The 144,179-nt window shown below is 36.9% G+C and overlaps 1 long non-coding RNA gene across 3 annotated transcripts; it reads left to right on the top strand.

The window, feature by feature from the left end:
- Positions 1-33,004: 33,004 nt before the first annotated feature.
- On the top strand, positions 33,005-101,947 carry LOC108350139 (uncharacterized). 3 transcript variants are annotated; one of them, XR_015672691.1, is made up of 3 exons: positions 33,005-33,161; positions 39,137-39,232; positions 96,003-97,131. It is a non-coding gene; the product is annotated as an uncharacterized LOC108350139 (long non-coding RNA). The 3 variants fall into 3 exon arrangements; XR_015672690.1 differs by having other exon boundaries at positions 33,007-33,157; XR_015672692.1 differs by lacking the exon at positions 96,003-97,131 and adding an exon at positions 101,612-101,947 and having other exon boundaries at positions 33,019-33,157.
- The last annotated feature ends 42,232 nt before the right edge of the window (positions 101,948-144,179 follow it).

The following is a 144,179-nucleotide window of genomic DNA, read 5'->3' as shown; positions in this document are numbered from 1 at the left end:
GGACTTTTTCCAAAAAAGTTCTGTAATATAGGGTCATCCAGATGAAAGTATATTAATGTAATTAGAATTGAATTTCGTCTTTAACTATTGTATTAAGGTTATCAATACAGAGCCAATCCTAGGAGTGTATCAAATCCAGGTCAATTTAAACATCAGAATATTTAAAATGGATATAAGTATATTTCTTGATCAAAAAGTGAGAAATCAATGTTTTCAATGGGCACAAAATGAAAAACTTTTAATGCAGTTATTCAGCAAATCAAGCAGTTAAACTTTTATTTGAAACTTTTTTCTAGGTTAGATATAAAAGACTGTCTTGCACAGCATGATTTGCAATGATTGAAAAATGTCATATACTATCCATTTATGAAACGATGAAGATTTTTCTCTATTCAGTGCAGCAATCTAACCATTGGGTCGATGATTGGAAAAGATAAATTTCTGATAAATCTTTATACTAAAGTATTTGATTTTAAAAACCAACTACATTGCCTATATTTATCCTCTTAATTTTCTATACAATGTCTTTTCTGGATTAAAAGGTAATGAGTTGCACGAACTTAAAGATAAGCTAAAGTGGCGAACAGATGGGCTTTTCTCACGGAACTTAGGAGGTTCCGTTTGTGTGAAAACTGTGTCCTTTGGGAAAAAAGTCAGGTCAGTTTTCTGAGTTTCTAGAATGACCCATCATTATGAATTTAATTAACTCATTTCTTTCACATAAACCTAAACAATATAATAAATTTTCTGAGTGTTAACAAATAACAGATTACTTAACCATTTAAATATGTTAATTTACTTATTACAGAGAGAAAACTGTTACATTCACAGGAAATTCAGGCTTCTCTGTATTAAATCAGTGTATCAAAACCATCATCCCAATCACGGATGTGAATCAGATTAGTCATTGGGATGCAGCTGCTTGCTTATGTACTCAGATTTCACACAGACCTTCCATCTATGTGCCTGAGATGGACATCCCAATATTCCACAATTTGGGATACACAGACCCCCAATGAAGGCACTCTCACACAAAGAATTTGTACCAAATTCAAACACTGAGGTCAAGATAAATAAAGAAAAAATTGTGTAATGTTTTAAAAAAATTGCAAAGGGGATGGAAACGTCCTGATTGGGGTAATAAACTAATAAAACCGTGTATAAAAATGGGAATAGCAAGATAGCTTGGTCAGTGAAAAGAGCCTTGCCTTACAAAGTGGTTGCCTGAGGTCAATTCTCATAACCCATAGAAAATCTCATACATGGGCTCACTGTCATCCATGCCCTGAAGAAGTAGAGACTGGCACATCCCTGGAGCTCACCAGCCAGGTCATCTAGCCTATTCCATTAGCAACAGGTTCCAGTGAGAAGCTCTGTCCCAAGGAATATTGCCAGCTCCTGAGAGTGACACCTTGGTTTGACCATTGCCCCGATTGAACCCCCCTCACACACACACACACCCATACACATGTACACATGCATATGCACACATAGAAAATAAGGGAAATGCAGTTTATTAGAATAATTCTCAATATCTGAAGATGGATTATAAGTCTATAGAGCTGCACCTAACTGCTGTTAAATTTTATAACTGGGGCATTACTTAGAAACACTCTCATTGCAATTCTCTTGGTTCTCTGGCTCTTACAATCTTCCTGCTGTCCTTGGGTTTCCTAAGCCTTAGGTGCCATCTTTTGTAGATGTATCAAATAGGTCTAGGCACCAACATTTCACATTTTGATTGGCTGTGCTTTTTCTGTAGTAGTCTCCATCTGTTGAAAAGAGAATTCTCCTTCATGAAAGGTAAAGACTACACTTATCTGTAGATAAGTGTATTGATAAGGATCAAACATGTTAGCGCTGATGCTAGTTTGATAAATTACTGGTTGTACACTCTTCTCCAATAAGCGTGACTTCACTAGCACCGGGTGGTTAGCGTGCTCTTCTGTACCAGGCATGGTTTCACGTTTGTTAAGCAGGCTACACTTGTAAAGTCTCTCCAATATGACAGTCCAGAAGTGACCTGAACAAGGACAACACTGAAGGACATGCCAAAGTGGGTGGAGAAAAGCCCACGGTGACTCAACCCAAGAAAAGGAACTATAGTCACTGGCGGAAAGCTGGGAGTCAGAGAGTTGGTTGTGTCCAGAGAAGAGCTTACCAATTGGTTGTCCATTGTCGAATGTCCAGCTCTGAGAACATACATAATAAGTAATACTATATGTGCTCAACAGGCGATATTTAGAAACATATGTGCATTCAGTGCAATAATGATTAGTGAAAAGGAGGGTGTGCACTTTTTTGAAGGAGAACGGGGAGGGTTACATGGGAGGTTTTGGAGGGTGGGAAGGGAGAAAAGTGTATTATAATCTCGAAGGTTAAAAACCATTTTAAAAGTCCATGAAAACATCTCAAAAGTCTGATCACCACACAAGGAGTAGTCCGTAAAACTCTGAAGTTTACAGGAGCTTTACAAAGTTTTCTTGACAACACTTGAACTGAAATTATAATACAACAAAATTTTTCTTAAAGTAGCCCATTATGAATATTTTTAAGAAAATGAGGTTAAGCATCCAAGCCATTTTCTTTCTATATCATTTTTTGACAAATTGTTATGTTACACAGAAAATATCTTTAAATTCAAATGCTCCAATTAAAAAGGTCACACAAAGGAACATGAAATGTATTCTGGTTTTTCTTAAGATTGAATTGAGTCTTAAGAAGCTAAGTGTCTGGCAATGACATATTTTCATGGTTATAGTGTTGCAGCTTACAAAATAAAGTTCTTTTAAAACAGATATTTTTATATATCATACAACCTAAACGTGAGCAGAACAACACAATATTTTAAGAGGAAAAAAGATTCAGTTTAATAATGAAAATACTCACACAACAACACTGTAACATTTATTACATTTTCTCGGAGTTTAGAAAACAATTCCGTTCTTTATTGTGGCTATTATTTTTCATAAGTTTTCTTCTAAGAGGGTAGCACATTGATAAACATATTTCCCAAAACAAACTAAAACATTACCTTTACTTTTACTAAAGCAGTAAAACAGAATGCACTTATATTTTATAGTGCCAATCCCTAAAGCTGATTAAAAGTAATCAATTTTTGCAAGCAGTCTCAATACATAAAAAGCATAACTTTCTCATTTAAGCCCTCAAAAGAGTGTCTCATTTTCCTACAGATAGCCAAAGTTATATTTATATTTTTGGTGTTCATTCCAGAAGCCAGAGAGTCTCTCCATGTGAGAAGAAGAAACGATGAGGACAGGCAGGCATTCCATGAAAGAAAAGAAAAAGAATTCAGAATTAGCTCAGCGAGAGACCCAGTGGAAGGGGTCCAGCGAAGGTGCTGAGGGAAAGGTCGGCTCCATGGAAGAACTGGAAGAGGAAATCTACCTCGCTATTGCTGCCTGTTCTTGGTCCCTGCCATGTAGCTCATTTATATGCATACGCTTTTGCCTAACTAATCAAAGTACAAAATACAGAAATTCATGAGGCTAAATACATAGGCTTTCTGTTTGTCCGTCTCTTTCTCTGACACTGTCTGACTCTCTTTTCCTCTCTCTCTCACCCGGACTATCGTCAGGGTCAGGGTCAGGCAATGTCTACAATCAGATGAGAAACCAAGCTTAAATTAAAACTATTACCTCACTGTTTTGTACCTCTTCATATGTTAGGAAATGGGGGCCTGGAATTTTATGCTCACATGCTACATAAATTATATAACTGCTTCAATTTCCTATCTTTTAATATTTTATGCAATAAATCATCCCTTGTTTCAGTGTGCATGCATGATATGTGTGTGTCTTTGTGTGTGTGTGTGCTTACGTGTGTGTGTGTGTGTGTGTGTGTGTGTGTGTGTGGTGAATTAATGTTTGTGCCTGTGTGACTGCAGCTGGTGATCATATAGTTCTCTGCTTTATCTCTTAAGATAGGATTTCACATTAACCTACCAATTCCTAAGAGTTTGGCTACATTGTGCAGATCTCCAGAGATGCTCTCTTTGTGTGACTCCCTTCTTCCAGAACTGAGATTACAAGTGGACATAACCATGCCAAGGCTTTTATTCTTTTACAAGAACATTTTAAAAACTAATATTTGCATCTTTTAAGAACTTCATCCGGGGCTGGGGATTTAGCTCAGTGGTAGAGCGCTTACCTAGGAAGCGCAAGGCCCTGGGTTCGGTCCCCAGCTCCGAAAAAAAGAACCAAAAAAAAAAAAAAAGAACTTCATCCATGAGTTCATCCATCATACCCTTTATTTGCATCAGTTCCACCCCTCCCTGTGTACATCCTTTTTCACTTCCACAATCTTTTTAATTCACATGACCTCTTCTTTTATAATTAGAGGAAAGTATATACACAACTTTTCTACATTAATATATTTTCTAGCTTCCTTCTATGTGCTAATATTTACACCCATAGGTAAGTGTGGCTCCCATCTTTTACCAGAGAAACTTCTTGACATTCATCCTCAAGTTTAAGTGGATACTTGGGATTAGAGCTCAGGTCTTCCTGTCTATGTAAGTCCTCTTACCTACTGAGTCTGGTCTCAAGCTCCCTCTTTCACAGTTTAAATCTTACTCAAGTGAAGACATTTATTTTTTTTCTTATAGATAGTGTGCCTGTATTAAATTGTTAGGGTTTTCACTCTAAAACTCTAACAACATTTTTTAAAACGATCTTATTCTTAGACTGCGATATTCACTTAGCTGTTCTAACTTTTCTCTTTTCAGAAAAGGAAAGTAGGTTCATAGGAAATAAAGTTAAGAAAGAAGAAGATAATCTAAGAATACATATATCAAGTGTGACCGCAGGAATGCAATCATTAGATATAAGGAAGAAATGATGTCCAAGGAAAAATTTAGAGTTGGAAATGCCAAATCTCCTACATGTTGATCTTGTGATAAACTTACGTTGGGACTGCAGAACACAGCCAGGGAACATCACAAGATTCTTTAATCCTACATGTAAGGAAGAGCCTTGTAATTCGTTAATATAATGGATCTTTCGAAAGAAAATTTCTATGAAGAGCAAGGCCCATGCTCTGAAACCTATAGACATTCCTAAGTCATCATTACCCACTTAGGATCCAGTTGAAGATCCATAACTGAGAGTGTCTGGTGCACTGATTCTCATTATCCTTTCCCTGCATGTCCAAGCCTTGATTGACAGCAAGGGGTGAATCGTTCTGTAGACTCATTAGAGATAGGAAAAGGCAGAAAATGTACTTCTTGCTATTAACAACATTAACTGAAGAAATGAACATTTGATTTTGATGCTGTCAATAAGAGATAAAATGGAAATGTCAGCAAATGAACTCACACACTACATTTTGAAAATTTGCTGTGCGCGTGATATATTGTTACTTTGCTTATGTAGATGATGGCATGCGTTTTTTGCAATTGACTTATACTTTGTGATGCTTCTGAATTATTTGTCTCTTTTTAGTGAGGGGAAAATGTATTACAAGATAACTAATTATATGTTAAGTATTTATATATATATGTATTATATATATATGCATTCATTTCCAAATTTGTTTGCCTAAAATTGTTATTTTGTAAGTATTGTTCTAAAAACAATGTCATGAAGTAAGAAATATACTCAGAATTTATCTGCCATTTAGAAATAAAATAATCAGATCTATTAAATTTAATAACAGCTAACACTTTACCAAAGAGCTTTAACATAGGATCGAGTTGTCAGATTCACAATCATATCTGATTCTGTATGAAAATGTGAGAGATCAGTCTATAGAATACATATATTTAGTGTCTTTTCCCATTTTGTAGTCTAGACACTACTATAAACCATAATATTTTATTGAACACAGTGATCAGATGTCTATAGGTCTTTACCTCCTCAGTTTCCAACAAGTGGCAACATTTGAACTCTTCGCATCATAGTTGGTTCTGATTTTGTGAGTCTGAGTTTGGATCGACAACTATATTCATGTTTCATATGCTGGGTTACTGATACATTAGGTTTTTCTATCCAACTCCTAGGGAACTTTATAAATTTGAAGGAACCAGGCATCAAGGTTATTATAATAAGTCAATTTAATAAACACTCATGCTGTCTTATGACATGTATAACTACTTTTTTGAGCGCTACCATTCTCTAAGCTCCAATCTTCTTGGAGTTATAATTTCTTGTAAAAGCATAGTTATGGGATTTTAGAGCAAGTACACATATGTACACACACAAAGACATACATACCATTCTATTGAGTCCATTTTCTGTTGCCCAGATATATTTATTCTTAAAGATAAAACAGAGAATGTTTTATGGATTCCAAAAAATATGTACAAGGAGCACATAGCTCCTATTTCAATTCCTATGATTAAAGCTGTAAAGATTAAAACCATGTGAATTACTGTCTCCAGTTTAGACACTTGGCTTATCACTCTCTATATAATGGAATGATTCACTACCAGGCCACTTGCTCCAAGACCCAGTGAAAATATTATATTTCTAACATTACTGTCATTCCCTCCCCCAAGAAAGTTAAGATTTTTCTCTCCCAAATCACATGTACTCAATGTCTCTTTTCATGTCTAATCTAGCTGGTTACATAGATTTGGTCATTTATAAAGTGATCATTTCTAGATTTACATGACTAAATGTCTTGTAAAAAAAAGCATTAACACAATTCCAATTTGTAATTAAGAGGATGTGCAGGAACTTAGGAAAACTTCAAACTCACTTCAGGGTATCAACTTTCTCAGGAAAATGGTAAAAAGGACATCTCTTGGCACCAGACACAGCTCTATCTGTCAGCTTGCAGTCAGGAGAAAAATTGGCTTTGTCAGGATATGGTTCTCAAAGAAAAAGTAATAAATTTTATACAATTGGTAAGCCCGCAGTGTGGCTAATTTATTCATTATCCACCCTAGAAAAATAATTAAGTCATGCTTTCTTTCCTGGTGCTTCATTACTGTTTTGAACACCCACACCCATTTTTTGAGCCATCAATAAGGATGCTTATTAAAATAAATTAACTGCAAAACTTTTAACTCTGTCTTGAAGGAAACTAATCCACTTTTCTAGTAGACACAACATTGATTAAATAAACCTGGTTCCATGCCGAGCAGATTAATTCTTTTAACCACAGTTCCAATGCTAAAATGGTGCTGTATTTGTATTAATTTGAACAGTGTGTAATAAGCTGTAAATTTATAATTGGCATTAACCTTTTCTAATGTGCCTTTCCTCATTCCTTATGCGTGATATCCCTGAGTTAAAAGACAGGATACATCCTTGCTAGAACTCTCTATATTTGATGTCTAAGTCATATATTAATACATGTTTACTTACAGAATTTTCTTTGTGTAGTATGTTGATTGATTTCCCCATGAAGAAACTTAATTTTTAGGAGTCCCTGTGGTGGTTCACTTTTAATCAAGTTTCTCAGAAAAAAAACAAACATTACAAAATGTAGAAAAAATGGCCAAAATGACATCTTCATGTATCATGTCAGTTAATATTTCATATTGACTGCATCAGAATATTTCTAAACTATAATATCCATTTTCTCAAAGATATAAAAGGTGTTTTTAGAGATTTCCTTGTGTTGTGCTTTCAGTTCCAACACATTATAGGTTCTTCTCCTTACCTTGAGTTTTGCTTACCAGAATGACTAATGCCAACAAAATGGAAACAAACGACTTTTAAGCATCCCATGCTAAGAGATTTGCAGTATTTTTTCATAGACTCCTCTTCCTACTTAGATGCTCAGGTTAGAGTGTCGAACATGCTTATCCCAGACTCACAGATGTATAGAGAAACTCCTTTAAGTCTTCAGGCCATGTTTAGTAGATGACAACCGCCTGAAACTCAAGAGTCGTGGCACATTTCTTTGGTTTCTATGGACACTGAACTTACACAACTTACATACACACACACACACACACACACACACACACACACACACAAACAAAACTATGCATAGTTTATAATAATACAAATAAAGTCTCTAAAATAAAAGTAACACTACAGGCTCACCTGATAGGAACCTACAAGAAATGAAGATGGGGATCATGGAAAGGCAGGAGGATGGGACTGCCCAACAGAGTCAGTGAGCAGGAAACTTCATTCTCTAGTCCTCAATCTAAGGAGTGATGGTCAGCAATGTCTTAGCTAGCTTGGTAGTGGGGTTATTTTAGAAGGATGACCTTATACTTTCCCTGTACTTGTCTGAACCTTTGTCTACAGTACTACAATTGAGTACATTAAGAAAGGTTTCAGAACAGGATTGCAATCCGTAGGAAAAACAATATCAATTGACTGGACCACCCAGGGCTCCCAGGGGCTAAACCATCAACCAAAGATTATACATGGAGGTACAGAGGATGGCCTTATCTGGCATCAAAGGGAGGGGATACCCTTGGTTCTGTGCAGGTTTGATGCTCTAGCATATGGGAATGCTAGAGGGAGTGGATGAGTGTGTGGAGGAGCAGCACCCTCATAGGGGCAAAGGGAAGGGAGAGAAGGGGGATTGGATGGGGAATCTGTGAAGGGAAAACTGGGAAGGGGGACAACATTTGAAATGTAAATGAATACAATAATTAATAAAAAAAAAGGCTTCAGAAAATGTCCTGGCTTCTGGAATCACAAAATTTTGTTCTTTGTAAGAGCTCCAACTTGGATATTTTGTTATGGTGACATGGAGCAATCCAAGGGATCAGAAGAATTTGCTTTAATAGTCACAATAGTAGTCATGGACTCCTAAAGACTCTTCTAACAAGTAGAATTCATTTTTGCACACAAATTTGCACACAATTATAAGGAATGGGACTACAGTGTTGGTACTATAAATAGCAAATATTAATTCTTTGGCCTTTCTGAATAATTATGTGTCTGTGACCAGGCATGATTCTTTGTTAGAGGCTTCTTGGTAAACCTTGAGAGGACACACTATGAACCAAGGACATCCACTTACTCAGTTTTAACACTATTGTTAATCATGGTTCATATGTTCCTAAAATAGAAATAAATCCTAACAGTCATGGTGATTATACCATTTTTAAGCAAATACAAGACACACATGTCTTCATATCACTTCCTATCATCATGACACTGTGTTATAAAGGGCCTTCTATGACAGTGACCTTTCTTTCCTTAACCCTCGACCTTGACATGTTCTTACAGTACAAACCAGGGAGTATTTCAGGGGCAATATCAACTGCATGTTCTCCTTTATGTTTGCTTTGTCCTTGTCTCATGCTAGTCTGCCTCTCTTCTGTCCCATGTTCTGCTCTATAGCAGATAAACAGAGAGTCACTCCTAAGAACTTTTTGTTTCACATTTCTCCTGAGATCTGAAGGTGAATTACAGATAGCTTATACATAGAAAGTCATGTGTCCTTCTGGGAATATTTTGCAATAAAAAAGTTGATTTCTTTTGACTATGAATAAAAATGCATATTTCTTCAACATTATGCCTAGCATTACAATAATAAGCTAGAATATACTTTCATAAATTATTAAAATATTAATGAAAAATTAGATTGCTAACTGTGTGATCTGAATTTCATGATAAAAATACAGTAAGAAGCCTTTACTTTGTGTTCCTCTCCTTTTCAAGGTGAATGTGTAATTGTCTTAAGAATTCAGAGTGTTGGAAATTCTACAGGAAACAATTCTGGGCATTCCTCAAAGGCCAGCTTAGAAAGTGGCCACATCAGAACTGTTATGTAAAATGGCTTGAAATAGTCCTGTGAAAGAACCAAGATAATTCTGGCCTTTCTATTTTGTGCAGTCATTTTTATTTTATAAAACATTCTGTTTATAGAAAGCACAATGTAGGCAGTTCCTACTTAAGCACAGCTACCAAGCCTGATGATTATCATCTATTTGAGTCTGCTAACTTTGCCATAACTAAATCACTAATAAAATGATGATGCTTGAAATTTTATTAGTTTTCCTTAATAATATCATTACAACATGACATTTTGAACACAAGTATTGTCAGCTGAAAATAAGAGGTAAGACCCTAAGGGGTGACTCTCTCATCAAGCTTGTGGTCTCATCAACTCACGTACACTGTGACAGGTCAGTCTCCTCACAATATTCAGTTCTCCTGCCTGGTTGCTTTACACCATATGAGAGGATACGATGAGCCATTCCTCTTGAGGATTCAACAGTGAGAGGTCATCGTAGAAAGAAAGAGCAGTTCACCAGACAACTCACCCTGCTGAAATAATTGTGATTCAGTGGCTTATAAATTTCCAATTTGTGCATAAAATGGTCAACAACAGGTTTTCTTTTCCTGTCACCTAGGGACAAATTGCTTTTGGTAGTTAGGTCTCTTGGTGCCTTTTATGCTATATGGGTTGCTCGGGACATTTCTGTTTAGATAGCTTATATCAGGTTTGATATTAGATATTTTTCAGGATTAATACACAAGCTGACCTTTTATTCCTTGGACTATTTGATGTGTGAAAGAATGAAGACTCGGAAGAAAAAATTCAAACAGACCTCTAAGTCATGAGTCCATTGTTTAAACCCTTCTTATGGTCATCCAAAGGACATTTTCAAAAAGGATGACAATAAAATACCACCTACATGCAAAGCCATGTATTATACATGCAAAGAAAATGTTAAAACAATTTTTATGTATTTAAAGATTCTTTACAATTTTCAGATATTGCTCACAAATTATGTTTTAAAGTAGATAAAGAAGAATGATGATCTAGTTGTAAATGTGGAGTCTCATTACACGATTAACCTCAACCGTTTGTCAGCAGCAGTCTCTTATTTTCATTAATCTTGATGGCAAAATCTTTCTAAATGTTCACAGCTAATGAAATATATATATATGTATATATATATATATATAGAGAGAGAGAGAGAGAGACAGACAGACAGACAGACACACACATATATATCTTATTTAATTTTCAAATGTAAATAATTATAGCAACCAAGGCTTCAACAGAAAAGAAGCACACAAAGACTTAAAAAAACCACAGCAGAACAAAAATACAGATCTGTGTTAAGCTCACATGAGCCTATTCCCAGGACATTTCCAGACTCTATGTTTCATTCTTGTGTCTTATTGTTACATATTACTGAGGGAACAAACATGTGACCGCCTTATCACAGAATACAATGTTACCAAGGTGATGCCATGTGCGCTGATGCTTAGGCTTCTAAGATGGGTGCTTCTGTCCTGGTAGAGACTAGACGCTGTCTTCTCAGTGTGCTCATTTCCACTCAGCAAACAGCAGTGGCTCAATGAAAGACTCACATGGGAAGACAATGAAGGTGACCTGTGGCAATGTCTGGAAGGGACATTGATAGAAAGACTGTCTTTTACATCTAAACTATACAATCAAGAGGACAACACCCATCCAATAGCTTGTAGGAACTACAGCTCTATCATAAACTAGGTAAAGATTCAGATGGATCGCTTCCGCAGAGGAATGATTGTGACCCACTGGACATTTCTAATACTCCATAATCAGGACTTTGCGAGATACCTTGAGGCAGTATATCCATTCACCAGTAGGCAATGCCAAACTGCCAAATGATAGGAGCTGTTTAAGTAGCACAATTTGTCATTATTTGTCATTTGCAATAGACAGCTAGTATATACTGAGATGTTTACAAAGTAAATATCTGTACCTAATATCAGGACAGCATTTTGAAACTAGATAATAACACAGGCTGAGAAGATTGGAACAGGCAGAAAGATGCTACATTATCTTAAACAGGGTTCACAGAGACCCGGGGCTCTGTTGATTGGCATAAATGAGTGTGGGCATCCTTTCCAATAGTTACCCCGAGAGCATGCGGCATTACCCCTGAGTAGTGGCTTTGTGACATAATGCAGTGCTGTTAAAGGTTGTCAGCTTGATCATTTATTTACATCTTCCAACATTTACATGCTTTAATCATATGATATTCAAAATTCCACTTCTCGTTGCATAGAATGACATTATCAGAAATGATCAGGACAGTGGAGCTCACAGTAACTGATGCAAATTCACCCAATTCCAAAACTTTGCTTTAAAAACCTTTCCATTACAATGAAGGTTATCATTCATTTTCCCTCAAGTGACACAAATCTTGTTTAATTTTTTAAAAACAAGCTATAGTGGACTCTTCCGTAGACAAAGTAGTGTTTCATGAGAAACAACAGCTACTTGAATTCACCGTGCACGAGCATCTCTCAAATGCAATTCACATTGGAAAGCATCAGGTTCTAAAATAATTCGCAGTGGTTTGTGGGGCATCACACCTTATCACATGCAATATTAAAATATCTACTAGCTGGTTTCCATCACTATGGAAACACATCTGAGAAAAACACCTTAGGAAAGATTCGTTTGGCTCTGGTTTTGGCAGCTTGAGTCCACAGCTGTTGGCACATCACTGTGAGATTGCACTGAACCAGAGCATGACAAAAGAGCATGGCAAGTCGGAGCTGCTCATTGCATGGCAGCCGCAAGAAAGAGAGCCTAACAAATGGTCAGAGGTGAGGTGTGGCCTTCAAGTACATGACAGTCCCTAGTAAATAACTGGTTACGTTACGACTTGCTATTGTCCAGTTAAGTAAGAACTTGCCAATAGATCAATACATTGATTAATCCGTAGTCCCCCAGGAGCCAATTCTTCCTCTAAAACTGTACCTCTGAAGATTGCATTAGGAATCAAACCTTTGGCACATGATTTTTGGAGAGCACCTTTTACATCTAAACTATAAAATCAAGGGGAAGACTTAATATTGTCAATGGTTTTAATTTTTTGTGTGGATATTGTGAATTGAACCGTCAATTTACTATAAAGTTATAAGAAAGAAAAATGCAAATTACTTCAATAGAATCCTGTGCTCCTTGTGTAATTTACATTGTGCAAGATATGTGTGTGTGTGTGTGTGTGTGTGTGTGTGTGTGTGTGTCTAATCTTAAAGTGTCAAGCTAATAGTAAAATATAAGGCACAAGGACAAGGACAGACAGCTGAAACAACAAACTCTCACAAAGTTCAGAATCTCTAATAAAGCAAAATTGATATAAAGAAATCATCAATAGGGTATAAAAAATGATCAGGCTCCAAGATCTTCCTTTGTCACTACATCAAGCCACCAGGTAGAAAATATATAAATGATGTTTTATTTGACACATTTTATTTTAGCAATAATAATAATAATAATAATAATAATAATAATAATAATAATAATAATGTAATGTCTGTTATTCAAAACCACAGCTAAATTAAAGCGGTTCTGATTATTTGTTTGTTTGTTTTTGTTTTGTTTTGTTTTTAACAAATGAAATCAATCTGTGCATCTTTTCTAAAAGAATGGAATTCTGTTTGAGGATCCACCAGGGACCTATCACTCTTAAATGATACTACTCAAGGGGGATATGTTAACTTTATTAGTATTTCCATCTGTTATTTTATCTTTAACATATGAAATGACTAAATGTTCCATTTGCCTCATGTATCTCTGACAACAGATAGAACTAATAATTTTTTTTTTTGTTTTTGTGTTATGTTCTACTTTCAAAAACTAGACTAGATCGACTTTTATATATTATTTTATGTACTGCCAGAAACTAATATGCTTTTTGGACAGCTATTTTTTTTATTTTAAATCTAGGGCATGCCATGTACAAATATACACTAAAACGTTGAATCTAGGCCTTTTTCCTTAAACAATTGTCACCACTCTTTTTAAGGAAAATACAATGTAATTTTATCAGGTCAAACTGGTGCTACATCATAACTACTGTCTGGAATTAACCTTGAAAAAATATACATGGAACCAAAAACACAAAAGAAAGCTTACAAGCTATAATGTTCAAATAATTTATAACAAGATGCATCAACATTTTAACTCAACAATTTAAAAAAAAGCACAAATTGTTACTATGCTTCTCAGACTGCTCTTGAACTCCTATTTCTCCTTTCTCAACTTTCTACATGTGGTGGATTTAATATGCTTGGCTCATTGGAAGTGTCATTATAATGGGGTGTGGCATTATTGCAGGATATGTGACCTGGTTGGAGGAAATGGTAATTGTGTGAGTGGGCTTTGAGGCTCCACTCTTCTCCTTGCAGTTTTCATATCAAGATATAGAACTCTCAGCTCCTTCTCCAGCACCATGACTGCCTGGACACTGCCTTGCCATGCTTCCCATCATGATGATAGTGGTCTGAACTTTGGAAACTGTAATCCAGCCCCAGTTAAATATTTTACATATAAGAGTTGCCTTGGTTATTATGCCTCTTCATAACAAAGGGAACTCAGACCAAGACACCAAGTGAGAGAGTACCGTGCCAGTCTGAGCGATGGATTAGTAACTTAATGCTTCTCTGCTTTCCCATACTGTTAACATTTACATATATTTCAAATGCTTGATTGTTATCAAAATAAGACATGAGCTCCCATTTGGACTAGACAAGAGTCATTTCCCGAAGCAAAGGTAGTAAATACCTCTGTAAGAATGGATGCTGGTCAATTCACACATGTTCAGGTGATTAAAATTAAGGGCATAATATAATTCATAAAAATTAAGAGAATGATAGCTTGCAGCAGATTCAGTAATGCACTAATTAAAAGGCAGTAACTATTAACTAGCCTTAACACTGGGACATATTCCACCACCCACATGTCTAATACGTAGAGCTTGTTCTCACAAAATAAAAGTGCAATTTTTGCAGGAAAAGCAAATGGTATACTAATGAAGAGACCTTATAAATATGTGCTCAACTAAATTGTCTTGTTATTCTGAATTTGTCTTGTTAGCCTGAACTGTTTAAGGAAGAGAAATAGTGATGCTCTGTTGCTGAGAATGACACAGATAGGGTTGGGCTAAGTGGCACCTTGGTTGAGGAGTGCAAGATGGTATCATTCAAACGTGATATTTAAGCTGAGCTCATATGTGTATCTGAAGAAAACACATACTGTTAAATAAACATCTTAGGCAGACATTGTGGGAAAGTTATACACATTGTCTAATGAAAGTCCTATGAGGATTACATTGTTGAAATGAACAAAAAAGTGTGAGCAAACAAAAGACAGTATGAGTAGGATCCTGCATGAGTGTGGGTGACACAGAGGACTTCAAATTACGCTGTTTGTTCTAAAATGAAACAAAGGGAGGGATTTCCTCACCAACATCCTCTTCTTCCAATAGGCATGAAAAGACTGTGTAGGAAATAGTGACCATCCCAAGGTTAAGGCAGAATAATGCAGTCCAGAAGCGATTGTAATTCCAGTGGAAGAGGGAGATTATGAATCTGTCTTAAGGTAGACAACGTCAATTTGCTGACAGATTGAGTGTAAAGCTGATGAAGGAAGAATGTGTCAGCTAATATTCTGAGCAGCTGGAGATCAAAAAACAAAGGTATTTCCTAAAGCAAAGAGAAAGGCTGTGCTCCTTAGTCAGAGGGATTCAAAGATTTTAGAAGTTAAGATTCGGAAATATTACAGAATTTGATAAGAGTACTTGGCATGATATCAAATATACCTTTCTAAGAATTACATAAAAATATGTAGAATGTGTGAAATATTTTCTCATGAAGCCTAATTGCACAACTTGATGCTTATGCAAAAATAAGAGCAGGAAAACATGGTAGTCATCTAAGGATTCTGTCTGAGGACACTTTCAGAGATGATGGTTTTTCTTGGCCTCCAGCAAGTGTTGGACTGGGCTGGCCTCCCCTTGTGGTTGAGTTTCCAAAATGCTATAACATGCATTAAACACACTGTCTTTGATTAAAGATATGACATGAAATTCTACAAAAAAGAAAACATATGAACATTGAAAAAATCCACCTACCCTAATTTTACTTAAGAAATTCTCATAGAGCAAACATGGATAATCTTTGAAGAAAAATAGCACAGTCTAGGCACCCTGAAATGTTCAGTCCCATGTTTAACAGAAAGAACTCAATATGTCATGAGTTAAGAACATATGACAGACTTTGAGGTTAAGGTTCACACGGAGATTGAGATGGTGTCTTCTGTTAGCACCAATAAACATGTGCTTTCTGTCATTAGAAATATAGGTGGGATTGAAAAGACATATTGGAAGTAATTGGGCAAGTTCAGTGGGGGAGGCCAAGCATGCTTAAAAATTCTACAAAGAGGCAGGAGAGATCCCCAACAGTAACCAACTGTGCGCACTGCCTTTGTACAGGTCCCAGCTTGTTGTCCTGGACCATGTCATGTGGTTCACAACTACTTGCTATGGCAACTCCAAATGATTCCATGCTTATTTCTAGCCCTTGGTAGCATTGCATTCATGGGCATAAACCCATATACAGACATGCATGTACTTACATAGTTGAAAGCAAAAAAATATAAAAAAATCAAACAAACCCTAGAACTTCTGTCCAGTCCTTATTTTCAAGGGGCTTAATGTAAATTTCAGTGATGACCCAAAAAGGTCCTTTGATCACGGCAAAGGAAATGAAGAAAAAGAAATTGTAGCATGTGTTAGTAGAAAATCAGAATCCGTAAATTAAAGGGCCAGTGAACTTAAAGAGATCATAATGTAATAAATATCTTGGAAAATAAATTTGAAAATTTGAAGAAAATACAAAATTGTGAACAGTAAATTAGTCTAACACAAGTAGGACTGAATATATGATTAAAAATACCAAGAAAGAGAAAGTAAATACGGCCATGTTTATTTAAACCCATTTGCATGTAGATTCTAGAAGGTTAATATGACTGAAGAAAGTTCCACGGAATCTTTTCACATAGTGTATACATAAGTAGTCCAGAAAATATGTTAAAACTTTAGTCAATCAAATCTACTGAGATAATATTTTAAAAGCTTGAGACTAATTGTCAAAACTATAGTTTTTAAAGTTGTTCACATGCATGCGTACAACTGATCTTTAAAATTACATAGACTGTGTTATTCTAAGCAATAAAGAAAAATAATCGTGTCTGGGTTCATGTGTACCACTGACCACTTTAGTGTCTTCCCTTTCCTTTTCCCCAAAATGTTTCAGCTCAGATTTAGCTCAGGGGGTTCTCTTGGCTGTGGGCAGTCAATAGGAGACCTGGGCTTCAGAAGAAGAAGAAAAAAAGGCAGGTCCTAGTGATTCAATCAGCTGAGAGGCTGAACTGAGCTTTCTGGGATTCAGCTATTTACACCCATGTGGATTCAAGAATTTATTTGGAATTTATTTTGGAATTTATTCACTGCCAGAATCAAAGTGAAGCTAAACTAGGAACGATTTTTTTTCCAAACGTAATAAATGCGGTCTTACTTCCAATCCAAATCCCATGGCTGTTCTTTAAGGGGTAAAACTCCGCCACTGTGCTTTTCTCACCTGCCCCTCCTCAGCCGAAACGTTCCACAGCTTGGGCTATTTATCTTCCAATTGATGGAGTTTGATTCCTCTGCCCTACCACAGTTGAGAATTGCAAGCACTTAGCTAAATGATTTTTCTGCTGACAAAAGTTTATTTTTAACTTAGATGGTTACTTAAAGAAAATGACTTCTTAGAAATAGTCTAAAGATTGTTTGAACCTACAGTCCAAAACAGGCTCACAGTGTTTGAATAGATAAAGTGAAAGACGCCTATAACAGCATTTAACTGGACTGTTTACCAACCTATGCTTCTATTACCGAGGCCTCTCTTATCTGCGAAGCCTCCACGGGGAAGCTTTGAGAGAGAATAGCCAATAATCATGTAAATGATTGCCATCTAAACACGAGGCTGTCTTTCTCCAAGTCCAGGAAATCATTGTGTGAAGTGTACTGAGTGAGCTGCCTTACTCAGAAGACACAGATCTCAGCTCTTTCCAGAAATCTGTGTCTATTTTTCTAACTCCTATTCAGAAAAAAAAATTATCAGGGTCCACATGACAGACTCCAAGAAAAAAAGAGTAAGAGCTGTGACCACATTTCATGAAGAGTGGGTTGAATTTTCTAACTAATGTTATATTTTGCCTGGTTAGCTGGTCATTTTATGTATCATCAACAAAGGCATTATTACCAGCTAGTCAGTTCTGTGCCTGCATTTTCTGTCAGCTATTGAAAATCTGACTTCTTTTTTGGAACATTACATTCATCCTTGCATAGAGCCTGGATTGCCTTGTTCATATTGTTTATAGTTGAATGATTCATACCATTTTTAGCATTTTTTTACAACCAAGGACAAAGAATATTGGAAACTTTGGGGATTTAGACTTAAAACTTCCTCTATGATGACAAAGCCAACTCTTCCCTTCACATAGGTATCTTGTGCTCCAGGGTCTGATCCTCTGGACTCAGTCAGGCTGGGTTTCCACCCTCTGGTTGACTTAACTCTCTGTTGCCCATGGTGGGCACTGCCCCTAAACTGCAAAGAAAGGATGTTTTGATGTCAGTTCTTTTGCAGTTAGTACTAACTTAAGTATGTTTGACCTCATGCATTATCTTGACGTCTATGTTTTTGAAAGCCTAGCTTGTCTCATCCTTTAGTTCTGCTATAAAATATTTTAGACATTCAATTATTTTCCTTGTTGGTTTTTGAGTTTTTCCTTTTTCTTTTTTTCTTTTTTCCTTTTCCTTTTTCTTTTTTCCATATTCTTTTTCGAAGGATAATTTCACTCTAGCTCTGCTACCCCTAGTCTACATTATTGGTTATATTTATGATTTAAAATGAGTAGTTTAAACAAAAAACATGGCATAAATGTGACCATTGTCTATGGAAACTATATAGTGATGTATATTTTTAGTATCTGACTCAACGTGATCTTCTTTGCCTAGTACATATATCTAATGGATTTTACCTAGCTTATTTCTGGTTTTATTTTGAATGTATTATCTTACATAAAGATAATATCATTGTAGTATTTTGCATTCCCTTTTTCCAAATTATTTTCTCTCACTTTTTATCAAAACGTGGGTCCTCTTTTCTAATATGGAAGAAAGACGTTGTTGAGACATTGAGGTGAGAGAAATAGAATCTCAAACCTCCAAAGCTACGTGTGGGTCAGTCTGCACAAGGTTGTTTTGGGATCTCAATGAGAAAAATAACGCAGACGCTTAGCACTGTGGTTCCAGCTAAGTGAGCGAGTGCATCCCTCAGTCCTTCCACAGGTGCTGGCAGCAGAGGGGAGGCAGCCAAGACAGGCACACATTCCACCCTGAAGGACACCTTCCACTAGGCTCCCTGCCTTCCAGTGATGGGTCACACATGCCTGTAGCAACAGTTGAGATAATTTAAAATCCTCCCCAATTTTTCTGAAATATGATAGTCTGAAGTTAAGAATGATGCCCTTTAAAAAAGATTTGTTTCTAAAGTGTTTCTATGGATTGTATTTTACCCAATCTCCATGAGTGATATAAACATTATTTTTCTACATCTGTGTGTGTGTGTGTTTGTGTGTGTGTGTGTGTGTGTGTGTGTGTGTGTGTGTGTGTGTATGTGTGAAAAATAGAATCATTGAAGGGTTAACAATTGCATAACTCTGCCCTGTCTCTAGATATATTTCACAAATATTTATGGAGCATTAAATAAATCTGAAGTTACTATGACAACCTTCTTTCTAAAAGCAGACTTTGTGTAAGCAACGTTATATATGCATAAAGCTCTGTACTAATAAGACCTGTTGTTTTGTAGGCTAAGTTAAAATTTAAAAAGCAGATAAAATTGGATCTTCCTGAGTGTACAACACAATGAAGAGAGACATGAAATAAAATATCAAATACAAATTAATTACAAACAATGGAAGGTGACTGTGAAAAGGAAGGCAGTTCATTATCTGTCTTGATAGCAGGTGTTTTCATTATCGCTTTTTAAAAGTTTATTCCTTTCATCTGATGAAATGTTTGTTCGAAACAGTACATTCAGCAGATTACTAATATGATGAAATAGATCAGAGAGGGGATGCGTAGGCTGAAGGACAAGAACAGAATCTTAATGGCCTATTTTGCCCTTCACCAGCAAGCAGCATTCTGAAGGAGTCTCCACAGAATTCTAGAGATGCGAGAAATAACTTTTCCATCAATGGTACAAAGAGAAAGGGAATTTAATGAACTTTACAGAAGTTAAAGTAATTTTAAACTCATTAAACTTGCACAGCAATCTTTTATTGTTTCTTATGAAAAATCCTTGGGAATAAGAAACTACATTTCAATATTCTCCTGGGGCGTCTACATTCTATATAAATATGCACATCTCGGTAAAACACGTAACAATGGTGGAAAACTGTTTGAACATGTATATTTAAAAGGATATGTAGATGAAATGAAGTAACTAAATCTACAAATTTAATTAGCCCACAAAATTCACAAAACTAACTCTTCAAAGTCAAACATGCGCTCAAACTTGCAAATGTTTAAAAGATCCCGAGTTACCCATTCTTCTTGGTCAGGTCACAGAGCCGAGACGCACACACTGAGTGCTGGTGTTAGTTACTGCTCCTTGCTGTTCCTAGGGAAAAGGTTAATTAAATACTATTTTCATTTTAGTATATTTTGATGTTCTTGAATAATACTTGCTAAAGGAACTTGTTTTTAATATTTGAATGTTCTCTTCACGGATACTAACTAATCTTCTTAAAACTTTTAGATTTTCTTAAGCCTGAGAAGCCACAACTCTGATAAATATCAACTTTTATCAGTAAATGAGCATGCTGGAAATGTAATAGAGGTAATTCACTGTTGGGTTCCAATCTTTTGTTGGGTACAAAAGTCTCATGCCAGTGAGACAATTGTATATGACAAATCTGAATGACACAGTTGCATTTTTTGCAATTAACGATTTAGTGCTATTCCAGACTCTATAAGGAAAGGATCTAGCCTCTGTGTCAGTTTTACTTTGAGACTTAGCATATGACTCATGGCCAGAGAAATTTGTATATCCTTCTGTTTGGGTGAAGTCACATTCTTACTTTACATATCAACAGGACATTATTAGAGTAAGTTAGGAGAAGAATGGGAGGAAGGGATGAGGGGGGGAGGCAAGTAAGGGTGGAAGATAGGAGGGGAGGAAGAGAGAGGGAAAGAGGGGAGGAGGGAGGGAAAAAGCAGGGAGGAGGAGAAATAAATGTTCATTGGTAAGGGTTAGTGCAGTGTTCTGAAGCACTAACTGCCCATTTATCGTTAAATATATATTTAAATACCTACTTCCTAATGTCTGTAACTTGTTTATGCTTGACATTCTGGTTCAAATGCACGGAATTTCATGGTCAATCACTAAGTTTGTGGTCTTTTAGTTTTACTCTTCTCATGTTCTTTGTAACTAATCGAGTAAAGAACATTTGTAGAAAAGTCAGCTTTCTGCTTTTACTCAAGTATTTTGGCTAATGATGCTTGAGAATCATAGATAGACGTATATGTATATAGACATAGAGACAGAGCAATGTATGTTCTATATGTTAAATTCTGTAGTCATGGTGAGGGTCAACAGTCTGGATATATTTCTTCATGTGTTGCCTCCTACTGAAGAAAGTGTTAGTTGATTTCCCTCTCCTTTGTCTTCTAACACTTACCCCACCCTAACACATGCACTTTAATCTGATTCTGCTTTTCTTTGAAGATACTCCATCAGCAATTGGATAGCTTTCACTGAGGCTATCAAGTGTCCAGAAACTCACACATTCCATCTCTAGATCCATAAATGATAGGATCTTGCTTCTGTCGTTGCAAAAACCATCTTGTCTATCTCCTCTCATCTATATAAGGAAACATTTTAGCATTATTTCCATATATATATATATATGTATATATCTCCTTGGTAGATTTTAACACTAATAGTTGAAGATCAGAATCAAAAAAGGCACAATTATGTAAGCATTTTATCCAAATATAGCATATGGAACATAAAAGAGCACACATTTTTAAATTAAAGATTGATTTAAATGATTTTAAATTAACAATGATTAAAGATTATTATGAGATGTTGCAAAATGACATGATAAGCCAAGACTGAGTTTAAGAGTAACAATGAGGCTGGTCATTAAATAAATCTATGAAATACTTCTTCAACACTTCATCCAGTAATAGTGTAACAACTGATTTTACTCTATTATTTCCCCTTTTCTGCATAAATAGAAAAGAAGGATATATAATCTTGAATCATTCTTTAATTCAACAATAAGTGTTATGATTCACTCATGTTACTCGTGCACACGTTCATTGTGGGTGCATATGTTTGCTTTATTCTAATTACTGTAGAGTTGTCTTCTTTGAGTCTCTGTTGTCATAAACATGACTCAGTCAAACTGGATGGGAAGGGTTTCCTCATCTTCAGCTTCAAGGGAACAGTCTATCAATTACTGAAGGAAATCAAGGCAAGGACTCAAGAAGGAGCAGAGGCAGGGTCCATGCAGGAAAGCTTCTTACTGGCTCGCAGAGCCATCTTACTTATACAGTCCAGGCACACCTGTCTAGGAATGCCAATGTTTATGGTGGCCTGGGCTCTCTAACATCACATAACAATCAGGCAACTTCCCCCAAAGACAAACCCACAGGTCAAACTGATAGGGAAATTTTCTTAGTTGACATTTCCTCTACACAGGTGTATGAAGGTGACAACCAGAATCCGTCCTTACATTCAAATCCCAATGTGGCAATCTAGTAGAGAATTCTACTAGAAGTAGTAACCACTTCTAGCTAGAATGGGCATGGGAGGGTTTTTCAGCCTGGATAAGAAGTGTCGTAATGAACAGCCTTGCATACAGTAAAGCATGTGAGACATACATGTGATGTGTACCCATGAGTGAAATGAAATACTAGCCTGGTTATTTGGAAAAGAACCATGATTCTTTTGCAATTGTGTAATACAGTGCAAATGAGTTGTGACCTTAAATTCTATGAACAAGTTGCAGGGTCACAAAAATCTCTCTGTGTACCTGAAGGAGGGTAGCACACTCCGCAGCTTCAGACAGCTGGGTCCCCTATGTCATCACGTCTGCTTTTCATGGCTCAACCTCACCTGCCCAAAAGCATACTTTAGTTCTTGGATAAAACTGTCTAGCTGATCTCACATATTAGCAATGCTAGAGTCAAGATTGTTTTGGAACACCTTCAATTCCTTCCTTTCTTTCAGACTTTAATTTCCAACATTAATGACATTCATTCTTACTTCCTTCGAATATTCAGAACATTCTCTACAGCAGCTCCCATTTTCATTGAAGAATTAGATACATCTTTCAATTTACCTAATCTCATCACTGTCAACTCAGTCTCTTTCAGACCCCTCCACACTGTGCTTGCTTTTATACTCCCATCAAAGAGGCACAGAACATGTGGTGGATGGCTTCCTAAGAAGAATACCCTGTTCTTTCTTCACTCAAGCTAGTGTCAAACAACTCATCCTGGAAGAGAAGGCTCAGCACATCTTCTCTCCAGTGTCTTCATTCACCTGTTTTCTGACCCTTCTCTTTGCCTTCTCGCACTACACATCTTCTCTTTCAGTTCACTGACACTATCCTGGGTTTACTATTTCAAACTCTCAAACCATTCTTTCACCAAAATACTTACATAATTTATACATCACTTCTTACTTTAATCAAACATCTTCTGTTTTTCAACTCTTTTCTTGTCCACTTTGATAGAGTTGTATCCATAAGCAGAATCCTCCCTCCTCATATTTTATGCTTCTTTTCAATAATCTCGTCTTCTTCCAAATTCATTTTTCCACACCGCATAATCCATACATGACTATTTTATCTGCTGGTTTTTATTTTACTCTAAATGAGGACACTTCAACCTTTCATGAACAAGATATTGAAAAAGTGCCGTGTACATCTTGTTCAATAAATCATTAGTTATTTCTGATTTAAAAATTAACAGTATATTCCTGAAATTTCAAAACCAACAAGCTATCCTTTCTTCTTGACCTAAAAATTATATAAAATATGGAGCTGTTTTGCTTTTTTTTTAAAAAAATTCTCAGAAATTAAGTTCTCTAAGAAATATGGACTATAACACTCATGGATATTGTTAATGAAGCACAATCACAACCAATCTAGGCAATAAAACAGACAAAAATATGTCATGGTTTTATTTCAGTCTACAAATTTACAGTTTTAGGGACTAAATGCATGTGTTTGTTTTTTACTGCTCAAAACTCCTAAATAATTCATTTGATACCAAAATATGTTTATAATTTTAAATTTTCTGTAAGTTCATGACAGACATGAGCCCATCAGGGAAGTACTTAGGAGTTTTTATTGTGGAGAAGACAGTTATCTACAGTGTGAAATCATTTACTAAATTTATTACATTGGGTCATCAATTTAATGTTTATAAGCAAATTTCTTCATCTGAAAACTAGTGATAAGATGTGTTCATCTATTCCACCTTAAGCAGCATATATTGAAAATCTAGAGAATGGCTTTCTTTTTTTTTCTTTTAGTTTATGGGATATTTTTATTCATTTACATTTCAAATGTGATCCCCTTTCTTGGTTTCCTGTCTTTAAACCCCTTTTCACATTTTCCAGTCCCTTAATCTATAGGGTGTTCCCACACCCATCCACATGCCCTTTCCCACCTCCCTGCCCTGACATTCCACTACTCCTCCAGGTGGGGATAGGGGGCCAGAGCCTTGGCAGCACCAAAGGATTCTCCTCCCATTGGTGACCAACAAGACCATTCTCTGCTAAATAAGCAGCTGGAGCTATGGGTCTGTCCATGTGTACTATTTGGGTGGTAGTTTAGTTCCTGGGAGCTCTGGTTGGTTGGCATTGTTACTCTTATGGGGTTGCAAACTCCTTCAGTTCCTTCAATCCTTTCTCTAACTCCTCCAATAAGGACCACATTCTCAGTTCAATGGTTGCCTGCGAGCTTCTGCCTCTGTATTTGTCATGCTCTGGCAGAGCCTCTTGGGAGACAGCTGTATCAGGCTCCTGTCACCATGTACATCTTGAAATCAGTGATATTCTATGGGATTGGTGGCTCTATGTATATGGGCTGGATCCCCAGGTGGGACAGTAATTAGATGACCTTTCCTTCAGTCTCTGCTCCAAACTTTGTCTCCATATTTCTTCCTATCGATATTTGTGTCCCCCCTTCTAAGAAGGACTGAAGCACCCACACTTTACTCATCCTTCTTCTTGAGCTTCATGTGTTCTGTGGATTGTATCTTGAGTAATCTGAGATTTTGGGCTAATATCCACTTATCAGTGAGTGCATATCATGTCTGTTTTTTTGTGATTGAATTACCTCATTCAGGATCATATTTTCTAGTTCCATCCATTTATCTATGAATTTCATGAAGTCATTGTTTTTAATAGCTGAGGACTCCATTGTATAAATATATAACATTTACTGTATTCATTCCTCTGTTGACAGGAGCTGACACTGTGACACATCACTCTATACACAGATCCCCTGAGGAGATAGATAGATTCTCAGAAACAAGGACAATCCTGAAAGAATAGGTAAGACCATCACTTATGCTCACATACCTGGCCTAACAGAAACCCACCTGGAGACCTATAGACACAGGAACTAAGGAGTAGTTTGGGACAGGCTCCTTCAAGTTTCTGCCTGCACCCAGAGCTGAACCTATGACACAGCTTTCTGTACCCAGATCCTGCCAGAAGAAAGCCTGTCTATAAGAGTGATGACACACAGGCTTACAGGGGAATCAAACCACTGTCAGAGACAGCAAGACCAGCTGAGGTAGGTAGATGGCAGGAGGCAAGGGCAAGAACCAAAACAACAGAAAGGACACTTGGCATCATCAAATCCCAGTTCCCCTACCACAGCAAGTCCTAGATAACCCAGCACACCAGGAACGCAAGATTTTGAGTTAAAATCACAACTCATGATGATGTTAGAGGACTTTAAGACAGACATGAATAATACCCTTAAAGAAAGGCAAGACAGCACAGGTAAACAAGTCGAAGCCCTTAACGAGGAAACACAAAAATCCTTTAAAGATTTATAGGAAAACACAACCAAACAGGTGAAGGAACTGAACAAAACAATTGAGGATCTAAAAATGGAAATAGAAACTATAAAGAAATCACAAAGGGAGAGAAAACTGGGAATAGAAAATCTAGGAAACAGATCAGGAGTCATAAAAGCAAGTACTACCAATAGAATACAAGAGATAGAAGAGAGAATATCAGGGGCAGAAGATACCATAGAAAATATTGACACAGCCATCAAAGATAATGTAAAATGCAAAACACTCCTAACCCAAAACATCCAGGAAATCCAGGACACAAATTGGGAAGGTCAAAACTAAGGATAGTAGGTATAGAAGAAAGCAAAAATTCCCAACTTAAAGGGTTAGTAAATATCATCAACAAAATTATAGAAGAAAGTTTCCATAACCTAAATAAAGAGATGTCCATAAACATACAAGAAGCCTACAGAACTCCAAATAGATTGGACCAAAAAAGAAATTCCTCCCATCATGTAATAGCTGAAATATCAAATGCACAAAAAAGGAAAGAATATTAAAGGCAGTAAGAGAAAAAGGTCAAGTAGCGTATAAAGACAGACCTATCAAAATTACACCAAACTTCTCACCAGAGACTATGAAAGCCAGAAGATCCTGAACAGATGTCATAAGACTCTAAGAGAACACAAATACCATAGAGAAAACAAGATAGTCCATGAAAAACCAAATTTACATAAATACCATAGAGAAAACAAGATAGTCCATGAAAAACCAAATTTACATAATATCTTTCCACAAATTCCGCCCCACAAATGATGATAGGTGGAAAACTCTAACACCAGGAAGAAAATTACACCCTAGAAAAAGCAAGAGAGTAATCAAATTTCAACTAACTCAAAAGAAGACAGCCACCCAAACATAGTTCAATCTTGAACAGCAGAAATAACAGGAAACAACAATCATTATACCTTAATATCTCTCAATATCAATGGACTCAATTCTCCAATAAAAATGACATAGACTACCAGACTGGATAGGTAAAGAGAAACAAGCATTTGCTGCATACAGGAAACACACCTCAGCGACAAGTACAGACATTACCTTAGAGTTAAAGGGTGGGAAAACATTTTCCAAGCAAATGGTCCCAAGAAACAAGCTAGAGTAGCCATTCTTATATTGGGTAAAATCAAATTTCACCAAAAGTTATCAAAAACATAAGGAAGAACACTTCATATTCATCAAAGGAAAAAATCCACCAAGATGAGCTTCAGTCCTGAATATCTATACTCTAAATGCAAGGAAGCCTACATTCATAAAAGAAAGCTTGCTAAAGCTCAAAGCATACGTTGCACCTCACACAATAAAAGTGGGAGACGTCAACACCGCACTCTCAGCAATGGACAGATCATAGAAAAGAAACTAAACAGAGACACAGAGAAACTAACAGGAGTTATGAATCAAATGGATTTAACAGATATTTATAAAACATTTCATTCTAAAACAAAAGAAGATACATTCTTCTCAGGACTTCATAATACCTTCTCTAAAAGTGACCTTATAATGAGTCACAAAACAGGCCTCAACAGATGCAAGAAGGTTAAAAGAAACCCCATGAATTCTATTAGATCACCATCGACTAAGGCTGGTCTTCAATAACAAAAAAATGACAGAAATCCCACATTCATGTGGAAGTTGAGCAACACTCTACACAATGATAACCTGGTCAAGGAAGAAATAAAGAAAGAAATGAAAGACGTAAAAATGTAATGAAAATGAAGGCACAACATACCCAAACTTATGAGACACAATGAAAGCTGTGCTAACAGGAAAACTCATACCTCTGAGTGCCTCCAAAAGAAACTGGAGAGCGCACACACTAGCAGATTCACGGATTCACGTAAAACCTGTAGAACAAAAGGAAGCAAATACATGCTCGATGAGTAGAAGGCAAGAAATGATCAAACTCAGGCTGCAATCAACCAAGTAGAAACAAAAGGACTACACAAAGAATCAACAAAACCAACAGCTTATTCTTTGAGAAAATCAACAAAATACACAAACTCTTAGCCAGAATAACCAGAGGGCACAGAGAGTCTCTCCACATTCACAAAATCAGAAATGAAAAGGGAGACATAAAAACACAGCTGAGGAAATTCAAAATAATCATCAGATCCTACTACGAAAGCCTATACTCAACAAAACTGGTAGATGCAATGGACAATTTTTTAGACAGATACCAGGTACCAAAGTTAAATCAGGATCAGATAAACCATCTAAACAGTCCCAGAATCCCTAAAGACATAGAAGCAGTTATTAAAAGTCTCCCAACCATAAAAAGCTCAGGACTACATGGGTGTAGAGTAGAATTCTGTCAGATGTTCATAGAAGACCTAATCCCAATACTGTTCAAAACATTTCACAAAATAGAAAAAAAAGGATCATTATCCATTTCCTTCTATGAAGTCACAATTCTACTTATGCCTAAACCACACAAAGACCCAAGAAAGAAAGAGAACTTCAGACCAATTTCCCTTATGAATATCGATGCAAAAATACTCAATGTAATTCTTTCAAACTGAATCCAAGAACACATCAAAATGATCATCCATCATGATCAAGTAGGCTTCATCTGAGGGAAGTAGGGATGGTTCAATATATAAAAATTCATCCATGTAATACACTATATCAACAACTTAAAGAAAAACACCCCATGATCATCTCATTAGATGCTGAGAAAGCATTTAACATTATTCAACACCCTTTCATGATAAAAGTCCTGGAAAGAACAGGAATTCAAGGCCCATACCTAAACATAGTAAAAGCAATATACAGCAAACTAGTAGCCAACATCAAGCTAAGTGGAGAGAAACTTGAACAATCCAACTAAAATCAGGGACTAGACAAGGCTGCCTACTCTCTCCCTACCTATTCAATATAATACTTGAAGTCCTAGACAGAACAATCAGCCAACAAAAGGAGGTCAAATGGATTCAAGTTGGGAAGAAAGAAGTCAAAATATCACTATTTGAAGATGACATGATAGTATACATAAATGACCCCTAAAATTCCACCAGAGAACTCATAAAACTGATAAACAACTTCAGCAAAGTAACTGGGTATAAAATTAACTCAAACAAACCAGTAACCTTCCTCTACTCAAAGGATAAACAGGCTAAGTAAGAAATTAGGGACACAACATCCTTCATTATAGTCATAAATAATATAAAATACCTGGATGTGACTCTAACCGAGCAAGTAAAAAATCTGTATGACAAGACCTCAAGTCTCTGAAGAAAGAAATGGAAGCAGATCTCAGAAGATGGAAAGATCTCCCATGCTCATGGATTGGCAGGATTAATATAGTAAAAATGGCCATTTTGCCAAACGCAATCTTCAGATTTAATGCAATCCCCATCAGAATTTCAATTCAATTCTTCATGGAGTTAGAAAGAGCAATTCGTAAGTTCACTTGGAATAACAACAACAAAAACAACAACAAACAAACAAACAGAAAACAAAAACAAAATAACCAACAGGAAACCAGGATAGAGAAAACAATCTTCAACAATAAAAGAACTTCTGGGGGAATCACCATCCCTGACCTCAAGCTATATTACAGAGAAATAGTGATAAAAACTGTACAGTATTGGTACAGAGACAGGCAAGCAAATCAATGGAATAGAATTGAAGACCCAGAAATGAACCCATATACCTATGGTCACTTGATCTTTGACAAAAGAGCTAAAATCATCCAGTGAAAAAAAGAACATTTTTAACAAATGATGCTGGTTCAACTGGCAGTCATCATATAGAGGGATACAAATCGACCCATTCTTATACCCTTGTAAAAGTTTAAGTTCAAGTGAATCAAGGACCTCCACATAAAATCAGCTATATTCAAACTAATGGAAGGAAAAGTGCAGAAGATCCTGGGACACATAGGCACAGGGGGAAATTTCCTAAACAGAATACTAATGACTTATGCTCTAAGATCAAGAAGCAACAAATGGGACCTCATAAAATTGCAAAGCTTCTGTAAGGCAAAGGGCACTGTCAACAGGACAAAACAGGAACCAACAGATTGGGAAAAGATCTTTACCAATCCTACATCCAATAGAGGGCTGATATCCAATATATACAAAGAACTCAAAAGTTGGACTCCAGATAGCCAAATGACCCTATTAAAAATTAGGGTACAGAGCTAAACAGTGAATTTGCAGCTGAGGAATATCAAATGACATAAATACATAAGGAAATGTTCAACGTCTTTAGTCATAAGGGAAATAAAAATCCAAACAACCCTGACGAGATTCTACCTCACACCAGTCAGAATGGCTAAGATCAAAAACTCAGGTGACAACAGATGCTGGCCAGAATGTGGAGAAAATGGAACACTCCTTCACTATTAGTGTTTTTGCAAACTGGTATAACCTCTCTGGAAATGAGTCTAGAGTTTCCTTAGAAAATTGAACATTGTACTACCTGAGGACTCAGTCCTGTATCTCCCGGGCATATATCCAAAAGACGCTCTAACATATAACAAGGACACGTGCTCCACCATGTTCATAGCAGCCTTATCTATAATAGCCAGAAGTTGCCAAACTCCTTTCTTAAGGATGGAGAGATGCCAACATGCCCAACAATGTGAGCAATTATATCAACTAAATAAGTGAGTGCAAATGAACAATCCCAAACCATTGTGTTCTGGATGAAACGACTCCCTCCATTTTTATACTAAGCTATGTTTTGGGTCTCTTTCCTTGTGTTCACTTTTCTGCTGAACATCCTTTAATACCAGCCAGTTGGGGCTGAGTTATGACAATAATATACATGCCTAGGCTGCAGAGCAAGTTCAGTGCTGGACCTTACAGTTTACTGAGGTACATTATCAAAATAAAATACTGTTATGACAAAAATGGCTTTTAAATCATTCAGTATTATGTCACTTGCCAACATCAGAACATTTTTCTATTGTATTCTATGTCTGGGTTAAATTCTTAGTCCATACATAAAGATATTCAAGTAATATTAATAGCTGGAATTAGTATGAGGTGAAATGATTAAGAATATATGTAAATTTTTAGAGGGGGTAAAGAAGTCTAGGATATTAATGATTCATATTTATTTTAGTTATTCGATTAATGCATATCAGAAGTTATGAGAAGAGAACATGTTATTAGCTAGAAAGTACTGAAGGAAAGAAAATGAAATATATGTTGGCTATAGTTGATTTGGAGGTGGCAAGAGGGTTATGGCAAATGCTGATTTATATAATGCTTTTAACAGGGCAGTTTGGTTTTCTGTTAGTACATGATGGTTGACAAGGATTTTGAAAGGAGGAATTTCTAGATTCTCAGACTTGGATTGGGCAATATTTTAGATATGTAAATGTGAATATGTTCATTAATAGGTATATGCCTTATCAGTAAATGCAGAAAGGTATCAATGTTGTGTTTTATAAAAAAGAAAGAGCCAGGAATATGTTTGATAGAGTCAGGTATGGTGAGGTAGGAGGGGTGCTTCTTTGGGCCCTTTCTGAGGTACTCTTCCCTCTGATGTATCAGCCATACAATGGGTTTAGAGTAGAATAGAGTTTATTAAGGGCCAGAGAAGGGAAGTTTAGAAGGGAGTAAAAACACAGAGAGAGAAACAGATACAGAGAAAGACACGAGAGAGAACAAGCAGAAGAAGACAAAGACTTAGAGGAAGAAAAAGGAGAAGAAAGAATTATTATTATTATTATTATTATTATTATTATTATTATTATTATTATTATTGGAGAGAATGAGAGTGAGACAGAGTGGGGGCAAACAGCCCCTTTTATAGTAAGCTAGGCCTACCGGTGATGCTAGGTAACTTATAGGCAGAGCCTAGAAGGAATGCTAACAAACACGTCCTAGGTAATATGATTGGGACGAGGGAACTAGAGTAATTTGCATAATATTTTTACACTATGAAAAAATGTTTAATATTTAAAGACTGAATGTATAATACCATTATTATAAGGTACATATAATTAGTACAGTTTTAATTTTGTTATTATTAATTATTATTATTGTTGGTGTGTGTGTGTTTGTGTGTGTGTGTGTGTGTGTGTGTGTGTGTGTGTGTGTATTGTGAGCAGGTAGATGTCTACAACATCAGACTTGTAAGTTCAGATAACATCTTGAACGAATATTTTTCCTCCTCTCCCTATATGGAGTCTGAGGATTAAACTTAATTCCTAATATTTGGCAGATGTGATTTTTACCTGCTGAACCATTTCCCCACACCAAGCCCTACTATATATAAATAATATTTGTGTCTCATAGAAAGTAAACCATGCAGTATGTCCTTTGGCTGGTAGGGAGCAAAGTAGGGATTTGTGTCTTTGCCATACTCGACTCAAAAGCCTGTGATTCTCTATTTTGACATTATTTTTGTTTTGTTGTTGTTATTACGGTTTTAATTCCTTTCTATCAACAGAGTAAACATACATTTTTTTCACTAGACTCCAAAATGAAGTGTTTTCTTTCTATCATGAGTTGGTAGAAAACAAAACAGAACAAAAACAAATAAAACAAGACTGATGTAACTAATCAGTGAAAGACAGTTTATTATCGCAAAACATGCTGTAGCATTCCGAAAGTAGACAAACATTAAATATTTAATTATGCTAACATTTTAGCAAGTCTGTCATAGGAATGACGGGGAAGCGGCATTATTTATTACACAGTAGCATCAGTGGTGAGCTTGATGTGACCTCATAAACAATGGAGAGACACTTACTCAGTATCATCATAAACGATGGAGAGACACTTACTCAGTATCATCATAAACGATGGAGAGACACTTACTCAGTATCATTAAGGTTGAAGAAGTTCAAGAAAAACTTAAAGATGTGTTGGCAAAAGGCTGAAGTTTGAGAGTCACGAACTGCACCTAACTTAATTGAGAGAATTGAACGAAACTGAAGTATTTTAGATAGTGTATATGATAGAAGGGATTTGTGGGTAGAGGTGACCACCACTGTCAAACAGTCGTATGCCACTTAAGACATATTACGAAATATGACCGCCATAATGGCAAAGGCATGCCCATACAGCCTGGAGACATGGAGTCAGCGGAGGAAATGGATTCAGGGCAACCGTTCCTCTAGGGATTTAGCAGTTAGAATTTTACAGGCTACAGTTATGCTCCTGTCAACTGAAGTATCTGATGGTGTTCACGATAGCCAGTCAAATAGAACATTTGAAAAGTAACTTCACTTGCAACTGTTTTAACCAATTTAGGAGTACAAACATTGCGTCCTCATTCCTCCTTCTCCTCAGATCACTAATTGAGGTTGGTAAGTGGGGCTGGAGAAACCTGTGAGTTTTACGTGCTCTGGAGTGGGACATTTCGTTGAATGGATCTTAGGTACTAATCTGCACCTATTCTTGTGCCTTAAAGTAATGACGAAGGATGGGTCTTGACACAGATAGTGTCACCTATCAGCACATGACATAAGGCAACACAATGTGCACTGGAGAAGACAAACCAACCAACCCCTTCTCATTCACAAGGCAAAGATTGCTCAGAAGTCAGGTAAAATAGTAAGTGACAAGAAACAAACAGAAAACAAAATAGGGGCAATGAAAAAGCCCAACAAACAAACAAAACAAACCAGTAAAGTCGAGTGATTGGAGCCACTGGACACAGTGTCTACATTCCACAGAAAATACTTCAGTTCATTGTGCAGTTTAGAAATAGCAAACGGTCAAAGTGACACACATTGAACAAATGATTATGGACCCTGTGGGCGGGGAGAACAGTCTGAGTCTTCTACATTAGAGCATTTGCCTTTCCTGTCATATAGGACATTAGATTTAAAAATCGTTAATGAACTTCTCCAAAGAATTCTTTCCAAAAGGGCTCAAGTGAGGATGCTTCAATTCCACTAGGGAGGGAGAAGAAAGCCAAGGGCAGAGGGAGGGCCTGGGTAGGAAGGGAGAGTAGGAGGGGAAAAGAGAAACATGATCATGTATGAGGGAGGCGTGATGGTTTATGTATGCTCAGCCCTGGGATTGCCACTATTAGGAGGTGGGGCCCTGTTGGAGTAGGTGTATCATTATGGGTGTGGGCTTTAAGACCCTCCTCCTAGCTACCTGGAAGTCAGTATTCTGCTAGCAGCCTTCATATGAAGATGTAGAACTCTCAGCTCCTCCTGCACCATGCCTGCCTGGATGTTGCCATGCTCCTGCCTTGATGATAATGGACTGAAACTCTGAACCTGTAAGCCAGGTCCAATTAAATGTTGTCTTTATAAGAGTTGCCTTGGTCATGGTGTCGTTTCCCAGCAGTAAAACCCTAAGACAGGAGGGAACAGGAGTGAAGCCCCAAGGACCAGCAGAATGAATGGAAATATGCAACCTCAGGAGGTGGGAGGTAAGGGGAACCTCTAGATTGTACCAGAGACCTGGGAGGTGAGAGATGCTCAGGACACAGGGGGGTGGACCTTGGATGAAATGCCCTACAGTGGGAAGAGGGAACTTGTCAAATCCACCTCCAGTAGAAAGACAGGGCATCAAGTGGAGGGAGGGGGTTTCTACCTCACAGTCAAAAACCCCAACCCAGAATTGTTCTTGTCTAAAAGAACTGCAGGGACAAAAATGGAGAAGAGACTGAGGGAAAGAAGGTCCAGTGAACAGCCTGAATTGGTATCCTTCTTAGGGGAGGGTCTAAGGCCTGGCACTATTGTTGATGCTACGGTGTGCTGACAAACAGCAGCCTAGCATGGCTGCCTTCTGAAGAGGCCCAAGAGACAGCTGACTGATACAGAGGTAGCTACTAACACTCAACCAGTGGAGTGAATTCAGAGACCCCTGTGTTTGAATTAGGGAAAGGCTGTAAGGAATTGAGGAGGAGGGTGATCCCATAGGAAGACCAGCAGTCTTAACTAACCTGGACACCCAAGATCTTTCAGACAGTGAGTCACCAACCAGGAAGCACATACTAGCTGGTAAGGCTCCTGACACATATATAGCAGAGGACTGCATGGTCTGGCCTCAGTGAGAAAAGATGCACTTAACCCTAGAGAGACTTGAGGCCTCAGGGAGTAGGTAGGTCTAGTGGGGTGTAGGGGAGGGGTTATGGGGGAGTGTGGAGGTATGGGGACATCTTACAGATGGGGGAGGAGGAATGGATGAGGAACTGTTGGATGGCAGAACTGGAAAGGGATAATGACTGGAATGTAAAAATAGATTAAATATAATAATAATAATAATAATAATAATAATAATAATAATAGAATTTCTTCTAAAGTTGTTTGGCTTCTTATATTTCCATTTTATTGTCCCCAGAGCATGTGATGTCCCATTTCTCATGTACAATGCTGCCCACATTTCACCTCCACAGACCACAGCTTAGCATGGGAAGGATAAAGGTACTTTGTCTGGATATTTCAGGATTCTGATGGTCAATTTTTTTTTAATTTTATTAACTTGAGTATTTCTTATATACATTTCGAGTGTTATTCCCTTTCCCGGTTTCCAGACAAACATCCCCCTAATCCCTCCCCCCCTTTTTTATGGGTGTTCCCCTCCCCCCATTACCACCCTCCCCCCAACAATCTAGTTCACAGTCTTAGCAGGACCCAGGGCTTCCCCTTCCACTGGTGCTCTTACTAGGATATTCATTGCTACCTATGAGGTCAGAGTCCAGGGTCAGTCCATGTATAGTCTTTAGGTAGTGGCTTAGTCCCTGGAAGCCCTGGTTCTTGGCATTGTTGTACATATGGGGTCTCGAGCCCCTTCAAGCTCTTCCAGTTCTTTCTCTGATTTCTTCAACGGGGGTCCCGTTCTCAGTTCAGTGGTTTGCTGCTGGCATTTGCCTCTGTATTTGCTGTATTCTGCCTGTGTCTCTCAGGAGCGATCTACATCCGGCTCCTGTCGGCCTGCACTTCTTTGCTTCATCCATCTCGTCTAATTGGATGGCTGTATATGTATGGGCCACATGTGGGGCAGGCTCTGAATGGGTGTTCCTTCTGTGTCTGTTTTAATCTTTGCCTCTCTATTCCCTGCCAAGGGTATTCTTTTTCCCCTTTTAAAGAAGAAGTGAAGCATTCACATTTTGATCATCCGTCTTGAGTTTCATTTGTTCTAGGCATCTAGGGTAATTCAAGCATTTGGGCTAATAGCCACTTATCAATGAGTGCATACCATGTGTGTTTTTCTGTGATTGGGTTACCTCACTCAGGATGATATTTTCCAGTTCCAACCATTTGCCTACGAATTTCATAAAGTCATTGTTTTTGATAGCTGAGTAATATTCCATTGTGTAGAGGTACCACATTTTCTGTATCCATTCCTCTGTTGAAAAGGCAATGTGCATCTTCTTAAATTAATGCCTCACACAGCAACACTCAAGTGTCCTTTCCTCGCATTTTGGAATTAGCTTCTGTGTGCCTTCCCTGTCCTTGGATTCATCAGACTCTCTGCTAGTGTGTACTTTCCACTATTCAATTTTTTTCTCATGACACATGTATTCTATTTGCCTAGGGATTCTTTAAGTTAATAACAAGGTTCGTGTAACTCATACAGCAGATGTGTATTTGTTTCAAATTTCTGGGAACTAGAAGTCTAAAGTCATGTTGTGAGTGGATTTTTCCCTTTGCTCCAGAGCAAAAGCTTCTAGAGTCCATCCCCCGCACCCATTCTTTGTTTTCTTCCTTTGTCCAAGATGTCTTCTTTCTCATTGTAGTTTCTACCTATTTGGTGTTCACTGGACTCTAATTCTCCACAGCGAAGCACTACTTATAACTAATAATCCTCAAAACACAAGCTTCAAAAAGATCCAGGAAGCCCTACTACCTCATCTCATTCTTTGCTAAAGTCTCTGGAAACTCTAAATAAACTTGCCAGTTTTATGGTAGAATCTTGCCCAGAGTCCAAAAGGGGAACTAGGTAAAAGATTGACTATCTCTGGCTACTCCCCAGTCCATGCCAAGCTGAAATCAGAAAAGATCTCCCTTCTCTCTTGTCCTTTCTTCTCTTTTCTCGTATATACCTTGCTCTTGTTGCCCAATTAAAGAATGTTCCTGGAAATCAACTTCCGTCATCCTAGAACATTTGCAACTTTTTCCTCTACAGATCATTACTTTTATAAATATGGTTTATAAAAGGGTTAAATTCAAGGTTATTTTGTAGTAAGCTATTCATATTTTTGTGTTCAGGCACTGAATTTCCTTGACGTTATTTTCACTTCCTATATGATAAATCATATTTTATAACTAAATATCATGAACTGCACAGCCAGCATTTCCTACTCAGACACATACTTTGGCTGGAAAAGGGGGGTTCTAGACTAAAGAAAATTAAAATGGGAAGGGTATTCAACTTTAATGAGGTATTAGTATATAAGCATGAAACTAAAAATTGTGCCCTGAATATATATTTACAAGAGTATATATGTACAAGATTTGTTCAAAAAATAAAGCGAAGCATATGATTAATTTAAGAGCACACTAAACTTTCAAAATGATTATATCAGCATTCTACTGGGTTGTATTACAACAGCATTCCTACAAATGCATTTCATCAGATATATAATTATTGTTGAGTAAAAATATACAATATAATATTCAATTTAATCATCTCTAAGATTTTTTTACCAGACCCGATGCCAATTATTCTAATAATTATTTAACATAAATTTTACTTTGGTTTTCTGAAAATCAACCACATGTTTTTCCTGGTTATTTTTATATTGTCTATTGAACATGTTGGAAAGGAATTATAAAAAATGAACTGGCATTAAATTGACAACAGCTTAAATTCTAAAATAGTGTGTATTACAATTTCATTTTTGGCCGTGTTTTGTTGGTTGAAAATAAATCTGAAAAAAAATTTTTTTAATTTATGTAAAAATGTTAGCTGCATTTGGCTCACTACATTTATAATAATAAAAATTTATTATCATTGAATATGTTGTACTCTCCCAAATGCCACAATTAAGAATTTATTTTCTATCATAATTCAATGAAGGTTTTATTAGTGAAATAAACATAAACATAATATTTTGACAACCTCAAACTAATGAATTCCCAATTGTTTAAAACACAGAAAAGATTTTAGTGTAGCAAATAATAAAATTTGTCATAAATACTGACAATATCTGACAACAAAGTTTTATATTACTATTTATGGTGAAGAAACTAAGTTTTGGGGAAGAAAATATCATTTCATAATACAAGATAGATAATTACAAGAAACAACAGATTGGATCCAAAACCTCTGATTAACTAGGAGAAAATATTATCCTTTTGGTAGGTTTTATAAAATAAAATGCGCATAATAAGCGTAGCTCCTTGGTGATTGGTTCATCATTGAATACTGAGTAGATCTGATCACTAAGTGTTATGATATTAAGCTGTGATATTAAGGCTTTTACGAGTTAGAAATATTTCCAATTAATCTCTTGTGTCTACTTAAATCTCTCTGCTCTTGGGCGTCTGGAGTCCCAGGGCCATTTAGTTAGGACAAAATTTTGAAGACATTTGTGGAATTTGAAGATAACCTGAGGGGTTTAGAAAAGTAGTTAAGAGTTTATTATTGGGGCTGGGGATTTAGCTCAGTGGTAGAGCGCTTACCTAGGAAGCGCAAGGCCCTGGGTTCGGTCCCCAGCTCCGAAAAAAAAGAACCAAAAAAAGAGTTTATTATTTGATAATTTGATCAAATTTGTTCACAACTTGTATATTTTTGGGTAGGCATTTTGAAGATGTCGAAACGGTGATACCTCTTATTTACCTCTTTCCTCTTATTTATTTTCGGTGAGGATTGTTTTCTCCCTTGAAGATCATGTAAGGTAGCTTGTACGAAGGGAGATTCATAGAAAATGTAACATAAAGCAGATTGTATGTTTCTGGAACTTACTGAGAAGAATCCTATCAAGATGATTTACTAAAGGGTAGAGTTAAAAATGACAAACACGTGGACAGATGGATATTATTCTGTACAGAAACTATGGCATCCAACTATTTTTTAAAGAGTTTCAAGTTTTATGACATAACTGATGGAATTTATCTATTTCATTAGTCTGAACCAATGTTGGGTATTACAGAACAAAGAGGCGATTGTGATAAAATTCTAATTTTTATGTTAAAATAAGTTCATAAATGTGTCAACCTGTATTTTCCGATGTCTACAACGGCTCCACAGAAATGAGGATTTTTAAATCAGTGAGAAGTCAGACTAGCCGTTCAAAATATAAATGAAGCAAACCAAATTTGCGTGTCAAATATTTGGTTAAGTTAATGTTTATATGGGTGTTTCTGATATTTTTTAGTGGCAGGTTGAAGATATTCCATAAACCTCCAACCTTCAACTAGCTGGTTAAGGAAAAGGCCTAATGGAAGCCAATGTTAAAACACCCATGATTCTGGTAAGTCAGATTTGTTTATTAACAATTCTAAACCAAACTTGAGTGAAGGTTCATAGGAGTTGTAAGAGGACCAGAAAAATTATATAAATACTATAGCCATGTATGAAGTTCTTAAAAAATAAGAAATGGAACTACTGAGAATGAAGGATTACTGGGGGTGAAGAGAGTTAATGTGGCCAAGGGATGAGCCTTCTTTATACTTGTCCAGTACACAGTACCATTATTTCCTTTGAAAGCACCTGCATATGGGCAACAAAAATTGACTTGGCAGGATATGTTTATGTACACACACATATAAATTATAAACACATGTCACACATCTGTATCATGCACACTATGTGTAAAATATGTATTGTGTTATATAAATGCAAAAGGGATTATCATAATGAGTGTGGTGGGTTCCAAGAAAGGAGGGAAAGAAAGGGATAAAAGTGATGTGATTCTATTTCAATTAAATGTATGAAATATAAACATAAAATTTCCATACTATCTTTACTAATGTAATGTATAAAATACTTATTTGGATTTTCTGGAAAATGGATAAATTAGGTTGTATGAATTTAGATTAGAGTTATACCAACCTAAAATATGTTGCAGCGTGCTTCTTCCTACTATGGGAAATTTGCCATTTATTTTTCCAGAATGTTTGCATAGGACTGGGGTTCAGTTATCTGTGAAACTCGAGACAGGAAGACGTGGTATATTAGAGAAGAGCATCTTCATGTTTTGCCCATAGGTGGAGAAGAGGGCAGGACTAGATTCACACTTGGCTGCGTTTATACTCTTCTAGGCACTCTGTTGGATAATTGTGGTAATTCAAATCTTACTGCAGGCAGTTAGTGTGTCATAATGGATAGCTCATTTCTCTGTCAGTGAAGTGAGCCAATTGAAGCCAGATTGGATTATATTAAGGGCAAGTTTTTTGGGAAGCTACTCTCTGTTGAGTCTACTGGCTCCAAGGATTGAGGCCAGGGGAGTCAAGAGAGGAGGAAAGGAAACGGAGAGCAGAGGAGGAAAGGAAAAGGGAGGGGAGAGGGAAGGAGGGACAGATGGAGGGAAGGAGAAAGACAGCACAATGTCTGGATTATGTACAGAGCAACCTTGTGGGGAAGGGCAGCCCATCCCCTGGGCAGGGTTGTGGGTAGGGTACTCCTGGTAGGGACTGAGGGAGGATGGGAGAACTTGGAGGCCAGGTCTGCTTTCATAAGTAAAATATGCACCTGGGTCCCTAGTCCTGGGTTCAAACCAAATGGGTACTGACTACCATTTAGATTGGTGAAGAAATATGCGTTTCTTTCTAGTGCGATAATTTCAGAGAAAAAGTGATTAATTTATTATTCTTTTAAAGAAAAGATGTAAAGAATCATGCTTTGTTTTCATGCTCTGGTGTTATGTTAAAAAATGTTTGGTGATCAGGTGTGTGGATAAAGAATTTGCATGAGGATGCTTGCCAATTGTACATGAGGAATGAAAGCCAAATTCAGGTATTTTTTACAGTCTCCAGAGATTATTTATGTATAATTGATTAATTTTTCATACATTATATTTTCATCCATATACTATATATTTGAAAATTCCTCCTTCTAGGTCCTCTCCAACTATCTATTTAAATTCATGTCCTCTCTCTCTCTCTCTCTCTCTCTCTCTCTCTCTCTCTCTCTCTGTGTGTGTGTGTGTGTGTGTGCCTGTCTACATTCTAAAAATAGAAACAAAACATAGAAACCAACCAACAAGATGCCACAAAAATATCAAAGCAAAACAAAGATGTGCATGTGCATGCACACACGCACACACACACGCACACACACACACACACCAAAGAGAAAGAGAGAGAGGAGGGGGGAGAGAGAGAGAGAGAGAGAGAGAGAAAGAGAGAGAGAGAGAGAGAGAGAGAGAGAGAGAGAGAAAGGAGAGAGGAGGGGAAGGAGGGAGAGGAAGAGAGGGAGAGAGGGAGAGAGGGAGAGAGAAAGAAAGGGATACAGAGAGGGAGAAAGGAAGACAGGGAGACAGGGAGACAGAGAGACAGGGAGACAGAGAGACATGGAGACAGAGAGACAGAGAGATAGAGAGACAACCCCAGAATCACAATAACTTGTTTCCAATATTGTGGATTGTTTATTAAGTTTTTAAACTGAGCCTTTCACTGGAACCCAGAACTCATTTTTCCAGTGCTACAACTCCCAGCACAGGGCTCTGCACCTGGTTTTTACGTGGGTGCTGGGTCAGACTCAGGTCCTCATGTTTGCACAGCACATAGGCAGTAAGATCTTTCCTGCTGTTGAGCAGTCGCTCTGCCTGCCTGCCTGCCTGCCTGCCTGCCTGCCTGTCTGTCTGTCTGTCTGCCTGCCTGTCTGTCTCTCTATATGTATACACATATACACACACATATATATACATACATATGTGTGTATACATATATACACATACATCTGTATATATATATCCATAAGCATATGATATAGAGAGACATATGATGAGCATATGTCAGACTATATACACATTTTGTCCATATAAGGGCACATATATGAACCAATAAAAATACAAACATACGTTTTATAAAGGCGAGTCAACCTCACTGTCATAGTTGTAAAGTCAATATTATTAGATGCTTTTCAAGACATTTTAAACATATGCAGCAATAACAAGTATGTTTTCTTCTTTGATGTAATAACAGAGTATGTATTGGTATCTAATTCAACATAGATTTCAGCACTCTTCGAAACACATCTGTGTGCTAAATATTTTAAATTCATTTTATACACTAATTTAGTGTAGAGTATCTTAATTAAGAAATGTGGGCTTTATTAAAGTCCATTTTAAAAGTACATGGCTACTATTATATATACATTATTTATGTTCTATTTTTACAAATCAGACTTTGAGACTGTACAATTGTGATTTATTTTCATCCTTTTGCTGAGACATTATTTAGATAACTGAATTTGTATAGCTACCACGAAGAACAAACTTGTTAATTTCAGTTTTATTCTATATAATCAAAGGATCTCGTTTTCATTGCTACATTTAGAAACTTAAATTTCCTTGGAACCCAACATATAATGCGTTAGGAAGGGTTACTAACTTAGACCCAAGAAAGCATGCGTTATTTAATAGCAGTGGGTTTTATGTACGCGGATAGGCTTTAGAGAGTTGACTTGGGTCTCGAATTTCATGCCCCGACCTCTACTCAATTCACTACTTTTAAAGTTATAGTCACCTATGCAGATCTCTCTTGTTCAGTGGACAATCCATTTTGTATAACTACACACGTACAGCTTATCTTATTTCTCTAGCATCTCTCAATTTTATTTTTCTGGCAGTTCGTTTCTGCCTCATGCTTTATATTTTGTAATAGCCACCGTCTTCTGAAAAGAAGACACAGTGATGTTGCTATGCAAGCTGGGAAGCTCCTCTGTGTTGGAGACTCCCTTTACTTTTACATAGGAGGACATATTGGTTCCTAGCAGGACTTTCCTCGTTGCCCGTGCTGTATCCAAAGTGCCCCATTCCAGCCAGCGTGTGTCCCTGAGGGTCCTCGGAGAAAGTCTGTGGTGTTCGGTCTTCTTTGGGATCTCAGCTCTCATTTTACTCTGAGGAGTTTTGAAAGATTAGCAAAGCTCAGGACATGCTTTCCCTAGATCCTGAAATTTTTGTAGCCTCACCTTTGAGTTGGCAAGTCTCTCACAGAAACAGAAAGAGAATTAATATCCAGATTTTAGGATGTTCTTTTCCTCAGAATGATAACACCTCCTGTCCCGAGAAGATTGACAGAATACTGTTGGTTTCGCATAGAGATGGTTAGCGTTTTGCTTAGCCTTCTTGTTGATGTCATTAGACAGTTAATGTAAAACGAGTTACCTTCCAATTCTCGTTGGCAACGACTGTTCTATTTTTTTAAATAAAATACTTGAAAGTGAAATTTAGATATTTTAAAGAGTTTAACTAATTTATGCATATGCACATGAATGTGTGTGCATACGTGCCACCACACACATGGATGAGGCCATTTAGATCAGACACAGGAGGGAATTGTGGGATACCGTGTAAATGGAGTACTGATGGTTTTCATCATTCTGGGAACCAAACCTGGGTCTACTTGAAGGGCAGTAAGTAATATGCTGAGTCATCTCCTTGCACAAAACCAAAACCAAACAAAAACAAAACAAAACAACCAAACAACCAAACAACCAAACAACCAAACAACCAACCAACCTTCAACCAAAAATGCCTTGCCATCTTTTCACACATTTCCCAGTAAATTATTCATGTGTAATGTTTTCTGTCCTAGTGCCATTATTTAGAATAATAAGGGCTATTTTCAAAATATAAAATCTTTCTAAGCTATTCTTAGCTAAGTAAGAAGAGATTGAAATATCAGGAGATGCTGGGCATCCAACTAAAATTTGTTCTTTGCATTTTGATCCGTCATTATTTTCTATGAAAATTTAAGTCTGCTGCAAAGGAAAGCTTCTTTGATAAAAAATGAGAGCTACACTTATCTGTGGTTATAATAAGTATTTAAGATGTAGTAAAAGTTACATTCGTCTAGTAAAGTGTCACACGTGGGTTCCCATCTTAGAAGCATTACCTCACTAACCTCAGTGAACTTGGAAAATGATGCAGTTATATTTTAATTTCAAATTATTATGAAGAGATAGAATTAGAGTAATATTTCCTTTCTGGGTCTTCTATGCATTCTGTGTGAACGGATTTCAAAATAATCATAAGCCATATAGTTTAGTAAACTTATTTTCCTAGAATATCTAAAGATTTATTCTTTAAGGATTCAGTGTTTTATTCATCATTGATAGACATCTTTTTAGTCCTTTAAAACTATAGTATTAAGTCTCTATATTATGGGACAACATACATGTTTTATTTTAAATCCTATCTCTATAAGTGTGTATTATAAATAAGCCTGGAGTAAGGAAACGGAAGCCGTTGCTAATAAATGGGCAACAATGGACAGCAAGTTGGACAACGTTTATAGGTCAAGAGGCACAATAATTATGCAGGACTTCCTGCAGTTTATAATAACCAAGGTAAAATTACTATTATTTATAATTGCAAAGAGCGATTATACCCTAAGGATAAGTTCACTCTTAAGATAATGTGTGCAGTTATAATTCAACAGAAATGTTTATAGCCCAGAAAAATTGCTCATTTCTCAGATCAAGTGTGAGAAAGAATTGGACGCTTAAGAAATCATTAATAATGATGGTATAAAATTAGACCAATTATAACAAAGAAAACATTTATCCAGACTCTGCTTACAATAACTATATTTTAGATGCTTCATTAAAGAGTTTTATATAATACATAAAGACTTAATATATTGCAGAGGAAACTCCATTATCAGCTAAGAGCCTATTATGCCCATGGAGAGACCAATCCTCATAAAACCTGGCTTAAAATTTATCTACACTTATTTATGCAGGATAGAAATAATTTTAAATGGCGCATTGAAGTTCAAGGCCAGAATCTTACTTCAAACTAGACATATATATGGATAAAATGTACACATTGAAAATACAATATGAGACCACCCCCATTTATTTATAGTTACACTTTCTGTGAACGTTTATTCTCAATAAGGTATCTTTTGGAAAGAAAACATCAGCTCTTGACTTCTCCACCCTTTACAATGCCCCAAACACATTAATAAATCTTTAATAGGCTGGTTAGAAGGTCTGGGCTGCTGACTTATATAGACCTGCATCCCAGTCCAGGCGAAGCTGAAACACACAGGTCCCTGGGCCGTGCTATCTAATCAGTCTAACCTCATTGGTCAAAGTCAGACCAATGAGAGATCCTGTCTCAAAACACAAGGTCAGTATTGACGAAGAAGATGTGAGAGTTTGTCCTCTGGCATTAACAAATGTGCACAAGCCCCAATGTAGACATGTGTACCTCCACGTGCATAAAACATGAGTAAATAAACGTTTCAACATATTTGATAATTGGTGAGTTAATTTAGTGATCTCTATTCTTTTGCTTTAGTTTTTTCTTCTTTTTTTTTTTTTTTTTACAATGGTCAAAATTTCTCTCCTGTTGCCTGATTTACTCCTGGATAAATCATTTCATTTCTGGCATTTCATTCATTGCAAAGGCTACCACAGGAATAACCTTGAATTGCAAAGCATTATTTAGGGTCTTTGCTTGATATCAGGCACTAGGACGGTATTACAGATGAAGAAATGGGAATCATGCTTTGATCAGGACTTTGATAGCCTCCAGTCTCACACTCTGAGGACAGGACAAACTGTAGGTTGGTGATCTTGTGGCTACATTGTTGCCCAAATCCCTCTACTTGAGGTCTTGCCTGGTTATAGAGATGACCATTTCAGGACTATGTCTCTCATTCCAAGAAATCTCTTCTAGAGTTACTCTTACAGATTCCATGGAGCTTCCATTGCACTTAGTTTCCACTTTGCCTCTAAAATGGCCCCAGATTCCAGTCCTTTCTCCTAGTATTTTCTCCCTCCTTATCTCCCGATTCCTTCTGTTCCCTTCCCACCTATTGCTAGTCCACCAGTGAAGTGTGCTCTATTTCCTCTTTCTGGGAGGAGTTTTGTACCCTTCCCCCTTAAGCCTTCCTTGTTATTTACCCTCTACTGATCTGTGGACAATAAAAGGATTTTATGTTTTAATTTTAAATTTTTTTTTCTTTTTTTTTCTTTTTTTTAATTAACTTGAGTATTTCTTACATACATTTCGAGTGTTATTCCCTTTCCTGGGTTCCGGGCAAACATCCCCCTCCCCCATCCCCTTCCTTATGGGTGTTCCCCTCCCCACCCTCCCCCCATTGCCGCCCTCCCCCCAACAATCTAGTTCACTGGGGGTTCAGTCTTAGCAGGACCCAGGGCTTCCCCTTTCACTGGTGCTCTTACTAGGATATTCATTGCTACCTATGAGGTCAGAGTCCAGGGTCAGTCCATGTATAGTCTTTAGGTAGTGGCTTAGTCCCTGGAAGCTCTGGTTGCTTGGCATTGTTGTACATATGGGGTCTCGAGCCCCTTCAAGCTCTTCCAGTTCTTTCTCTGATTCCTTCAACGGGGGTCCTATTCTCAGTTCAGTGGTTTGCTGCTGGCATTCGCCTCTGTATTTGCTGTATTCTGGCTGTGTCTCTCAGGAGCGATCTACATCCAGCTCCTGTCGGTCTGCACTTCTTTGCTTCATCCATCTTGTCTAATTGGGTGGCTGTATATGTATGGGCCACATGTGGGGCAGGCTCTGAATGGGTGTTCCTTCAGTCTCTGTTTTAATCTTTGCCTCTCCCTTCCCTGCCAAGGGTATTCTTGTTCCCCTTTTAAAGAAGGAGTGAAGCATTCACATTTTGATCATCTGTCTTGAGTTTCATTTGTTCTAGGCATCTAGGGTAATTCAAGCATTTGGGCTAATAGCCACTTATCAATGAGTGCATACCATGTATGTCTTTCTGTGATTGGGTTACCTCACTCATGATGATATTTTCCAGTTCCAACCATTTGCCTACGAATTTCATAAAGTCATTGTTTTTGATAGCTGAGTAATATTCCATTGTGTAGATGTACCACATTTTCTGTATCCATTCCTCTGTTGAAGAGCATCTGGGTTCTTTCCAGCTTCTGGCTATTAAAAATAAGGCTGCGATGAACATAGTGGAGCACGTGTCTTTTTTATATGTTGGGGCATCTTTTGGGTGTATGCCCAAGAGAGGTATAGCTGGATCCTCAGGCAGTTCAATGTCCAATTTTCTGAGGAACCTCCAGACTGATTTACAGAATGGTTTTACCTGTCTGCAATCCCACCAACAATGGAGGAGTGTTCCTCTTTCTCCGCATCCTCGCCAGCATCTGCTGTCACCTGAGTTTTTGATCTTAGCCATTCTCACTGGTGTGAGGTGAAATCTCAGGGTTGTTTTGATTTGCATTTCACTTATGACTAAAGATGTTGAACATTTCTTTAGTTGTTTCTCAGCCATTCGGCATTCCTCAGCTGTGAATTCTTTGTTTAGCTCTGAACCCCATTTTTAATAGGGTTATTTGTCTCCCTGCAGTCTAACTTCTTGAGTTCTTTGTATATTTTGGATATAATGCCTCTATGTGTTGTAGGATTGGTAAAGATCTTTTCCCAATCTGTTGGTTGCCGTTTTGTCCTAACCACAGTGTCCTTTGCCTTACAGAAGCTTTGCAGTTTTATGAGATCCCATTTGTTGATTCTTGATCTTAGAGCATAAGCCATTGGTGTTTTGTTCAGGAAATTTTTTCCAGTGCCCATGTGTTCCAGATGCTTCCCTAGCTTTTCTTCTATTAGTTTGAGTGTGTCTGGTTTGATGTGGAGGTCCTTGATTCACTTGGACTTAAGCTTTGTACAGGGTGATAAGCATGGATCGATCTGCATTCTTCTACATGTTGCCCTCCAGTTGAACCAGCACCATTTGCTGAAAATGCTATCTTTTTTCCATTGGATGGTTTTGGCTCCTTTGTCAAAAATCAAGTGACCATAGGTGTGTGGGTTCATTTCTGGGTCTTCAATTCTATTCCATTGGTCTATCTGTCTGTCTCTGTACCAATACCATGCAGTTTTTATCACTATTGCTCTGTAATACTGCTTGAGTTCAGGGATAGTGATTCCCCCTGAAGTCCTTTTATTGTTGAGGATAGTTTTAGCTATCCTGGGTTTTTTGTTATTCCAGATGAATTTGCAAATTGTTCTGTCTAACTCTTTGAAGAATTGGATTGGTATTTTGATGGGGGTTCCATTGAATCTGTAGATTGCTTTTGGTAAAATGGCCATTTTTACTATATTAATCCTGCCAATCCATGAGCATAGGAGATGTTTCCATCTTCTGAGGTCTTCTTCAATTTCTTTCTTCAGTGTCTTGAAGTTCTTATTGTACAAATCTTTTACTTGCTTGGTTAAAGTCACACCGAGGTACTTTATATTATTTGGGTCTATTATGAAGGGTGTTGTTTCCCTAATTTCTTTCTCGGCTTGTTTCTCTTTTGTGTAGAGGAAGGCTACTGATTTATTTGAGTTAATTTTATACACAGCCACTTTGCTGAAGTTGTTTATCAGCGTTAGTAGTTCTTTGGTGAAACTTTTGGGATCACTTAAATAAACTATCATATCATCTGCAAATAGTGATATTTTGACTTCTTCTTTTCCAATCTGTATCCCCTTGACCTCCTTTTGTTGTCTGATTGCTCTGGCTAGAACTTCAAGAACTATATTGAATAAGTAGGGAGAGAGTGGGCAGCCTTGTCTAGTGCCTGATTTTAGTGGGATTGCTTCAAGTTTCTCTCCATTTAGTTTAATGTTAGCAACTGGTTTGCTGTATATGGCTTTTACTATGTTTAGGTATGGGCCTTGAATTCCTATTCTTTCCAGGACTTTTATCATGAAGGGGTGTTGAATTTTGTCAAATGCTTTCTCAGCATCTAATGAAATGATCATGTGGTTCTGTTCTTTCAGTTTGTTTATATAATGGATCACGTTGATGGTTTTCCGTATATTAAACCATCCCTGCATGCCTGGGATGAAGCCTACTTGATCATGGTGGATGATTGTTTTGATGTGTTCTTGGATTCGGTTTGCCAGAATTTTATTATTTTTGCATCGATATTCATAAGGGAAATTGGTCTGAAGTTCTCTTTCTTTGTTGGGTCTTTGTGTGGTTTAGGTATAAGAGTAATTGTGGCTTCGTAGAAGGAATTCAGTAGTGCTCCATCTGTTTCAATTTTGTGGAATAGTTTGGATAATATTGGTATGAGGTCTTCTATGAAGGTCTGATAGAATTCTGCACTAAACCCATCTTGACCTGGGCTCTTTTTGGTTGGGAGCCCTTTAATGACTGCTTCTATTTCCTTAGGAGTTATGGGGTTGTTTAACTGGTTTATCTGTTCCTGATTTAACTTCGGTACCTGGTATCTGTCTAGGAAATTGTCCATTTCCTGAAGATTTTCAAGTTTTGTTGAATATAGGCTTTTATAGTAAGATCTGATGATTTTTTGAATTTCTTCTGAATCTGTAGTTATGTCTCCCTTTTCATTTCTGATTTTCTTAATTTGGACACACTCTCTGTGTCCTCTCGTTAGTCTGGCTAAGGGTTTATCTATCTTGTTGATTTTCTCAAAGAACCAACTTTTGGTTCTGTTGATTCTTTCTATGGTCCTTTTTGTTTCTACTTGGTTGATTTCAGCTCTGAGTTTGATTATTTCCTGCCTTCTACTCCTCCTGGGTGTATTTGCTTCTTTTTGTTCTAGAGCTTTTAGGTGTGCTGTCAAGCTGCTGACATATGCTCTTTCCTGTTTCTTTCTGCAGGCACTCAGCGCTATGAGTTTTCTCTTACCACAGCTTTCATTGTGTCCCATAGTTTGGGTATCTTGTACCTTCATTTTCATTGAATTCTAAAAAGTTTTTAAATTCTTTCTTTATTTCTTCCTTGACCAGGTTATCATTGAGTAGAGCATTGTTCAATTTCCACGTATATGTGGGCATTCTTCCCTTAGTGTTATTGAAGACCAGTTTTATGCCGTGGTGGTCCGATAGCACGCATCGGATTATTTCTATCTTTCTGTACCTGTTGAGGCCCGTTTTTTGACCAATTATATGGTCAATTTAGGAGAAAGTACCATGAGGAGCTGAGAAGAAGGTATATCCTTTTGCTTTAGGATAGAATGTTCTATAAAATCTGTTAAGTCCATTTGGCTCATGACTTCTCTTAGTCTGTCTACATCTCTGTTTAATTTCTGTTTCCATGATCTGTCCATTGATGAGAGTGGGGTGTTGAAATCTCCTACTATTATTGTGTGAGGTGCAATGTGTGTTTTGAGCTTTAGTAAGGTTTCTTTTACGTATGTAGGTGCCCTTGCATTTGGGGCATAGATATTTAGGATTGAGAGTTCATCTTGGTGGATTTTTCCTTTGATGAATATGAAGTGTCCTTCCTTATCTTTTTTGATGACTTTTAGTTGAAAATTGATTTTATTTGATATTAGAATGGCTACTCCAGCTTGCTTCTTCCGACCATTTGCTTGGAAAGTTGTTTTCCAGCCTTTCACTCTGAGGTAGTGTCTGTCTTTGTCTCTGAGTTGTGTTTCCTGTAGGCAGCAGAATGCAGGGTCCTCGTTGCGTATCCAGTTTGTTAATCTATGCCTTTTTATTGGGGAGTTGAGGCCATTGATGTTGAGAGATATTAAGGAATAGTGATTATTGCTTCCTGTTATATTCATATTTCGATGTGAGGTTATGTTTGTGTGCTTTTCTTCTCTTTGTTTTGTTGCCAAGACGATTAGTTTCTTGATTCTTCTAGAAATAGCTTGCCTCCTTATGTTGGGCTTTACCATTTATTATCCTTTGTAGTGCTGGATTTGTAGAAAGATATTGTGTAAATTTGGTTTTGTCATGCAATATCTTGGTTTCTCCATCTATGTTAATTGAGAGTTTTGCAGGATACAGTAACCTGGGCTGGCATTTTTGTTCTATTAGGGTCTGTATGACATCAGTCCAGGATCTTCTGGCCTTCATAATTTCTGGCGAAAAGTCTGGTGTGAATTCTGATAGGTCTGCCTTTATATGTTACTTGACCTTTTTCCCTTACTGCTTTTAATATTCTTTCTTTATTTTGTGCATTTGGTGTTTTGACTATTATGTGACAGGAGGTGTTTCTTTTCTGGTCCAGTCTATTTGGAGTTCTGTAGGCTTCTTGTATGCCAATGGGTATCTCTTTTTTTAGGTTAGGGAAGTTTTCTTCTATGATTTTGTTGAAGATATTTACTGGTCCTTTGAGCTGGGAGTCTTCACTCTCTTCTATACATATTATCCTTAGGTTTGATCTTCTCATTGAGTCCTGGATTTCCTGTATGTTTTGTACCAGTAGCTTTTTCCGCTTTACATTATCTTTGACAGTTGAGTCAGTGATTTCTATGGTATCTTCTGCTCCTGTGATTCTCTCTTCCATCTCTTGTATTCTGTTGGTGAAGCTTGTATCTACAGCTCCTTGTCTCTTCTTTTGGTTTTCTATATCCAGGGTTGTTTCCATGTGTTCTTTCTTGATTGCTTCTATTTCCATTTTTAATTCCTTCAACTGTTTGATTGTCTTTTCCTGTAATTCTTTCAGGGATTTTTTGTCTCCTCTCCATGGGCTTCTACTCGTTTATTTATGTTTTCCTGGAATTCTTTCAGGCATTTTTTTCGATTCCTCTCTGTAGGCTTCTACTTGTTTATTAATGTTTCCTGTGTTTCTCTAAGGGAGTTCTTCACGTCTTTCTTGAAGTCCTCCAGCATCATGATCAAATATGATTTTGAAACTAGATCTTGGGGCTGGGGATTTAGCTCAGTGGTAGAGCGCTTACCTAGGAAGCGCAAGGCCCTGGGTTCGGTCCCCAGCTCCGAAAAAAAAGAACCAAAAAAAAAAAAAAAAAAAAAAAAAAAAAAAAAAAAAACTAGATCTTGCTTTTCTGGTGTGTTTGGATATTCCATGTTTTTTTTGATGGGAGAATTGGGCTCTGATGGTGCCATGTAGTCTTGGTTTCTGTTGCTTGGGTTCCTGCGCTTGCCTCTCACCATCAGATTATCTCTAGTGTTACTTTGTTCTGCTATTTCTGACAGTGGCTAGACTGCCCTATAAGCCTGTGTGTCAGGAGTGCTGTAGACCTGTTTTCCTGTTTTCTTTCAGCCTGTTATGGGGACAGAGTGTTCTGCTTTCGGGCGTGTAGTTTTACCTCTCTACAGGTCTTCAGCTGTTCCTGTGGGCCTGTGTCTTGAGTTCACCAGGCAGGTCACTTGCAGCAGAAAAGTTGGTCTTACCTGTGGTCCCGAGGCTCAAGTTTGCCCGTGGGGTGCTGCCCACGAGCTCTCTGAGGCAGCAGCAACCAGGAAGATTTGTGTCGCCATTTCCGGGAGCTTCAGTGCACCAGGGTTCCAGATGGCGTTTGGTGTTTTCCTCTGGAATCAGTAATGTGTGCAGAGTGCAGTCTCTTCTGGTTTCCCGGGCGTGTCTGCCTCTCTGAAGGTTTAGCTCTCCCTCCCACGGGATTTGGGTACAGAGAACTGTTTATCCGGTCTGTTCCTTCAGATTATGGCGGTGTCTCAGGCGCAGGGGTCCTGCCGCTCCTGGGCCCTCCCCCACGGGAACCCAGAGGCCTTATACAGTTTCCTCTTGGGCCAGGGATGTGGGCAGGGGTGGGCAGTGTTTGTGGTCTCTTCCGCTCTTCAGCCTCAGGAGTGCCCACCTGACCAGGCGGTGAGGTCTCTCTCCCACGGGGTCTGGGAGTAGAGAGCTGCTGTGGGCCGGGTTAATTTTAAATTTTTAGTCTACAGCTAAATATCCACTTATGAGTGAATGTCAACCACGTGTTTTATTCCTGGGTCTGACTTAGTGCCCTCAGTGTATGTCCTAGGTTCATCCATTTGCCTGTAAATTTCATGATGTCATGCTTGTAACAGCTGAGTGATGCTCCACTGTGTAAATGTATCACATTTTCTTTATCCAGTCTTCAGTTGGGGGACATCTTTGTTTGTTTCCAGTTTTTGGCTATTGTGAATAAAGCCGCTATGAATATGCTTTGAGCAACCCCATGTGACCTTGTGCTATACATTATTACTGGGGTCAATGTCAAAAAGATTGAATATAGGAGATGTATAGGAAGCATTGCAGAGGAACTATTCTGGGGGAACTGTTTAACAGAAGTCTAATGTCCTGTGGTGAATAGGAGCAGAAAAGCAGTGAGAGCAGGATCAGCACAGGGCCATTGCAGAGCCCAGTCAACCTTCAGATGCTACGAACGCTACAGTCAGGTGGGCTCTAAGATTAAAGATTAGATTTAACAATGGAGTAGGTGAAATGAGAGTTGGCAAATGCGTGCCAGCCATGTGATTTTCTTTTATATGCCTTGTTAAGTTGTCTAGCTAATTATATGTAGCTCACCATGCACATGTAATAATTTCATTACAAATCTTTCCTCATATTATTTAATGAGCAATTGAAACAATTTCTATGCTTGGTGCATTCATTTACATCTTTGTGCACAAATATTTTGGGATTATAGTCCACACCATAAAAACGGCTACAAAAAAGGGACAATTTTCCTGTTTTTTTACTCTCAGGTTTTGTATGAATATTGCCTTTTCATATTTATATAACTAGGTATACAAAAGAACTTTAAAAGGATATATCTTTAATTTTATTGACAGACAATGTTGTGTAAAATTAATTATGACTCCCACGCTGCAGCCTGCAAGGCACCAGTGAGCAGGCGAGCCTGTTGTCAGCCCAGCAGTCAGGAGGACCTGCTCTCACCTTTTCTGTCTAACAAAAGGAAAACTTTTCTCTCAAATATAAACTAAATGTAGCTATTTCTGTAATTTATAAAGTACAATATACACCTAAGATCCAGGCCATCATTTTTGTCAAATACATAAGCTCTCTACCACCCCTTCTAATTTAAAAGAACTTATAATTTCATATCTGTTATGTCCTGGTTTAGCTTGGATATGAACAGAAAACTATCCTCTCAGCTATAATCTCTCAATGCTAAATAGCCTAGGTTGGCTATGAGACTATAACTAGTTTTCAATTTCATCAGAAATCTGAGAACTACCAATATTATCTGAAAATACAGGAAACCTAACACAGCTTCCAGAACTGAGACAAATTGTTGAGACAGCTGCAGATCTCTACAGCACCAGTGTGTCAAAAAATTGGAGCATCAGTCTTTAGCCTTCTGGCCCAGGATCATCTGACAGACCTTAGTAAAACACGAAATATTAAAGACTATTTTATTCTGTCTCAGCAGAACTAAACTGTCCTAACCTATAGTTGGTGTCCTTTTAAAAACAATACAGGTATTTAAGAGAAATAAGCAATTTCTGCCCAGTGGCCACCTTGCTACAATGTATAACCTCACCTGGTGGTAGAGATGCTCAGCTGTGTTTTTGAATCCACAAATGGGGAGCTGTTAGGAGCAGATGTGTCTTAACAACAAGTGAGTAAATAACATTAAATACCGCATTCTGTCTATTTCAGACATCTTTGAAAACTATCTATGTAATCTGGACCATTGTGCGTTAACTACTCTCATCTATTTCTAAATAAAATATCTTGCAAATACCCTAGCAATTAACTCCGAGCCAAGAATTTGATATCTGACCCTTGACTCATATGCTTAGTCATCTCAGATCAGATGGACTGGGTTTAAGCGTTGTTTTCTTAAATGTGTTCTATAGGCACAATGCCTATCTGAGAGTAACACTATAACTCCTAATTTTATGTCAGTAAGAAATTCATACCAATGAAAACCTTAAATTTGTATCAAACTAAATTCTTCATGGTGTTTTACTTTACACAGCAACTCAACTGGGTTCCATTGAGAAAGGAATGGTAGCAAAGCATGAATTTGAGAGAAGCACAAATCAAATAGCAGTGGAAATTTGGAAGTGTGGGGCTGACAAGGTAGCGACCCGCTATGGGAACTTAGAGAGTCAGGAGGAAAGACTTTAGAGCATCCAGTCAGAAAGTCGGCTGGGATGAGAACCGGTCAGCCATTTTGCTGGGCTGAGAACAGTCTTTTGGGATAAGAACAGGCTGGTCTGTCTGCTGGTGTCCTGCTGGTGATAGTGTGGGATTCATATTTTATATTTCACACGACAGAAACTGTATTATGAATAATGTAAATAAATTTTACTAAGCAATTTTACAGGCACATGGTACATTTAATTTTTAAATTACTTCACTTTCATTGAGATTATAAGTATGATATGATTTCCCCTTTCACCCTCTACGCCCTCCTACATACCACTCCTTGTTCTCTTTCATTTCATAGCCTCGTTTCTAATTTGTTATTACACACACCCAAGTACAACCTGCTCAGTTTGTTTAATGTTACTTATATATGTTTCTAGAGCTAAGCATTTGGAATGGAAGAATCAATTGAATTGCTCTTAAGTGGCAAAGACTATTTCTCCCTAACTCAACTTTTCTAAGCCACCACCATCCTTAAATACTTCTAAGTACTTGCTCCTACACTGCTAAGTGTACTCCTACTCTCTGATCAATAGACTGGTTTTTCCAACAGACAATTAAACAAAACCACAACTAATCAAAATGCAGAGTTCTAGAGAGCACAGTCCCAATGGCTTCATCTACAGCTCATCACTAAACCGAAGGCTTTGAAAACATTGAGAAATTAGTGCAAGTCTTGTTAGAGCCAAAGGCACAGGGAGTATAGTATGCTGTCTCTTCAGAATGTCAGAGCCTCCCTCCATTGTCTCACCAACATGACGGCCCAAACAACCTGAACAAGGATGGCAATAGGCTAATATACTTTTTATTACTCATTTCAAAAATCTAGTAGAAATATTTTGACATTATTTCAATTTGTCTAATTCTTTCATTCAATTCTGAATAGTCAGTAAGCATGCAATCATATAAGCAGATACTAAAAAGTATGTATAATTTGAAATATACCCCACTCTGTTGTGTGCAGTTGCAAAGGGTAAGGAAAAATTCACCTTCTGAAGACATTGCTTCATGTGAATTTTATTTCCTGTTGTTCTTTATCATAACTAAAATGATTAGATAGTATCAACCACTTCCAATAGCTTAGCTTCTCCTGAGGATAAAATTATTTCATTAATTTCTTATTTGGAACTTTCTTAGTTCTTATTTCATAAAAAACTCTGTCTTATAGCATTCATTTCAACAATACATCACGCTTGGTTGAGTTGTTTTATTTATACTTCTAATATTCTAAGCGCATAGGTGTAAATCTAATGGGTAATAATTGATAATAATAATGCATAAGCAAATGCATATGTAAACCAATCTTGAACTTCAGCTTGATATTTCTATTTCATTGATTCTATTTGGCTTCAGGGCATTATTTCTCATACCTGTTGTGTCATCACAAATATTCTCTTAATATTTAAATCACTTATTTAAACTGTAAACCTAATTTTGGTAATTGTTCTGTTTAAGATATGTCATTCAAAAATTTTTTTTAATTTTCCCAGAGAGGAATAAGCATGCCTATCCTTTGTTAATATTAAATTAGAAATCTTCCTCATCATTCTCTGGTTTTTAGTATTTATCCTTGTCTTTTAGCTGATTTTGAGCATTTTCTGGTTTTCCCTGGGTCTATTCAGCCTCCAGTATTAAAAGACATTATTTCAGTAAGGCAACAGCAGTCTGGCCATTACGTTATTCTCTCTGTAAAAATTTACATCTAATGCTTATTTTATTTGTTAAATTCTAGAGATGCTCATAAACTATGCATTATGATAAATATTATTTATTTTAGTCTTAAGAAATAATTTAGCCACACAACCAGGTTCTTTGTAATCATTTATTTAGTAATTAATTCCCCAATTTTGTAATGTGAAAATTTACAAAATCATAATTCACTTTGAAACGATAAGATAGGTGGAGATGTTAGCTAGACAATTCACTGAGCTTCAAGAAAAATGTCCTTTCAAATGTGAAGACATGTCCTAATTTTAAAAACCAGAACAAAGAAAGTTAGCAATTCTGGTTCATAACAGCAAAGAAACTCTTAGAATGAGTGCATGTTATCCACAGTGACAGCGGGTGGTACTCGTTAATAGAAGAGTATTTACATTGTTTGCAGCACCACAAGCAGGCCAGCACACTGGGTAAAATTTAGAAGGAACCAGAGGATTGTTTTTTTTTTTTGTTTGTTTGTTTTTGTTTTTTTTTTTTTGTTTTTTGACGCAAGCATTATTTGTTAAGTATCAAGGAAAAAAAAGTAATTCAATCCTGAAAAATAAAATTTTGGAAAATGGTATTCTTAAAGACATAAGACAACTGCACACACATGGAAAGGATATGAATTCCAGATACTGACAGCATATATGAAATTTCGTATACATGAAATTCCGTGAGATGGATGTCAGGTCAAAAATGTGGGTAAGTCATTTAGTATTGTATTATCTCTTATGAATATATTTACATTTTTAAGCAAAATGCTATATGATTTCTTTTAAAAAACACCATTAAAAATTAATTAGTAAGAAGCTATATTTCAATATATTAAAGAGTTTAATATCAAAAATAGATAAATTAATGTACTATGAAGAAACAAACTTTAGAATATTACAAATTCTTCACCGTGGAGGAATAATTAAGATGCTTAATCCTTCCAGCAATCTGGAAGGATTCAGGGAGAAGGACTGGATATGATCTAACAATATTTTTCTCATATGAAATTAGGAAGAATAAATATATTAAAAGGAACATATAAAATAATTTTTAGTTTGCCATTACTATCTGGAACAAAAGAAAAAAGTTCAACATGATATTATTTTTTTTAAAAAACCTCATAAAAATTTTATAGCAGTGTAGCAATAAAGAAAAATGAGAGAAAGAAACAAAATTATCAACAATTTCTTATAATAGATTGTAATTTATAACAGCATTGTTTGTAATAGTAATATATCTTTTTTTAATTGGATATTTTTAAATTTACATTTAAATGTTATTCCCTTTCTTGGTTTCCTGTCAATGAGCCCCCTATGCCCTCCCCATCCCTTCCTTTTATAAGGGTGTTCCCCCTCCCCAACCACCCTCCTTTCTGAGTCCCCATCTTGACATTCCCCTACACTGGAGGGTCTAGCCTTGGCAGGACCAATGAATTCTCCTCCCATTGGTGCCCAACAAGGCCATCCTCTACTACATATGAGGTTGGAGAAATGGGTCTGTTCATGTGTATTCTTTCGATGGTGGTTTAGTCCCTGGGAGCTCAGGTTGGTTGGTATAGTTGTTCCTATGGGGAAGCAAACCACTTCAGCTCCTTTAACCCTTTCTCTAGCTTCTCCAAAGGGGATCTCGTTCTCAGATCAATGGTTGGCTACAAACATCTGCCTCTGTATCTGTCATGCTCTGGCAGAGCCTCTTGGGAGACAGCTGTATCAGGCTCCTGTCACCATGTACTTCTTGACATCAGTGATATTGTGTGGAATTGGTGGCTGTATGTATATGGGCTGGATCCCCACGTGGGACAGTATCTAGATGACCTTTCCTTCAGTCTCTGCTCCAAACTTTGTCTCCATATTTTCTTCTATGAATATTTGTGTCCCCTCTCTAAGAAGGACTGAAGTACTCACACTTTGCCCATCCTTCTTCTTGAGTTTCATGTGGTCTGTGAATTGTATCTTGTGTAATCCATGCTCTTGGGCTAATATCCACTTATCAGTGAATGCATACCATGTATGATTTCTTTGTGATTAGGTTACCACATTCAGGATGATATTTGCTAGTTCCATCCATTTGCCTATGAATTTTATGAAGTCATTGTTTTTAATAGCTGAGTAGTACTCCATTGTGTAAATATACCATATTTTCTATATCCATTCCTTGGTTAAAAGGCATCTGGATCCTTTTCAGCTTCTGGCTATTATAAATTAGGCTGTTATGAACACAGTGGAGATGTGTCTTTGTTGTAAGTTGGAGTATTATTTGGGCCCAGGAGTGGTATAGCTGGGTCCTCAGGTAGTACTATGTCCAATTTTCTGAGGAACCTCCAGACTGAATTCCAGAGTGATTGAACCAGCTTGCAATCCCACCAGCAATGGAGGAGTGTTCCTCTTTCTCCACATCCTCACCAGCATCTTCTGTCACCTGAGTTTTTGATCTTATCCTTTCTGACTGGTGTGAGGTAGAATCTCAGGGTTGTTTTGATTTGCATTTCCCTGATGAGTAAGGATGTTGAACATTTCTTTAAGTACTTCTCAGCCATTCAATACTCCACAGCTGAGAATGTTTTGTTTAGCTCTGTACCCCATTTTTAATAGTGGTATCTGGCTCTCTGGAGTCTAATTTCTTGAGTTCTTTATATGTATTGGATATTAGCCCTCTTTTGGATGAAGGATTGATAAAGATCTTTTTCCAATCTGGTGGTTGCCATTTTGTCCTATTGACAGTGTCCTTTGCCTTACAGAAGTTTTGCACTTTTATGAGGACCCATTTGTGGATTCTTGTTCTTAGAGCATAAGCCATTGGTATTTTGTTGAGGAAATTTTCCCCTGTGCCCATGTGTTTGAGGTTCTTTCCCACTTTATCTTCTATTAGCTTGAGTGTATCTGGTTTTATGTGGAGGTCCTTGATTCACTTGTAATTAAGCTTTGTACAGGGTGATAAGAATGGGTTAATTTGCATTCCTCTATATGCTTACCTCCAATTGAACCAGCACCATTTGTTGAAAATGCTCTTTTTTCATTGGATGGTTTTAGCTCTTTTGTCAAAGATTAAGTGACCATAGGTGTGTGGATTCATTTCTGGGTCTTCAGTTCTATTCCATTAATCTACCTGCCTGTCTCTATACCAAAACCATACAGATTTATCTCTATTGCCCTGTAATACTACTTGAGGTCAGAGATGGTGATTCCCCCAGAAGTTCTTTTATTATACTGGATAGTTCTCACTATCTTGTGTTTTTTGTTATTCCAAATGAATTTGCAAGTTGCTTTTTCTATGAAGAACGGAGTTGGAATTTTGATGGGGATTGCATTGAATCTTTAGATTGCCTTTGGAATAGTGGCCATTTTTAATATATTAATCCTGATAAACCATGAGCATGGGAGGTCTTTCCATCTTCTGAGATCTCCTTCTATTTCTTTCTTCAGAGACTTGAAATTCTTTTCTTAGAGATCTTTCACTCGTTTGCTTACAGTCACACTGAGGTATTTTCTGTTATTTGTGACTATTGTGAAGGGTGTCATTTCATAATTTCTTTCTTAGTCTGTTTGTCCTTTGAGTAGAGGAAGGCTACTGCTTTGTCTGAGTTAATATTATACCCAGCTATTTTGCTGAAGTTGTTTAGTAAGCTTAGTATTTCTCTGGTGTAACTTTTGTGGTCTCTTAAGTATACTATCATATCATTTGCTAATAGTGATATTTTGACTTCTTCCTTTCCCATTTGCATCCCTTGACCTCCTTTTGTTTTGTGATTGCTCTGGCTAGGACTTCGAGTACTATATTGAATAATTGGGGAGAGTGTGGGCATCCTTGTCTAGTACCTGCTTTTAGTGGGATTGCTTCAAGTTTCTCTCCATTTAGTTTGATACTGGCTACTGGTTTTCTTTATATTGCTTTTAGTGTGTTTAGGTATGGACCTTGAATTCCTGATCTTTCCAAGACTTTTATCATGAAGGGGTGTTGAATTTTGTCAAATGCTTTCTCAGCATCTAATGAGATGATCATGTGTTTTTTTTTCTTTTAGTTTGTTTACATAGTGGATTAAGCTGATGGATTTTCATATATTGAACCATCCCCTGCATCCCTGGGATGAAACCTACTTGATCATGATGAATGATTGCTTTGATGATAGATTAGGTTTGCGAGGATTTTATTGAATATTTTTGCATCGATATTCATAAGGGAAATTGGTCTGAAGTTCTCTTTCTTTGTTGGGTCTTTGTGAGGTTTAGGTATAAGAGTAATTGTGGCTTCATAGAAGGAATTGGGTAGTGCTCCTTCTGTTTCTATTTTGTGGAGTAGTTTGGACAGTATTAGTATAAGCTCTTCTATGAATGTCTGATAGCATTCTGCACTGAACACATCTGGTCCTCGACTTTTTTTGGTTGGGAAAATTTCCATAACTACTTCTATTTCTTTCTTCCTTTCTTTCTTTCTCTCTCTCTCTCTCTCTCTCTCTCTCTCTCTCTCTCTCTCTCTCTCTCTCTCTCTCTTTTTTGAGCTAAGGACCGAACCCAGGGCCTTGTGCGTGCCCTAAATCCCTAACCCACTGCTTCTATCTCTTTAGGAGTTGTGGGACTCTCTAGATGGTTTATCTGATCCTGATTTAACTTTGGTACCTGGTATCTGTATAGAAACTTATCCATTTCATCTGTATTTGCCAGTTTTGTTGAGTATATACTTTTGTAGTAGGATCCTCAGATTCTGTTGTTTTTTCTCCCTTTTCATTTCTGATTTTGTTAATTTGCATACTCTGTGGCCTCTGGTTAGTCTGGCTAAGGGTTTATCTATCTTGTTGATTATCTCAAAGAACCAGCTCCTAGTTTTGTTGATTTTTTGTATAGTTCTTTTTTGTTTCTGCTTGGTTGATTTCAGCCCCGAATTTCATTATTTCCTGCCTCCTCCTCTTGGGTGCATTTGTTTCTTTTTGTTGTAGAACTTTTAGGTGTGCTGTCAAGCTGCTAATGCATGCTCTTTCAAATTTCTTTTCGGAGGCACACAGAGCTGTGAGTTTTCCTCTTAGTACTATTTTCATTTTGTCCCACAGGTTTTGGTATGTTGTACCTTCACTTTTATTAAATTCTAAAAACTCTTTAATTTTTCCTTTATTTCTTCCTTGACCAAGTTATCATTGGGTAGAGTGTTGTTCAATTTCCATGTATATGTGGGATTTTCATTGTTACTACTGTTACTGAAGACCAGTCTTAGACCACGATTAACCGACAGGTTGCATGGGATTATTTCAATCTTCTTGTATCTGTTGAGGCCTGTTTTTTGACCAATTATATGGTCAATTCTGAAGAAGGTAGCATGAGGTGCTGAGCATAAGGTACATTCTTTTGTTTTAGAATGACATGTTCTATAAATATCTGTTAAATCCATTTAGTTCATAACTTCTGTCAGTTTCTCTATGTCTCTGTTTAGCTTCTGTTTCCATGATCTGTCCATTGATGAGAGTGGACTGTTGAAATCTCCCACTATTATTGTGTGAGGTACAGTGTGTGCTTTGAGCTTAAGTAAGGTGGGTTTTTTTTTGTTGTTGTTGTTGTAGTGGTTTTGTTTTGTTTTGTTTGTTTTATAAACGTAGGTGCCCTTGCATTTGGAGCAACGATATTCAAGATTGAGAGTGCACATTGGTGGATTTTTTTCCTTTGATGAATATGAAATGTTCTTCCTTATCTTTTTTAATAACTTTTGGTTGAAAATCAATTTTATTTGATATTAGTATCACTACTCCAGATTGTTCTTCAGACCATTTGTTTGGAAAACTGTTTTCGTGTCTTTTACTCTGAGGTAGTGTCTGTCTTTTTCATCGACGTGTAATTCCTGTATGCATCAAAGTGCTGGGTCCTCTTTATATATCCAGTCTGTTAGTCTATGTCTTTTTATTGGGGGACTTGAGTCCATTGTTGTTATGAGATATTAAAGAATAGTTATTGTTATTTCCTGTTATTTCTATTGTTAGAGGTAGAATTATGCCTGTGTGTCTCTTTTCTTTTGTATTTGTTGTAAGGAAATTACTTTCTTGCTTTTTCTAGGAGGTTGTTTCCCTCCTTGTGTTGGAGTTTTCCATCTATTATCCTTTGTAGGGCTGTATTTGTAGAAAGGTATTGTGCAAATTTGGTTTTGTCATGGAATATCTTATTTTCTCCATCTAGGGCAATTGAGAGTTTTGCTGGATATAGTAGCCTGGACTGACATTTGTGGTCTCTTAGCACCTGTATAGCATCTGCCTGTTCCACGCGCGACCTCTCGCTGGCAAGAAACACGCGGGTACATAGAAATCCTTGTTGTGACCAAACTTTTATTTTAATCTTAAGGAGAAGCCTCGGCGCGCCAACATGGTGCACTTATATACACCCTAGCACGGCGCATCCACACCTGATTGGTTGTTTACCCATGATCTCATAAGGCACGCCCCGGAGTGGGCAAAGACCTGGCACGAAGGCACTCTTGCACATGCGCACACAGATAACTTCCTGCCATTTTGTAATGGCAGAGGCTATCCTGGCCTTCCACGTGGGGCGCAGTGGAAGCCAGCGCCATCTAGTGGTGGCGAATGTTATTGCGGCCCTCTACATCTGCCCACGATCTTCTGGCTTTCATAGTCTCTGATGAGAAGTCTGGTGCAATTCTGATAGGTCTGCCTTTATATGTTACTTGACACTTTTCACTTACTGCTTTTAATATTCTTTCTTTTTTGTGCTTCTTTTATTTTTTACTATTATGTGACAGGAAGAATTTCTTTTCTGGTCCAATCTATTTTGAGTTCTGTAGGCTTCTTGTATATTTATGGGCATCTTTTGTTTAGGTGTGGGAAGTTTTCTTCTATTTATTTTATTTATTTTATTTTATTTATTTTCTTCTATTATCTTGTTAAAGATATTTACTGGCCCTTTAAGTTGGGAGTCTTTGCTGTGTTCTATATGGAATATCCTTAGGTTCGATCTTCTCATTGAGTCCTGGATTTCCTAGAATTTTTGAGTTAGAAGCTTTTTTGCATTCTACATTATCTTTGATGGCTGTATTGATGGTTTCTATGGTATCTTCTGCCCCTGAGATTCTCTCTTCTATCCCTTGTATTCTGTTGGTGATTCTTGTGTCTATGGCTCCTGATCTTTTTCCTAGGTCCTCTATCTCCAGGCTTGTCTATTATTGTTTCTATTTCCATTTTTACATCCTAATGGTTTTGTTTAATTCCTTCAGCTGTTTGGTTGTGTTTTCCTGTAATTCTTTAAGGGAATTTTGTGTTTTCTCTTTAAAACCTTCTATTTGGTTACCTGTGTTGTCCTGTATTTCTTTAAAGGAGTTATTTGTGTCCTTATTAAAGTTCTCTATCATCATCATGTGATGTGATTTTTAAATCCAAATCTTACTTTTCCAGTGTGTTTGGATATCCAGTATTTGCTTGGATGATGCCAAGTAGTCTTGGTTTCTGTTGCCTAGTTTCCTATGCTTGCCTCTTGTCATCATGTTGTCTCTGATGTTAGCTTGTCTTGCTGTCTCTAACAGTTGCTTAACCCTCCTGGAGGCCTGGGTGTCAGCACTCCTGTTTTCTTTCAGCTGGGTCTTGGAAGTGAGAACTACTCCTGGGTTTGTGTGACCTGAAGCCTCCAGGCGGGTCGATTGGAGCAGAAATGTTGGTCTTACCTCTGTTTTCAGGTGTGTCAGAGCTCCAGGCGACTGGCTTTCAGCAACAGGCACAGGCAGATACCAGAAGTTTCCTGCTGCTGACTACTCCTAGGTTCCTGTATTCAGCAGGCACTAGGCTGATTCCTTTTGGGCCAGGATTGTGAGCAGAAGTGGTGTTCTCCCCTGAGCTCTCAGGATTGTCCACACATCTGAGAGTCCAGCTCTCTTCCCCATAGGATTTGGGTACAGAGAGCTGTGGGAGCATTTCAGCTCTGGTTGCAGGCAGAAACTGGTATTGTCCTGTCCCAGATGACTTCTGCCTTTGTGTGTCCTGAGGTTATCATGTGGGTTGTTTGGAACAAAACAGTTGGTCTTACCTCTGCTCTCAGGTGTGTCGAAGCTCCTGGAGACTGGCTTTTGGCTTTAGGTTCAGGCAGAAGCTGGAAGTGTCCTACAGCTGACTGCTCCCGTGTTCCTGTATCCAGAGCACACTAGTCTGGTTCCATAATAAATATTTCTTATTATTAACATTGAATTAGATTTTGTTTATTTTGATTTCATTCTAGTATATTTTAGAATAGTTCTGCAAATTATCTAAAACAATATTTCATCTTTCTATTAAAATCAAACTAATTAATTTCCTTGGGGCATATTCATATCTTTATATCATGGAGACCTTTTATGCAGAAACATCTGCATCTGTGGTCTTTTCATTCCTTTGTTCTTTATTTTGGAATCTTGTTTTATTATGTTCTCTCTCTCTCTTTTCCTCTCTTGCTCAAATAAGTTGCTATTCTCTAGATTATTTCTGTTATCTTTTCTATATTTATAATTATAGTTACATATAGTTTAACCATTTTTCTTATCAAAAGTGAAATCTTCCTTAAAACATATGTCCTCAGAAGTTATTAATAAACTATTGGCAAGTACTGCTTTAGTGTTTAGATTTTATCTAACGGTATCACCACAAACCTACGATTTTATTTATTATTTTTTGTAGAAGAAGAAACTACTTTTAAAATACTCTGCATTCTGTGGAAAATCAATAATGTGAAGTTTTTTACTGCAGTTTAGTGTAAGAATACAATGCACACAATATAAGTTTAATACAGGGAAAACACATCATGAATCAGAAGTAACAGAAAGAAAACAATATCGTGTTGTTATCCATAGGAGGTGGAAATCCTCAAGTATAAAAATCAAGCAAGAGAGGATGAAGAAGGATGACTGCAGTTGGTATTCCAGATCAGTCAGAGAAAAGCCCACAAGTCTCAAGTGAACACAACGAACTACAGTTAAGTGAGAAAAGATGGCAGGAAGAACAAGCAGTCCTGGTCTCCAGGAAAAACACACCAATTGGTTATAAATTGTCAAATGGTGAGGCCAGGAAATACGCATACAGCTAGCAGCATATGGACTTAGCAGGTTATGTTTATGAGTATAAAGTTATATGGAAATGCATATAAAGAAATAATAATTATTATAAAAAGAAGAGGCCACAGATTTTCAGAAGAGTGGAGAGTATTATCAGGAAGAATTTGGAGGGAGGGAAAAGACAAGAAAAGTGTTGTAATTAAATTACAACCTCAAAAATAAAATAAAATAAAAACTGGAAATCTGTTTAGTACATCCCACCAAGCAAAATTAATTTCATTCTAATGAGAAAGTCAACCTCCTTGCAGGAAGAGAGGTTACAGTGGACTATTATCAGGCGTTATGTAAAATCTGAAAACAAAATAATACAACAGAAAGGACTTTAGGAATTAAACAAAAAATCAGAATTGCAAAACACAATATAAAGGAGAAATATATGAACTTCAGTTACAGATCTATGAATTTAAAACAAAAACACAGGCTAGAGGGGAAGAAAAAATATTTCCATGGGACAAGTACACTAACTTAGCTACTATTATGAGTTCAATTGTAAAATATATTTGCTGAATTTATATTATATGTCTTGATTTCTATTTACTCACAAGAAGTGACTTCGTTGCATTTCCAATATTCAAATTAAATTTAGCCACAGGTTTTCACAACTACACTTACTATGCTGTTCTTTCCTAAAAATGGGTCAAAATGATGATACTTCAATGTTAAGAGCATGAATGTAAAATAAAATTTGTATTCAAATTTTGAACGACTACTTCACAGCTTCAATGTAACTGTAGAGTGTGCCATCTGCACTGTCTGAATTCCTTGTATAAATGCATGTATAAGGCATCAGAACACATAATGTGTTCCATCATCTCCTGTGTGCTGCAGACAAGAAAGGGAGAAATTAGCAAGAAAATGACGCAATGGAAAAATTTGCATAAGCATTTCCATGAAGAGTGTATACAAACCAGGTGACTTTTTCAAAGGACTCCAGGACAACAGCATGCCATCACAGATTAGACTCTTTGTGTTCCAATATCTAGAGCTAAATTTGTCCTTGGCATATAAAGACATAAATGCTCTCCTCAGAATAAAACGTCAGTGTTCAAGTTAGAACTGGATACTTCATATTTTCAAGTTCCCATCTACCACATTCAGTTCTCCTTGAAGAATCTAGCTTCAAGTTTTTATGCAGTATTCTTTCTCTTATCTCATTAAGTATTATATGTGAAAAGCAGTTTACTTCCAAACTAGAAATATAACCCTTTAAGCCATATTTTTATAATAAATTAAAAATAAGATGTCTTTGGGTTTGACACAGTAAGTTATTCATTCTTTCAATAAAGACAAATTGATCTAATATGAGCCAGCTACTCTGAAACATAGAGCAAAACCATAACTGTAGAAAAAACTTATTTTAATTAAATTTAAATTATTTTATGCAGAGGTAAAAGGGAAATCTCTAATATATATCATCTATGTCAAGTATTTTGTGAAGCACTGGACTGTGTCATCAGACAGAATTGGTATGGTAGTTCTTTTGTTGCATAAGTAAGTCATATGCATCCTCATCTGCCATGAAAAACAGTGTGGACAAACAAGGACTGTCTCCTTCATCAAGAACATCCACGGAGGGGAGGGGTTTCATTATATAGAGCCCACGGTTTTCAACTCCTCCAGTGGTGTCTCGGAACACAGGAGTTTGAGAACCACAGCCTCTGTCCTAGTCACCCACTATTTCTCACTTGGAGAAACATGGCCTGAATCTGAGACTGTAGGTTCTCCTTCTCTGAGCAGTGTGTTGGCTTCCTAGGAGCCCAGCACCCCTGTGTAAAGGAAGAAAAACAGCCTAGTGCCCCTGCATTTCACCTCCCCAGCAGCATGGTGGGAACACAGAACCACAGTAGTTGGTTTATGCTGGAATTTAAAGTAGAGACAGAAGCCAACAGGTTAGGAACTACAGCTTTATCTATTTACTTTTCATTTTTTAATTATCACCTATTTGTTTGTCTGTCTAATTATTTATTTATTTGACAAGGTGCTCTTAATCGCCTGAGCTATCTAGCCTCAAACTTAAAATTCTCTTGCCTCCACAATGACAGTGATGGAATTCCAGGTAGGCAACAATCAACCTTTGCTTGGATAGTTCTAGAAATACTTTGCTCTCACAGGAAAGTAGGAGCTTGGAAGACCATAGCCTTTGATGCAATGTCAGACTGTATTATTGTCAATGGTTCCAGGTTAAAAGGTTAACCATCTTGCCAATCTTTAATATTGTAACATCGATACCAGCCCCTGACCTTTGCTTTACATATCAGAATGTCCAAAGTTACACTATTTATTCGGTACTACCTTCGTGTTCATTTTTACTGAACTTAGGAAAAAAATGATACAACATTCAACATAACTTATTTGCTTATTATATTACATATTTCTTCTTGTATTGAAGGTGCTTATTTTCCATACAATATCTTCTAACTATGGTTTCTCTTCCTCCTCCACTTTCCAGATTCTCCCCACCTCAACCGCCGTCAGCAACCACACCTGTCTTTCCCTTGTTGGAAAACAAAGGCATCTTACACACTTTACACCTCTTTTTCCTAGAGCTCTCTGAACCATAACTAGAGGAAGTTTTAGAGAAAACCCATTTAGTGCTGAGGGTTCCAACATCTATCCCTCTCACATTGTCTTGTTGTGAGCTTCTCTATTTGTCCCCTTCTAGGTTTTCTCATGGTATTTTCATATGTATTATTTTCAGTTAATCTCTCACATGGGGTCATCTACTCCGTCTCTCTTCTCCCCATGGCTTCTTGCAACTTTCCACCCTCAGTATTTGTCCTTCTACTTTAATAAAGGGTGTAATTTTCATAGACTTCTGAAGAAACCTGAATACAGTGAGAATACAGTGAAAGATAACTAAAGGGAGAAGAAACACCTTCTAAATATTGACTGAGCTCTGTCCCATTGGCTGCAGTATGGAATTAGTGTTTGTGGTCCAGTATCAGAGACTAGATGTTTATTAGGAAATATTTCTGAATAGCTACCATAAATATTTCACAGAGCAAAGATTATGTATAATATATCTACAGAATTTCAAAGGTCTAGATATCATCCTAGATATCATGGAACATTCTGAAAACAGGAGCCATCATTTTGTGAATGCCTACTATATGTATTCCATAAAGATAAGGACAATCAAATCTACTTAAGTTATCAAAACTGCTTTATTGAAAATATTAATTAATAGAAAAATTATAGTACAAATTATGTCTTTAAAATTGACAGCATGCATTAGATAATAAAGAACTAATAAATTATCCCTGTTAGGAGATCAACATCATGGAAACCTGTGCATAGGAGATCAAATTAACCTTACGTATGTGGCAAAGAGATAAAAAATTAAAGACCTTTTATTTTATTTTATTTTTCTCTCTTTTAATAACATTCATGATGTTATTTTCAATATCCACTATAAATTAAGAAATTATAAGAAAGGTAAAAGAAAATATATCTGATTTGAATGAAATATAGTAGAGTATAAAAATAAAAATTCACTTAATACTTCTATGATAATATTACAAATTGAATATCATAGGTAATGACAAAAGGATACAACTTTAAGTATTTCTTTTCCAATTTCATTAATATTAATGTCTAGTACTTTTACATAATTCTTGATTTGACTTACCATGAGGAATGGTTAATGGAAATATGGTACATTTGTACAATGAAATATTATTCAGCAGTTAAGAAAATGTATGTATGGTTAGGAAATCTCAGGTAACTGGACATAGAGAGCAACAGTCATCCTGATTGAGGTAACTCAGGCCTAGAATGACAAGCATTGCATGTTTCTTGTAGAGAGATTTTAATCCATGAGTGTAGCTGTTCTGGTATGGTATAAAATCCAAAGACCTAGGTCAATGAGTCAAGGTTAGCCACGCCAAATGGCAGTTTTAATTATATAGACAGACTTTTCCTGCATTAAAAAAATTGGAAACTCCATTTCAGATCCATTGAATTCAATGGTAGGACTTGAGGAGATAAAAATGTTATTTCAAAAGCTAACACAGTACTTACTGCAATTGTGAACATCGGAGTAAAGCCCTCCCTACTTTCAATTGCAAACTTTATATATTTCCTCCATTTGGAAAAATGGCTGTATGCAATGAAAAATTAGTTATAATAATACAAAGACTTGAGAGACAAAGGAAGTGGCTAATTGGGAACCTATGGTTCTGAAAGACTCTCAGAGAGACTCTTCCTCTCAGGAGGGAGATCCTCAAGCCCAATGACCAATCCGAGTCCACAGGCTGCAATCTGCAAGAGGGTTTATTTTGGGGTACACAGGTACCTGCAGGTGTCCCAGTCAGCTCGAGAGGACTGGTGCACCTAGCAGAACCAATGACGGGTTTTTATAGGGTATTGGGGAGCAGAAGCAGGCTTACAGAAGCAGATGCATGGTTGGTGGATTCAAGTGAGGCGCGGATGTATGGTTACACCCAATTGGCTATTCAAATGAGGTTGTCACACAGCAAGAGAATATGTGCAGGTTGGGGTGTCCGGAATGTCAGGGGCTAGGAGCTTATCTCTTGTTAGGTGGCCCATAAAGCAATACCAATAATTTAGACTGGTTTCTGTATTTTGTTTTCTTTTATGGTCTGTTTCGTCTAAATGATGGGTCAGCTTGTCCCACAAAGCTTGGACACATCTGAACTTTCCCAGGTTTATTTTAGTTCTGAGTCTGTGTATCTAAAAACTTACTTTTTACTTCTATAGTTGAGGGCCTTGGGCTTGTACAATTCTCTTTCTGGGAGGGGGTCTTTCAGTTCCTAATGACATTAAGAAAAGTTGACCACCCCAACTTCCAGTTATGTGGGAACAATACCAGAAAGTGGTGTAAATTCAAAGCTGATAAATCAGTCTGGAATCCTGTTAAAATACACTATGTTAAACATTTTAAAGAATCAATCATAACTTATGAAATACACTCACCCTAAGTGAGCCTGATGCTAAATACATGGGGTATACAACCGAGGATTTTACCTGAAGACTAGAAAGGTTTAGCAGCTTCTATACTGAAAGCTGGTTCTCAATTACAATGACTGACATGGTGTTGACAAGAAACTGCAATTATGGAAAACTGTAATAGGTCTAAAGGAGTTAATATCACAAAAAAAAAATCCATTGATAGGTGAAAGTGATTTTTCTGATTTAAAACAGCAGATGCAATTTGATTACTCATTATTATACAATGTACTTTCTTTTCTTCCATTTTTACTAAATTGGGTGTTTTCTTATTTACATTTCAAATGTTATTCCCTTTCCTGGTTTCCTGTCCATCAGTCCCTTCCCCTTCCCCTCCCCTTCTAGATGGATGTTCCCTTCCCCATCCACCCCCCATTACCACCCCCCCAACAATCTCCTACACTGGGGGTCCGACCTTGGCAGGACCAAGGGCTTCCCCTTCCACTGGTGCCCCATCAAGGCTATTCACTGCTACCTATGCAGCTGGAGCCCAGGGTCAGTCCATGTACAGTCTTTGGGTAATGGTTTAATCCCTGGAAGGTTACAATGTAGTTTTAAAAGGAGTTTTAAGAGCCTGGGATAAGGTGTAGGAACAAGGGAAAGGATCTATGTCATTCACAAAGATTATGAAAAGCTCCAGAGGTTTTTTACTGACTTCTTACATAGATGATTAACATCTTCTATAAACAAGGCAACATCAGATCCTGATTCAAGACAGCTCTTGGAAATGCAGATGCAGAGTGTAAAAAGTTCTTAGACCTTTAAAAGCTCAATCAGCACCCAAGGGTGATTATGTAATTGGACAAGCAATGGCTAATAATTTTAGATATCAAAATGTCTGTGGTTTTATAGACGGATTATTTGAAAAGGGATTGTAATCATTTGTAGATATTTCTCTAGAAGACCTCTGCCTTCTGGTGTTGGTAGAAGGTATATTTGTTTAGTAAGGATAGGCACTGAAATAATGAATCAGATCAGCAAGAGGTTTACAAGATAACCTCTCCCCAATGGGAAACTCCCTACAAGATAATCCTCTACATACAGAGGGAATCCCCTAAGGAGATTGGTTTGTATTTTGGCAACAGACAGAAACAACAACAACAACAACAAACAACAACAACAACGTGAGTCAGGTATTTCCTGTCAGTAGCCCACAGAGTAACTAGAGCAACTACACTAGGTATTGGCCATCCAACGCTTGCTATAGGAAGAAGCAGTGCCTTCCATTCAGCCTTCAGTAAAAATCCCACACTGTCGCCAAAAATGCAACACCACAGAATTCTCAGTGGAATTCATGGTCCCGTACACCCAAAGACAGTTTGAAGGCTTTTAGGAGGAAGTAGCCCAACATCTCAAGGATTCGTTGTGAGTCTAGGAATTATAGATGAAGACTTCAAATGAGTGACTGAGATTATGGGTTACGTAATGAAAAATATGTAGTTAAAGTGGGAGACTGGATTGCTGAACTTCTCTTGCTTCCATTTATGAAGGGTAAAGCAGTCCCAGTTAAACACATCAGAGGATTTAGAGGTCGGAAGACGGGTTTTTGTTTTGTTGCTTGTATTTATTTGTTTATTTATATTTTTTATTTTTTATTTATTTATTGGCAAACTGTTATCAATGACCAGAAGCCAAAGTTAAAATTAAAATTGAAAGTTTAGTTGGAGACAGCAGATGAAGTAACTGTAATCTCACAAGAATCTTCAAATCAACTTTGGTCCCTTTGTACTGGCTGGTTTTGTGAGTCAACTTGACACAAGCTGGAGTTATCATGAGGAAATGCCTCCATGAGACCCAGCTGTAAGGCATTTTCTCAACTAGTGATCAAAGGGGAAGGACCCAGCCCATTGTGGGTGGTGCTGTCCCTGGGCTGGTGGTCCTGGGTTCTATAAGAAAGCAAGCTGAACAAGTCAGGGGAAGCAAGCCAGTAAGTAAGATCCTTCCATGGCCTCTGCATCAGCTCCTGCTTGAGTTCCAGTCCTGACTTCCTTTGGTGATGAACAGCAAAGTGGAAATGTAAGCTGACTAAACCCTTTTCTCCCCAGCTTGCTTCTCAGTCATGATGTTTGTGCAAGAATAGAAACTTTGACTAAGACACTCCTTCAGAAGGTGTCTACATATCTGCTAAAGCAAGGAAAGCATTATTCCAAGTAAAAGAAAGTATTAAACAGAATAAATGTGTGAGACTGGTAGGTTATTTCTCCACCTGTCAAACGAGTCATTTCAAACCAGCTTAGATTATATTAGAAGCAGATATATTGGAAAACTGCTCTCTGCAGCGTTCACTGGCCCCAAAGATTGAGGCCTGGTCAATTACCATGGGGAATGTGTGTAGGGGAGGGATTATATAAGGTTAGAGAGAGAGGAGACTCCGGGGGAAGGGCAGCCCAGCCCCAGAGCTGCAAAGTTTAGGGTTGGAGGCAGGGTACACAGATGGGGCAGAAGAATGCTGGAGGAACCTGGAGGCCAATTCTGTTTTACATGTACAATATCTGCCTCAGTCCTTTGTCCTCAGGTCTCAAACAAAACAGTGACCAGAGTGTGAAATTGGAAGATTAAAGACTTTTGTGGCAGATTTAGGCATAAAACTATGGGGAAGAGATCTACTACAACAAAGGGGTGATCAGATAATTATCCTCCAATCTTAGCCTATGAATCATCATAAGATCATTAATTTTCAGGACATTCATACTGATAGGTTTATGGTATTGATCATTGTGTCTGTTGTAATAGCTGAACCGTACAATTTTTCTTTTAAATAGTAAGAGGGAAGATGTAGGGCAATTTTAATCTAGCAATATTACCGTGAGGTCTGTTTGATCTGACATGACACAGGCATGCCTTTATTTCACACCTTTAAGTTAAGATTAGTTTGTAGTAGGAAGCAACCAAGTTTGAAAGTGATACTTAATCAAGGAAACAAAGTGATAAATCCAAAAAAAAAAAAGTTAAAAGAACAAATCAGAGACAGGACATGCCCAACCCCCAGGAGAACAGCACAGGAAAGAGAAGCCATTGAAGATTGGCACAAGAGTCACTCAGTCGGGAGACAGTGCAGGTCAGCAGAAGCAGCTGAAGTTAGAGAATAAGAAAAGCAGCTGCGAGATTAGAACAAATTGCCAGAATTAGTTTGAGGACAAGCAAAGCAATTCAGTGAGAAGCCAAGAGAAGTCAGATTAAATCTCGGAGACGTTTTGGAATTGAAACATCCAGGCAGAATTCAGAAAGAACTTGAAAGGCACAAATCAGACCCTGTAATTTTAATTGGATTGTTTTCGTTTCTTTGTCTGTTCTGTTTTTAGATAAAGAAATGGGAGAAATAGAGGAACAAAAGGTATGATAAAAAATGTACACCATGAACTTCTAAAACAATTAATTAAAAACAAACTTAAACGGCAAAGGGAGTAAAAAAGGATAGAAACAAATCACATGGGTTTTAGCACACAATAATACTCCCAAAAAGTAATTTAAAAACCTTTTTAGTTGTACAGTTCAATTTCTTATATGTTAGGAACAGTTTTACACTGTATAATATGCATTTTGACCATAGATTTTTCTCAAATGTCAAATTTACCTGTCACTGGGGTTTATTATTCGATGGTTTTAGCTTACATTAACTTAACATCATTATATGTATTTTGTTTAAAAACCAGTGATTATGATGTATTTAGAACTTGCTTGATCGATGTTGTTTTTAAGATATTTTTTAATGTTCAACTATCTCTCGTGATAACAACTAGAATATCTGAAATTAGTTGATTATAGCAGTATAATGGCACAATAGTAAGATTTTAACATCCTTTTTGGTTCAGCGGGTGTATTTAATAAGGCTACAGTTGTTACATTATCCTAGGCGATATTTCTTAAATAAAATGCAAATAGTGCTGAATTTAAGTGAGAGCTGTGCAAATTTAGTTCAAGTTAGAAAAGTATCAGGTTGTCTGTGAGGATAGCCATGCAGTGGACTTGGTGGGCGATACAGTGGGTGAAGCCACGCTTGTGAGGTCACAGCCATGGAGCTGAAGTGCTAAGTGGTCTCCATGGTTTTCATTCTGTCTTGCACATCAATGGGCTGCTGGAATCCCCATTGTAGATGCTGCTTTACGGAAATTTCAAGGAAACTTTTCTGTATTTTGACAATCAACAGAGGACAGTAACTTTTAGCAAAATATCTTGGTAAATTAGATATTTCTATTGTTCCAATAATGGAAAAAACTAGCTCTGTGTATGTTTAACAGCTCTAGAAACCTACACAGATTGCCTTTCTCCTTTCTACGCTTTAAATTAGGTCATGTTTTCATACATACCTTTTGTCCTTTGGTAACCCTATGGGAGCATCATGGAGCAGTACCACGGTGGGCTAGGAGAATTCTCAGTCCTGCAGACCGGCTTAAATTCAAGGTTATTCATGCAAATTCCAACTGTTCCTTTATATGTAAAATTATTTTACAAGTGATTTTTGACAAGTCTCTATTTATTGTCAGTCCTGTCAATTCTGTAGTGACATGAATATGGTAGAAAATGGTTCTCAAATTAAATACATTATTGGTTTCTATGACTCTGCTCAACTATACGAAGGAGGAACAATCTAGAAAGCCCAAATCCCAAATTAAGCAAACAAAACTAACAATATTTAAATGATAAATGCGATTGCTATTTTAGTGTTACAGAGTTCATTATTTTATTTGTAACCAAAGCAACATGTAAGAAGCAGAAGATTTTTCATGAAAATATAAAAAAAAAAATTGAGTAACTTTCTAAAACTCGTATGTAACTGCTGCCTGAGTGAAAGCTTTCCCTACGTAAGACTGTGAGCATCCCTTGTACAGTGGACAAGTACACCCCAAACCTGGAAAGCAAAGTCCCTTATTCTGTCCCCACTTGGAAAAAGAAGTTCTTGGTTAGGGTAACCTACAATAAAGATGTGAAATAATTTTCACTATCTTTAAAGAGGGATTTAAAAATATACTCCCAAGGATCTCATATTTTATTTGAACAAAACGACCCTGCCAAAAATAATAGCCAACTCTGAATATAATTGAAACAAGGTATTATTTTCTATGAGAATGTTGAATTATGTCATTATATTTCTTTTATTGAGTATAAAGGAGAATGATTGGGGAATAATATATAAATTCCCGTGATCAGAGAAAGAATGTCAAAGTGTCACAGACATGAAGAAGGTAATGAAAAGGGGTAGAAAATGGATCAAACTCAGCCTTGATGCTTTGCATAGCTTGGGATTCCGCAAGTTTTTATTGAACAAGAATGTGCCTCTTACTGTTTTGAAAGCACTTGACATTTCCTGTTACTCGAAGCCATCAACACTTCAGACGTATCACTCCTCAAAGAAATTGCATATATAATTCTCCCACCTAAAATAACAAGGATTCCAGATGGCCAAGCATTATTACATAAATGTGGTATTTGCAACAAATAGAAATAAATTTTATGATTAATAGTATAGGAAGTATAAAGAAATATTATTCAAAGCCACTATAACAGTTTTAAGAATTCTATATATTTTATCATTCTGGTATAGAAAAACATTTTATCCTGGAAATCCAAAAGATCAAATGCTTTAGACATTATGCCAGAAATTAAATTTTAATTCAAATATTGTATCACCTTCGCAATACCACCAACAATGCAGGAGTGTTCCTCATTCTCCACATCCTTGCCAGCATCTGTTGTTACCTGAGGTTTTGATATTAGTCATTCTGACTGGTGTGAGGTAGAATCTCAGGGTTTGATTTGCATTTCCCTGATGATTAAGGATGTTGAATATGTCTTTAGGTGCTTCTCAGACATTTGGTATTCCTCAGTTGAGAATTATTTGTTTAGCTCTGTATCCCATTTTTAATAGGGTTATTTGGTTCTTTGGAGTCTAACTTCTTGAGTTCTTTGTATACATTGGATATTAGCCCTTTATCAGATGTAGGATTGGTAAAGATCTTTTTCCAATCTGGTGGTTGCCATTCTGTCCTAATGACAGTGTCCTTTGACTTACAGGAGCTTTGCAATTTTATGAGGTCCCATTAGTTGATTCCTGATCTTAACGCATAAGACCTTGGTGTTCTTTTCAGGAAATCCCTCCCTCCCCTGTGCCCATGTGTTCAAGGTTCTTTCCAACTTTCTCTTCTATTAATTTCAATGTATCTGGTTTTATGTGGAGGTCCTTCATCAGTGACTTAAAATAAACTCCTTTTTATTTTCTTAAATGCAGCAGCTCCTTTAAATGAAATTAAAGGAGCATGTACGCCATGCTCCACCTGTAACTTCTTCTATCACAGTGAAAAATGTCAAGGAGATTTTCTGATGTTACTTTACAATAAAATATAGCATTGAACATTTAGTACTTGAAATAAAAAAAACAATCTGCCTGCTAAATTTTAGTCTTAAAGTAGCAAAAAGACAAAAACGATTGTTTTTAAAGATTAGTTAACTAATTAATTAACTGATCTATTTGCATGTATGTCTGCATGACCAAAGAAGGAATTTGAGAAAAGAGAGCATCATATCCCACTGTAGATGGTCAGGAGCCACCATGCGATTATTGGGAAGTGAATCCTGAACCTCTGGAAGAACAGCCAGTTCTCTTAACCATCTTTCTAGCACCCCAGAACAATTACTCAATGGCACCAACATCCAAGAAAATGTCAGCAGTAGCAGCCAGTGCAGCAGAAGCCCCTTCAGGGAAGTGAACGCCAACCAAGCTGGGCTAAATTAAGCTACTCAGCAGACAGGGGTGTCTGTCAGTTTTCAAGAGGACATTTTGTTTTGCCTGAACACACAGTTCCCTTCTGCTGATAGAAGTGACATTGCTTAGATAGACACAAAAAAGGAGCCTTAAACAAGGTATTTAGAGGGGGGAAACACAATTATTTGAGGAAACAAGACAAGGTGGGTTTTTAAAAATAAGAGTTAAAAAACACAGCCTTGGAAGTAAGTTCACTGTGAGGAAAGGCACCTTGGCTTACAATGAAAACATATAAAAGACCCACAGAAGACAGAGATCATGGCAGTCCTAAGCCAGTCAGACCTGCCACCGGCCAAACGAAACCAACTGTGGAGAAATCTCACATTCTGTAGTAAAAGGAAATAAGAATGGAGTAAGCCAGCTTATGAAATTCCCCTGTAAAATCACCAGACTGTGTTAAGCACAGATCAGTTTGTCTAATTTATTTCACTTAAATTCAGCATTAAATATTAATAATATCAGCTTAATGTTATGATTTGTGTAGTTTTAACAAACAATTGTATGATATAGTGCATGCCTATTTTCTCTTGCAAGGTAGGAAACATCATGGTTATGATGGCTTGTCAGCATCAATATCATATAGCTCTCGATTTATACAGTCTGGCATTGGTAAGTTAGCTGTCTCCCTCTTTGTTTTCTTACAGGGGATGTTTTTGAATAATTCTGTCCTTTGTCGTCATCACAAGAAATATTAAGAAAGACTTTAAGAAAGACTTTAAACCTTAATCTCTTAGTTTGATAACGTTTTCACTTTTTTTTAAAAAAAAGCCTAGTAAAAATATAAAAGTAACCTTACTGTTATGTTCTTCACAGCAGAGAAATAATTTTGAAGGTCTTGATGTTCTATGAAGGAAGCTCATGATGATGTGCCCATAGTGGACATGATTTATTGTTAGATTGTAGTGGATTTCCAATAATGTTTCCTAACGTACTCATGTTTAAATCAAATGAGTTGACTGTCACTAATGCACTACAACAGAGAACAAATAAACCAATGTGATTTTCTACTTACTGTCAGGGTATGTGGTAATCATTGCTATCCTATCACGAGAAGGAACACCCAGTGCAACTGTCAAGCATCCATTCACTAGCCACTGTGGCAGTACTGAGGAAGATAAAATCACATGAAAACTGCACAGTCAGAACAAGTCAATCCCCTAAGAATGCAGTCTCAGGACTGAGGAAATAATAACACATGAGCAGGAAATCTTAGTCTCGTGGATGAGAGTGTTCACTACTCTCGCAGAGAAACTGAGTTTGGTTCCCTAGGTAGCTCACACCACCTGTAACTCCAATTTCTTTAAATCTAGAAGAGCCCCTCTGTGCACCTGAATGTACATGATACGTACAAGCTCTTGCAGAAACACGCATGCACATACATGAATGAAAACAAAACCTATCTTTTGATAAAAGAGCAATTGAATAGATCTTTCAAAATCCCATTTAAGTATTCATTAACATTAACAAGTTGACTTCTTGAAAAGTTATGTTGATGTTTGGCCACAAATGATATGCTTTTGTGGTTTTGCAGTACTTTTTAATATTATAAACATTGACATTTTAAGACTATAACATTTACTATTATGTATAATATATTTAAATAAGTACTCCAATATAGTCCTATATAGTCATAAACACCAATAGGTACTTTCATGACACAAGGAAGATGAAAAGTAGTATCCCAAACATATCTAATTATGAACGTTTTCAACAAATCATTTAGGGAGAAGGGTCCGTGTATTAGACAAATTGTCGTTGCTATATCTTGATGTTAGCATTGAGATGAACACAGAAGTCTCTTATTGCACTGCCAACCCACTGTTTCTACTGCCAATTAACTGGAATTTAAAAGAACTAAAGGAAAAATCTATCAATTCTAGAAATCACAATTATTAATGCATATATTACACATCACCAAGAAGAATCTGATAACGATTCCGTGTAATCCTACTCTGGACTATTCAGGATGTTAACCATCCATCTCTCTAGAGCAGTAATGTATTCCTCAGTAGTTAGGTGTCCTAGCTACACTGGCCATCATAAATCTGTGCTAAAACACAATCTGATAACTGCGATAAGTAGATTAATGTTACACTGAAATATATGCCATGTATTCATAGGAAGTGGACATGTCACATGAACAAGAGAGGGAAATTGGTGGAAAACTTGTCATATAATAGGAACAATATACCAATGATCTCTTTTAAACAGATTGTTTTAGTTGCTTGTGGTTATTTATAAATTATTATTTATAAGTTATCAAATACTATAGATAAATGTGACACTATAGTATGTGACATGTGAAGTTTAGCAGTATGTGTGACTTCAATAGATCTTGGAGTGCAAACCACACAGAGCATATGAGGCAACTGTGTAACTAACACCCTTTTCCAGTAAGGTAAGTCGAATTGAAAATTCAGACCATAACCCTAAAGAAAGATTGGAAAGTGTTGTTAATTTTCTGTATACCAGATCTCTAGAGCTTAGTTAGAGGCATTTTAATCGGAAAGTATTTTATATATTCTTTGAGGCATACCACATTGACTTTCTAGTGGGTTCTTCATTGTTAGATATCTGCCATTTTTAATTAATTCAATGACAGGCAGAAATAAAGCAAGGGACCATTTTAAACAACTTCCTAAGGTTTACAGGATGTAACATCTTTTGCACAATGACTTGCTGTGAGTCTCCTTCACAGAGGAAACGGTGCAAGGCCATTTTGCTTTCCTCAATATGTTATTGACAGAAACCAATAGTGGCCCGTGCCTCTGTTTGCTTAATAAGTAACAGAAATGTCCCAGTCAATGATTTTCCTGACAGAGACATTATCTTTGCCATTTCCATCTGAAAGCTCTTAAGAAGCAGACTACTGGTTATTTAAATATTTTAATTTTTTGGCATTGCAATAGTTAGAGAGAATTTCATGTGGATTAATTGGATCCATTGTATTTAGAAGCATCAAAGTGTTGGGTTAGTCCACAGAGAGTTTAAAAAGTTAAATTTCTGTGACTACTAGTATAAATACCCACTGAATATTAAAGTTTGTATTTTCCAAAAAAAAAAAGAAGACAATAATTTTGCATCCTCCCTGTTTTAAGTTACTCTATTCCCTGAAGTGTTTAATGGTGTATATTATATGCTATGTTTCAGAGTATATGATATGACATCTTGCAGAATCTGGATTAGAATATGGGGCCTGGCAGATGGTGTTCAGATCTCACAGCTAACTCTACCTTTCTAAGGATTCTTTCTCAAAATAATAAAAATGAGGGGACCTAGAATAGTTACTTCAACTGGTGAGAAAGGTATATCAGGAAGCCCATGATTTGGGTATATTGAACCCAGAAGTAGTAAAAGGTAAGTAGAGACTCCCCTGAAGAATGAGTTGACCTGGATGCCATCATGTTAGCCCAGAAGCCAGGGCAGCCAGAGCCATACAAGAAGACATGGAACAGCGGCAATAAAATGGCCTAGTGGACACTGAATGGGCCATGGGCTTACTTTGAGACACAGGAAGTGTTCAAGCTTGGTCACAGCTGGCTCTTGAAGAACACATTAGCCTTTGTATTCTTTTCCTTTACTTAGTGTTTCAAATGGTTCTCCAGTGAGTGTCCCAGGATGCTTTTGTTCAGGTCACCTTCTGTCTCATGGTCTCCACAGCCCACAACCCACTAGAAGAATCCTACCTGTATATCTGATCCTGTACGTATTTGCCTCCAAAGAGTGACTGTTGACTATTCCACCACATTTATATTCCAGATTTGATGTGCATATGGATTCATAACAAACTTTAAATAGTCTGACAAATACTATTTGTACATGTCTGCTTGATTGATGGGCTCAGTTTTGTGAAAAACTATCAATTATTCTGATGAACATTCATTATTTAGAAGTCTACATGAATGTCATAGACATCATCTCATTGAGAAAGCTATTGCATTCATGAAGAAGATGATGTATACGTGACTGGTGGATAGAGAAACAAAATATAGAGTTCTACTTAACTATGCTATCATAATTTAAATGTTTTTCTCCTGCATGCTTCTCTTCTTGTTATATGTCTAATGATTTTATTATGAGCCCTATCTTTCATAATTTTCTGCTGTCTAGGAAGATGATGTTTTTACAGGGTTCTTAAGATAGCACAGAACATATATTCTTACATTGCTTCATCCTTCGTGCTAATTCCCACTTATGTATCAAAGTAGAATCAGAAAATGTTTTCTTTTAAACTTTGATAAAATTTCTTTTTCTTCCTAAATACATGGTACATTGAGAATTGTCAGAACTATTTTGTCTTTATTTTTATACCTTTTTTGCAGTAACAGGTCCAATGTAGTTCAATATATTAAATGCATTTATGTCAACTACTAGTAAATTTTAAAAATTATATCAGATGCTAGTGGTAGAATTTATAAAAAACCCTAAAAATGATCTAAAACACTAGTGGTAAAAATTGATAAGACTTCATAACAGGGAAATGATAGACTAAAGAGAACAAAATAAAATTTTAACTGCATCTGCATGAAATTGGACTTAGCATTAACACTGGATTCACTAGGCTGCTGTAAGAAACAACATTTAACTCATCATATAAAATATGTCAATCAGTCCCAGCCAACTGGAATACTCTCAATAATTAATGAAGATGAAGACGATTATGACAACATTGTAGCAAGTGAAAGTGACAATTCTTCTGAATGGAAATAAAGATTGTACTTCATGCTGGCATTTTTGTTCATGCATTTTAAAACAACTTTGATATGGATTTACAACTGCTTAATCTGTGTCCTAAGGGTGATTCTAATAATTTTGTAGGGAGCTGCCAAAAATTAGTTATTGTTCTGTTAATCATTGCTAATAAGTAGAGAGAATTTTTGTACATGTCCCAGGAAAATTATTCTAATTAGGAGTGTCTGAATTTGTGCATCTCCTCGGAGATTAATTTATTCATCATAATCAGTTAATCACTTTTCTTTAGATAATTAGATACCTTCTGGTGGAGATGAAGGCCCTTTATTTCTCTTAGAATACAAAGGACTGTTTTAGCTGACAGTAGTGAAACTGGGTCGTGAGCTCCAGACCTCCTTAGCATGAAGCATACCCAAGGCACACTGATTAGTGCTGGTCTTGTCACTGTCCACATAAGAGTATGGTTCAAGAAATATTTATAAAACTGGTTTTAAAGAAGTCCAGTGGCCATATGGACAGAAATTAATTTTTTTTACAAATTATTGAGTAACTAACATTGTAGAGATATACGTTATAAAATAGAGGCAGTCTTTTAAAAATTTATCCCATGTGATCTAGTAAGATGGGTTTTTTTCCCCCAATTACTCTCAATGAGACACCAACATTGTTGTACATTTCAAGCTCTTAAATAGGTGAGAAGTGTGAGAAGGGCATTGTAAAAATAAAAAGGTGGACGAATTCAATTGGCAGAGCACTTATAGCTAAAGAGTGAGAATAAGCTGTAATGATACAACTCACTCAGCAAAGAGTAGATACGGTCACACACACACATACACACGTATTTATGTATGATGTATGTGTGCATCATTGTGTCTGGAGCTGGAGGCAGTGTTAATATCATAGGATTCTAGTACCCTTTCAACAAATTAAACCACTAGAAAAAGTCCACATTCATTATAATCAAAAGTACCACTAAAAATGTACTTCGGGGTCAATCACAAATTAATCAACCCCCAAGTATATGCTGAAAAACAAAAGTGAATTGTGTCAATACATTTTAAAATCTCTTTCTCCCCGTGTGTGTGTGTGTGTGTGTGTGTGTGTGTGTGTGTGTGTGTGTGTGTGTAGATAGCTCAGTCATGACAAGAACTGATTGGTTTTACCAAGGAACTGGATTTAGTTACCAGAGCTCTCATGGAAGTTTACAACTGTTCATTTCTCTTGACTCTTCAGTAGAAGGCACACAAACGGTGCACATGTGTACGTGCAGGCAAAATACTCATACACATAACATAAAAGTATAATTTAAAAATATTGGCACTCACAATGTATTTTGAGATTCTTAACAAAAATAAATGATGTCAAGCTCCAACACTAAACTTCTTCCCAAAGATATGCTGATGTACGAGTAGAGAAGAAATGATGCTGTCAGTCACGATAATGGCCGTTTACCCTGTGGTAACTATTTGGCTTTATGTGCAGTTTATGTACTGTATTTGGTCTTTACAACAACCCATTGAATTTACTTAATTTTATAGATCAAGGAACTGAGTCCTGCAGCACTTAATTAAGGATTAGATCCTGGAGAGGACATCATCCTTCCTGATTCCTAGGCTCGCTCTGTTAGCCACCAGACATGACTGCCTTCCACAAACTAAGGGCAGCAAGAGATTACTTTTTCAATGAAAATCCTAAGACACATTCCTAGAAATTTTATAGAACACTTAGGCTTACAAACATAGAATTAAATTGAAGTCAAAATCAAATGAGAAGCAGAACACTAAGAATTACAACAGGGAGAAAATGACATTTCTGAATTTTTCTCCTTTCTACATGAGTCCATGTGTCCTTACACCGAGTCATTGCCAATGAGACTGATGACTAACAAAAAATCTTATTTTTTTCTAAGACACCACACCAGTATCTAAAGTAGGAGTGTCAGTTAGCAGGTTTATGAATGGGGGCATTTTATAGACAAAGCTGGTTGTCTCTGGTTGGCAGAAAATGTAATATAACATCCTGCCTGCCATGGACACGTACCACAGGCAGACATCTCTCTATTTGGCAGATGAGCTAACCCCAACCTCAGGATCTTTCACTCGCCTCTAAAGTGATATGCTCAACTTACACCAGAACTCAAGCACATCAGAATATAATGGATCAAAACACAATTTCGTTGCTTAACTGATCCTTTGCTGTTTGCCCTTCAACATACATTTCCTCTCTGGACCTGAACTCTGACTGATGTGATGGCGTAGGCAATGGAGACCTTTATCCTCTTTCCAGATAGGACCATGAACTTGCAAAACTATAATACTTCTAAGTTCAGAATACAAAAATGTTACCCATGCTAGTAAGTCAAAGTAGGACCTCCAGAAGCCAAAGTCAGCCCTGATGTGTGTAAGAAGTCCTGGAAAAATTGTTGCTTTTCCATTATAAGTTAACCAACAACTCTATAACGCCTGGAACTGTTGGCAACCACTCAAGAACCATGGAGGAACCAAAACAGCCGAAAGAGGAAACCACCTGACCCAAGCCTACATAACTGCACTGAGGGCTGGCTATCTCTGTAAGAATTCTCCATGGAGTCAGCCAACACTCTCCATGTTATTTTTACTAATTAATATTTAGTACAGAGCTGTACAGAAAGCATAACATTGTCAATTAGTGTTTAGACACTTTCACCCGGTAGCCTCTCTTCAACTCCTCTTCTCTTCTCTTCTCTTCTCTTCTCTTCTCTTCTCTTCTCTTCTCTTCTCTTCTCTTCTCTTCTCTTCTCTTCTCTTCTCTCCTCTCCTCTCCTCTCCTCTCCTCTCCTCTCCTCTCCTCTCCTCTCCTCTCCTCTCCTCTCCTCTCCTCTCCTCTCCTCTCCCCTTCCCTCCCCTCCTCTCCTCTCTCTTTTTCTCTCTACTCGCCTTCCTCCTCTCCTTTCTTCTTCTCTCCTTTCCTCCTCTGTTCTCCTCCGGTTCCCTCCCGACCTCATCTCCTCTTACCCTTTCCTCTCCCCTGCCCTTCTCTCCTTTCCTCTCCTCTCTTCTCCTTGGCTCTCTTCTCCTTTCCTGTGCTCTCCTCTCCCCTGTTTTCCTCTTCTCTGCTCTCCTCTCCTATTCTTCCCTCCTCTCTCCTCACTCCTCTTCCCTTCTCTCCTCTCCTCTCTTTTTCTCTTTTCAGTTATCTATTTCTTCTTTTGTGAATCCCTTAATTTATTTTCTACTTCTTTCACTGTGGACCTTTTTCATGTATGGGCATGAAGACATAAGCATGCACATTGTCTGATCCAACTAATGTGATAAATCAAGGGAAAAAACCAAGGCAGAGATAATAAATAGGATCAAGATAAAGCTATTACTGACATTGTTATGGACTTTAAAAATCATGATTGCTTTTTAAATATATAGGAAAGACAGTTCAGGCAAAGAAAGTTTCAGGAAACAATAGCATGCATCAGGCATATTGGGGTATTTTGAAGGAAAAACATGCATTTCACTTTGTTTTCCCACCTTGGTAACTATATTATGTCTAGTTAAAAAGTCTACATTGAAGACCATTCAGGAAAAGCCTGGCTTACTCTTCACACCTCTGGCAGCTGTCCATGAATAAAGTCTAAAGAAAAAAGAGATGGAAAAGAAAAGAGAGAGGAAACCTGCCTATTGCTTACGAGTCCTTTGCCGTGGAAACAGTTTTTCAGTGTAGGAAGATTATCATCCCTTGATCCCACAGAGGACAAATGTTGGAGTAGTCCAACTTTGAACTCTTAAAATTGTGGTTGCCTGACTTAAGTACAAGAAAATTCTGCTTGGTGTTTTCAGCTCATAAGAAAAGATGTCAGAGACCATTGGGTCATCATGGTGGCTGTGGAGAGAGTTAGGAGGTTTGGAAGTAATTTAGGGTTAATCCACAGGAAACAACCTAGCATAGGAGGTTACAAAACCAGCATTATTAATATTGTTTTTTTCTTTCATGTTACATAGAGAGGACAATGTGTAATATAAATGCAAAGGGGAGAGTGTTGGGTTAGAAGTTATGGAGACATAGCAAAGAGCATAGAATAACAGAAAATTTGAGCTTGGTGTGAAGTAATATAATTTTTAATGGTCACACATTTGTAAGTATGTATGTAAATGTGTGTGTGTGCGTATGTGAATGTGTGTGTGTATGTGAGTGTGTGTGTTGTGTGTGTGTGTGTGTGTGTGTATGTGTGTTGTGGTTTGCCCTGAAGTTAACTGTATTTTGATGCTAATTCCACTGCCCCAAGGACAGCTGCCTAGTCACATACTCAGGAATCAGGTGACTTGATCAGAACCTTTTCCCCATTGAATTTGTAAAGTACAGGTGAGGGGGAGTTACAAGATAGAAGGAGGCCTGACATTGGAGGAGAAGGAAGGATGGGCGGGAGAGAAGTTTGAAGGAAGAGGAGGAGACAAGGAGAGAGGAAGAGACAGGAGGGAGAGAGAGGCGGAGAAGCCGTGGCAGGACAAGATGGCAGGTCATGTTAAGATTCTGCTCTGTGTATTTACAGGTTGTTATTAATGTTCTCAAGGGATGGATAGTACCGGGCTTTGTATGTTTAAGTGGGCAATTATATCTTACCAATTGGATCTAAAATTATTGTGTTGTGTGTTCTTTAATGTGTAGGTTTAAGTAATGTAATGGAGTGTGGGGCGACTGGTCTGGGCCGCCGAATGATGTGTTTCCGCCAAGATATCTAGCAGATATCTTGGGACACCGCGGTGAGGACCTAGCAGGGTAAAAGACACCAATACTCTTTTTTATTCTTATATTTTTACAACAACATATGTGTTTATGACTATGAGACTAAATGTGGGAAGGAGCTCATGTGCACATATGTAGAGACTGAGAATAACTTCAAATGTCATTTTTGGAAATACTTCTTACCTTTGCCTATGGATGAGACCCATTCAAAATCCACCTTCCATGTTTATATGTCCATTGATATCATTAACATCTCCGCCTTGTTTATAGAGTCATTTCTAGGAAGACCTGACTGCTTTACCTCAGACTTCTTTGTATTCTGACTCTTAAAATCTTTCTGCTCTCCCACCCCTGATCCAATGTTACCTGAGACATAGATGCAAGAGTTGTGCTGTAGCTATCTCCTCTGGGGCAGGGATCTTCAAGATGTTGATCTATATATTTTGTATAAGCTTGAGAGTGGTGGGTATGGAATGGGTAGAAGAGGGTAAAAGCAGGGAAAGTGATACAGTTATATTCCAATAACAAACATTTGAAATTTAAACAGAAACCAAAGGTATGTGTTTATCTGTTTCAGATAAGTCTCTCAATGTCTCAGAACCCACCAATTATTTTGGTCTTGCTTTCCAGCCAGAGTAATTCCCCAATCCTACCAGCACTACAATTAAACATGGGCTCCATGCTTCTGGATCTTTACATGGCTTCTGAGGATTCTTGTGATGTAAGACAGAAATTTATCTGTTGAGCTAACCCCCAACCTCTAAGATAGAATCTAAAGTTTGCCTGAAGCTTATGCTTTGAACACATTCATTACTGCTATGGCTCTCATAATTCCCAACAGTCCCAAAAGTAAAATGAAATTTCCGTGAATATGACCTAAAAGTTTATCTCTTTCTTGGTAACACTCCAGCACTGCAGGTAGTTTTATAATATAACATTGCTTCCTAAGAGTAGTGATAAATCCTTTGAAAGAACATTAGTGATTTGTTTGGTGATCCCCATGTTATATATATATATATATATATATATATATATATATATATATATATATATGTTGTTTTAATATTCATCACCTTCCTGTAGCATTGGAGTCTCTCTCTCTCTCTCTCTCTCTCTCTCTCTCTCTCTCTCTCTCTCTCTCTCTGTGTGTGTGTGTCTGTGTGTGTGTATATATCCTCTATGTAAGGGTTGCAAATATGTCCGATTTGTGATTTTTTTCTCAAGAACATATGTAAAGTACTTTTATAATATTAGATTTTTAGCATCACATTCTACCCATTCAAAATTTGTTAGACATAAAAATCAAAGGGCAGTATAAATAAGTCATCCCTAGAAATCTCAGAATAGAAGTCTGACAGAAACCCAGTCATCATTATCGTTATTTCAACACCATATATTATATATAGGTGACAACAACCACTCTTGGAAATGTTTCCTTTTTAAAAATGATAGATTAGAGCTATAAAAATAATGGGCTGCATAAAATTGAAATATGATTATTGTTGCTTGTTAAACAAATTTAAAACATTGATAGCTAGCACAAATTTTGTTATAAGTGCTTGGCATAATGACAGCCCTATAATGGACACTCAACAAATGTTGAATGAATTGAATTAACATGGTAATAAAGTGAAATAAATGGTTGAATGATTATCATTTTATCTACACTTGGCATGCCTGACAATCAAGCCATAGAGTTCAAATTCAAATTAATATTCCAACTGCAGTTAGAGGTATTTAGGAAGACGATATCTTAGAGCAGTTTGAAATCATGGTTTAAAAGGTACTTTGAAACAAGAATTTCATCAATCAGATTAAAAAAATAATGTTGGTAGTTAAGCATGTCAACCATATAAATGTGTTTACCCTCATGTGCAATGAGTCTACTTTGTACAGTTTTCCTTAATTCAGACTGAATTTGAAAACCTGATTTATGAGGCAAAATTTTACATTTGGACTTATTTTCAGATATTTACAAAAGAAATAGTGATACATTCTTACTTATTAAAAATAAACATTAGCTAAAACCTAGGATACAGTTTTAGAATGATACGTTTTATGTTGTTATAATAAAGATCGTTTGAATTCAAACTCCTTGGTAGCATTTTCCCCCAGAAATGTAACAGCTGTGATCAAAAAAGTACATGTAATTCTTACATAATTATTTACAGAAAGCATAGGACAGACAGCTGGAAAAGGACAATGTTTATACCTCTTCTATTTTGTAGTCTTAATGCAGTCACGACAAACAAAGATTCTTATTTTTTTCTACTAATTATTTGTAGAAAGGGAAATGGATTAGCAAATTGCCATTGATATTCTGTGTATGGAAATTTTAGACATTTAGAATGAATAAAGTTTTATAGATAAATGCCCTTATTTAATCAATGAAGTATAGTCAATCAATATGATGCAGAAATTTATTCACCAATGCTCCTGCTGCTAAAGACAGGATAAGAAAAGGTCAAACTCAACAGTGTCTGCAGATAGAAAATCTTAATAAAATGATATATCATTGGGTATGTGGCTTCATAGATTGTAGTGATGATGCCACGGTTATCTTTACATAGGTCCAAAGTGATCAAAGTGAAAAATTTTAATATATTATTGTTACCATTCAAAATAGTCAATTAAGGAATTAAATGCTCTGCGGCCATGGCTGTGTGCACAAAGTTCAAATCCAGTATCTGAGAAGAGGCTATTTCTAAAGTATGTGACAAACTCTTACATCTCATAAGCAGAAACCTAAACTCAACAAATATGCATAAAAACTTAGATTAACATTTCTCCCAGAAGACCAAAAGGTAAATACGCAAATTTTTCTAGCAATTCATGGGGGAATATAAATACAGTGAGGTATAGCATTACGGCTTGCACAGTTCATGCTTGTGAATATAAGGCAGATGTGGCTAAATTCTTAGCCACATAATGAGATACCATTTTAATAGATACAATAAATAAAAAAACATCACTTTTTACTTGCCATAATAACTATTAAAAATAACAACAGATTAGAACTGACAAAAAGGTGGAAACATTAATGACAGAATTCAGTTATTTGTGAATGTAAAGTGGTGAATATGTTAGGAAAAGCATCACAGAGATTTCTAAAATTGTTAAAAATAAGACTAGTATACAAGTCATCATTTTACTTTTGAATTACTATTTATAAAAATTTGGAATCACTGTTTTAAACCAACTTTAGAATGACACTATGGCTGGAAACATTGTTTACAATAATTGAGACATAAGGATTATTAATGTTTGGATCTCTGTTGTAATATACGTCCACAATGGAATATTAATTAGTAAGGTGAATGAAAGCCTTCCAGCTGTGACTACATGAATCAATCTGGATAACCTTACATAATGTAAAACAAGCAAGCCTAACCAAGACCAATGCTGCCTGGTTCCACTTTGCAAGGTGTTTACCTCAGTCAAACTGACCAGAACTTCCAGGAGATTTGGATGAGAGAAATGAAGATCATTTCCTAAGGAATATAAAGTTTCAATTATGAGAACTATAGACCTGCTATCTCATGTAATCTTTATGGTCAACAATGCAATGGTATGAGTTCTGGATGATATGTTATTTCAATACAAAAAAAAGATGGGAAAGGGAGGAGCCATGGAGACAGGAAGAGAGTGTAGACAAGGGGAAAGAAGGGAGGGAGGGCTTGAGAGAAAGAGGCGAGAGGGTAGGATGAGAGGAAGACTGAAACTTGAAGACTGAAGAGGAGAGTGTAGGAAAGACGAAGGAGGAAGAGGAGAAGTGAGGAACAGAGATGAAGGAGGTAGAGAGAGGTAGATAGAGAGAATACAAGAGGGGGCACAGAGGGGAGTGAAGATAAGAAGATGGTAGAGGTAAAGAGGGAAGAGAAAAGGAGATGGGAGGAAAGGGAAAGTAGAGGGAAAGGAAGGGATGGGGAGGGAAGGGGAGGAGAGGAGAGGAGAGCTCAGGAGAGAGGAGGAAACAAAAAGGAAGGGAGGGGAGGGGAGGGGAAGGGAGGGGAGGGAAAGGAAGGGAAGGGAAGGGAAGGGAAGGGAGGGAAGGGAAGGGAAGGGAAGGGAAGGGAAGGGAAGGGAAGGGAAGGGAAGGGAAGGGAAGGGAAGGGAAGGGAAGGGAAGGGAAGAAGGGGGAGGAACCCAAAAGTTTAGGAACAGTAAGGATGCATGAGAGGGGAAAGAACACAATATTACTCTTGGGTGTGTGGCGGCATAGATTGTAGTAATGATGTCAGTCATCTACACATAGGTCCAAAGTGATCTAAGTGAAAAATTTAAACATATTAGTGTTACCATTCAAAATAGTCAATTAAGGAAATTAAAGGCTGTGTGGCCATGGCTGTGTGAACAAAGCAGAAGGTAAAGGTTTTCCTGGTTTGATTTGTTTGTCAGTTTGTTTAGTGTACTGTTATTGCTTTTCTCCTTGAACAGTGTTCCGTAAGGATGAAACAAAAACATTTAGAATTAATAAGTTAACTCCCTGAATGAACTTCTGATATATGCACTGTTTCTTATTTCAACAAAGAAGTTTAATACATTAGTTGAAATGTGAAAACTTTCATTGATTTCTTTTTTTTTTGGTGCAACTCAGTATTCGTTGGTGCCTAAAACATAAAATACAGACTTCCAAAATTTCCACATAGAAAATAAGATTTTTGTTGGCTTTTCAATTAAAACTTAGTCAACCAAGTTTTATCTAAACCATAATTCAAGTTTTTAGATGACAAGATTGTGTCCCAACTATTTTGCTATCAGAAATTCAGATACTCAGTAAATACTTCCTGAATTGAAAAAATAATATAATCCAAGACATAATTTCCTGATGACATGTTTGCTACACAGTAAAATGTTATATAGATACTTGTGCTTAAAAGCATATGCATTTCCACATTTGCTTACATAAAAAAGTGTCCTATAATTGCATATATATTTATTTCATATAAAGTCGTGTTGCCATTCAAAACATTTTTATGAATCAATTTAACTTAATTAATTCTATGAATTTATATTCACATCTATGATTATTGTTACCCACTTAAACATCAAGACAAATGTCAATTTCTAAGGTCATGTTTATGAAACAATAACAATAATAATAACAGTGGTTATTCTTTATGATACAAACTGCTTTTGAAGATGAAATGGTGATAACACTCACCTGACTTCCTTTCTGACCAATGAAATTCAGCAAACTACTTACTTTTTATAGCAGTTTTCTAGGATCGACTTCATTGAGTCAAGGTTTCTAGTGAACCATGAAGTTTATCCAGTTGAAGATGTACTCTAGGCTTTGGAATTCTGCATAGCGTGATAAATGCCTTAGGTTGCAACTCCAACAAAATTATGTGAAAATGACAATTAGAAACAATTTTTAAGGATCTCTATATTGAAATCCATAATGGTGTCTTCATGATTAGAGAGCTAAAGCTATACATGTAGCAATTCCCCCATGAAGCATACATACGGCTTGACAGGTGACTTCCATGAGTGATAGGAAATGACATAAGATGAAGGAATGGCATAGTTATACTTCTTGTTAGATTATAAACCAGCAATTGTGGTAAACATGAAGGGAGGGAGAAAAGTTGTTTTTTCAAAATAGGGGATTAGTCATGTAGTCATAAAAAGAATCATTTATTACCTTTAAGGCAAACAGCACAGATCATTTTGTCTGCATTTTAGTGGACTGTACAGGTCACACTTGAGTTGGAATGCCATAGAGAGGCCATGAAGCCAAACATATTTCTAAATTCAGTAAGCAAACAAAGAACCCTACAAAAGAGTTCCCTGATAGATCAAGTGTTTACAAAAATCCAATGATGTTTGTTTGTTTGTTTTTCTCCAGTTCTTAAAATTTCTTCTATCTTGGTCCCTATGAGAAGCAATAAGTGACAGCTGACATAAGAGATAAAAGGGAAAAGGTCATTATTTTCAAAGACTCTCCCAAGTGTTGGTTCATGATATTCAGATTAGGTCAGTTGTCCAGGTTTATGAAGACACTCATCCTCTCATAATTAACGTAAATCCAGTGACGTACAAAAACAGAATACAGGAGCCATTAATGCTGATATAAAGGCTACAAAGTTCTCAACCTCAAAGCAGGCATGGCCCTCCAGATTATTCTAACATGCAGGTCAAGTAGACCTCTGCATAGATAATCTCTGGATTTATAAAATGATATAGCCATGGTGAGGTGCTTTGGGTCAATTCTTAGGAAACAGATTCTACAACTTCCACCTTGTTTCTCTGCCAGACACAGTCTGATCTGTAAACTTCAGTCCTGTCAGGAGGATCAGGTCTTAATTCTCCAGGGTCTGCTATACAAGTGTTCATCACCAGCTTTCTCTGAGATTGGAACTACTTTTAAGATAGAAGGGAACTAATTAAAAATGTTTTCAGGAAGTCCCTAAAACTAAACAGGCTCAGTATGCTCCTCCCTCTCAAGAGCAAATAATGAAGACTCTTGAGAGTCACCCTCAGTGACTCCCAAGCTGCCGAGATTCCGACCTGTCGAGCTGTGCAGTGTGCTCCAGGCTCCCAGCTTTGTGAGCTGCAGTGTTCTTTGGTGACGCAACTGACTGTGTCATTTCTGTTCCTTTAAGTAACCACTCACTCATATTCCTGTAAGTAAAGTCCCCAAAACCTCATTGGTTTATCCGTGGGACACTGTTGGTGTTTATACCTTGGTCCATTGTGGGCTTCTTATATGGGTTGTGTATACATATGTTGTGTCTCCCAAGGTAAAAACATTGTGACACAACAGCAACTAAAGACAGAAATTGATTTTACAGAGTTTTAATCTAGTGCTGCTAGTTGCGTTGTGTGCACACGCAAGCCTGTGCACACACAAACACACAATCAACAGTGACAAGAAAGAAAAGAAGGAAGACAGTTCACTTTATGGGAGTTGGTTTTCTGTTTTATTTATGTTATTATTGCGTCTTTTGAAAGAGGAAAATAAAGATAAAGGTCACTATGGCTGCATTAGTATGGATTGATCTGGCTCAGTGAATTGAATCCCCCAAATGAGAATTTCTAGAGTAGTTAAAATAGAGATAACTTTTTAACAGGGACTGTGATTGATTACTGTAACCTATACAAGCTCTGCCTTCCTGATGTTGTGAAGACAAAATGCTACAGCTTGTTTGAGATGAGGAATGGTGTTTATAAGGGACATTTTCTTTTGTTTGTCAGACAGTGAGGAGATATCTGAGTGGCTACAAGGTCTGACTCTCTGCCCCTAGTATGTGTGTCTACTCATGTAGAAATTCCAGTTCTCAGATGAGGCAGAACATAACAAAATCTCTTTATCTTTCTGTAGTTATCACGTTCATATTCAAATACAACTATTCTTCGATTACAAAGGGCATTGAGTAAATGCTACAGAGGCTTTTGAAATGGATTAGAAGAGAACACTGACTCCCACTCGTGAACGCTTTTTACATTCAAGACATGTTTACAGGCACATAAAATAGATAAATAAGGCAAAAATTTAGAGATAATAAATCGTCAAAGTCATTTAAAAGCTAGTGTTTGTTATAGATATTTTCCTTTATTAAAGGTGAAAACTAAGCTTGCATGTTCATTACTTTTACATGAAGAGTTGAACTGTGTCAACATTTCCCACTTCGGGACACAGGGAACCGTCCAAGATCTTAAGACTTGATTGAAAATTGTCTTTATTTGTCATCATGCCTCCAATTTGCATAAATCTCCAGAGGGGGAAAATACATGCACGCAGCTAAAATAGAAATCATTAGAGATTCTGTCCTAATCCCAAGCCAAAATTGATTTAATACTTTAAAATAAACAGTACCGTTAAAAAGATTAAGACATTGAGTAGTATATTTTATTTCTTATCAAAGAATTAACTGTGAGTTTTCAGTATTGGGGAAGCCAAGGAATGTGTACCAGAAAAGTACTGTACCACTGAGCTACACTCAAACCCCACGGCCTCCCTCCCTCCCTGAGACACCAGAGCGAGCCAAAGCTCTCAGTTCTCCTCCTTCTGCTCTTGAGTTCTAGAATTATGAACATTTACTATAAAGCAAAGACTGGCCTTTCTTTTAGCTTTATTATTTCTAACTGGTGTGTAGAAATGTTTGTTCCTTGGGCATTATGGAACATGATCATGACTCTACCTAGTCTGGAAGATGAGAGAGGACGAATGCACGCAGCTTTGCAGTACAGTGAGCCTCTATCTCAAAACAAAAGGGACCTGTGGATCTAGTTCAGTGGTGAAGCGCTTGCCTTGCAGGCTCTGCGTTTAACGTCTTGTTCCACCAAAAGCATGTACTTAAGATGTGTAATGTGATGCTAAGTACACATGTACTCTTGAGGTGATTGCTAAAGAAGTGATATTTCATACACACACACACACACACACACACACACACATTTGTGAGAACAAGTATAATGGTATTAGCTAGTAAGTTTCAATCGTTTTTTTTTTAAACACAAAAAATATTCACGGATAAACTTGTTTGATAAAACTAAGACTCATATTCATGAGTCTCAAGTCTAAGCCAAGGTGTTCCAGCATAGTTTTTGTCATCAAGTGTTTTATGCAAAAGTGTGCAAAGTTCAAATCCAGGCAGCCGTGATTTCACAGCACAGAATACCAGTGAGTACTGCCACAAAGACCTCAGAATTACTACACATTTGATTTTGAATAACTGATCACTGTTTGCTTATGCTTAGAATCTGTTGAGAGTTACCAAAGTTTTCCCGGCTCTCATATAAATGTTTTGCGACTTATCTAGGAACTTTAGAATCCTAGGAATTTGCAGTTTTGATAGAAAAGAAATGACTGAAAATAAATTTCTGTTCGGGAGATAGATGGCAGAAAAGTCTTTATTGAGCACTTCCCTGTTTTAAGAATGAATCAAGGATAATGCATGAGTTTTTATATATTCTGGAACATAAGCTTAAATGCAGGAAGACCCACAGAATGGTTACCTGCTGGACTTACACGTGATACAAGATCAAACAAAAGGACAAGAGGAAGCCTTGGGGGAGTAGCCGGTTACATGACTAGATTCATAAGAAATAATATCTTGTCTCACTTGGCAGATGGAAATTTGAGGCCAAAGACAGATGGTTTTGATCTAGAATAGCTACAGAACTTTTCTTTCTCGCCTGTCCTCTTTCTCCCGTATCTCTATGAGGAAAAAGATGTAGCTTCAGCACCTAGGTAAAAACGTTTATGGATCCTTCTAATGCATTCCATGACATGTTGAGGGTTCTTAAATAATAAATAGTATTTTCCATTTAAAGATTTATTCCCCATCTTTTGTAATGTTATATACACTGTGCTATCAGTAGTGTGCAATCATTTCAATAGTGTAATTTTTCTCTGTTCTTCTACTTAGGGTCTGTGACTACCCCCATTTAAATACATTGTGAAAGTACGTCTGGCTTGAAGAGTTTACTGGTCTTAAAATGAGACCTCAACCCTACAAAGGCCTACATCCATGTAAAGAATGTTGAGAGTGGGAGAAGTAATATTCTGGAGGGAAAAACACACCAAATTGGTTATCTAATATCGAATGGCCAGCCCAGAAAACATAAATATGAGTAACGTTATAAAAAAAAGTCTCTGGAACAAGAATTTTTAAGTTGTAACCGTTAATAACCAAAAATATTATAAAGAATGATGTTGGTCATCGCAGAAGCTAGAATATGACTGCACATGCACACAGTTGTGTAAAGCGGTAATATGTCTTTCTTGAGCAGCACAGGAAAAGAAAAATTTACATCCAAATTGAACTTGCGACTTCTTTCATTGGAGGAATATCTGTACTTTTCTGGACCGCTGTAGCAGTGTCATTCATTAGCTCCAAGCAAAGATATCACAGGCCTAAACCTCTTGAAGCTTACACTTTTTGGGGCCAACAACAGAGTTCAAATTTTTTAAAACATGCAGTCTGGACAAGCCACACTTTCAGTCTACAGAGCCATCCCACGCATAGGAGCTTCAGACTTGTCTATCTTTCTCTTGATCTTGGCCACAACATAAGAATTTGGTGAATATGTCATTACATACTGTCTTCAACTTTGTCTTCTGTGTTTAGCATGAGAATGGCATCCAGCAGACTCTTAAACTGTATCGAATTCTGCTCTGTTGGGTCAACCTATCAAACTATCTATTTTCCAAAGAAATAATGAGTCCTTAAAGATATATACAACATCTTGGCCAGTAATAACAGCCCAATTTCTGAGGAAAAATGGATCTTAGGAAGCACATCTAGTTCCTTTTCTCAGTTTTCAAGGAGGCTTCATATTGCTCAGTAGATAAGATTTATCATTGTTGTACACACTAAAAATTATTGTTTATCTTATGGTCTATTTTAGAGCCTTTCAAATGCTTTAAAATGCAAAATTTATTCTTGGTGAGGTTATCTTCTTAAAAAACCTTGTTTACACATGAATATATATTAAAAATTAACTATGCAATAAAAGAACAGTCACTGAATAATAAAAGAATATTCAGTAATGAGATATTCCCCTCCATCCTTTTATTGTTTCGCCAAGCAGTAATATATAGTTTCTCCTAACCGGCAGCCTAGTATAGTAGAAGGAGAGTTATCTCTGCATAATATAAATATGGCTTCAAATAATCCTGGAAGATCTCTCTGCCTCATAACCTTGGCACAATCCACTAAATTCTCAAAGACTCCATCATCTCAAATGTCAGAGGGAAAAATATATCTCGCTTTTATTAATAACATTTTATTAATCTCTGCCAATGAGAGTATCAGATTACCATGGATACATTTATAACACTTCAAATTTGATAAAAATGAAGTTCATGTTATTAAAATCCATGAAATCTCACCATGGAAAACCATGAAATTCTGATAGCAGATTCATAATGCTTAAGCACACTTCTTCCCATTTCCACGGTTTTGTGTAGCACAGTGGGAGCGGGGAAACAAGTAAGAAATTTTTCAACACTCAGTCTCCCAAAAAGACAGCTACAGCCTTTTCTTTTTAAGAGAATATATATATATATATATATATATGTACATATATATATATATATAATTTCTTCCTCTTATACTTTTCTCTATGTCCCTGCCCTTTGCTAATTTCTTAGTCTACTTCTTCCTCCTATACTGATACATTCCAGGTTATGCAAAGGGACCCTAGCTAGTTCACCTTCTAATAATTAAATCACCTTGCCCCATAAAACAAACCTGCAATAGGGAATAATTCCTAGTCGGAAAGATATGTGAGGTAAAGTGTTCTAACAGAAAGAGAGATAATCTACACATGATTTGAAAATGTCTTCTAATTTTCCAGCAAAAGAAACAATGTGGAGAAAGGACAGAATCTACACTGAGTATGCAACGTTGTTTGGAAAGGCTGGTCTGAGAAGGTCAATAGCTGTTCAAAGCACAATCTCCCCCTGTGAAGCTCTATGGCAGAAACAAATCACAATGTGTGGAAGTCTCTCCTGTGGTGTCATTACTCCAATGCTAGTATAGATTTATTTTTATCAAAGTTTATAGGAAAAAACAACAATGGCTTCTTATCTTAGGGTTCAAATAATTTTAAGATATATTGAGGAAATATTAAGGAATTAACACAAGAATGATTTGATTTCACAATAGTTGTTTAATTCTTATTTAAATCAAAAGCTCCTTAAAAAATGTCATCATGTTTAACCCAGTAACAAAGTATATTTATACAAATTTTAACCAGTAATGTCCGGGGTGTTAGTAGAAGGCACTAATGCTCAATGTATTGAAAGGTGTGTGTTGCTTGCTGCCATTTTGCTGATTGTTTTCTGTGTTCTCTGTGTTCTTCTTTGTCTATTCTGTTTTTCAATAACTTGGTGCCCTTTGTTTTATTTACATAATCTCTTAGATACACTCATTCTTCCTTTCATTCTCGTCTCTGTAGGGCTAGTTTTGTGGGTGTAAATCATTTCGTGAGATTCTGGCTATATGGAACCACTGAGTTCCCTTTCTCAGGAAAGCCATAGCAGTGAGATATGCAACTGAGATTGGTCATAGCACTTTTCAAAATTAAGGATTTCCAAAGCTGTCCAAGATTTTGTAGTTTAGTCAAATATACTACCAATACCTTAGTATTATATATTTTTAAGAATTTGAAACAAGTTAATAAATCCCTAAATGAAAAGAACATCAAAATACAAAATATTGATGGTTCCCTTTTAAAATATTTAACTGCTCAAATAATACGAATGTGAACTCTTTATGGAAATCAAATTGGGGATAAGGATAAGGGGACATACAGTTGTTCTTTACAAAAATAATTTGTTCTACAATAAATACTCATTACTCTATTTAGAGACTAGTTTAAAATGATTGTATTTAATGAAATTACATTTCTACTTTATATTTTCTGTTCATATCATTGTGTGACTTTTGGAAATGCAGAGGATTCATTCTTGAGTGTCTCCTTATGTTTACTGTTTTATATATATATATATATATATGTATGTATATGTACATATATATTGCCATGTTAAATACAGTGACACAGTGACAAACTGTGACATGAGCCTCTTCAAGAGAGAAATAAGGCATATAAACATGCTCTGTGTTTTTGAAAAGAACTATTACACTATGATGAGAGTGGTAAATGTCCCAAGGAAGTAAATTACAGATATGTTATAATGTTAGGTCAGAAAAAGCAAGATTTTTTTTAACATGTGCATAATGCAATAATGCAAGAACTGTGAATTGAAATTTTATCTTAGAAGAAAGATAGAATGGAGTTTAAACATGGAAATAATGAAGAGATATTATCCAGAAAAGGGTAGGTGCTCCCAAGGAACTGCCTTTGTCAAAAGCCCGTGGGAAAAACAACAAATAAATAAATGAAAAGGTTTAGTACTCATTACTGGGTAAGAAGATGCTTATGACAATTTGTAAAGTGAAGGTTCATTTGTAGATTTACTATAACATTGAATTTTTTAAGGGAAGGAAAGATAAATTGATTACTCATTTACAAAGATAGAACTAACATATATTTATAAGGATAGAGAATCTATTTCTTACATAGTTGGAAAGAAATTCTAAGAATGTTCCTTTGTTCACAGGGGTATCTTGCTGGCTACAGAAAGAGAAACCTCATTACCAATTCTGTTATCAAACTCTTGACCTACAATCAGTCCACTGGTCATATATTCTGGGGCAATGGTGGTGCTTGTGGGAGTGACCAACTAATGTTTGACATGATGCACAAGAGGGGTCCCAGGCAGTAAACTGCCCAAATAGCCTGGAACAGGGGGCTGGATAGCACAGAAACCTGAATATAAGAAAACATCACACGTGTGCATGTGAACACACACACACACACACACACACACACACACACACTCAATAAAATAATCCTGAAGGTATCTGTTATATTCATAGATGAGTACCTTGTCTAGTCATCATCAGAAAGGCTTCATTTGTTATCACATAGGAGCAGGGACAGAGCCATATGAGAAATTATGTCTTTCTTCAGAGTGAAAGTCTAAAATGTAGGTCTCCATTGCTCTCCCCTACACAAACACACACACACACACACACACACACACACACTCTCTCTCTCTCTCTCTCTCTCTCTCTCTCTCTCTCTCTCTCTCTCTCTCAGCTCTGGGAACCCAGTGAAAGAATGGGAAAAAGGACTGTAGGGATATTAGGGGAACATGTCCCACTGATTCAACTGAGCAGGACTCCCAGGGGCTCACAGAGACTGAGGCAGCAAACAGGAGGACTGCATATGTCTTCACAATGTCCTCTGTGCGTGCATTATGGCTGTTAGCTTGCTAATTTTCAGGGATACCTTACAGTGGGAGCAAGTAAGTCTCTGAGTTTTGTTCCTGCACTTGGGACTCTTCCTCCAACTGGCTACATTTGTACAGTCAAGAACATTCTTTGAAAGTGAAAATGAAGCAGCATCTTCTATTAGCAAACTCTCTTACTGTATTCATGGAAATAAAGGTTATATGCATGATAATATCTAATGCTGGAACTGTGCTTCTCCCTATCACCATTAGTTTACCAAGGGCAGGAATACAATGTTGGAGGCAGTATACGTTTTCTAAGTAAATGATGGCTATTAAAAATATTTCTAGGACTTGAAGTATTTCTCTGCAGAAGAATAAACAACATTGGGTTCATGGAAATCAAGCACCTAAAGGCCATTTGTACAAATGAGAAAGGTTGTTTACATAGGAGACATTTGTCAGGAGTGTCTGCTGCCTTCGTACTCAGCTTAGATCACATTGGCTTGAGACCCTCAAGTTTTCTCTGTGGTTTCTTTTTAGTTATTTTTTTTGAGATTATGATTAAATCACTTCTCCCTCTTATTTCCTCCCTCTAAACTTTCCCATGTACCTCCTCACGTCTGGCTCTCTTTCAACCTCATCGCTTCTTTTTTTCTCTCATTTTTAGTTATTATTACAAGTGTGTGTGTGTGTGTGTGTGTGTGTGTGTGTGTGTGAATGTGTATACGCATGTGTGTGTGCTCCTAAATACACCTAATATATAAATAAGACCTGCTCAGACATTATAATGTTACCATTGTAATATAGTTTTCAGGGCTGGCTATTCAAAAAGTTTGTAAGAGCCAGGTGAAGGGAGACTTTGCTGTGAGATTGTCCCCTAGAAATGTCAGAAGGCTGCTCCCTTTTATATCAAAATTCACTCATGTTATAATGACAAGTGTTAGTATTTGACTCGTGTAGGTGTTTTCTTTGGAAGTCTGTCTGTGTGCCACGTGTATGCCATGTGCCTTAGAAATCAGAGAAGGGTGACAGAGGACCTAGAAGTAGAGTTGCAGAGCGGTGAGATGAGGACACCAGAATTCCTACGAGTGCCCAGTGCTCCTACGTACTGAGCCATCTCTTCAGTCATAATTGTCACCACTCTAAAAGGGGGCACGGAATTCAAAGAAACAAAATGGTGTTGGTGTAAATGTGTATTTTGACTTTTCTATAAGATTACCTTTTACCTAGGAAAACAGGAGATTGCTGCTTGAGTACTGAGAGGAGTCATTCTATACGCCCACTGAGATGGCGGTTCTGCTCGGATGTTGGGAGGAGTGAGCCACACTCAGTCCTTCTGTGTGGCCCATCACTCCGCTGCAGCTTCGATGCTCCCGTGAAGCAGAGCATCCGCTATGGTCCTCCCACTGCGGTTTACCCCAGTTGGTTCGAAGGCTTGGGATGTACAGGGGAATATATTTGTGTTCGTTGTTTTGGGCTTTTTTGTTTGGTTTTTTTTTTAAAACAAAAATGAACAATGAACAAATGAATAATAAATAAGTAAATGTCCCGCACCCGAAGGAAAATGCTGTTCTTTAGTCATTCTCAGGATGTGACGCTAAGTCTTCATTTGACATTAGAAAAAGAACACTTGCTATCCTTCAAGTGGTTAGAAATCTAAACAGTGCTAAAGACATAGCTCTCATTTCACACTTTAGCAATGATGCAAACGATCACTTTTTCCCTCCAGGGACTGAAATAATGAGTCGGCCTTGCAAGGGTTCTAGTTGGAAGAGACTTCCTATTTTCTACCAATTCTTCTAAACATAGCCATCTGGACATTATGTCATCAGCACTAAAAGCCTCCTCTTTTAGCAGGAAGGGGGAAAAACACAAAAGAAAAAACATTGTCAATGCGTTAACTGTTCGTTATATGTTAATTGGTCATCTGAGGTTATAGTCAGGATCTCGGGAATCCACTCAGGGCCTGAGTGTGCACTGCAAGCTGATGTAACTGAGACATAGCAATTCTGGAGATTTCTTTCCCAGCACTAATGCATGCATGCATGATTAAAATATGCTATTCAGAAAAACATCAGGGTGAACACCTACTACACAAATACAAATGTCCACCGATAATGATCTAGATTATTTCCTTGTAACTCTGTCTGGTTTTGGTTCTCAGGTTCAACTTTAAGGCGTGTTGATTTTTTCTCCTTTCACATACTTTATTAACATTGATGAAATCTGAGAAGATATTGCTCCAGCTACAAAAGATATGATTTTCTCAGTAGAATTGTCAGCTCCCTGGGAAGCTCACAATAGATGAGTAGCTGTTATGGTACTGAGAGAACAACTTCTAACAGTTCCCCGTTACATGGGAACACAAGGGAGTCCATGAAATCAGTCTGCCTTTGTGTGCTTGGTCTGAAATACACCATTTTCTAAACTGCCTGGTTGTCATCTAAAATTCTACCATATAGGAATGTTCCAAGAATGTCATTACATTTTCTGTAAAACTGTGGAACCATCAAGTTTATTTGATTTTAAATATACATACAAATGGATGTAAGTGTTATATATTTTCAGCAAAATGTTGGTCTGTCCTTATAGGAATCCAAATATATTTTAGTACACTTTATTTTTATTAATGTTTTATATTATTCTAAAGACACAAGGAAGTTCCATTTAAAAACAATATAATATGTTCCTCTAAACATTAATACTCACTGGTATTTATAATTTATTTTATTTAGCATTTGAAAAGTATGTTATATCCTATCACAAAGGTTAGTATGTTTATAAAGCCTTTATTCATAATACTCGGAAGCTGGAAACAACCTAGATGTCCCTTAACTGAAGAATGGATAAAGGAAATGTGGTATATTTACACAATGGAGCATCACTCAGCCGTTAAAAAAATGACATCATGAAATGTGCAAGCAAATGGATATTACTGGACAAAAAAAAATCATCTAGTATAAAGTAACACGGAAATAGAAAGACAAATATGGTATATATTCAATTATGTGTAGATAGTACCTGCTAGGTAAAGTTTTATCATACCGCAATCCACACACCCAGAGGGGCTAAGTAACGAGGTTACACAAGAATCTCACTACAGCTCCCAATAGTCTTATGTTGCCTTCAGGTTGAAGTAAGTTTACCATCAATTCCAAGTGGCTAGCATTCTGTTGATCTTTATGCTTTCTCTATTTCCGCATACTACCATTTTAGATACCATCTTCTCAGACTAGTAGAAGCTTTTAAGAACAAACCAATATTAGCCAAGAGTTTAGACTTATATTAACTTAATGAAAGTAGCTTTTATGTCTCATTTGCATTTTGTTTCCTCTCCTCTAATATGTACCTAAAATTGTCCTTTGGAAGAATCCTTTGGGGGACAGGTCACACTTGAAGACTTGTAATTCAGACAAGTGAAGTGGCTTGTGATCAAGTGGCTGACCAGATAGTGTCAGAAAGGCCACGTCATGATATATTTGAACTTCATTCATGCATATTGTCAGAATCTTAGAGATGTTTCTGAATGCAAGACTTTATTCATCCAGGGTGCTTGATGAAGTTACATCAAGACCAGATGCGCACAGATTATACCTGTAGATAGAGTTGCAACAGACCCACACCAAATGGAAACACATAAATGCTTTGACGTGCTCCCTTGGTAAAACATGCAATTCTTCACATGAACATGTGGACAAAAGTCTATGTACTTTATTATTCTCATGAGAGACTGAAACTTGGGCCAACTGTCAAGCAACTGAAGCTGTCTGTTTTAGCAAATGGATTTGTGGAGCTGCCACAGTGGCAAATGGCACTGAGAATCATGCACGCACACACACACACACACACACACACACACACACACACACACACGAAAGTGGGACAGGAGAGTACTGGGCAAGACACAGAATGATTGATGGCTTGCCTCTTTTGCTGGGTGCCATCTGGTGAAGTCTACAAGGAGATAAGTGAATAGACTGTAATGTTTAAAGAGTTCACTGGTTTTATGAAATCAATCAATGTAATAGCGATGTGTCAAATTGCCCTCTCAAATTCCAGCCTTTTCCCTCTCCTGTCAAAAATATTTTTGGTAAGTAAAAGGAGGTCTTATGCCATATGTGTTTTAATATGATAATCTTCAGAGTTTTTTCTTCCCCAGTTGAGGGAAAGGAAAAAAAAATCTACTGCATAGACTGTTCCAAAATTCACTGGGGAAAAATATTCAGGACAAATGAGTTTTCATTTTGTAGTTAGTTGACTATTTCATCTCCTGTGTTCAAAGCCATAATTGTAATTTAGAGTGGAAAATTAATATTCCATGTATACTAATAAGTATGTATATTTTTTATTTAGAACTTGAAACCTTGTATTGAACCTCTCATTGGTATGTCTTTAAATTGAGTCAAATTTAAACAAACTTAGATATTTGTTTAATTCTGCTTTAATTCAGAACTCTTGAAAAACTCTCTACCTTCTCTCCTTCGCTCTCATGGACTAAGCAGGAAGATTTCATTTCTAGACCTAAATGTACTATTTAAAATTCCTAAGTCATTTGAAGCGTTAAATTAACACCAGGATTTGTTTTATGAAATGTCATCAAAGTATTTTATAAAATGAATACCCTAGAGAGGCAATATATACTGACGATGAGGTCCAGCCAGAATTTCACAAGAAAATATGAATCATTACAGATGAAGGGAATGTGGTGTATACATTTCCATAGGAGTTTGCATAAATTTTCACAGTAATAGGACTTTAAAATATTCTATGAAGTTCCTCTTGTAAGTCAAGTTGCAACAATGAGTTGAAAATATACTACATTGGTCAGTGCAACAAATTAAAAACTCACATGTGTGTGGATTAGAAAAGTATAAAATAAATAATATATTTTACTCATTAACTCATTTCTTAAATCTTTTATGTTACTATCAAATATTACAGTTAATACAAAAATCCAGACAGCATTTTTACCAAAGAAATGAGTTTATCTTAAAGATCAAATAAACTCTACCAAAGGAAATTCAGAACTTATGAAACTAAGTGCAGTAATTTATAGCAATCACTGAACATTGTCAAAAAGCAAAATTCTATTTGCTAAGTAATTATCCTTAGACTAAAGACAATACTTAGTGATTTTAAGGAACTTATAATGGGATTTCATTGTTGTTTTTACTATTAATAGCTCCTATTGTCTTATGTCATTCTGAACCAAGTCCAGGTAGATTTAATTTCCTATCCCCAAAGTATACCAATGAAATGGTGGGGACCCTTCCAGATACATCCTTCAAAGTGTTCATGATGCACAGTTAATGAATTCAGTCCCACTTACTCTGAAAAAAATGGCCTAGAGAGACCCCTGGGTTGATAAAGGCATATACTGCTCTTACACTGGACTTGAGTTCAGCTTCCAGCATCTATGTCAGGCCAGTGGCTCACAGGAATTTATTGTTATCTTCTGTACCTGTGGGCACAGCATTGATGTGCACAGAGCCCATCCTCCACCCCACCATTGTAGGTAATTAAAAATTAAATAAAATCCTAAAAAATACTCTGTTTGTATCTGAAAAGCCATGGATTTTGTTTCCTAAACACAGTCGTGACATCAAGAATGGCTTTGTAAAGGAATTTCACCTGAGAACATTGAATTTCAAACGCCTTTGCTACCTGTGGCATCACTGAGTCTTGAAGAACATTTTTTCCCTGCTCTTATTTAAGTCACCCTGCTGAAGCTTATTGAAAATGCATTCCTTCGAAGCTTCAAAACAGCTAACTCTTTACTAACTCTTTCAGTCCTGCCTACCTGTTAGTCCCTGCATGGCCCTGGTGGGGACAGAAAGGTGTGGTGTTTCTTGTCCCCAGGTGTGAGCCTCCAGGAGTTGCCAAGCCTGGCATGATCTTGGGAGCAGGGGTGTGGGAGGGGGAGCAGGTTTTGCCATAGTTCTTGCCCCTGAAACAGAGCCGGGGTTTGAGCCTCCAGGAGTGCTGATGGCTGCTGTGGGTGTAAGGCTTGTTTGTATAATAATGTATGTATTTCATATTCCTCTGAGGAGTTAATGACTCCATTAGAATTAGAAATAGCACAAGTCACTGAGGCAAAGGTGTGGCTAAAGTCTGGGCAAAATGGTAAACACTGGGACTTTCAAAACAACTCTAGGCTATGGGAAAGAGCGCTAAATGGAAAAATCCAAAAATATATAATCTCACAACTATGAAAAAAGGATGCATTATGAATTTTGAGGGGCTTCACAATCTAAAGGAACAAAGGCAGCTGCATTAATGAGCTAGCTTGTCAGAAAGATACAAAAGCAGGCTGGTACAAAGACAGTCAGAATCTTGAGTTCAAGGTCAACCTGGGGTCACAGCAAGGAAGGTAATTTCAGGACAAAGTCCTACCTAGTTTGCTTAGCATCTGTGTGTAACAGAAGCAGGCAGATCTCTGAAATCTTCTACAATATTACCAGAAAATGTAGGCTTGCTATCTCCCAAGAATCAAAGGGCTAAGGTCATGGGATGCTGATTCATAGGATAATCAAAAGGGAACCTGGAATAAATAATTGAATGATAACATGGGATGAGCTAGCAGAGAAAAATAGGAGTTCTTTAGAATTTTCTCCAATGAGAGCAGAGCTGTCTGGAGATCTCTGGAGAGCAAAAACTGACCTTCATGAATTTTTTTCTGACTTTGTTCAGAAAACCTATGATCTATCCACATAACTTTTAGAACTTATACTATCATAGAAGAAAGAGAGAGAGAGAGAGAGAGAGAGAGAGAGAGAGAGAGAGAGAGAGAGAGAAAACACAGACTACAAAGTCATCTCAGCAGAACCTAGGCTGCCAGCTTGTGCCTACTACTTGACTTCAACTTGTTAATTCCACTGCTCCCAGACTCCCCTTCTCTTAGAACTCCTTGTCAGAACTTGCTACTCATTGAGATATGAGATGTTGCTAAGCACTCTGCTGAGCAAGGCATCACAACTAGAGTTTAAAGAGGTGGACACTGCAATCTTTGTTCACCAGGAGGGGGCACAGATTAAGAAAAAAGATAATTTCCTTAAAAAAATACTTAGCAAGAGGAGGTTTCACAATGTACACTCGCAATGTGTTTTCATGTGTTCCACAGCAATTCTTTCACGGCTCATGTGAACACAAAAGTAAGTAAATAATTACCTCATGTTTGAGAAAACAAAATTACAGCACCACATAGGCCAACTCCGGGGCTTTGTTCATATCTGTGGAGTCATGGAACGACTTCTGCTCTAAACCTACCCATCACAGCCTCCAGGCCAAGTGCCGGACTTTTGCTCTAAGAACAGTCAAATGCATATTTTTAAGAGCAAATATTAGACTGTATGACTGATAACTGATAATTATCCAGAACAAAAATAAATGCATAGGAAGGATAGTAGTGTATAGATATATGACTGGAGTCCTTGGGAATATTATTTTCTACACAGTGTGGTGGTGGAGTAAAAATTTGTTATGAAAGTGATAATGAATGCATCTGTTTTTATCCGACAACCTTTGGTAGAAGGGAGAAGGAGACTTTCTGTGTTCATATTATTTTATTAATTTTACTACATGTGATGAAACTGTACATGAAGACATACAAATACAATTAACCACCCTCTTTACAGCCCAGTTGAGGAGCATTTACAAGTAGCATTAACATTTTCAAGTGGTATGGATGATATTTCTGATTTTAATACTGATTATCAGACTAATGTCACAAAATCAAGGATTCTACAAGGGTTTGTGAGAATGGACTGTGTTCAGAAGAGACAATGATGAGGAGACAAATTAGGTCAAATTAGGTTCAGTTATATTTACAAAGAATAAATGTTGTAGGCATAGGAATGGAGTTAGGTATAAATCACTCCCTAACCAGCCAGATTATGAACATGGTAGTCAAGAATGCTCAAGAAATTGTGATGCTTTGGTTACATGCATTTTTTCACATCCCTCAGTGCGGACCACTTCTCCATCCTATCCCTGCTCTACACAAGACCCTTCTGTCTTCTTGAAAACCAAGCAAAAAGATAGATATGATAATGATAATAATGATAATAATACATAATTATAATAATAGAAGGAAGAGGAAGATGAAACAATGGTCAAATATTTTTCCTGGAGAAACATTGTTCAACAAGAATAAAAGTGATAATTCTTAGATTCTTGGGCCCTAACTCCAACACCAAGTGTCTTTTCAGCCTTCTTCAATATGTCACAATAACAGGTACAAAAGGCTTTCTTTGCATTATCAAAGGACAGTCAGTCACATTCAAATACTTAGTCTACAGTTGTGCACATATTGGCTTTGTTCCCAATTTGCTGGATGGGGTTTGTACTCTGCCCTCTGTGGGATCTCGAGGACTTCAGAGGAGATTCAGTACTGGTAATGGCCATCATCAGTATGTTTCACAGACTGGGCTGATACACATGGGGGATTGTGGTACCATTTACTGCAATCTCCATGTAGCTAGCATTCTTCTCATACTAGGGCTCAGTGGACTATTTACACAGTGCATTTGAAGCTCACACTGAAATACCAGGGGACCGTACAAGAAGGTATGCCCCAGCTGGATTCCCAAAAGAACTAAACAGCAGTGCTCTATAGCAGTGTGGCAATATGTCTGTCTGCACACATCTTGGCAGATTGTCACGCAATTTATGGATTCTGTTTGCACTACTGATGACAGAGCTTGGTTCAAATGACACCTTGCATAGCAACCATCTTTCTCTTTGTTTTGTAAAAGACAAATCATGCCTCGTTTTTCATAGTTTGTGTAAATGAACTATATTTGCTCTATAATTGGTCTTCTGGACAAAATAGGGAAGGAAATGCTACCCTACAGGTTTGAGTATAAAAGAATAGATGAAATTACCAAGAGTTCACAGAGGTTCTCACATAGATGATGGTATTATTTATTTTAAATAAATTTAAACAATGAAGAGGCAATGGTTATAAATATTATACGTGACCACAGTAACCCTTTGCCAAAAATAAAAAGATGCATGCTACAATATTATTGCCAAGAATATACATGAAATAAAATGATGAAGTTTTCATATTTAAACAATATTCATATTTTCATCAATGTGAAAATTTCAGTATTGAATAGTAGCTTATATATAACATGGGTGCAGCAACACAGTATAATGCATTTATAACTATTCAGTGAATGATAGACTGGTGTACAGATAAAAATGTATGTACACATAAAGAGAGAAAGTGATGTAGATCTAGAGATTGATACGTAGATAAAGGCTCTAGCGACTAATGTCCTTGGCTCTCTAGCAAGACATCCTAGAAAGCATACTTATTTCTGAAATTTCTAAAAGGTCAGGTTTTTCCTGTGTGAAATAATATTTTTTATTTAAATAGACACTACATTGAAGCCATGTTTTATATGTCTCAAGACTGAAGCTAGGAGGATCAATAATATACTTAACTAAGATCTGCAATAGGGCTATAGTATGCAAATATGCGCGCACACACACACACACACACACACACACACACACACACACACACACACACACACGCATCTGTCCAATCTGGGCCAGATAGAACTGATTAGGACAAAAGAAAAGTCTCTACAAGGTCCACATTCCAAGTAAAATTCAAGTAGTATCTATGGGGTCAAGGGTTGGTTTATGTCTTGAAATGTATATACAATGAAATCTGAGAAACGTTGTTTCAATCTTTGAGGGTGCCATCAAGGAAGACACAGCAAAAGAGGAGAACTTGAAGTCTGTGATTTAACTATACTCAACCATTTATCTACGCGGCTATAGCACTTTTTTCCTTCAAAGCATAAACTTAATGTCTGTCTGTGTGTTATCTGATCTTTTCCTGACAATGTTCGCCCTCCCTCCCACTTATGTCACTGATCTTCCACTTCAATTAGTCTTCTTACTGTACCTGTTGTCCTTTTGGCTCATTTGTCATTTTCTCCTCTAGTGCTCCTGAAGCATATGGATATAATCTCACAAAGTAGATTGTCTATGATTATGGATCATGTTTGGAATCTTTGCAATCCTAAATATTTGTCCAAGATATGATGTCTGAATATTCTTCTGAATATATTAATAACTTCTTCCCTTCATTCCTAAATGGTTCTCAATTTTAATAAGTATTTTGTTATTTCTTTGAAAATGTCATACATATGTTTTGATTATATGTACCTCTTTCACTCGATCTTTTACTTCCAGATACACATGCCTTTTTCTAGTTAGCTATGCGTCCTCATTTGTAAACAAATTGAGTCTAAAGTATATTGCCCATATACTACTTTTATTATGATAGCATTTTATTCTTTGCTATATTTAAGGACAATAGACTAGAAACAGTAATAGATGTTTTTATTAACTTACTTTTGCAATTTTGTAAGTGGTAAAAAGGAAAAAATAAAAAAACCATTGGTTAAATTGGTGACTAAAGCCACTTCATTAAATTACTTTGGTTTGAAAGGAACTCCACAGAAATTAATTTTCATGGGTCTTAGCACAATATATTCAATCTAAACTTAAAGTTTTAAGAAATTGACAGTTTCATATACTGATCATTTCTGTCCCTGTAATTTTATCCAACAAATGGGATAAACAAAATTGTACAAGTTTGAAGATTTATCACCTATGAGGACGGAAGAAATGTTTGTCTAAGTGTAATACCTCAGAATTATGCCCTATCACTAAGCACAATACAGACAACTTTGTATGGAGAAATTTTGAGAAATATTTGTAAAGTAAAAATGTACTTTACTCTGTTACTGGTCTCTAGAGACCTGTTCTTAAACCATTAAGAAAGAAAAAGTTACATCGCTAGTAGGGGGAACATTTGGAAGGGAGAAATTAGTAGGAGCTGGAAGGGGGAAAATGGAGGACAGTGGGGTAGATATATGCAAAATATCTTATATATATATATATATATATATGTCACAATAGAATATTTTTAAAAAGAAATGGAAAAGTTTATTCAGTAATATCGGGAGTGAAATGTATCATTTATGGAGCCATATCTATATGACCCTATTAGGTCCGCTTAAGTTCTATGACACATGTGTTCCATTTACAGATGTTTTAATTCCCAACTGAAATGCTTCTGGCAAACGAACTGTAGAGCTATTAGTGTTGTTCTTGCTTTCAGTCATTTAGTCGCTTAAATATCCATCTCCTTATTTTCTTTTCGTCGAGTCTGTGTTTTAACATCTTTCCTGCAAATCCACTACTGCATCTGTATTTGCAAATGGATCACTGGAAGTAGAGGGAGAACCCAGGCACTTGGCTGTGCAGGTAAAGCTTAGATGGCAGGTTTTACTGTAATTTATGTGAAACCCAGAGAAGGGGCTGCATGGAGCCAGCTTGAAGTATTTGCCATTCAGTCTCCAAGAGAACCTGCCACGTTCTTCTCTAGACCATATCCACTTCCCTGGCTTTCCTCAGTTAACGTTGGAATTGTAATTCTTCTTTCCTGTGTAACTCACCACGACGGCACTGCCATCGCCTCTGCTTCTCTCTCTCCAGCATTTTGCGAAACGTTCATTCAAATCAAGAACCTTAAATTCACAAAGTGAATAGTCTACATTTCGCTGACAGGTTTTTTCTTTTTTTCTGAATATAATATGATATTGTCATTCAAACCGTGAAAGTGCCATCCTATCCCATGGTGCTGTGGGGAACTGAGCCTGGGGGAATATTACTGAGACCTAAGAGGGGCTTTTGTTCCGACATATGCTTTTTTACTTTTATTTTCATGCAAGTTTTCTGTTACATATGAAGAAAGATGGATTAGCATTAGCATTTGCAGGTTGTGATCCCCTTATAAGAAGAACAATGTGCTTCCAACTGGCTTTACGAGAGGAAAACCTTCCGTCTGTGTTCAGTCGTAACAAAGGTCTAAAAGGAATGACTCTCTCTGCATATTTGTTTGGGGTTTCTGCACATATTTTATGTCTGAGTGATTGTCTTACATATGAGACCTGGTCTCATTTAGCTTTCTCATGCCTGTATTCTCTATACCAATCCCTGCCAAGGTATCTTGAGAAATACCATTCACAGACACATTCAGAAAGTAACATTAGTCAGTTCATTTGCTTGGGGAAGCCCCTTCTGGATATCCAAGTTCACAGCAGACCCTCAGCCATCATCTTGATTCCCTGAGCTCTTACGTATCTGTCACCTCCGTGGTCACCATGTTTGTAACAGAGCTCAGAAACAAAGATGTTCTATTGTACATGTTTAAGGGTTTCTTCCAATCTAAAGGAAAATTTCATTTGACATCTCAAATTAACTGCTTTGTCTGATATCGGACAATTTTTTTTTCAAGCTCTGGGTGTTAGCTTATGCTACACATGCTTTACAATGCCAGTGTCCAGAAGCTACTTTCTCCTGAACTACCTATTTCTGAGACTGTTTCTTCTCAGTTGTTTTTATTTAAACTCCTTGCACCTTACCCAGGTTTCCATATACCCTAGGATTAAATAGTCATTACAACATGCAGAATCTCACAAATCTTCAGTTCTTTCTGCATTTTCTCTGTAAGATAGTAGGACTGCTCAAGGAACCAGAACCCTCCAGTTTGTTTTGTTTCTTCCTGGTGGTGAGAACTCTCGATCTACCAATTAATCCGAAAGGACAGTATATAAATACATCTTCCAGCAAAAAATATTTTTGGGCAGAAGAAAAATGTTACATGCTTCAAGAAAAACGTGGGAGTTCTTGCTGACTTCCAAACATGGATAATCAACATGACTTTTTATTGAGATTATAGAATAATTACATCATTTCCCTTTTCTCTTATTCCTTCAACCCTTCACTGTTACCACTCCTTGCTCTCTTTCAAATCCATGGCCTATAAAATTAATTTTATGTAGACTAATATAGATGTTGAACACACAGTTTACCATGAAAATGGAATAAAATGTTGGCAACAGATGAAGGAAGACTGACATGTTATATGGAATATGCCATAGTTATTTTAGAGAAAATGAGTATGGATCAAGAAGCCTATATAATATCACTCTAAACAGAGATGAAAACTACACTTGAGGGAAAGCCACATCCACAGCAGTAGACGGCCAACACGAAAAAACCTTAATCATAGATTAAGTTAAGCTGGTTTTGTATCCTAATGATTTGTCTGCACTGTTAAAAACCTTTATAGTTTTGCTTATATATTATGGTTTCTAGTTTTGTGTTTTTATGAGAACTCTATGTGAATGAATGTGTGTTTCTATGTCTGTGTGTGTGTTTCTGTGCCTTTTCTTTGGTTCTTTTGTTTGCTTTGCCCTATCCTGGTCCTGGTTTATGTGTTTGTTGTTTGTTTGTTTTTCTGGTTTTTTCTTTTCTTGCTTACTTTCTACAAAGATCTCGGAGGGGGGAAGAGAGGGAGAGGAAGGGGAAGGGGAGAAGGAGATGGGGGAGAGGAACAAAGGGAGAGAGAGAGAATGGATTTTAGGTGAATAGTGAACTACTTGTAGAAGTTGGGGGCAGGGGGAGAACCAGTGGTCAAAAATAAATAAAAAAAGAGGGCAATGCCAGTGGAAAAGTCTGGTGAGTGGGTAGCTCCATTGGGGCTTAGGAAGCAAGTTCTTTTTGTTACCTCAAAAAGAACTAGATCTCATGTCAAGTCCAATCACTGAGTGAGATTCAGAATGGTTAGATTAATTATCCACTGACCCCCACCTCCCACTACTCACTGTATGATAATACTTTCACATGTATCCGTGAGCCATACTGTGGCCTTGAACAATTCAGTCATTCCTCGTGCTGAGAATATGTTCTTAGATTGATTAAGTCTGCAGGCAACAAATAGCAGGAACCTTTGTGAGGAGCGAGGAACATAGGAGAGAGTCTGGTGCATCCTGGGCTTGCCTCACTCTGGAAAAGAATGCCAAGCATAATTTTGAACTTTTGATCTTTGTCTCTGCCTTTCAAATTTTGTAAGTAGAGGTATTTGCCACCACATGCTGCAAAATTCAGGCTGTTTTTTGTATATATTTTTTGTACATGATACTGTGTCATATGAACATTTTCCTATGATTATATATTGTATGCTGAGTCCACCACGTCTCTATTACTCATCCCATATTTCCCCCTCTCAATCCCATTAGTGCCTTTCTATGCTTTTATCTATTTCCACTCTTATATATGTAGATACTTTTTGGGAGTTTGGTAAATGTTTTGTTTTTTATTTCATTCATTCATTCCCCAAACTATCTCCAGATCTGACCACTCCATGACCTACCCACCATATATATTCATAGTTTGGTTGTTTGAATATGTTTGGCACACAGAAAGTGGCAATATCAGAATGTGGCCTTAATGGAGGAGATCTGACCTTAATAGAGGATTTGTGTCACTGTTGAGGTGGGTTTTGAGTTATACAATCAAAGCTCAGCCCAGTAGAGAAGAGAGCCTCCTTCTGGCTGCCTTCAGATCAGCATGGGGAATGCTCAGTTCTTTCTCCAGCACCATATTTACCTGCAGGCTGCCATGATGATCATGGACTGAACCTCTGAACCTGTAAGCCAGTCCCAATTAAATGTTGTCCTTAAATGAGTTGCCTTGGTCACAGTGTCTCTTCAGAGCAATGGACACGCTAAGACAATATTGAAAAATATACACACAAAACATACAAGCACCCCACACACACAAACACACACACACATGACTACTAGGGACTGCTTATAAGGAAAAGATCTCTGTTTAGCTCAAAGTCTTGAGATCTAAGAGCCCAGTCCTAGTCTCTGCTCAGCGGTGATGATAGGCTTTAATGGATAGCATCACCATGCTGTGGTCCCCTTAGGAGCACATGTGGAAGAAATCACAGTTTGAGACTGAAAGCCAGAGAGATCATGTTTGCTTCTTCTCAAACACCATCATGTGAGTTAACTTGTTTCTCTGCAGAACTGGGTATAATTCCAGTGGCCAAATAGTCTTTCCCTTTTCTTTACCTTTTGAATTTCCCACTACTCACTGTGTAGGAGGCCAGAATTCCAACCCTTGATCTTTGGAAAATAAATTCAACCCATATCCAAACCATAGCATAATAATAACAGGAAAAAACAACATTTGATTTAAAAATACTGATAAAATAATCCTGTATAATTTTGAAAAATTAAAAAATAAAAATTTATGGTAGTGTAACAATGCTTTTTTTTAAAACTTTAGCAAATTCATATTGTTCTATTTATGTGTTTGACTAAGGGTTTTCTCTAACGTTGTTGTCATTATTTGAAGATCAATGACATTAGGTAATCTAATTCAATGTATTATGTAGCATGTCCTGAATGCTATGGTTCATGAAAATAAGGAAATATTTTATCAACACAGTCATGTTCTATTCATTGCTGATATTTGAAATATTCTTATGCATAATTATAGAGTTTAATTTCAAAGTTTTACAAAGAAAAATCTAGAGAAATAGAATTTTATATGAGCCGTACTGTAGGATTCTTGCCCAGTAAAGTAATTTTCCATTGAATTAAATTTGCTTTATAAAACATACCTCCATACACATACATCACTATTTAAAGTCTTAAGAAATTACGCTTACATATACAGTGCAAGTGTACTTATTTATAAAGTTCTACTCTATCTCAGCAAGTACAAGAAATTATGCAGTGTGCAAATCCCCCTCACTCTACCTTAACAGGCAGAAACAACCTGAGTAGCTATAAAGCAAGAGTTAATTCTAAGCTCAGTGACACTGTACCACAGGGATCTTACTGCTTGAAAGAAAGGTTTGGTCTTCACTCTGAGACCTTGTTGTAGAGTAGAAATGAAACTCTGAGAGGCTGGCAGCTGTGGCATCATGGGAGAACATATGAATTACTCAGAGGAAAGAGTTCTTCACAGTTCATCCTAAGAGAATGTGTCTTTTTGGTGCAGAGTGAGGGTATGTTCATCCCTATGTGTATTGATGAAAATTATCCAGATGTTGGTCGTGAGGAGGCCATAAGCAACATGAAACTCACGTTAATAATCCGATAATGGACCAGAGAGTCTCAGAGTAGAATGAGAGAGATACTCTAAATGGTCCTCAAGTGTCAGAATCACCTTAAAGAATAAAACATTATCCCTGCCAAGGTTCATATTGCTTCAGAATACGAAAGATTTTAGACCTTATGTCATTATTAGAAAAATGTTGATTAATCAGCTTGAAAGTTTTGGAATCTAATAGCTGGCTCTCTGACTGTGGAACAGTGGAACGTACCAAGACATCAGAGTGACGAGTTATATGGATGGAGAGAAGAATGAAGGGAGAGACAGAGATAGACGAGCCGGGATCTAATATATATCCATCGACTATTATTCAAACTCATGATAAAATAATGTACTTGAAAAATCTAGACGTAGGTAAAAGGACCCTCTTGCAAGAAATCTAAATCAAAGGTTCTAAGGCTTCTATCCTGTGATTTTATACAGTAATTTAAATCCATACTAAGAAAAAAATAATAAATGAAAGGGAGAAGGTGGGAAGTCCATGATTTCTGACTATTTATAGAATTTTCAAATATATTAAACTAAAATTCAAGATAATAATATTAAATGTGAGTAGATGAAATATTTAATCAAGATACAGATATTATCAGATAACTCAAATGTTAAAGTTACTCATCCTGTGTATCAGACAGCTAATACACACAGTAGAAATAAATACACAACTAGGTAGGAGGTAGAAGGATAAACCAAATCATAAAATGCAAACAGCAACAAAGAGACAAAAGGAGACAGAAAATGTTACACTACAGTTAAGGAGTACTGCAAGCTAAGAGAGCAATTTACAGAGAAAAGGGGACATTTTAAAAAGCTATGTTTTCTGTTAGTAGCCACAACATTTATAAAGGATTCTATGATTATAAAAGCTCAAAACACCTGGAAATTATTTTGAAAAGACATAGACAACAGTTACTATAAATAACACTGCACTTTCACTAATTGATAGAAAATAAAATTTTTGATAAGAAATTCTTGCTCTGAGCTGGAGGGAGACTCAGTAATTGAACGCACTCACTGCTCTTGCAAGAAAACCCAGCTCGGTCCCTAGGACTCACAGAAGCAGCTCACATCTGCTCCAGGGTATTTGATTTCCTCTGTAGACACCCACGCACATGCATATACATACAAAGAAACATACACAGATACATAAGAACAAAACAAAATCAAAGGAAATCTTTGATTAAAGGGAGAAACCCGCTAGACCCAACAGACATCTGTTGCAGCCAACAAGAGCAATTGCTAATCCATTCCACTCTAGAGAAGGTGAACCTGCTAGAAAGAACGCATCATACTGCTGGCCGGAAGTCTTGCTTAATTCATGCAAGAATAATTAATATAAAATGAGCATTCTGTCCACTTGAAACTCAGTCAAGGACTAACAATTTGTAAATATTTAAAAATTAAACAACAGATTCCTAAACAGGAAGGGCTCAAGGAAACCCTAGAATGAAATAAAAATATTTCAAATAAGAGAACGTCGAAACACAGAATATTCAAATCAACAGTCTGCAGTTCAAACAGTTTTCACAGGAAAGCCTGCCACTGAAAATATTTGTATTACTAAAGCAAAACACTCACGTATAACTGTGTTACAATTTATCACAAGAAACCTCAAAAATGTGAAACGCACCTCAATGCAATCATAATGAAATACAATTGATTAGAGTGTAAAGTGTTATAAAATAGAGAAAAAAAAGAATTTTGAAAATTTGATACAATGAAGATTTTAGCTACTTTAACTGGAAATATAATTACAAAAACATAAGATATATAGAAAACACTAAAATTTTTAGATTATTAGTATCAGTAACAAAATTTTGGAAATCACTATATCACTCATATCTTAGTAATAACAAGAAGGAATGGTGGCATGAATGTCATACGTATCAGTCACATTAGTGGCATTGCTAATTATAGCAATAGTTCATTTTAATTTTTCATTAACATTGAGAATTTCATTAATTTATACAAGAAAATACCTCACTATTCATCTCACGTCTTCCTCAATTGTTCCTAGACCTCCTCCCAAATCCATGTCCTTGTTGGCTTTTAAAGCCTAAATACAGTGTCTTAGAGGGGGTTTCTTCTTATGAGGAGACACTATGAGCAAGGAAGCTCTTATGAAAGAAAACATTTAGTTCAGGCTGGCTTACAGTTTCAGAGGTTTAGTTTCTTATCTCTGTGGGGGAAGGCGTAGCAGAATTCAAGCAGACATGGTGCTGCTGAAGAAGCTCAGAGTTCTGAATCTTGATCTGAAGGCATCAAGGAGACCAGATGTTTTACACTGGGCATAGCTTGAACATTTAAGACTTCTGGGCCCTGCCTTCACAGTGACACACTTTCTCTAACAAGGTCACACCTCGTGCAGTAGGACGACATCTCCTAGTAGTGCCACTGCCCATGGCTAAGCATTTAAAAAGCATAAATCTATAGGACCATACCTATTCAAACCACCACATCCAGTTGGTACTATGCCTCTGTGCATGATGACGGGGTCTTTGTTGGGAACAGTAGAACCCTACTAGTGGCCAAAGATTAAGAGCTAAGGGATTCTTCCTTGAATCTGATCTATACTCAGAGAACTTAAGAACTTTGTAGCTTCCTGGGAAATCAGACAGGTCTTCTTCCAGTGAGATAACCCTTGCAGTTGGGGTATGCTTCCGGATGAGTTGGTAACTGGAAAGACCATGTGGGGATGAATCATGTTCCTTTCTGTACTACTGTACATTCTCCAGAGAAGAGAAAACTAAGATTGAATTCGCAAAATCAGTCATGCCTATGATAAAGCCTCAGACTTTGCGGTTTGGGATCGGACCTACCAAGTCTTCTAAACCACCTTCACATCCACACGGTAGGAAGAGAGCAAGCCCAAACCATAGTGAGAGATTCTCCCAACACAGTACCCTGCTTACCACCCCTTATCTACTTCTTCATCCATGGATTGATCTATCCTTCTTATTATAGTTATAGTATAGTAAGGTGGTAGGTGTAATTAAGCATTTCCTAGAGTGCTTTGACTATTACCAAACTGGTTAAATTAGAGTTAAAAATGTACTGTATGTGTGATATCTATCTGAAGCAAGCAGGCACATCTGTAGAACTCATTCCAGGTGGAAAATGTGGTCATTATTGAGCTGTAATAAGAAAAACTCTGTGCCGGCTGGAGAATTGCTCATTATTAATTGTAAGCTGAGAGGGAGAGATAGAGAGGTGTGTGTGTGTGTGTGTGTGTGTGTGTGTGTGTGAGAGAGAGAGAGAGAGAGAGAGAGAGAGAGAGAGAGAGATTACTCCTTTTGTCCATACCACAGATCAAAATTATTCAATAAGTCAAGGTTATTAAATGGATTGTTGTTGAAAATATCAGGGCAAATATTTGCAAAATAAAAGACTAAAGCTTCATAATTATGTATTAGGCAACTTTTTTTAAAAGAAAGTGAAGAACGAAAATGGACTTGTCAAATAGTTTCTTTTCTATCCTGTTTGGCACTTTATCCTGAACAGGGTAGTATAAATTAAAAATACAAAACTATTAAGTGAACGATAATATTTATAAATTCAACTTCTGTTACAGAAGTTTTATACTGAACACACAGAAATTACTGAACACACATGCTTCAGTAATTTAAATATAAAGATAACCCATGAGAAAATGAAATAGCACATTCCCAAAGACCTATACAAAGGGTCAAAATGTGAAAAATGTTAATATCACTAATGATTTACTATATTTGCACATACACAAAAAAAAACTTCAAAGAGGTAACAATTATCAACAGCTGCATGACAAATAGGTGTTCCCAATGGTGTGGAAGTATTGACAAAGTTATATACCACTCCTGAGAACCAAAATATTATATTTACTTTAGAAAGCATCCTGCAATTGCACAGCACAAAATCACCATGTGACCCAGCAATGAAAGAGAAAGGTCACGTACCGAAGGTCAGGGAAACCCTAAATGGTACAGAACATGTGCACTGACATTCAGAGTGGCACCCAAGGGCAGCACGTGGCAACCACTGCCACCTGTCAACTGAGTAAGTGCGTGCTTTGGATTGAAAAGCTGCAGTTAAAGCTAGTGACATGATGTGCTTTCCAAATGTCCACACAATTGCACTCAAAAAAAAAAAAACAAAAAAACAAAAAAACAAAACAAACAAACAAAAAAAAATACCCGACATCTGGGTCAGGATGAACCCCATGTATTTTGAATCTTAGTCATGTCTGATGCAGGGTTAAGCCAGGAAGAATGGATGACCTTCGTTTTGTTTCTGAGTTTCAGAAAGACAGTATTCAGAAGTACATTACACAGTGTTTGCTCAACATTTAGGAGTGCAATACAGACAAACTTGCTGAATTTCCTTTTCGGCTATGGCTTCCCTGGGTGTCTTTTTTGTCACTGTACTAGAATCTTGTGGGAATAATTATCTTAATCATCTATTGACCACCGCAGATGCAATTGTCCTTCTTAACTAAGGACCATGAATAAACCTGCCACACATCATGTAAAACAAACTATAAAATCCGGGTAAATCCGACATTCTGTCAGTGTCAGACACTAATGTGGTCTCTCTGTAACTTAGGCTGAGTCCTTTGGACCACTAGCTGGAACTCGTGTTTGTCTAATAGGACTATAATCTGAAGCCAAGGATCTAAGAAACACTCTCTGGACAATACAAGCAAACAAAATACACATAAAAATTAACTTGTGAAAATTTAATTTTTAATCTTTTTAAAGTATTATTTAAAATATTATCTACAAATATATGTCAATCAATCAATACCTACGGAATAGATATCTTATATGAACCTGAAGCCTTACATTTAATATTTAAATTTTTCTCTGCAGGAAGAAAAGGACATTTTCTGCACCCATTTTTACTGTTTCTCTCTGTCTTCTTCACTCCAACCTTCCCTTTCTGTGCCTGTGTGGCTGTGTGTGTGCGTGTGTGTGTGTGTGTGTGTGTGTGCACGTGTGTGTGTGTGTCTGTGCACGTGTGTGTGTGGCTGTGTGTGTGTGTGCACGTGTGTGTGTGCACGTGTGTGTGTGTGGCTGTGTGTGTGTGTCTGTGCACGTGTGTGTGTGTCTGTGTGTTGCGAGGGGTGAGTATGTGGATTTGTGCTTGCACACACTTGCTCTCTTGGTATGTGTGGTCTTGTCTATGCCCGCACTACTCAGGCAGGTGGAAGACAAGTGATAACTTACTTTATCACTCTCCGCCTTCTTGTTAAAGATAGTTTTCTCAATGCACTCGAAGCTTCCATTTTTCGCTAGTTTGGTTTGTGAGGCCCACAGGATTCATCTCTCCTTACCATGAAAATCGCACGTGCTCACAGCTGCACCTGACTGTTACATGTGAAATTCACATCCCCTCTCATTAAGTAGCAAGTGTTCTCACTGCCTGAGCCGTCTCTCCAGCCCTAATTTTCCTTTGTAAATGTTTGAGCTATAGAAAACACTGAACTAGATAACTTACATAATTAAATAAAAAAAAACCCAAACTTGTGCAGTCCCACTGAAATGATAAACACACTCACCTTAAGGCTGAGATTTTTAAATTATTGCTAGCTACAGAGTGAAATACAACTGAGTGTGATAATTAATATATCTCGTTTCCTAAAAGTCTCATCTTGCCTCAGTTCACGGAATAAAACCACTATGTTCAACAGAATGCTTGGTTCAGTCCAGAAAGACTCTGAATTATTCTGTAATATTATCTTCTGACAATGTACGGACAGCAGCACTTCTAAACCAGCACATTGTGGTGCCAAGGCAGCCTACCTGTGACAGATTACTGACTCGGATATATTCATTCGCCCTTGCTTCATTCCCTAACAGAGATCTGTACAGGTTCATGAGAGCACGTGGCTGGAGAGTGGTCAGGGAGCAGTGGTGACTGAGATTTAGGCATGTCACATACAGGACGTGAACACAGAGGGCAAAGGTACAGTCCCTAGGGAGGGCTGCCTGATGAACACCAATCGATCTTCACTGGAATTTACCAGATTATTAATCACGCCAGGAGTTAAATCATTAAGTATAAGATCCCTTTAACAGATCACGGGGCAGTGGCGGTTCAGCAGGCCCGTGAGTCAAGTTTTTATAAAGGTGAGGATGGAGAGAATCTTGTCAGCCCTTCCCTTTTTGTTCCAACACTGCACTGTGATTCAGGGAAGAGCCTTGACCTAGCCCTGCTGCTTTAAAAACAGAAGGGAGGAGAGTTCTGACTGAAACTGTAATAACTTGATATTGAGTTTGGAAAGTGTACATTAGCTTCCAGGAAACCATGAAACATGTCAGGGATGTTCAACTTTTTCTGGTGTTTTGGTATCTGCGTTCCCTCTTTTAAGCAATAGCTTATCTGTTTTGGGCAAAACTGAAAACACATGAACCTTAGCTATATGAAGCAACAATAGTTAATATTCACTATAACTCACTTTCAGAAAGGTGACCTAATGCAATTCCCTTGAAGCGAGGCTGCAGACCTAAATGAAATGTTCAGTTATAGAATCTTGCCAAACCTTGTGTGGTCAGAGAGCAGAAGGCTATGAAGGAAACCTAATAAATGATGAACTAAAATTTATATCACGTTAAGGTCAATAATATATTTGTTTATTTATCATGTTACTTAATTATCTTCGCAAATCTGAGAGGCCAATGTGAGTCCATGTTCAGGTAATAAGACAGAATCCAGAGTCCCACAGCTATGAGGTAAAAAAGCAAAGGTCAGAGGGTCAAGAGCATTTTTATCTAAGAGTCCAGTTGAGATGTACTAGGACTTCATGAAACCCTGCCACTGTATTAAATAACTAATTAGCTAATAATAACCCTTTAAACTAAATGAGAATATTTTCATTTCCTTTAAAAACACCATCTTTCTTTGTTCCAGTTACTGATTCAGAGGATTTAATGTAGTTATACTTAAGATATAATAATTTTCCACAAAGATGTAATCAATATTTTTACACAAGGAGTCTTATCAAATGCCTATATAAGTAATTAAAGTAGCTTCTAATGTTTAAGACAGGCCTGACATGAAATGTATATAAAATGAGAATTTGATAATATTAATTTAGAGATAAAGAAATGGAGGGAATTTTTTTGGAACCAATCTTCGTATATCACTTGAGCAATGTTCCACTTAAAATTCTGCTTTACCAACTTGGTTGATTTAATCCTGCTTTATATTCAGATAAACTAGCTAACATTTACTGCTTGCCTGCCAGGGCTCCCAAAAGCAGACAGTGTACTTCTTTGGTTTTTTTTCCTTCTTGGCGAGTCCTTGTCTAGTGAAAAGCCAGGAATAGGACAAGTAGGGAAAATTGAAATGATGATGATACGTGTTGGACGAGGGTTTGTAAATCATTCAAGAAAGTAATGAACAGTGCTTTCTGTAGAGAAAGTGCCTGCTGTCTGTCAAAGGTGTTAGAATTACACACGTCTCCCTGTATTTCTCCATGCTTTCCCTGTATATCTTCCCAGTGGGACCAGAGACCAAGGCATAACAGGCAGTTTTTGATTTGTTTTGTTTGTTTGGTGGTTGGTTGGTTTGTTGGGGTATTTTTTTTTTGTTTCTTTTGGTTTTTTTTCTTCCACACAAAAATGTCATTAGCTTTCAAACTACATGCAATGGAAATTCAAATATTGATTTTTTTAGAAACATGCCAGCAGTTTCTCATGTGATTAACAATTGAAGGAAGTTGAAAACCCAGCTATTTCAGATTCAACTTCCAATAAGCACCAGGGCTTTTCAGTAGATGGCAGCATCTATCTGGGAGGGTTGGTGCATGATGCAGTTAGATCTGGAGAAGAAATAAAACTTTCTTCTACCCATAGAGAAGGGGAGGGGTAGGGATTAGGGGGGTATTGGCCTGGAAACCGGGAAAGGGAGTAACCATTGAAATGTAAATAAGAAATACTCAATTTAATAAAGATGGGGGAAAAAGGCAGTTTAGCCAACTAACACTTTTTCAAATAAAAAAAATAGATTGCATCTAAATTTAATTTTTAAAGTTATATTATAAATTCTAACTGTATAAAAGTACATATGTAGATACCCTCTATAACCATAATGCCTTTTTTAATAAAAAAATTCAACATTAGAAAAAAAGAAAGAGTTCAAGGAGAATTAAGGCAAAAAATTGTGAAGCACATGAGATTCTATCTTTTTCTATGGGTATGCTTTAATTCTTTTGATTATTATTTACTAGACTTTCTTAAAATTACTTTCTTATTAATACTACTGTAAGAGTAACAGATAAAGCTGACATTAATCTTGACATTTCAGAATTGGAAACAAAAAGAACACACACATTACCTTAGGAACACCAAGAAACTTACAGGACTCTAAATATGCAAGAGTTGCAATGCTACTCCCCAAAGCACATGGGTCATGCATGGACGGTTGCTGGATGAGAGGAATGAAGCTCTTTGGCACAACTGCTTCCCTGTTGTGTGGGCACAGAGTTTTGTGAGTCCCCAAACTGCTGAGGTGAGGTGTTCCGCGATGTGGCCACCTTTGAATCACTCATATTCTTCTTAGAAACCCCTCAGCCATAATCCTGAGAGCAGTCACAATTACTGTGAAGTTCGTCAGAGTTGCCGTAAATAGAATCATTTCTTTGGTCTGATGCTGGCCCCCATACTGTGGTGTGGGTTCATATCTCCTAGGATATGTCACTCAGCCAAACTTTCTTTGTCAGATCCCCCTTCACTTGAGCTTAAAGACTTTCGTTGAGATAAGCTGCCTTCTGCAGTGCTCCAGCTAAATAACTGAGGAATAGTAATCCTTTAGCAGTTAATTACAACCAATCTTACCCGACCAGGAGTGTAGGCTAAATCCGTAGCTTATCGACATGCTCATATTTACAGAGGGTTAAAAAGAGCCTTGAGAAAAAGATTGAATCAAAACTGCCATAAACTAAGAAATGCAAAGAATTACTGGGAAGCAACAGACGTATAGCAAAGAAAGGGAAGACATTTTTTTTCCTCCTTCAGATATTCACAGGCAACATAGCACTCCTTCAAACTTAATTTTGCACTTCTTATCTCCTCAACAGAGGAATAAGTTTCTTTTGTATAAATCCATGCTATTTTAATTTGCTATAGCCAGCCAAGCAAACCCAGTATAGAGTCATCTAGTTTTCAGTCTTTTCTGATTCTGTGTGAGCCCCACATCTGATTGTCTGACTGTTTGCATTTCATAACATAGCATATGTGCTATAGGACTTCCCCCTCATTTGCGTTCTTTCCATGAAGCAGGAACATACTTGATGGTGGGTATTTTTAATTTAATTTATCACAGATAATTTAATATTCCCAGAACATAAATTTGAGACAGAAATTCTATATGTCCACTTATGGTGTGAAGAGCTGACTACGTCTTTAATCGAACTCCTAATTACATTATTTAGAATTTTTTTACATGAAGATTGGTGTTCTTTATTTAATTTATATTAGATGCTATCATCATTAATTTATTGCAATTGGAATTTATTATTGTCAAGTTAGTTGCTGAGAATGCTATCTTCTAAACTTGTCCTCATCTCCAGCTCTTTGATGGGATAGAATTTTAAAAAAAAGAGCAGAGCTTGAAGATCAGAAGCAACTTGGCCTCAGGCTTCCAGAGAAGACAAGATGGAATCCGTGTTTATCTCTCACCAAGCAGTGATCATGTTTAAAATGAGCAGTAATTGTGACATGCTAACAGAAGATTTCACGGTGTTTTATACGTGATAATCAAGAGAAGAGGATCCTCTTCCAAAGAACTTCAGGCTAAAATCCACAATCTTTTCCTTGATGGTCATACCAGATGACAGGTGTAGCTGTCTTTGAGGAACACTGACTCTGAGGTTTTACAAGCATGCCTACTGAATGCGTCTTTGCTCACACCTTACCACTCCACGGAATTCACTGCTGGTGTTCTGTGCCAACACTAAGAGATGTCCTTCAAAGCCACGTTTCTGTCTTATGAACTTTCCTAACCATTTCACTCAATGATAATAACCTTGCTTCAAGAAGTTGCTATGATGTAACTGCTATCTTATTTCCCTTAATTATTTTGGATATAGTTTAGATTCAGTTCAAGTGACTAAGAGAAGCACATAGCTGAAACCAAATACCTTATTTTAAATAAATGTATGTTCAAGTTATAATAAAGAGATCACAGGTAAATAAGTTCAGCTTGCCATACACACCTCTGCGATCTACTATTCTTGTAGCATTTTCTTTTGTGTAGGCACAGAGGAATTGTTTTATAGATATTGTGCTAATGAAAAATATAGAAATGGGAACTGTAAAACATCATAATTAGTACTGTGCCTATTCCAATTTTTCCTAGAAAATGTAATATTCATACACATTATTTTGCCTGAGGAGGTTATTAAGGCCAGGTAATATAACTGCAAATGCTAAGAGAGACTCCAATTTCATATACATATAAAAACATAGTGTGGAAAGATGTCTTTATTTCATATGGGTGCTGCAGATAGAGAGACTGTGTAGATAAATCTCAAAAAAGACAAATTCCTTCATAAGCACACCACAAAGCAGTCCATTTCTAAAGGAAGTGATAATTGTAAAACTGTGAGTGGATTCTGCATCAGACATGTGCATTCTAGGCAGTGGAGAAGACTCAGTGGGTAAGGTGCCTGTTATGTGAGACAGAGACCTGGATTGCAGCCCTAAAGTAAAGAGCAGGCATGGCCACACACCTTCCTAACCCGACTGCTGGTTAGGGCTGAGCTAGTTGGAACCCCAGAACTCGGTGATCGGTCAGTCTAGCAAGTTGACAAGATATTTGTTCAGTAAAAGAATCTGTCAGAAAAATAGGATAGTGTAGAGAGTGATAGTGTAAGGCGCCTGACCTTAATCTCTGGTCTCCACATGCACACACACACCACGTCGATAGAGACAGATAGACAAATGGACACACACAAACACACACACACACAAACACACACACAAACACACCACACACACACAAACACACCACACACACACACACAAACCCACATACACACAAAAGAAAGAAAAAAAACCACCATCAACAACAAAAAAGAAATCTCATACTTTCTAAGTATGTTCCCCAGAACCTCCAGAAGAAGAAAGAAACATGGAGTCCACAGAAATACTGCACTGGCTAAAAGTTCACAAAATTGTCTTGCTCTCATATTAATTATATTTTGTCTATCAATTTATCATCAGTCAGTCTTTTGTAACCTTAATGAAAAAAACATATGTTTCCTTTTAATTTGAAAATATAAGCAGTAACCTGGCTAGAGCCTTTCACATGCAGCGGAGAATTCCAGTGGACTCCCAGCGTGATTTACTGAATGCAAGCACATAGCTTGGACTCTTCCTCCCTTCTTAGCCCTGCATAGATCGTCCTGGACTCATATCAGCAGAAGACTCTGATATTTAAAACTCTACAGAGACTGAGTATCCCTGGTTGAAAATAAATTGCTTCTCATTTTGGTCAAGCTCAGTTGGTTTTCTAGAACAGGGCTACACTTGACGGTGATGTCATGGCAACTCAGTTCCTGGTGGAAGAAATTGATTGATTGATCTTGCTCAGAATTCAGAGGAGCACAGCAGAAAGCGCAGGACAGAACCCACAGTGGGATTCCTGGGTTGTGTTTGTGGTGAGGCTTTAAATCCCTGGCCAAGAAGAAAGCCAGACAGTTGTGATGATAAGTTTCTCTGTAGGGTGACTTCCTCAATTGAAGAAGGTCACATCACAGAAATGCTCAAACCCACATGTATCAAGTAAATAATTCTGGCTAGATCACTTGCAGAACATTCTGAAGAGATTTCTTCAAGAAGCCTGTAAGATAACATTTTCCTTGAACACAATACTTGCTTCTATTATGAGGGCCGTCTGTGTGACTTTTTGAAAACTTTTCTCACAGTATTCATTTAACATTTGCAGATGAGAGCACCTTAAAACAAATGGCTCAAAAATCAACAGACATCTTACCCAAATGATACGAAGTGTTGAAGTAGGTGCAGAATGTGGATAGAGGTGAAAATTGGAATGATGGGCTGCTCCTTCCCATATAGACGCCACAGACAAAGGCACTGGGCTGGACGTGTTCTTACCTTTATCCGCTGATAGTTTCATGTATGCACATGTGTATCTCAGTCATTGCAGACACAACCTATGCTCTCCTTCCCATAACCAGTGAGCAATTTGACTCACAAAGCCCCACACCATTTTTCATCTTTTCTTTTCATTTTTTCTATTTATGAGTCACTGAATTTTATAGGAACATCGATAGGGAAATTCTTTGTGTCATAGGAAACTCCCTGCTGTATATTTCACTGAAATAGATAATTCCTTCTCCTTGAGAAATTATTAATTGCCAACATAGTTTCTCCAGGAAGTCTGTGACTTCATAATCTCCATTTCCCAAAACCATTATTTTTGACGGGACACATCTTGTGCAAATGAACACAGCTCTAACGGGTTCCTAAACACAGCATCTATGTCATGCCAACACGACAGAGTTTCATGGAACTCTTCCCCATTTTCTGGCTATTGCATTATTCCGTCCCCTATTTTATAACATTCTGCAGCTGTGGAGGGATGATAAAGATGCCCCGTCTCAGGCTAGACACTCACATTTACTCTCAACACTTTTATCATGGAGGTAGGTATCTCCCCATAAATCATTCACTACCACAAACAGAAGCTTCTATGACCAAGGCCAACATCAGCAATAATCTATGGTTATAAATATAAATATCTAAAAGATTAATACCATTTAAGACATTGCACATAGAATATTTATTCTTAAAATTACTAATTTCAATAATTTTATCACTTTATTTCATGCATATGTGTTCTGTCTGCACATATATGTGTACTGAGTGCATATATGTGTACCAGGTCTCTGGATATCAGAAAGCAGCACTGAATTCCCTATAAATAGAGGTGCAAACAGTTGTACATGTACCACACGAGTGCTCAGAACCAGCTCAGGAGCTTTGCAGGAGTAACTGTTGCTCTAATCCACTGTGCTGTCTCTCAGGACCCTACTCTTGAGAAATTTAAAACATGTATTCTGGCTTTTCCACCCACCAGTAATTTTTGCCAACTTATCCTACTCTTCAGCCTATCTCACTACCTTTCCACCTTTGTGTCTGTTATTTTCTGTGGTTTATTTTTTTATTACCTCTTGAGTCAAATTAACGCTTATGTATATATGTGTGTAGGGTGTAAGCATTGGTAGCTTACCAACATCTAAACTTCCCTCAGTGAGATGCTCTTCCTTCCTCACAAACCATCAACTGCTATTAGCTCACCTACCAAGACTGGGCCTCTCACATCATTCCCCAATTTTGCTGGAATTTTAACTGGCTTGAACTTATATTTGTCTTGTGCAGGAAACAACAGGTCCTATGACGTGATATGTATAGTAGCAGTGATGTATCATCCATAGATCTATATTCCATAGGTCATCCCCTACATTTTTTGGTCTCTGTTGTGATATTTCCTCAGTCTTATATGAGAAAGAGTTTATATAGGTGATTCATTTACACTTGGATACTCAGTTACTTGTGTTTGTTACTTTGATCATATATGAGTCTTTTCATTAAACACTACCCACTGTAAAATATTGAAAGCAACACAAGTGTACAACCAATATCATTTGGAAGGAAGTTTGATGATTATTTAACCAAACAATACGAGGAGATTCATCCTAGTACCTATGACAACTGCAGTCACGGGGTTGAACATGATTTCATAAACTATCTTTTCTTGATCAAAAAGGGGTTGGATATTCCAATAACTGTTACGTCATTACTGTTCTTTTAGCATGCTATTTCCAGCAGTTAATCCATTGATGTAGTCTTCTCTCCGCAGCAGCCTGTAAAGCACTGTCTGATACTATAAAAGCTAGCCAACATAACCACTTTTTCCTTGTCCTCTAAAGTTGATTTCTGTATCATCTGGATCCAAAATGAGTAACATCTTTAGCAATGGGGTTTTGCTACCAAATACGGCAAGCAGCCAAGACCTGTGACACCCAGTGTTGTTCTATGTGCTTCTGGGGACTCCCTGAGCAATAACTGAAATGCAGTTATCCCATTTCTGGCACTGTGAATTTCATTTAGTAATACATATTTTCTCAAAACCTACAGAGTAGCAGACCCATCCTAGAACTTGTACAGCATGGTAGTTGGGTGTAGTTTCCTCCCAGGAAACAGTGAAGTATGAACTGAGGTAGATCAAAGACAGCTTACTGAAAGACGGCATGTGGATATGTGAAGGTTTCTATGAGAGAGAAAGGATTGAACAAGCTGAAGGGGTTTTCAATCCCATAAGAACAACAATACCAACCAACCAGAGCTCCCAGGGACTAAACCACCATCCAAAGTGTACACATAGACAGACCCATGGCTCCAGCAGATGATAATCTTGTGAGGATTCAATGGGAGGAGAAGCCTTTGGTCCTGCCAAGGATGAACTCCCAAGTATAGGGGAAAGTCAGGGTGGGGAGGCAGGAAGGGGTGGGTGGTTGTGTACACCCTCATGGAAGAAGGGGAATGGAGATGGGGTAGGGGGTTCTGGACAGAAACCAGGAAAGGGAACAGCATTTGAAATGTAAATAAATAAAAAATTAATTAGAAAAAGAAATTGAAAATTGAAAGATATCTGGAATAAGTTTGGAAAAAGGAAGGAAGGAAGGAAGGAAGAAAGAAGAGAGAGAGAGAGAGAGAGAGAGAGAGAGAGAGAGAGAAAGGCAGAAATCTTCGGCATTTCTGTCCAGTGAGTCCTGTTTAAAAGTCCTCTCACAAGTGCTAGGGGTATGGGAGAAGGCCAGATATTTTCTTTTGAAAGGAAAAAATGGCTTTTCTTTCAATCATTATCTAATTTCCTATAAAAAATTGATGGTAACTTTTCTGAATTTATTAATTTAAACATGGGCATCATAATTTTTCTAAGGAACTATTTGTGTCTTATATCAAAATGATGCCTTCTTTAAAATCCACTCCTTTCATGAAAAGTAAAACATTATATATTTTGTTTGTATTATATAACTGGAATAAGTCACAGACAATATTTTATGGACCTGGTTAGTCCTTAAATATTTAAAAGTTCTCACAGAACATTTCGGAAACTGATATAGAAAGCCAAAGAGATTTGAGAACATAAAGTTTGAATTTATAGTTAAGTTACAAAGATGAAATTGTTAAAAAATGATTAAATATTTGAAGCCAAAAGTTGTGTTTTTAAAGATTTGTAAATACTAAACAACATGAACCATAAAAAGTCAAAATGTATTGACAGAGGTTGTCTTATTTAGCAAGGCCTAGAAAAATGAAATACTGCAGACTGAATTCCTTAAAAACAAAATTGAATGTTTTATAGGTCAAGAGGCCCCCAAATGACAGTGCTGCTGGCAAGCCTCAGTTTCTTCCGAGTCATCCGTCCTTGACTTAAAATGTTCATATTTTCACTGGACTGTCACTTGTTCTTCCTTAGAGGGCACAAGCTGGAGTCTTTCTCAATTTAATTTCTTCTGTAAAGAAGAAAATCAGAAAGATTTGGTTAGAAGCACACTATTATCTTCTTTTTAAGCCAATTACTTGATTAAATGGACTGCTTAACAAATTCAGTCAGACTCTAAAGTACTACTGAAACGACATTCAATGTATGAGTTTGAGTCGACATCATTTTCCAAAGCAGAAAAAAATATTCCACCAGAAACTTGTAAATTGACCAATTATTCCATAAAGTAAGAAGAAAATGGATAAAATAATGAAGACAAAAATAAATATAGAAAGTATCAGTTAATATCTTTAATATCATCTTTGTAGTCTGTAGTACAGAATTTCTTCATGCTACACCCTTCTTTTAAATATTCATGGCTTCTAAACCCTTCAAGAAGATGAACGTGCAGAGTCCTTCATCTTCTGTCTGCTCACACCTTCTTCACTTTTCAGTTCATGTTCCAGATTCACCAAGCTCTTAACACCTATACATTAACTGCATCTTTCTGCTTCATGGTTACTGCCACTAAAATCTGATTTTCTTTAAGACTGGAAGCATGTTTTGACATTAACAGAATATTGTCCTATTCATAATTTTCACCATAGAATGTTCTTCAAATCCCACAAATATGGTTCTCTTGTGTCTTTGCTGTTCTACCCTCACAAGATACTCAGTCATAAATGATATAGTATGTTTTTCTCATCCATTTACACAGCTATTTTCATCCTTGCTGGAACTCTTAATTCAGATGCAGGTCCAACTCTAATCCCATTAGTTATGGTATTTGCGTGGGTTATCTGCAGATATGCACAGGATAACAAAAATTAATGATGATGATGACGACGACAATGACGATGATGATGTTATGCAATGTGTGTTTTGCTAGTTGATATATACATGCCTGGTTGTTTCTCTTTATATTAAATAACTCTCTGTCTTTTAGAGGTCTGTTTTGTTCCAGGGATTCATAATTTGCTAATGTGTTGTTCATCCTAACTCTACAGAATATAGCATCCTCAATTAATGAGAATGTGGTGTATGCGTCTTGATTATTCTATTGCCAGCTGATGAAATATAGCTCTGTGCGTGTTCTGCTCTACATTTTCAGGATTGACTGCAATGCTTAACACCACAGAAGTTAATTAGAGATATTTATCAAATGCTTTAAAATATAACAAAGATAAATGCATTACCATTGATCATAGGATGACACAATGCAAGGTATTTTGAACAATAAAATCTAAGATTTTTAACCAGAGAGTTGCATGAATACAAATGTTGCAGAATTTTTTTTAGATCATATTAGAGTAAAAATGCTGGGAGATTAATAGAAACATGAGAAATACTAGGAAAAGGCCGATTATGAAATTTCCTATTAGATGTACAATTCACTGACAAAATCACATGACAAGACACATTAAAGGTAAAGTCATCACTGGCCCCACTCAGTACAGCATTTTATAGTATCTAAATAGGATATGATCTCCTGATGGTAAGTATGGATGGCCAAAACTTATAGGAGGAATTTTGTTTTTTTTTTTTGTTTTGTTTTTTGTTTTTTTGTTTTTTTTTCGGAGCTGGGGACCGAACCCAGGGCCTTGCGCTTCCTAGGCAAGCGCTCTACCACTGAGCTAAATCCCCAACCCCAGGAATTTTGTTTTTAACATACATGTTCTCACTCTAGGACCGGTGGAACATTTGAGGAAAAAAGAGCCTAATTGCCCAACATATAAGGAACCTCAGTGATAATTTACTTTGTGAATTCAGAGACATAGAGTAGATCTGTTTTCAACTCTCCCTACTCCTCCCTATATCTCTCCCTCTCATGATTGCCGTGGGTGGAGCTACACAGTTGTTTCTAAGTAAAACTTACTGAGAACATAGATAATTTTACTTTATTTTTTAATTTTTGAAATTGTATTTATGTATGCAATGAAATATTACCATATCTACCCCAACAGGAACCACTTCTTCCTCCCTCCCTCCCTCCCTTCCTCCCTTCTTTTCTTTCTTTCTTTCTCCCTTTCTTCCTTCCTTCCTTTCTTTCTTTCTTTCTTTCTTTCTTTCTTTCTTTCTTTCTTTCTTTCTTTCCTTCTTTCATCAATCTTTTCTTCCTTCCTTCCTCTCTTCCAATTCTTGTTTTTGAACTTCTTCTTCTTCTTCTTCTTCTTCTTCTTCTTCTTCTTCTTCTTCTTCTTCTTCTTCTTCTTCTTCTTCTTCTTCTTCTTCTTCTTCTTCCTCTTCTTCTTCTTCTTCTTCATCTTCTTTTTCTTCTTCCTCTTCCTCTTATTCTTACCCACAAGTTCAGTTATTGTTACCTATAGTTGTCCAGGTTGAGGTCCACCCACCTCACCATGGAAAACTATAGCATTTCCTAGGAGAAAATTGTTCTACTGTTGACTTAAAATGACAGAAGAACTTTGAAATTAAAGTTTGACACCCAGAATTTATTATTTGTTACAATCAATTAGTCTGTCTACTAAAATTTGCAAAATACTATTTTTTTATCCTCTGGTATATGCCAAGGCAGTACAAAAAACAGTGTAAAACAAAACCTCGTATGTATTCGTTGTTGAGGTCAAATGAGTCTCTTTGACATTTTGCAAGTTAATGAATCTATGTGAAAAAGGTAAGGCCTTTTTTTTTATAGTAGAGTTTGTGTGCGTGTATTTTTATATGAGTATTGGGTATATGTGTGTGCTTCCTAAAACTAATGCTGTGTGTAGCTTTTGCTACCCCATCTAACCTCTGGGAATGGGCCATGCTAACAGCTCCTACCCTAATTTCCTTGAATATTGGATAAAATACACACACCATTGTTAATTTTTCAACTTGCCTTCTTGGCATAATTGCTGGGCATTATTAAACTCCTGTGGCCAACCTTCCCTTATCAATATTCCTAACTATGCACCTCCCTTTTGCCCTATACTTTAGCTTCTCAGTCACATTTAGCCCCTGCTAAGTGCCCCTGAGCACCTACCTTCAGGAGTAGCCTATGTGGCCACTCCTTTTCATAGTCTCGCGTGACTCATAAACCCTTCTCCATCAGAACCATGGCAAAATTCTGTCTCTCCTCACCCATCATCTACCTGTCTCCTTGTTTCTAGGGCCTCGTAAATCCCACCTATTCATTCTGCTCAGCAATTGGCCAATGGCTTCTTTACTGACAGATCAAGAACCAGCAGGGGAACAGGACCTGAACATTGGAACTACCCTTACAAAGTGATATCATAAATTAGTTGGAATTCTGTGACTCTAACCTTGGTAATTTATTATATGTGAGTTTGTGAAAGCTAGACAAAAATTAATATGATCATGACAATAGGTTTCTAAATAGAAAGAACAATTGTATTCAATCTACTCAATACTTTTCCTTTGCTCAGAGCATTTGCCTGGCAATCGTCTTCTTCCCTTGTCTTATAAAAGCATCACCCAATCTCTGCCTTCATATTTTCAGTTTTTACATTATGGGTCTACATGTTTTGCTATTCAAAGTTGTTCTTCATATTAGAACACACTCATATTATTCAGAATGTGTTGTAATTACTTTCCTCAAAGACTCATTTGTAGTAATGTGACATTCACAGTTACTAAGTTCAGCACTGTACGTTATAAACAAAATTCAATCTATGACACTACTCTAGACGTCCAAAGAGGACACAAGGTAGCATTTTCTCTGTGTCATCTTTTTAATAAATTGGGATGTTAATTAGAAAATACAATTAAGATCTTAACGAATTATGGACAGTAGATGACTGAAGTTGACCTACTTTAGAACTGTCTTTCACAAATGTGTTTCGTCTTATTCTTAAAAATCCGTGTTATTAGTTCTGGGCCCTACAGTGACCAAGTGGCCCATATGAAGATAGCAAGGTGTGTTCTCAGAGTATTTTAAATTGAGTCTGTATGATTTCAACTTTACTTAAAATAGTCTGTACTTGACAAGAGAATCTGTATATTAGACCACTTCAAGATGCATAGAGGGGCATAAGAACAGCATATGAAAGGTCTCATGTGTAGAAAAATGAAATAGAACAGAAGCCAGACACAGAATTACATCCATTTCTGGTACTACTTACTACACAAGTGTTACATAAAACAAATGAACAATCAAAAACCCTCCTAATTTTTATTTTAACACTTACTACCTTTAGCTATTTCTTTGAGATAAGAGAGTAAAATTTTGACCTGTAATTCTTAGGATAGGAATTTTGTTTTAATTATAATTCTATGAAATATACATATTGATCTCGCTTAATATCTAAGAGCATAGAAAGGACATAATAAATATAACACAAATTTTTCTAAATTTAAATTATATCTGTCTATGCATAAAGTGTAGATTTACATATGTTATTCAAATGCTTTGTATATGAAAAATTAAGACAAATGTGTATGTGCCGCATGTATTTTATATATTTATAATACTTGAGAAGTATTGTAGGTCACTTAACTTTTTAATATATATTTATTATTTGTTATATATTATATGTACATATATAATAAGATTATTTTGGCTCTATTTCCTAAGCAATACAAAACTTTGTATAGAATTTCTATTCTAGACAGGACTGGCATTAATCTAGATGTGACTGAAAATATACAGGAGGATATACATGTTAGGAATAAACACACCACATTCTATAACAGATATAATTATCCAAGTCCTGGATGCCCTTAGGGAATTGTGCAGTGTAGGTCCTGGTAACCACATCCCTGCAGTTGTAGAGAAACAGCAATACTGTAATAATTCTACATATTTATATCATAAAAATAAGAGTAAGAATCATCTTAAGCTATTTCCACTGTGGTATATTAAGAAGTATATTGAATTTTATTCTGGAATATCTTTAATAAAGATTAAAGTACAGGTTATAAGAGAAAAGGAAGTTCAGGATATGACTACTTCAGAGAAGGGCAGAATGGTAAAAAGAGAAGGGTGGGAAGATACAGAGATGGAAAAGTGGGGAAAGTCAAGGAGAGAAGAAGAGAGGAGAGGAGATGAGAGAAAAGAAGGTCTATAAGCTTGAGTGCAGAGGTTCTTATAACAACTACTACTTAACTGAATTACAAAATAGTCTTTAAATATAGAGAATAAAATGGTTAAGCTTATCTAAGATTACAAACAAGTTTTTATAGGTATATAAAGATCAGTAAAAAATTTAATAGAAATAAAAGGACATTTTATATATGTACTTTGATTTGATACCATGTATAAGATGTATAAGTTTATGTTATCCATTTCACTCAGGCAGAGCTCTGGAGGATAAATATAATTTTGATACTAAAAAGTACAATAATAATCATACAAGTTAAAGCACAATAACAGTATTGCAAGTTATGATTGCTATAGCCTTTTGGATATTTTTAAATATCATATACAATACATTAATACAAAAAGCTAATTTAATGATAGATATTACTCTATTTATCTTAATGAACTAAGGGAAAACATATTCTGATTCCTCTGTCTTAAGCCACCACCAATCTTTTATAGGTACTTTATATTTTACACAGTATATCATGGTATTGACAACACTCCACATTTGTTTTCACTTCTCCCTGTTTCTACACACAAAATTCTTCAAGGTTCATGTATAATTTTGTACTGTAGAAAATATAAATATCCACATTATCATTTATACCCATAATCAAGCTTCCACACTCTGCCCATAGGTGGTCCAAATGCTCAAACTGCATAAATTTCATTCACATTATTACAATTGTGTGATTACTATTCATTGCAGGGGCAAACGTCTCAATATGAATGCATTAGAGTCTAAATTTCTAATGCCTCAAGCCCTGTGCTATGCAAGGGGGACTGTTAAAATCTATTTTCTACACTTCACTAATTGCTTGAAACCAAGGCAATTTATTTTGCTTTATATTTGTAACATATCCTTCCTATATTGTTTTAAAATTGTTTTACTGTCAAATTGAGAAGTTTTACACATTGAAGAACAGGGGTCAAATGTTCTGACTAGTCCCCAGTACCGAGGTTAACATTTACAATGACAATGGAGTTGTCAGAAGAGTCATCCAGACATTGGTACAAGATTGTAGAACTTACTTGAATTTCACTGATTTCTTCTTAAATCATTTTCCATTCCCACAGTTAAGACCAGGATTATAATTTGATTTTTTGTGTGTCCCCTCACTTTTCTTCTTGTCTGTGACAGTTTTTCTTTGCTATTTTACTTTATTTCTAGGACTTCTTTATTTTTCACAAACTTAAAACTATGGAACAGTGCTGGCCAACTACTTTTAATGTGTATTTCAAAGCTGCAAGCTTCCTAGGAATAGTCTGTGGTTTTGCATTTTGGACAAACTATCATCTCTTTCATTGAATCTCCTCTATTTGTGCTCAGGGTCAGGGATTTTCATTTCCCACGGTTCAAACACGCACACAATGGCTTTCTGAAGACAACATGTGAGGGAATTCTGGTTCTTCTGTGTTACACACATTTCTTTGTACTGTTGATATTTGGGGGAGGTCATTTGAGATTATTTGAGATTATAGTAAAACTCAGTATTTTCTCTTATTTTCAACCTCCAGTCATAATATTCATCCATAAATCTCACTGAAATAGATATTCAATTTCTCATTGTTCTAAAAATACTTACCATAATTAGGTGATAATAATTTTCTGAAAAGGAGAGCTGTCTATTAATTATTTAATTGTGTTTTCAATATATATTTTTTAATATTGCGGTGGACTCTAAGACACTTGTTATTTTTATAGTTTATAATACCTTGTTACGACTATTGCTTTTGTTGCTTAAACTTTTCTTAATTTTGGTCACCGATGTATTAGTATAGTTGGGAGCTTTTGTTTTGTTTTGTTTTGCTGGTCTGTCACTTCCCCAAAATTCATCATTTTAATCCAAGGAACACAGAGGCAACTTATTGAGGAGGTGTTTGGCACTGAGTGTTTATGGCCAATATAACATTGTGTCTCCAGGATCTCATGGTATCTTAACAGCAACAGCAAAAAATATAAGACTTACATATATTAACATGATGGTTATCTTGGTTGTCAACTTGATTAGATCAAGCAATGCCTGGAAAAGTTAGTAGCTCACAGTTCTGGTTATAACTTTAAGTGTATTTTAGAAAGAATTCATGTATGGGTCAGCAAAATGAATGTAAGTGGTGCTCTCCAATAGGCATGGCTTCAAATATAACACACAAGAGTGATGGCTGAAGCTTATTTATAAACCTTCCAGAAGTAATTACTGTCCATAGTCTATTCAAATACTGTTTTGGAAAGAATTGTAGGTTTCTCAATCCCTGAACCCTTGTGTGAGCTAAATAGTTTCTACTCTCTTTGCTTGCCTTATTTGTATTAGATTCTTACATTTCTCCTCGTATCTTAGTTATTTTATTTATTTATTTGTTGGTTTATTATGGTATTCAGATAATAAGTACCTGAATTTATTCAATGGCTATTAGCATCAAAACTACATAAAAGATAATACCAAAAAGTACAGATTTCGTTCATCATATAATCCATTCTGATTCCCAATCAGTTCCTATTTGTATAACAAAATACCTGAGGGAGTAATTTATAAACAACAAAAATTACTATTCCCTATTCTAAGGGTTGTAAAGTGTATAGTTCAGTGTATATTAGGGACTAGTTGTTACTAAAGGTTATACCTCCTTGCTTGATTCACTGTGATACATTAGGAAGGTGATAAAATTTCCTCTGACTTTTTTTGTATGGTAGCCATCCCATTCATAAATAGGTCCTAGTGACCTACTTGTCTCCCTCAGGTCCCATCACTATTGGAGAGTTCCTTTGTGAATTTTGTTTCAGCACATGATCTTAAAATGGGTATATATTCTGAACATATTAGTCAACATCTGAGGCCCGAACATATGACTTTCTCCCAGGCAAAACATATTCACTACAATCCAATACCCCTGAAGTTTTCATCACATTCTAGCAGATAGTAAAACAAATAAACAGAAAAACAACAACAGAAAAGCCAAAGTCTATAATCTCATCCAAATATGATCTAAATATGTAGGTGCATTCTAGGGCACAATTTGTTCCAAGGCAAAATAATTGCTAGATTTGAAGCTATGAAATAAAATATGTGCTTGCACAATACAATAGTGAGAGACCCTTTGGATAAACAGTCCAACATCAGAATATTGACTTTTAAAGAAATATGAATTAGGAAGCATCTCAGTTGGTAAAGTGTCTACCAAGGATAGATGACAAACTCAATTCAGATTTAAGCACTCACACCAAAATAGAGTGTGGTTCTGTTTCTATAACCACAGTGGTGGGGCATGAGAGATAACTGGAAAAGTTCTCCAGGAGAGTGTCCAGGTCTCCAGGAGATTATACAGAGTGTAGAGACAGGGGACAGGAAGATCTGAGATCTTTAGCCAACTGGGAGCATATAGTGTTCAAGGACAAAGAGACACAGTCTGAAATGACACAAGGTGGAAAAAATAGAGGAAGACACCTAACATCATTCTGTGGTGCGCGCGTGCGCGCACACACACACACACACACACACACAAATGCACACACACACACACACACACACACATGCTGCTTCCCTCACACACACCATCAGATACACAGCATCACACACACACATACAAACACCCATGTATACATAAACACACACACAAACACAAACACACATACTCAAATATACACATAAACATGCACACAGTGCACACACACCATTACACACACATCATCACACACATATACATATACACACCATTTCCCTCACACACATACCATCACACACACACACACACACACACACACACACACACACAGAATAGGGATGGCGTTAAAGTAAGAAAGAGGTTATGAGTCGCAAATAATCTAAAATGGAACACACTACAAAACAGTAAAATTTAAAGCCAGATATAATTTTATATTGTTTTTGCTTTCTAAGAATAATGGAATAGTGTTGGCCTTCAGGCACATCAGATGGCAAAGCCCATGGCTCTCCTTCATTGCAGCCATGCTAGGGTTCTTGTGAACTGGAGAGGTGTGCCGGTGCCTTCCCCAAGCTAGATGAGCCTGACCTCTGACCAATTCTACCACTTGTGCTGGTAGGATCCCCTCATTGAGGGCAAAATGTCTGACTTTCTCCCAGGCAAAACACATTCATTGCAATCCCCTGTATTATAATATCCTACTGAAGGGAACGCCTTGGGAAACAAAACAACTTAGGTTTTCTCCTTTTGTATGCTGTCTGTCATTAATCACTTGATAGAGGTTTCCTCATTCCCAGTTAGTGTTTCTGTGGTGTTCTTTGTACCTAGTCTTTAACATGGTGTACGTTAAAGAGTCTTTGAAGTTTCCTTCTTCAAGTATGCCATCGGGGCTTTCCAAAACCATTGAAGTGTTTCAAGCTCAAGACTCAGAGTATCTGCTTCCTGTCTCAGTTCCTCCTTAGGGTTTTTTGAGTGTTTGTTTGATTCACTGATTTGGTTAGACTACCTTGTTTCTTCAATATGTGTTCAGCCACCAGCATGAACTAGGACTGGTTTAGTACAGTACAGGAAGAAGTACACAAGTTCACATCCTTCCACTGATGTTTTAGTGTTGGCATTTTCTGTGCTTAAGAAACAAAACTGGCATTTTTCATGCCATAGTACCCAATTTGTTTTTACCCTGTGAAGTGCTCCATATTTGTTTATCTTATTATTTTGTATGATGTTTATGTTTTCATCTTATTAAGAAGTGTTGACTTTTTGTAACTGCTTTAGTCACTTTTATTATTCTTGTACCAAAATATGTGGCAAAAGTAATTTAAGGATGGAAAGGTTATAAGGCCTCAAGAGGAACAGGATATGGTCTGCGATGCTAAGACATGTTGGCAAGAGTGAGGTGTGGCTGCTAACATTGCATCTGTGGTCAGGAATCAGGCATAAAAAGTTGATGCTCTGAACAATTTTCCTTTGGGTTTAGCTCAGGATCTCCCCGTGTAGTGTCACCGCATACACTTAAGCTGGATCTTCCCACCATAGTTTAATGTTCCTGTAAACACCTAACTGTCACATCCCAGAGCTATGGTGCCCTGATGATTTTACATGCAGCCAGGCCTACCATTATCAATAACACGGAAGCCATTTCCCTAATCTTTCTCTACTTACTCCTCAAATCGTGTCATTGTTTCTATTTACTGTGTTTTGAATTGTCTAATTTGAAGCCTGTGTGTGATAAATATGGACGTGGAGAACTTGGTATTCCCATTCATTTTTTTGATGGTGTCACTAATATTTACATTTCCAGAAATTGCTCTTTACTATTTTCTTTATTTTCTGACTTGTTTGGTAAGAGTTTTCATTCACCTAGCACCCTATAAAGAAGAGGAGGGGTACATTAACATGTCTAGACTCACCGCTGTCTCCTCAAATATTGTACCTGAAAAGGGAGTTACCTTATCTAACGAGCACACTTTGGAGAATGATCTAAAGATAAGGCGGCCCCATCATTGTTCTCGCTTTCCTTCAGATCTGATATATTACAGAGATGAAATAGCAATGGAATTCCTTCTTACTGGCATATTTAAAAGGAAAGACATACTGAAATTCTTCCTACATAAAAAAGTGAACGAATCCCTGTGACACCCGAGCAAAAATGAGAGGAGGGTCTGAGAGCAGAGAAACATGGTCATCCCAGGACATGAGTACAAATGACAAATGGCCCACGTAGAGGATTGCAAGGCCTCATGGGAAGGATTCCATGACAGTGAGCATGGCCAGCGTAGGACATGAGTGCAAATGAAGTCCACAGGTGATTTGCAAAACTCCATGTGGAGAATCCCAGGAAAATGTCCCACAGAAATAGAAGAAGCATCTTTGGAATGTGTCAGCTCATGAAAGAAGAACATCAGAGAGCTTAGTGGAAATAGTAAAGGCTTAAATCTTTTACTGTGAAATTCCCTAAGATCCAAATGATTGTCTTAGTGTAGCTTCAACAACAAAATAGCATGAACTAGAAAAGGTTGTAAACATAAGACATTTACACTTTTACATTTTACTGTGGACCTTGCTTTTCCTCTCAACTGACATTTTAGTCTGTCTGTCATTCATAAATCTAGTAAATGAAGTTAAAGGAAGGTCTCATCAGAGGACCTCCCATTTCCATTTTCAGTAACTAACTGGGTTTATTTTGTCTGTTCCTCATTTCTTATATTTTACATTATATATATTTGACATTACATACATATATATGATTATATATTACCAAAGAATAACAATATGTTTAACCTAATATGTAAATATGCATAATGACTCCATTCTATGAACTGGACCAACTACTGTATCTCCCATATGTTTAGTTATATGTACTGTCACCCAGAAAAGACAGACTGAAAACTCATTTTGTTAATCTTGTTAAGTCTTAGCTTCACTAAGGGAAACCTGTGAAGATAGTGCTTTGGAAGTTCCTCAGCTCGAGACCCATGCACGTCTTCTACGGACAGCCACCTCTTAGCCATCTGTGTGCTGTGACTGTTTATACTCAAATCCTGACAGTGATTTGAGTTTATACTCAAATCCTGGCACCACACTTTATTTTAAATTCCAAGGGAACCCAAAAGCAAACTGTCTAAATTATATCACCATCCCCAAAGAATAAACCAATTTTCCCTGTGTTGGAATGAGGTGATCATTGCTTCTACCAAATGAAAAGCAAACTGAGATGCCCATTGTTTTGTTTCTCAAAGAGTTCTCCTATATTTAGCATTTCATTTAATATCAGAAAATAATTGTTTTTCTTCATCCCAAAGCCCTAAAGAAGTTCTTTGGTGTGAACTTAGCTTTTACAAGCTAGTGCAGCACTCAGTTCTTTTCATATATATTTGTTTTCTAAGAATAAGCAATAGTTTTATTTATTTTTTTTTTGGTTCTTTTTTTCAGAGCTGGGGACCAAACCCAGGGCCCTGCGCTTCCTAGATAAGCGCTCTACCACTGAGCTAAATCCCCAGCCCCAATAGTTTTATTATATTATTGTTAATTACTATGAATAAGAGAGAGAGAGAAAGAGAGAGAGAGAAGTGCATGTGAGTGTATAAGGCAGAAATAAGTGTGGGTGAGGCGTGTCTTTGTGTGTGTGTGTGTGTGTGTGTGTGCAAGTGTAGACATGATGTGCCATGGTAAGTATGTGGAGCTGAGCGGACAGTGTTCAGGTATCAATGATCTCATTTCCTGCTGCTCTCCGGTTAAAATCAGGTTGTCCTCTGGTGATGAGGTTCTTTGATCTTTGAACTTTCATGTGGAGTAATCAGAGGAAGTGACTTTGTTCCTTAG

This window comes from Rattus norvegicus, chromosome 2, assembly GCF_021556685.1.
Source record: "Rattus norvegicus strain SHRSP/BbbUtx chromosome 2, alternate assembly SHRSP_T2T, whole genome shotgun sequence".
NCBI classification, from domain to species: domain Eukaryota; kingdom Metazoa; phylum Chordata; class Mammalia; order Rodentia; family Muridae; genus Rattus; species Rattus norvegicus.
The sequence above is the reverse complement of the archived record's forward strand: the minus strand, read 5'-3'. Positions and strand labels throughout refer to the sequence as shown.